This window comes from Lissotriton helveticus, chromosome 5_1, assembly GCF_964261635.1.
Source record: "Lissotriton helveticus chromosome 5_1, aLisHel1.1, whole genome shotgun sequence".
Taxonomy (NCBI): Eukaryota; Metazoa; Chordata; class Amphibia; order Caudata; family Salamandridae; genus Lissotriton; species Lissotriton helveticus.
The window spans coordinates 108,625,381-108,769,559 of record NC_136065.1 but is presented as its reverse complement, the minus strand read 5'-3'; positions in this window follow the sequence as shown (position 1 = coordinate 108,769,559).

Genomic DNA, 144,179 nt, shown 5'->3' with positions numbered 1-144,179 from the left:
CTACCTGGATAGGAAATCTGTCCGGCAAAGGGGGCAAAACACCCGAAAGAACATACACACATGACTTAGCCCAATTAATAACAAGGCCCGAGTTAGCACCGAACGAAGTAAGAACATCAAATAAGACATTTAGAGATTTACGCGGGGAGGTAAGATATAGAAGAATGTCATCCGCGTAAAGTGAGACGCGGTCCTCAAAGTCCGGTGACCAACGGATCCCTTTGAGTGAAGGCTCCCATCGGAGCCACGCAGCTAACGGTTCCAAGGCAAGCGCGAAAAGCAATGGAGACAAGGGGCAACCCTGACGGGTCCCCCTACCAAGGCAGAAGGGGGCTGAAACTCTACCGTTCACCACTATTTGCGCTAAGGGTTCAACGTACAACAACTTCACCCAACCAAGAAACTCAGGTCCAAAACCAAATTTTTCGAGAGCTGCCCAGAGATAGGGCCACTCTACAGTGTCAAAGGCCATCGAGGCGTCTAACGAGGCCAAAATGGCCGGCTCCGTCAGAAGCCCCGCCCTCGCAACAGCACCGTGGAGACGACGTAGGTTAAGAGCCGTGTTGCGATGTGGGATAAATCCGGATTGATCCGGATGAACCAAGCCACCAATGACCGTCAGTAGGCGGGTCGCCAGGAGCTTAGCCAGGACCTTGGGCTCAACATTTAACAGGGAAATGGGCCTATAAGACGAACAAAGGTCCCGCGGTTTCCCGTCTTTGGGAATTACGACTATCGTAGCCAGACGTTGGTCATACAGGAGAATACCCCGTTCCCGGGACTCCAAAAACATGGCACGAAGATAGGGCGCTACCCTGTCAGGGCGTAGCTTGTACAGCTCAATTGGCAATCCATTCGGGCCCAAGGCCTTGCCCGAACGGAGTGAGCGAATGGCAGTCGCTATCTCATCCGTAGTAAAAGGTAACTCCAACGAGACACGGTCTAAATCGGAAACACTGGGCAAAGCTATATCGCGCAACAAAAGGCGAGAGTCAGCCACATCCCGTCCAGACACAGGGGTATAAACCACACAAAAATATTCCGCAAAACATTCAACTATTCCAACCGGGTCCGTCACTTCGACACCATTCGACGACTGAATCACAGGCACCACACGATTCGCCCTCTCTTTCTTATCCAACCACGCCAACAATTTACCCGCTTTGTCCCCCACATCATACAGACGACCCTGCTGTTCCCGAAACATCAGTTTAGCCGCATCCGTGACCAAGGACTTATAAGCAAATTGTTTCAGACCCAGGGCGTGGAGTTTTTCAGAGGTGACATCCGACTCTAAGTCGGCCTCCCTCTCCGCAATCTCTCTCTCAAGGTCCACCACCTCCCGATTCCTAGCCTTCTTGGATTCAGCAATAAGGGAAAGGGCCTGCCCACGAATCACTGTCTTAAAGGCCTCCCACAGGGATACCGCAGAGGAAACAGACCCCTCATTGTCTAAAAAATAGGCATCCAAAGACTTAGTCAAAAGGTTGCGGGTCTCAGGGGAGGTAAGGTACCAGGGGTTAATAGGAGCCACTCGGCCCGCCGCCTCCACCCCAATCTCAAAACAAAGCCAGAGCGGAGAATGATCGGAGATGCCCCGGGGGAGGTGTCTGATCTCACGCACCGCCGGCGTCTGCGCCGCGGGCATCAGGGAATAATCCAGTCTAGACAGACTCCCATGGGCCCCCGAATGGAAAGTGTATTGAAGCTGGGTAGGATGCAGAAGCCTCCAGCAATCCACCAAGCCAAACGTGTCGAAAAACCCACCCATCCACTGTTGGGCCGAAGGAGTATCCCTAGGGGGGTAACGATCGTGTAGACCGGAGAGCACAGAGTTAAAGTCACCTGCAATAAAGAGAGTACTATCAGGGAGGTTTAACAACACACGGCCCAAATCGGAAAAGGTAGAAGTCTGCAGGCCGGGGGGCACATAAACAGTAAACAAGGAGAGGGTACGACCCTCATAACGACCCACGAGGACAGCATAACGCCCCCGATCATCAAGGATCACATCATCAATAGCTGGGGGAGGGAAGCCCGAACAAGGATACCCACCCCCCTGGAACCAGTGGTAAACCCCGAATGTGCGGCAAGGCGATATCCCCACCTATCCATCGCCCGACAAGTATTGCCCACCAAATGAGTCTCCTGTAGAAAAACAATATCTGGAGATAAACGGCGTAGACATTTTAACACCACACTCCGCTTAATGCGATCTCCCAGACCATTAACATTCCATGAAACAAACCTCAACCCGCTACCCCCCATCCCACACAGCAAAGCCGAAACCCCTCTGCAATGAGCATGACAGAAAAAACATCAGAAGCAAAATTGAGTCGCCTTGAAAACACAACACACAAACATCAAACGTCCCAACCACCCACCCCCCAACAATCGGGAAAACACCCCCCACCCTGCACCCCTGCAAAATGCTAAAAAGCCACCCCAACATGCAGTGTGCCTGTCGCCCAAGAACCCCCATTCTACAAAAAGACCCCGGAGGAGGAAAGGCTCAGGCCCACCCGCCACCCCAAGCAAGACAGATAATGAGGAGAACACACAAACAGTAGAGGCACTGAGACATAGAATCCCTGAAGAGTTTACTCTATACGAGGGCCCAGGCGCAGACGAACTGTTCAGCTCTCCACACCACCCTCAGCACCACCCGGGTGGGCGGCGGACTCAGTCGCAGGAGGTCGGTCAGGCAGAGAGTCCAGCCAGTCATTCACAGAATCAGGCCGATCAAAGAAGAAGGTTCGGTCATTGTACTCAATGCGCAGCCTGGTCGGAAAAAGCATAGCGTAGCGTAACCCCATGTCTCGGAGACATTTCTTGACACCACGGAAGCCCATACGCTGTTTCTGGACCTGTTGAGAAAAGTCCGGATAAAAGTTCACCGTGGCGTTCTCAAAGGCCACCGGGCCCTTCGCACGTGATGCTTGCAGGATAGCGTCCCGATCCCTATAATGCAAGAGTTTCGCAACAATAGGCCTCGGCGGGGCACCTGGCTTACCCTGGCCCCCCGGAACACGATGGGCACGCTCCACTGCGAAAAATGTACTCAGACCAGACGGAGAGAGGTAGTTCTGGATCAAATCCTCAACAAGGAGATCAACAGAGTGAGGTTCTGGATTCTCCGGAACTCCGACCACGCGTACATTACAGCGACGTGCCCTGTTCTCAAAGTCCTCCAAGCGCCGGGTCATGAAATCGTTCACCCTACGGAGGTTGCCGAGCTCCGTCTGTATCTCCGAGACGTCTGCCGTGAGGCTGGATGACTTGAGATCCAATGACTTCACCTTCTCATTGGTTTTCGACAGGTCGGCTCGAATCAAGTTCACATCAATGGCCACGGTGTCGATTTTGTGGGCCAAAGCTTCATATTGTTGGCCTATCGTCTCCTTCATGCCAGAAATGGCGCCCATGATGTCCTGCAAGGACGGCTCCGTTGACGCGTCCACAAAGTGGTCAGCAGTACTTGATCCGGGCAGGGCGGCTCCGGGGGATCCCTTCGAATGGGTGTAACGGTCCATGACGTTAGACTGGACCGGGCCCCCACGCAGGGCCGTCTTGGTCTTCCGAGTCTCTCGGTCCCCCCTGCCTGCCATGCTGGAACTGCGTCACCAGGAGAATTACCAGGCTCGATGGAATGGCCACAGGAAAGCAGGGCTTCGGGACCAAAGAGCCGCTGCTAGGGTACCACAAGTATAGGGCCAGTCAGATAGAAGAATAAGCCAGCCAAAGGCCCGACAGCCGTCTCGTGCCCCGGACCCGGCCCAGGCCAGGCTCCCCTGCCAGATGTCTCAGTCTGAGGTAGAAACGAAACCGAAACTTAAGAGTGGGACCCACAAGTCGAATCCCTCTGCCGCTGTTGTTCAACTCCAAGACGGCCACAGAGCCTCACCTAGTCCCGGGCGTACCTCGAGGGCGGAGCCCGAAAATTCGAATCACCGTAACTCCGGCACCCCGGGTCCAAATCAAATTTCAAAAGTTCCAGGGCAATCAGCTCAGCATCCTCTACACAAATCCTCGTAAAGAGTCATGATATGTTCAGGATATCATGCCGGGAGTGGCGGGGGTCCGGGGAGCGCTGTGCTCACGCGGCCATCTCGGATGCCCGCCAAGCTCCTCCTCCCGGACTATTTTTTTACCAATTTCGAGAGGCTCGCACAGGCGGCCTCATGGCCAGAAGACCGCTGGGGTCAGTACCTGGGCCCGCTTTTGACCGGCGATCTCCAGGCCGCCTACCAACAGGCCAACATTCAGGGGAACACACCCTATGCAGACATTAAAACCTGTATCCTGGAGCGCTTAGGTATTGATGATGAGACATATAGGGTTAAACTGCGGCAAGCAAAAGAGGGACCGCAAGAAAACCCCAGAGCCCTCTCCTTCCGCATCAAAGACTTGGCAAACCGATGGTTGAAACCTGAGACGTCTTCAAAGGACGATATCCTAGGAAAAATATACTTGGAACAATTCCTGGCCTCTCTACATCCGGCTACTCAGGGATGGGTGCGACAACACGCCCGTCTCACACTAGATACCGCTGTAGAGATAGCCGCTGCCTACAACAGAGCCCAAGAGCTACAACGAGGACGTGAAGAACCTCATAACCGACCGCACAACCCGGGTGACAGCCGTCCACCCAGACCTGTGCTCCCACGAAAACCGGAACCACCTCCCCTGCTACCTGCTCCCATAATGTACAGACCCCCACACCCAGGGCCGCAATGCTATAATTGTGGAGGATATGGCCACATTGCCCGCATGTGTCCACAAAAAGAGGAACCCATGGAGGTGGGCCTCGTACGGAACTATGTTTGTGTCAACCCGGGGGCTACCCCTCCTCCTTTCCATATTCCGGTGCACATCGATGGACAACCTGTTCTCGCCCTAGCTGACACAGGTTGTCGGCAAAGTGTCCTACGACCTCAAGACATGATCAACCCCGTTGGACCTCATCGGGGTATGGTCGATATACAATGTGTTCATGGCGACACGAGAAGGTACCGGACTGCACGAATCCGGGTGCAACACCCCAGTGATCCAGGAACCGATCTCACCGTCGGATTGGTCCCAAGTCTCCCAGAACAGGCGATCTTGGGGAGTGATTATTCTGGGCTCCCCGGACTCCTACAAGATACAACCGACTCTTTTGCTCGTTGGTGGAAAGAAGCCCCTTTCTCTCAGGAGCAACCAGTGATGGCTCCGACACCTCGACCCAAGAAAACACGAACCCAGAAACGCCACGAAAAAAGAGCCACTCCAGCGCTTTCCCGGTGATACCTGCAGAACACCCCTGGCAGACCGACAGAGAATTTAGAGCCGCCCAAAGGGAAGACCCCCTCCTGCAGGAAGCATGGGCCAGAGCCGTGGATAACGAAGACCCCTTACATGTAGGTCCCTATTTTTTTAGGAAAGCAGGACTGTTGTACCGAAAGGGAGGGCCCCAGCAGGTTCCCCAACTGATAATCCCCGGTCCTTTCCGAGATAAGGTTCTGTTTCTTGCCCACAGTCACCTCCTGGGGGGTCATTACGGAGACGAGAAAACAAGTCAGGCTATCCTGGAGAAGTTCTATTGGCCGGGTGTCCATCAACAGGTGAAAACCTACTGCCGGGAATGCCCGGTCTGTCAGAAAAACAGCCGATACCGTCCTCCTAGGGTCCCTCTACAACCGCTCCCCCTCATCGATGTCCCCTTTAGCCGGGTCGGGATGGATATTATAGGTCCCCTTATTCCCTCCCGAAGTGGGTGTCGGTATGCCTTGGTCCTTGTAGACTACGCCACCCGCTTCCCTGAAGCTGTTCCCTTACGGCAGCCCACTACTCAGACTATAGCCAAAGCACTCATCGCTATCTTCTCTAGGGTAGGGTTTCCGCGGGAGATCCTTACGGATCAAGGCACCCCTTTTGTTTCCCGCCTCATGCGATTAGTGTGTTCACACCTCGGGATAAAACAGATCCGAACCGCAGCATACCACCCCCAAACAGACGTGTTAGTGGAGCGCTATAATGCCACCTTGAAACTGACTCTAAAAAAGCTGTTAGCCCTAGAAGCCAGGCGCTGGGAAGAGATGCTGCCATTGGCCTTGTTTGCCATCCGTTGCAAACCCTAGAGCAGCACTGGCTATTCACCATTTGAGCTCCTGTATGGTCGGGCCCTCCGTACCCTTCTGGACATGGCCCAAGAGGCCTGGGAAGCCGAACCAGATAGGACACGTCCCCTTCCTGAATACGTGGAAAATCTAAAAACCCACCTGGCCGTCATACGAGACATTGTCCGTAAAAACCTAGAAAACGCCCAGAACCACCAGAAGGGACAATATGATAAAGGCACCAAATCCCGTACCCTGGCTGTCGGAGATCTGGTTCTCTTAATGATGCCATCGTCTGATCAAAAACTGCTGGGCCAATGGCAAGGCCCCTATGCCATTCTCCGACAGGTAACCCCTGTAACATATGAACTAGAGTTAGACCCCACACGGGGTACGACCCAAATATATCATATCAACCTCCTTAAGAAGTGGGAGGGGCCCCAACCCGTCTTGACTACTGTGCCTTACCACCCAACCCCCCCCCTTTGAACCCTGTTTTGACCCCGGATTAACCGTGAGGCAAAAACAAGGTCTTCACCAGGTCCTTTTGCCCTTGTCCCACGTATTTTCCTCCTCTCCAGGGCACACCACGATCACGGAGCATGCCATCCATACCGAACCAGGGAGAGTAGTCAGACTAAGACCTTACAGGGTCCCCGAAGCCCGACGGGCCATCATCCAACAAGAAGTCGAACAAATGTTACATTTGGGAATCATTGAGCCCTCCATGAGCGATTGGAATTCGCCCATTGTTCTAGCTCCCAAACCTGACGGGTCGGTACGTTTCTGTATAGACTTCCGCGAGGTAAACAAGGTATCGCCCTTCGACACATATCCCCTACCGCGTGTGGACGAAATGGTCGAGCGGATAGGGAAAGCCACATTCATCTCCACGCTCGACCTCTGCAAGGGATATTGGCAGATCCCCCTGCGAGAGCAGGATAAGAAAAAGACCGCTTTCTCCACTCCAGCAGGGTTATACCAATTCACTGTTTTGCCCTTCGGCTTACATGGTGCCCCTGCCACCTTCCAAAGAGCCATGAACCAAATACTGAGGCCCCACTCCCAATACGCAGGGGCATATCTAGATGATATAATCATCTTCAGTGACAGTTGGGAACAACATCTAGAACACCTGGGACAGGTAGTCACTTCATTGGGTTCCTATGGGTTTACCATCAACCCCGCTAAAACCACCTTAGCAGCCCAAACCGTCAAATACCTGGGTTTTCTATTGGGAGACGGAGTCATCAGACCCCAACAGAGCAAAGTAGAAGCCATTCAAGCCCTTCCATTCCCCAAAACCCGAAAAGACCTGCGAGCCTTCCTAGGTCTCCTAGGATATTATCGGAGGTTCGTCCCCAACTTCTCCCAAAGAGCAGCTCCCCTTACAGACTTGTTAAAGAAGACCGCCAAGACCGAAGTTACCCTGCGAAACCCTACACCTTCAATCCTGCAGGCCTTTCATGAACTTAAAGCATCCTTGACCTCAGAGCCGGTATTGACCAGTCCGAACTACTCCCATCCCTTCCTGTTACAGACGGACGCATCAGACCAAGGCCTAGGGGCCGTTCTCTCTCAAACAGACGAATATGGAAATGAGAAACCGATACTATATTTGAGTCGGAAATTGTTTCCCCGCGAAATGAGCTATGCGGTCGTGGAAAAGGAGGCTCTTGCCATTAAATGGGCTGTTGAGAGCCTCCGCTACTACTTGGATGGACGGGACTTCACTATCTACACAGACCATGCCCCGTTAGAATGGATGGCCCGGAACAAAGGACACAATGACCGGGTCCTCCGTTGGTTTTTATCCCTTCAACCCTACCGCTTTAAGACCATCCATCGTAAGGGTTCTGATCAGGGTAATGCCGACTTCCTCTACCGGTACCCCCTCAGTCCAACCCGTACAAGAAGGACAGCTAGGGGAAGGGGATGTGATACGGGACTATTGCCAGCCCCGCCCGTACCTCCCGTTCTCGGACGCTCACCCTTCACGGCAGCCTGCGATGAAGCGTCCTTGGACACGGCCCTGACAACCAGCACCCCACCCCTCTCTGTCTTCCAGGGGCCAATCAGGAACGGACGACTCCCGGAACCACAACCACCTGACCCCGGAAGTCCCGCCTCGGAATCACCGCCGGAACCAGGAAAAAGCGGAAACACAGACAGAGACACCGTCGGAGCAGCGATCTCGTGGCAGGAGGCTCGGACCGGCGTTGTAACAGACCAGGCGAAGGAAGAAGAAGAAGAGTGGAGCGAAGACTGGTGGAGTCCAGAGGAGGAGGCTGGAGAGCGGCCGCAACTCACTTGGGAGTTGCGGCGGAGCGTGTGAGTACTACCGAATCCACCTCAGTAGCACACTAGGTGCCTTGTAAATATTGTACCCCCCTCTCTCTTTAGTCGCACCAGGCCTGGCCTTCACTGTATAGACTTTGTACAGCACGTCACCACTTGTGTAGCACGTAGTTCATAGGTTTTCCCGCTCACGACCCCTCACCAGACACCCTCTTCCTTTTCCCTTCCGATTCCGTCCCGCTACCCTTCCCTCACTGTCACTCTCACCTCCTGTGCACTCCCGGTGCTGGTTACGGGACAGGATCATAGCGAATCAGGCTAGACTAACCGCTCCTTGTGTTCTCTCCCTTTCCTCCGAGGACCGCCCAGTTCACCTCCTCACCGGAGTACCAGTTTCATCGCCTGAGGGAGAAGACCGAACATCGTCGCCAGGAGCTCCATTCCCGCACTACCTCTTCCCCGCTTGTATAGACTTTGTTCTTGAGACAATTAAAGACCCATCATTGCCCACTACATACGGCCTCCTTGCCTGATTTTCCGGCCCGCCCTAGTCCCACGATCACAAACCCCCTCATTTTGTTCCTTTCCAAATTAAATGTTTTAAGTGTTAACACTTTATTCCAATCAAGATGACTTCAGGTGTGCCATACTTTTGTCATAAGTAAGACTGTTAGCGCTCTAGTTGTTCTTTAGAACACTCTGGGACATTCTGTCACTGGGCTATAGTTGGGCTACATCTGGCTGATATTTGGGCTACATTTTTTTTTTTTTGTCTCTGGTGGCCATCTTTGGGCTACATTGGGCTACATTTGGGCTCTAACATATATATAGCCCAATGTAGCCCAATATATATTTTTCAAAGGTAATTTTCGTAAAAACCACTGGAGCATATATCTTGAGACATAGCAAAGGCACATCGGGCTACCAGTCCCTACAATTTTGCCAAGTTTTGTGGAAATCCATTCAGCCGTTCGAGCTAAAAGTGAGTCCAACCGCCCTATGGAAAACTCAATGTTAAAAACACGTTTTGGGACCCCCCTTTTTTCTCGGCCCCCGCTTGACGAAACCCCCCCAAACTTTCAGGGGACGCTCAGAAACAAAATGTGCCATTTTCCTGAAAATTTCAGCCAATTCCGTCCATCAACGCCAAAGTTATTCAACATAGAATTTTCAGAAATCCCTATTCAAAATAATCCTAACTATATATACCTACTGGCGACCGCCAGTAGGTTATATATATATATATATATATATATATATATATATATATATATATATATATATATATATATTCATATATATTCTCACACACTTTGCCTTGTCGCAGGGGGAGCTCTGTTAAGCTGGTGCCATTCACGGGGTCAAGGCAGTCTCCCGTTCATTTAAGTAGTATTGATCTTGACTACAAATACCAGCATGCTTAGCAACTTTCATGTGTATATAATATTGAAAGCAAAGAAGGACTAATTGTCTTAAAACAATGCCGTGATCAAGAACGCTGAAGTTCGAAACGCATAGGCGATCTCAATTATTGAAATAAATAATCTTGCAAAACTATCCCCGAGTGGAGTGCCATTAATGTTGTGTGATTGCCCCGCCTTCTACCTGTGTATATTTGTCTAATTATTATATGTGTGTATTTACATTTCTTTTCAAGACTAATACAGGGAGGGGGGGATTTTAGCTGGAAGTATTCATGGTTCCTAGGCTGAGTGCCCTGGTCACCGCAGATCGTTACCACTTCTGTATAGGAGAGGTTCTAAAGTGCATGTGTATACTTATTCATGAAGTAACAGTTCTAATAAGCAGTTCATCATACAGTCAATGTTTGCAATTTGCATTATATAGTTACAGGTGAACATACAGTTCTATACACAGGTAGAAGGCGGGGCAATCACACAACATTAATGCAGGGAGATTCTCACCGCAGAACCACATAGAGGAGAAGGGAGACACACACACAGATGTATTTACAAAACATCATTCGTGCATGCAAAGGAGGAAGGGCACTCAGCCCAAGAAACTTGTTCCTAACAAAATGCATTAAATGTAATGATAAAAATGATACGGAACGCAAATTGATCAATGAATAGAATTGTTCATTTAAGTAGTATTGATCTTGACTACAAATACCAGCATGCTTAGCAACTTTCATGTGTATATAATATTGAAAGCAAAGAAGGACTAATTGTCTTAAAACAATGCCGTGATCAAGAACGCTGAAGTTCGAAATGCGTAGGCGATCTCAATTACTGAAATAAATAATCTTGCAAAACTATCCCCGAGTGGAGTGCCATCAATATTGGAACATTTGTGTCTGAATATATATATATATATATATATATATATATATATATATATATATATATATATATATTCACTGAAAAAATCATAGGTTTCAGAGACGTTATAGTTAGTTGGACATTTTACTCGTACAAAACCATAGAACTTCCCTCATTGTCATGAATGATGTAATATGTGACGTCATCAGCAGTGCATTGCGGGGGCACGAGTTATAGTTAGCTGGGGGAATTTCTATGGTTTTGTACGAGTGAAATGTCCAACTAACTATAACGTCCCTGAAACCTATGGTTTTTTCAGTGAATTTCTAAGGTTTTTTAAATACTAATTTCTAATTATAACATGCCTAAAACCTATGGTTTTTTCAGTGAATTTGAATGTTTTTTTAAATGCTAATTTCTAACTATAATGTGCCTGAAACCTATGGGTTTTTTCAGTGAATTTCAATGGTTTTTTAAATGCTAATTTCTAACTATGCCTGCAAAGTTAGGACATGTGAAGAAAGAGGAAGAAAAGCACAGAAAGAGGCAACAGAAGTCCAGAAAGACGAAGAAAAGTGCAGGAAGAAGCAGGAGATGTGCAGAAAGAACCAGCAGAGGATCAGAAAGTCCCCCTGTGTCCTCAACTTTTTAGTGGCTGGTACTGGTGGTAACTGACTCTGACTAACCAGAGCCAGTGCTATGCTGAAAGACACTTAGAATACAGTGAAAACACCTACATACACTAGGGAACTCTATGCGTTGGGGTACCCCTCTAATGAGCATGACCTCCTCTGTATTTGCCATGACTAAGTGCCTGGGTCATTGCATGAGTACATGGGTAGTGACTGGATGATTAGAGTGCTGCAAGGACAGTGCATGGTGATTTTATAACTGCTTGGGTTTTGGCGGAGTGATTGGATAAGTACATGATGCTGGATGGGTGATTGGAGGAGTGCATAGGTAGTGACAGAGGGATTTCTGGAGTGCATGGGTACAACCTGGGTAATTGGTGGAGTGAATCAGTACTGTGTAGGTGATTAGAGGTCTGCATGGGTAGTGCACAGGGGATTGTAGCAGTGCCTGTGTTAGTGCCTGGGTCACTCCATGAGTGCATGGGTACTGACTGGAAGATTAGAGTACTGCAAGGAGAGTGCAGGGTGAATTTATAAGTGCTTGGGTTTTGGTGGAGTGATTGCATAAGTACACACATGTCAAATCAGGCCCGCCTCCTCCCTTCACCACTGTGCAAACGCGCCCCCTGATGGGTTTTGGCGGAGTGATTGGAAAAGTACATGGTGCTCGCTAGGTGATTGGAGGAGTGCATGGGTAGTGACAGGGCAATGACTGGACTGCATGGGCACTGCTCAAGGTATTGTAGCAGTGCATGAGTTAGTGCATGGGTCATTGCATGAGTGCATGGGTAGTGACTGGATGATTAGAGTGCTGCAAGGAGAGTGCATGGTGAATGTATAAGTGCTTGGGTTTTGGGTGGAGTGATTGCATATGTCAAATCAGGCCCGCCCCCTCCCTTCACCACTGTGCAAACGCGTCCCCTGACGGGTTTTAATTTAGGGAATTTTTATCCCTTGAATCCTGAGGTTCCCTGGGGGCCAACTAGCCCACCATGTACCTCCAGTTAGCGCCACAGAGCTGTGTTGCAGAGAGGTGGTCCGTGGCCATGCCCCTTTTTACACCTCTCTGCAACACAACTTTGTGGCACTTACTGGACGTACCTGGCGGGCTCGTTGGCCCCCAGGGACCCTCAGGATTCAAGGGGACTTACTTCCCCAACTTAAAATGCGCCACAGGGTGTGTTTGCACACTTGTCACATCAGGCCATGCCCCCTCCCTGCACCACTGTGCAAACGCACCCCCTGGTGCGTTGTAAATTGGGGGATTAAGTCCCCTTGAATCCTGAGGGTTCCTGGGGGCAAACTAGCCTCCAGGTATCTCTAGTAAGTGCCAGGGAGCTACCTTGCAGAGAGGTGGTCCAAGGCCACACCCCCTTTTACACCACTCTGCAACGCAGCTCTGTGGCGCTTACTGGAGGAAGCTGGTGGGTTAGTTGGCCCCCAGGGACCCTCAGTATTCAAGGGGAATTAATTCCCCCACCTACAACGCACCAGGGGTCGCGTTTGCTGAGTGCGTGGCCTCCGGATGGCGGCTTTTTTTTCTAGGGGGGCTGTGTGGCCCCCTCTTTTTAAATTATTTGGGGCCCTGGGGACCCCACCCCCAGGGCCTGAGGCCCTGGGGACACCCTCAAGATCATGAAGAGCATCCACTCCGGAGCACCCTCGGACATCTTCCCGTACCACATCTTCAACAGAGGCGGCACCTCCATCGCCCCAGAATTCTGCCGAATCTTGAACTGCTGCATCAACTCCACCACATTCCCAGTAGACTAGAAACACGCAGAGATCAATCCCTTGCTGAAGAAACCCTGGCCAAGCCGAAGGACCTCAAGAACTTCAGACCCATCTCTCTGCTCTCCTTCCCAGCCAAGGTCATCAAGAAAGCCATCAATGTTCAACTCTCCGAGGTCATCGAAGCGAACTACATTCTGGACCTCTCTCAATCCGGCTTCCAAAGCAACCACAGTACAGATACTGCCCTCCTCACTTCCACATATGGCATCTGCACCCTCCACGACCGAAGCAAAACTGCAGTCCTCATCCTCCTGGAACTCTTGGCAGCCTTCAACACTGCCTCCCACTGAACCCTATGCACAAGACGGTACAACGCTGGCATCCATGACAAAGCCATGGAATGGATCCGCTCCTTCCACACCTGCCGGACACCGAGTCAGACTACCACCGTTCTACTGTGGACCCACAGAGATCAGCTGCAGAGTATCTCATGGCTCCTCCCTGAGCCCTCACTTTTCAACATCTACATGGCCCTGCTTGCTGCCTCGTCAGGAACCAGGGACTCAACATCGTCTCTTACTCTGATGACACACAGCTGATCCTCTCCCTCACGAACGAATCCACAGTCACCAAGAAAAACTACTGCAACAAATTTCTATAATGGGATGAAGGTTGTCACCACTTGGATAAAGGGCAGCTGTCTCAAGCTAGACTCAGAGAAGACTGAAATCCTCATCCTGGGCTCGACCCCCTCCACGTGGGATGACTCCTGGTGGTCTGCAAATCTTGGATGCCCCACACCCACAGACACCCATGAAATCTCGGCATCATCTTAGACTCCTCACTCACCATGAACCACCAGATCAATGTTGTCTCATCCTCCTGCTTCCACACACTACATATGCTCCAAAATATATTCAAGTGGATCCCCACTGAGTCCAGAAAGACAGTCACCCACGCACTCAACTGCAGCAGACTCAACTACGACAATGCACTCTACGGTGGCATCACACAGAAACTCCTCAAGAAACTGCTGAACATTCAGAACGACTCTGCCAGATTAATCCCCAATATCCCCTGCGGCAGCTACATCACCAGCCACCTGAGAGACCTCTACTGGCTCCCAGTCAACAAAAGAATCACCTTCAAGCTCATCACACATGCCGACAAAGCCATACACAATGCAGGACCTTCATACCTCAACCACTGCCTCGCATCCCACGCACCCACCAGAGACCTCCGCTCTACCCATCTGGCCGCTGTCCCACGTATCCGCAAGACTGAAGTCGGAGGAAGATACTACTCCTATTTTGCAGCAAAAACCTGGAACACCCTGCCTCTCCACCTCCGGCAATCTCTGTAACTGCCCCAATACAGGGAGGACCGCAAGACCGTGCTCTTCAACTGAACCACAGTGCCTTTGAAGATCAGCAGTTCCCCCCGCCCCCACCCACCAACCCCAGCGCCTTGAGACCCTTATGAGTGAGTAGTCACGCTTTACAAGTCACTTGATTGATGGATTCCCACTCTGCGCGTGTCCACCAGAGATTAAAACATGTCTCAGGCCACATCAATGTAATATAACTTGGATCTGGAGAGAGAAAGGAAAATGGAAATTGCTGGCCAAGCTCCCAGCCCTGTTCTAGATCAGTAACTCTGGAATCCGGCAATATTTCTCATCTCTTATCTGTCATCGTAAATTGTGCTGTGGGATTAGGGAGGGGGTGAAGGAATAACACAGCTTTCCAAAAAAAAAAAAGACCTAAATCTTTAATATGCAGAAAAGTCACTTTCACAGAAGCGCTGTTCTTTCCAAGACAATAACTTTCTGGTGACGTCGACCAGCTGAAGCTAAGAGCCTGTTTTTTATGCTACAATAACTCATCCCTGGAAGCCACTGCTGCTGCTCCGGTGCACAACGATGTCACAGCCCACGGAATTTCCTGTTTTGGACGCAGCCGCTCTAGGAAGGCAGAGCAGCAAAATATTAATTAAAATGGAAAATGGGAAACCGGCCGTTCCGGAGTATCGCAGCCAGAAATATCTCTTTCAACTCATTTTTCAGCCCTCAAGGGGCTTTTTCTGGCCCTAAATAGCAAATAATTCTATAGCCACTTGAAACCGACAACCAGTAAAAATATAAAAGGCGGATGTCCGTCCTGTATTGTTTGCACCGGCGCGAGGAGTTAGGCACAGGGGGTGCTTGTTTTTGCCAAGATTCTCTGATAATCCTGACCATGGCATAACTGGTATGGGGGCACCCACCCCTAGGCCTGACAGGTCAAGGATGTGTTCCACACCTTCGACTGCATGAATTGCAGAAAAACAGACTAAAGGTGGCTGGGGGTGGAATATATCATTGATTTATGCACAAGTAAAGTCTAAGGGCCACATGCATCAAAAGAAAAAACGGTCGCAAAAGAACAGATTGTCGGAATCTGCCCCTTTGCGACTGGTATTTTTGCATTTGGGATGCATCATTCTAAATGCAAAAATCGCAATTTAAGTAATCTCTAAATTGCGATTACTTAAATTGCGATTACATTTAAGGAATCACAAATCGCAATTCATTAAAGTAAAAACTTTCGCGATTTCGCTAATAGGAGTCACAAATTACCATCGATTTGTACTTGATGGTAATTTGCAAAAAGTTTGCAAAAAGTTCCATTTTACACACACACATGCCCTTAGGGCATGTGTGTTTGCAACATGTACTCATATGCAGGTTTCAGGGGTGCAACAGGGTATCCTTTTGGAACCCTTGAAATTGCATGCGCAATTTGCCAAGAACCTATTGGTACTCGCAAATTGTGAATGCAATTCCCATTCATTCTTTAATTGCGAATCGCAATTTGCGAGTCGCAATTAAGGAATGTTTAGAAATCACTATTTTCTTAGCGATTTCTACACGCATATGCTTTTGCGATTCCTTAATATTCGCAGTTAAGGAATTGCAAAAGCCTACCTTGATGCATGTGCCCCCAATTTTGTTAATATATGGGGCCAGTGGGTCTCTACGATCATCCTTCCTTGGGACTGTGGATCCCTTCTCAGAGAGGCCTTTAGGCACACAGGATGCTTTGACGATCCCTGTGAAAGCATGTTTCAGTACTTCACTTGGGGTGTGATCACTCACTGTGTCATCTGAACGCCGTGGCACAGTCCTATGCCTCCATTTCACAACATAAAGGGGGAGATTTACATACTTTTCACGTAGCGCCCTGCAGCAACTGCAAATGCTGCCCAGTGCTACATGAAAAGGAGCTCGGAGGAGAGCACACTATCTACTCAAATATGTCACTCTCTTGCCCTCTCACTAGCGCCAGCTGCTTTGCGCCACAGAGACATCATGGTGCAAGTGTGTCTCCATGAGTCTAGCATAGGTTTTGTACTGGAAGGAAACCTTCAAGTACAAAGCACTATGCACAGATTCACTTTCACTATTTTCCCACTTTGTAGGTGTGCCGTAAAGTGCAGCACACATGCAAAGTCGGAAAAGGAAGGAGAAATACTTTCATTTTGCCTTCTTTGCGCCAACTTGCAAAAGGCGCAGTTTTCTCACGCTAAACCCAATCTATTTTATTTAGTAAATTGGGTTTAGCGATAGAAACCTTGGGTGGCTGCATGGGAATGCCCATGCACCACCCTTGGTATGCCCCCATGGCGCAAATGAATGCGAAGCAGCACTATGCACTACTTCCCATTACTTTTCCGTTATTTCCAGCGCTAAACAAGTTTAGCACTGGAGAGTAAATTGGGGCAAAAATACTTTGCACCGATTTGCGTCACTTTTTTGACGCAAACACGGCGCAAAATCTTAGTAAATCTCCCCCTTTGTATGCTGGGTGAAATAGTCTTGGTTTAATTCCATTGAAACAGATAAAGTTGGGAAATGTGCGTATAACGCCTGAGATGATTCCTTTAAACCATTAAACTGCCTTGCAGAAACAAGATCTCCATGCGGGGGAAAAAGTCCAATAGTGGGAACACGGAAGTAACACAATTTACCAGAACGTTAGCAGCATTTTTAATGAAAGTACTGATAACATAGCTAGGAAAGTCATTTCACATCAACTTTTCTACCGGAGTGGACTGTTCAAGTAAATTTTGAGTGCGAGATGCATCTTTTTGTTATTATTTTATGTTTCTTGAGGTTACACTGAGTGCCATAAAGAGTGAGGCCCATAACAGATTAAGGGACAATGGACATTTTTGGATTGTGGAGGCCTGGAGTTAAACCATGTTGTCACTTTCTTTTTGTTTGTGTGAATTTTGCCCAAATTTGTCTTCATACTGTGATGCACTTTACATTTCGGTGAGTAGTCTTCTGTAGGCCTTTGATGCTTTTATAAATGTATTTTTCACATTCTCATCACTTGTGTGTTAGAGATTTTTTTATGATTATTCTATGACCCTGTGGTTGGCCTTGTATTTATGTAGAATGCAGTATTTTGTGTCTGCATGTGCCTGCTGATGGCTAGGGTCAGATTAGCTCCAGGAGAACACGCACATGCAACCAGACATTCTCCTTTGCTCTTTCCCATGTGCTTGCTCACCATTTGTAAATTGTTTCCCTACATCTTTTAAAAGTATTTTGAGGGTTAATTGTTGCTTTGTGCTGTTTGTGTTTGGGGCATTTTGTAAGTTTATTTATTTTTATGGTTTGTTTCTCATTGTACCCAATTTGCTGTTGTTAGACCTGTCGGGTCTAACAGCTGTGCAGTTGAATATATTGTTGCTGCGATATTTGTCATGTACTTGTCTCACAGATAGGCATTGCCACATTTTGGTTTAATAGTTGGGTAATTCTTTCCCTGAAAAACAGCAAGGTTTTTTTGATGGATTTGCGGGAAAGGGGCTGCAGCCAGGGTAAGGCAGCCATGCTCTCTTTTATTCACATGCCTCCTTCTTAGCTGGCCATTTAGCAGCTCCCATTTTGTGTCATGGCCATTCATTTTGTTTTATGAAAAATAAATGGCAATGGTTACAAGAACAGGTCAGCACCTCCGTCTCTGTCTTATCCCTGTGTTGTAACAGTACTAAAAATTATAGGTGTGCTCTATGTAGAACACCGTGCCATCTATCGGTGTCCGTCCTATGGTCCCTATTAGGATGGCGGACGGACCTGCGTCCGTCCGCCACCCCAGAGGTGGAGGGACCGTCCGCAGGGGCAGCGACGGTCCCTCCGTGCAAATTAGGATGTGACCGCCACCCTGGCGGTCACATCCTGTATTTTTAACATTGCGGCGGGTGCTGCTTGAAGCAGCACCGGCCGCAAGGTTACAAAAATGCATGTTTACCTTTGCAAGCATAAAGCAGCAGGCACCGCGTGGTGCCTGCCGCTTCGTGCACGCAAAGGCAGGGGGGTACCATAGGTACCCCCCATGTGCAACCACCACCCCCCCCTTCACCCCTGGGGGCCCGCAACAGGCCCCCAAACAAAAGTCTGTATGCCTTTCCACGGCGGAAATGCGCTGTGGAAAGGCATAGAACTGCAGACATCCTAATATGCCTGGCGGTGTCTGATAGACACCGCCAGACATGTTAGAGCTTTTCCGCCGCAGTCGGAAGGCGACCGCGGCGGAAAAGCGGCGGACGGTCTGCCTGACCCCCCAGCCATCCTAATCTGGCGGGGGGTCTTTTAAGGCTCCGCAGCGGTTTTTCCGCATCCTCCGGGCCGGCGCCCCTATATACAGAAAGGAATTATGTTTCCCATATATAATACAAGCAAATATCAAATACAGAGCTCAACCAGTAGCATGTCTAATTATCTGACTTAGTAGTCAGTAAGATTTTAATAGACCCAAGTACAAATACAATACAAGTAGAGGAGAGAACAACAAATGTCAATGGCAATTTAGTAGTCAAATGGAAGATCAAATGGATCTCAGCCTATCCTGAATATTTTACGTTGAATATTCTGTATGCTAAGAGAATTGGTTGGCGTTGTTATGATCGTTCCTAGTTCATTCAAGATCCCTAGAAAACTGTAAGGGTTCAAGCAGAAAAATATTTCGAGCCACTGCTGTAAAACAATTGCGAGCCTTGAAAAAGTCATACTAACACGACGAAACATATGTCGGCTGTCTGCTCATCCATCTTGCATTTTGAGTCATCTACATTAAGACTCCAATGGATCTTCCATTTGACTACTAAATTGCCATTGACATTTGTTTTTCTCTTCTCTACTCGGTTTCTATTTGTACTTGGGTCTATTACAACCGTACTGACTACCAAGTCAGATAATAAGACATGCTACTGGTTGTGCTTTGTAATTGATATTGGCATTCGTTTTGTCTTTGTTGTCTATGCCTCCTTGCTTTCTGGACAAAGCCAAGCAACCACCATTTTGTTGAGTCTCTGAGTGTTTATCATCATTTTATTCCACTTTTAAAAGCTATTTTCTAGGAGCATTGATATTAGAATAAGTCCATGCAATTTGTTTGTTCCTATTATATTTTCTTGATATATTTGTTTGCACTTGTGGCTGATTGTAGTTGTTTGTTGTACACAGTTTTGGTTGTTAATTATTTAATTAAATGTTTGCCTTCCATGTGCCAGCGAGGAATGTCAAGTATTTTTGTATTATTTGATTATGTATTTGATTTTTAACTTGACTTTTATAGGTGTCTCAAGGGCAGTGGAAGGGCACCAGGTATTGTTATTGCCCGCCCCACATCTCCTGTAGGGCCCTCATAATAACTTACTTGATTTTTGGCTGCCCATCGGCCTCCCATAGGGGCTTCATGGGCCCTGGAGTCGCACTAACTATTTATTAATTTATTAGATTTTGTCCATATTCCCTGCCTCCCATAGAGAGCCGATGAGCCCTAGAGGGACACCAACTATTTAATAGTTCATTTATTCCACTTTTGCCTGCCCCCATCACCCATAGAGGCCTCATGGGTCCTGGAAGACACCAGATATTTTTATATTAATTTATTTGATCTTTGATTACACCCTCCCACTTCCACAGAAGCCCTTAGGCCTTCGACGGATACCAACTATTATTAGTCACTTGATTCAATTTTTCGTTGCCTCTGATAGTGGCCCCATTGGTCACAGGAGGGACATTAGGTATTATTAGATTCATTTATTCCATATTTGGCCTGCCCCATCTGCCTCCATGGGGGCCCATGGGCCCTTGAGTCACTCTAACTATTTATTATTTTATTTTTGCCTGCCACTTCCTGACTCCCATAGAGGTCTCATGGGCCCTGAAGGTACACCAAATGCTTATAAAGTATTTTATCCGATTTTGACACACCATCTGGTTCCTGGAAAGACACCAGGTACATTTTTATTAGTTTATTCAGTTTTTTCCTGTCTCCCATAGTGGCCTTCACGGACCCTGGAAGGACACAAACTGTTTATTAATTGGTTGAGTAGTCCATAGTAAAGATTTTTTGACTATTTTATAAACAATTTGTCTATTTCTCATGTGTCCTAGGTGGTATAGCAAGTATTGTTATATTAGTCTATTTAATTATTGATTTGATTTTTTACATGTTTTCTATCAGGATACCATGGGACATGGAGGGACCCCTAATATGTTTTGTGTTAATTTATTCATTTTTTTGGCTTGCCCTCCTACCTCCTGTAAGGGCCTCCTATTAATTTATCTGATTTTTGGCCCTCCCCCTGCCTCCCACAGAGTTCCCATGGGCACTGGAGGGATACCAACTATTTATTGATTATTTCACTTGATTTTGGCCTGCCTTTCTGCTTTCCAAGAGGAGTGGAGGCACACTAGGTATTTTTACATTAATTTGCTTGATTTGTGGCCTGCACCTTTGCCTCTAATAGGGGTCCATTGGATCCCGGAGGGACGACAACTATTTCTTAATTTATTTTTTCACTCTTGCCTCCCACATCTCTCAGAGGGGCCCTATGGGTCTTGGGGGACACTGGGTATTTTATATATAGAATTTTTATAATACTATAATTATTATTAAGATGATGATGATGATGATGTAATCATCCTTCTATGATAGATGACACAAGCGCCTGGACTTGCAGAATGCTGTTATTCTCTCTCTAACATTTTTTGTAATTACCCCTACCGATCTATTCATTGATACCCTTCCATCCCAAGTTGAAAGATTTATAGTGCTGTTATTTAGTTTCACTATCAATACATTTCACACTTGGTGGAGCAGATGTGGTGACCAGAGCATTTATAATAGTGGCAGGTCAAGGACAGCCAGTGTGCACTTTTTTCCAACAATCTACACCCCACAGTGAATTATCTACTTGAGGACGCGTGAATTTGCTAACCTCTTTCTGTGACTTAAATGTTCATTACATTTACTTTAGTAAATGCTCTCCCTTTACACTGTATTGGTGTATCATGATTTATGTCTTAGATTTTCCATTCACTCTGTTTTTCTTTTTGTTTCATGTTGCAAAATGATGATCTATCTTAGCTGGTTCACTTGCTTCATTCTGAATAAGGAGAACATTGCTCTGCCTGTGACATCTTCCCTGTTTGAGTCTGTTAGCCCCTTTGGAAAAATCCCTGAATCAACAGCCAGGCTTGGGGGATGTGACAGAGAATACATTTCTACTCCAGTAAGACCTGGAAGGAGGGAGTAGCTGAGTTTGGGTGGTGGTATGCATACTATAAACACGTCTACGGTATTCCGTTGGTTAATGTAAGTAGTATTCCTCCTTAGTGGTGAGTGGTTACTACTAGGTCCAGAGAATAGGACAGCATACAGATAGTACTAATATTGAATGAAAGGAGATTGGATGCTCTCAGGTGACATCAAGTCATGAAGGGGAGAGGTACAGGTCATGTTTTCCAATACTGATTGTAGGGAGGTGGACTGGAGGCATGCATTGGAGTTTGCCTGGTGGTAAGGATGCTCACATCAAGTGGAGAATAGACTAGAGGAAAGAGGATGCGTGTGAACAATAGGCCAACTTCTTGTGATGGGCCAGGTAGAGCCTCCTTGTTTATGGCTGTCATAGAAAATAAATGTACAACTAATGAAAAAAACTAACAATAATCATAATAACTGTTGAAGTCTTTAATAAATTGAATCCACACAATATTAATGTTGGAGACTTTATTTATGTCTCATTATAAGAGGAACCCATGACCAGGTCCCGGTACGTCCAGAGGAGCAGTCAGAGTGAAACTCTAACCACAACATACAACGAACCAGACCCTGGAATGCCGACCAGAATCAAACCATAACAATCAATCTAATAACTACTACTATGTAACTTGAGATGCAGCATGAGATAAACAGCAACTCATATGTATACAACTCCACCCTTCCCCTTATACAAATGAAAACAAATCAAGACAACACAAATAAAAAAAAACATAATACACTCAAGAAGATACGCATACAAAATTCACATATATTACTGCATATTATAATCTTTAAAGCTCAAAGGTACAGAAACATTATGACTAGCTCTTCATGCTGTGCTGTTATGTCTGTAAGTAAACAATTCTGTAGAGTCTGACACTGAAGAAGAACCAACCTCAGAACCATGAATCTACAAGAGCCATCATTGCTGCTGGAACTAGTTGCCTCGGTCGACAACCGACTCCCCCCCCAGACCAAAGGGTAGAAGGAATATGCTCATGGTCAACCTCAAACAAGTTTGCCTTGTCAATATAATCAGCATATCTAACAAAACCTTTTTCTTTAGTTTTTTTTTATTTTACTCGCTTGTTCACCTGAAATTTTAACGAGACTTTTATAATCCCCATTCATAAAATGACGATCTTTGGTATGATGTTTGCTGTCAAAGCTATATTCCATGACATCCTGTTTCCTTTTTACAATATCCTTGATACTTGTATTGTCATCTGACCCAAAAAGGTCCTTGGCCCAATCAGGGCATAAATCATATCTTGGTCACCTTTTAAGCAGTAGTTTGAAAGGAAACAAACCAGTATCACAATGGAGAGTCACCGAATAGTCCCATGTCTTCCTCCATAAAAACAAATCCACATTGACCCCATAGGACAATGCAGTTTGCACCCCCTCTTTCAAAAATGTGTAAACACATTCAAAGAGGCCATTGGAGGTAAAAGACTTCATCTGAGCAGCTTAAAAGTGTGTACCATTGTCAGTAACAAACTCTCTGGGAGGTCCTTCCATTTCAAAAATCTTCTCTTGAAAAGAAATCACAGCATTGGTATCAGGCGATGACACAAAATCAAAATAGTACAATTTGGAAAAATAGTCACCCAGTACAATCATGTACTTCATGTGAGGGGAAAGACGGTCAACTGGACCTGCATAATCTAGTGATATTGTCTCCCATGGACCATCAGGAAGTTGTACAGCATGTAACTTGGTCTCTGCAGTTTTTCAGTGTTCGCCGAAACCAACCAAACATGTATCACATTCAGCTATCCACCCATTAAACTGAGCATCCAGCCCTGTCCACCCAAACAATTGTTTGATGCAGCATGTGGTAGCCGAAACCTCTAAATGCCCTTCATGGGAGATGTTAAACAACAGCATCCAAAGAGTTACCGGTGGAATCAATAGGTCATGTCTAGTTAGAAAACCATCGACCATAGAAAGCTAATTTGACACTTGAACAAAAGTATATAGCCCTGATTCAAGGTTCCAGTCCTTAGGCCAACCAGCTTTCACAAATTTATTGACATCCTGCAATAACCTGTCTTTATCTAAAGCATCTAGCCATTCTTTCTTTGACAACACACAAACATGTATCACATTCAGCTATCCATCCATTAAACTGAGCATCCAGCCCTGTCCACCCAAACAATTGTTTGATGCAGCATGTGGTAGCCGAAACCTCTAAATGCCCTTCATGGGAGATGTTCAACAACAGCTTCCTAAGAGTTACCGGTGGAATCAATAGGTCATGTCTAGTTAGAAAACCATCGACCATAGAAAGCTAATTTGACACTTGAACAAAAGTATATAGCCCTGATTCAAGGTTCCTGTCCTTAGGCCAACCAGCTTTCACAAATTTATTGACATCCTGCAATAACCTGTCTTTATCTAAAGCATCTAGCCATTCTTTCTTTGACAACACACAATTTTGTTCAGCACACCCATCCCCAGTGAGTGCCACCACACATTCTACACTTCATTCATCTGACTGTCCTCAGTTTCCACACTCAAAGGCATTGACGATAGGCAGTCTGCTATGGCATTCTTGCCACCTGGAATGTCTTTAATGCAGAAATTATGTTCTTGTACCTTAACAAAATCCTCATTAATCTTGCAAATGCCCTTCCTGTGCCATTCACATATATATCAACGGCTTATGATCAGTGAAAATGTTGAATTGTGTACCCCAGAGGAAGGTTTAGAATTTTTCCATAGGCCAATGCTTCATGTTCTATTTTGCTGTAATTAGTTCAAGTAGTTGTCAGGTAACAGGAAGCAAAGGCAACAGTATGCTCCTTCATATTAACTCACTGGGATAACACTGGCCCTAGACGGCTCACATCAACCATTATAAAACGCTGTTTTCCAGCTGTAAAAGCAGACAGGATCGGTGCAGAAGTGATGAAAGATTTGATTTTCACGAAAGTGTCATTAGCCTCTTCTGACCTACTAAATCTTTGTCCTTTTTTGAGCAGCAGTCCTAGTGGCAGAACCACTATGGCATAACCATGGATGAACCGTGAATAATATTCACATGGGCCCAGAAAAAAATGCAAAGTGCCTTTGTAGTCAGGTGGAGTGTTTTCTTGGATGGCCTATACTCAAATATGCGTAGAAACCTTTCCAAAAAAAGATTGTGATCCCTGACACAGTCCGCAAAAATAAGAACATCATACTGAAAGGCCTGAACTGCAGGAATTCCAGATACGATAGTATCCATGAATTTTTGGAAAACACTTGCTGTAGAAGCCAAACCGAAGGGCATTTGTAGGAATTTGTAAGCACCAAACAGAGTGATAAAGGTGGTAAGGTCTTTACTCTCTGCAGCAAGTAGAATCTGGTGGTACACTGATTTCAGGTCTAACAAAGAAAACTCTTTAGAACATCCCAAGTTGGTCAATAATTCCTGTACTTTAGGAAAAGGACGGCAATCAATTATGATATTCCTATTTAAAGTATTTACATCCACACATAAATGGATCACACCAGTTTTTTCTGACAATTACCACAGGACTGACCCACTCAGAGGATTCTGTGGGTTGCATTACCTCTTTTGAGCATAACTTGTCCAATACAATTTTTAACTCACTTCTAATGCTCATGGGAACCAGTCTCACCCTGTGGTGTTCACATTTTTAAAGTTTCCTATTTTATCAGAAAAACACTGAAAATTTGGAGATTACATCGTCTACTAACAACTCATCAGATTCAATAAAGGATACAATAGTTGTCAACTACAATTGGGTTTTCTGAACCTGGAATAAGCATGATACCCAATCTAGCCGGGTCCTGCCAACCAATATTGTTTCTCCCTTTGACTGCTACATACATTTTTGTGAGGCTTTGTCTTCCCATCAACAAAATACCCTAAAATGTCTATATCCTGTTCCCCGAAGGTGTTGGGATTCAGCTAATTGAGTATTGTTCAATTTTTCATTGCACAATGAATCTGATATAATCATGATTGGAGCCCCTAAATCTGCCATCATGGTTACTGACCAACCACCAATGAGGGCCTGAGACCAAGGTCCTTTGGCTTTGCTTATGACATTTTCCTTAGAAATAATGGTTAATACCACTCTAGACAAATCCTCAGCATTTTCAGTGTTTAACTCAATGCTGGTAACCTTATATTGTGCTTTAGAATTTCTGCAGACACCTTGAAAGCATCTAACTTTCTTACATTTGTTACACTTTTAGTTGATGGCAGGACATGTAGGGCTATTCACTATATGTATTTTGGATCCACAACGGTGGCATACCCCAAACTCTTCTTTTGGGGAATTTTCATATTTTTGTATTTTGCATAAACTGCAGCAATTCTGTATTCCCCACAGGGTAGATCTATTGTCAACACACTTAGAGACATCAGTAGCAATGAGTTTACAAGAATCGAAAGACCTCTCTATGCCCTTTGCAATGTCAATCCAGACAATCTAGGGTCTCTACAAGATTTTTGGGGAATTGTTTCTATGCACAGCAATAAACAAACTTATCTCTGATGGAGACATCAAGTGAGTTGCCAAAATTACACGAGAAAGCCAACCTCCTAAGAGGAGAGATGTACTCTTCAAATTACTTTGCTTGAGTTTGAAGAAATTGAATCGTTCTAGCAAGACACTTAGGGGGAAATTTTCATACTTTGCGCTGGTTTAGTGCCACAAAAGTGACGCATACTAGCGAAAATGTTAATTCCCGATTTTCTTTCCAGCGCAAAAGTACCCTGTAAGCGCAAAGCAGGGGGAAATACTGCTTTGCATTACTTTGCGCCAAGGGGGAATTACATAGGGGTGCATGGGGGTTCCCATGCAACCACCCATGCCTTTTGACGCAAAACAATATTTACAAAGATTAGTAAACACGGTTTTACGCCAAATGCTAACAGGAGAAATGCATTTATTTCTCTGTGCTATTCCCACTTACCATGCGTCCTGCTCTGTGCAGAATGTATGCAAAGTGGGAAAAGCTTTGCGTCGTGCCTAGCATAGTATTGTGTTCATGGCACACGGCAGCTGAACTCAGCGCTGATGCAAGGGAAAGGGGAGGAGAGAGCCAGATCTCTGAAGATATGGCGCTCTCCTGCTCCCTCCTTGTTGCACAACGCAGCGCAGCCTCGCAGGGGCTGCTCTGCGTTGTGTGATTTTTTTTTTAAATCTCCCCCTTAGGGGGGAGGAGCCAAGCCGGTGACCAAGATGGCCGCCTAGGGTCTCGGCTCCGCCTACCTCCTTCTCCTGCCTAAAGATCCTGGCACCCATCCTTGGCTTCTGCCCCGCTCCAGCGTAGAGGAGCAGAAGCGACGCCTGTATGTCCGGTTCCGGTGAGTGTTTTGGGGTGTTTTGTGTTTTTGTTTTCAGTATGCGCACAAGTATTTGCGACTTATTCTGGTTTTATTTTAGCATCAGGTGACCTCGACATGCTTTATAATTATTATGTCTATTGGTAGGCAGGGTCTGGGGATTACGGCGCTTAGTTGGAACGTGAATGGCCTAGGTGACAAGATTAAAAGGGGGATGGTTAGCCAGATGATCAAGAGGCATTCCCCGGATGTAGTACTGTTGCAGGAAACGCACTTGATTGGCAATCGTTGTATGGCCCTACACAGGGGAGGTTATAAGTTGGTGGCGCATGCTGGATTTACGACAGGGTCTCGGGGGGGGGGGGTATCCTGGTTAGGAACTCCTTCCCGCTGATTGTTCGGCCACATGGGCAGACAAGAGAGGCAGATACATTGGCATTTCAGGATTGTGGGAAGGTAAAACTATGACGTTTTTGTCGGTATATGTCCCACCAGGTCTGCAATCCGACACATTTCGGGACTTATGCAAAAAAAATTTATCCTTGCCTGTGGGGCTGTTGGTAGGGGGGGGACTTCAATGCAGTGATGGATGGCGCAATGGACAGATACCCGGCCCGAAAGCTGACGCCGTCTCATGAGGGGTTGTCGGACTTTGTAGAAACCACGGTCTCGTTGACGGGTGGAGACTCAGGTACCCAGGCGGAGTGCACTATACACACGCCTCTGCTGCACATCACTCCTTTTCCAGAATAGATTATGTCTTGGTGCCGGCACTACAGGCGGCGTGGCTCAGAGAGGTACGACACTTGGGTAGAGGGATTTCTGATCACTCCCCGGTCTGGCTCAATCTGGTAGTGGGACAGAGAGATGTGGGCAGGATCGCTCCGATCAACGCTTGGCATTTAAAACACCCTGACACTGAGAAGGAAGTGGTACAAATTACGGACCGGTACTTCCAGGAAAACGTAGGAATGGTGGAGTCGGTGCGGTCCTTGTGGGAGGCATACAAGACGGTCATCAGAGGGCAGGTATTGTTGTTGGTCTCCGGGAAGAGGAGGAAAGCTCAAGCCGAAGTGGATAGGGTGGAGGCTGAACTGATAACACTGGAGGGGGAGGTCTCGAGGAAGGCCACTCCGGGGGGGTTGCATCGATTGAAACTCCTCCGAGATGAATATAGGACTCTAGCCAGGGACAGGGCCAAAGTTCAGATCGCCGACAAGCAAAGTAGGATCTATGAACATGGCGATAAGGCAGGAAAGTTGATAGCGTGGTTGGAAAAGGGGGAATGGGCATCGCGGTTAGTGCTGGAATTGCAGACGGTGGAATCGGGATTGGTGACAGATCCACAGTAGATTGCAGATGGGTTCTCAGCGTACTATAAACTGGTGTATCAGTCAGCGGGGACCAATACAGAGGCCGAAAATGCGGCTATGATACAGGATATCCCAATGCCCAGCCTCTCAGAGGAAGACATGAAGTATCTGGATTCCCCCCTTACTGATGACGAGGTGGCGCAGGCTATCAGGGGTGTCCACTCTGGGAAGGCCTCCGGCCCGAACGGAATCCCCATAGAGCTTTATAAACTTAATGCGAACAAACTTGCACCATTTCTCCGTGCCATGTTCGTCGAAAGTAGAGAAACGGGCCAACTCCCCTATGACCTACGTGTAGCAAACATTGTGGTTATTCATAAAGAAGGCAAGCCTAAAACGGAGTGCTTTCCTATCGGCCGATATCACTACTTAATGCTGAACCTAAAGTGTTGGCTAAATTATTGGCGACTAGGCTGGTTAATGTCATATCGACCCTGGTCCACCCGGATCAGTCTGGCTTTATGACACGCCGAAACACAGCCCTCAATGTCAGGAGACTGCATGGGATTCTGGGTGGCGCGTCGAGCATACATGAGCCTGCAGTCCTGTTGTCACTAGATGTAACAATGGCGTTTGATAGGGTCGAATGCCCCTACTTGTTTGCAGTTCTAGCGAAGTTGGGTATCGGCAAGGAGTTTATCGACTGGGTCCGTCTTCTATACACTAGTCCCCTAGCCAGGGTTGTGGTGAACAACCACAAATCCGTAGACTTTCCCCTGGGAAAGGGTACAAGGCAGGGATGTCCCCTATGCCCACTATTATTTGCGTTGGCACTTGAGCAACTCGCGGCATGGGTCCGATGGGACCGGTCGATTCGCGGGCTGCGCTGGACACCTGAGTGGGAGGACAAGATCTCGCTCTATACAGATGACATACTGCTCTACCTTACCAACCCCCGGGCTTCTTTGATCACTTTCATAGACGTCCTTGCCATATTTGGAAGGTATTCTGGTTTCGCCATTAATTGGGCGAAATCGGTGCTTTTTGTCATTAGCGGTGAACCTCCGGTCGTCCCGAGTTTCTGCCCATTGCGGATTGAAAATGTGGGTTTTCGGTCTCTGGGCATATTTGTGACCAAGGATCCGAAACTGAGGTACAAAAAGAACCTGGAGCCCCCGCTGGCCAAGTTCCGAAGAGATGTGGCGAGGTGGAAATCATTGCCGCTTTCCTTGTTGGGCCGTACAGTGTTATTTAAAATGATGGCTCTCCCCCGCTTTTTGTATGCGCTCCAAAACACAATGGATCCAGTGCCCCCCTCGTATTTCAAGGATATAGAGTCTCTCCAGAGACAGCTTCTCTGGGAGGGCAGACCCCGTATTGCTTTCTCCAAGCTTACTCTTCCCTGGTACGACGGAGGGATCGGTTTACCGGACCTCCGTAAGTATTATTGGGCTTCCCAGTTGGCGGCAATAAACCACGCTATTTATAGGTCCCCCTTGGACCCTGGATATGCAATGGACCGCAGGCAGATGCCTGGGGGAGATTTCACCAGGGCACTCTACGCTAGGAAAGGGCCCTTTCCCTTCATTGGACCAGCGGCTCATGCGATTCACGTATGGCATGCCGCTAATCGATGTCTGCATGGGAAGGGAGACTTACTATGGTGTCCCCACTGTGGAGCTCGGAGAGGCTGGGTAGTTTGTGAAAGACGAAGGGCTTTGATAGATGGGACCTCATTGGGATCTCACAAATAAAGGACATGTGGGGGAAGGATGGGGTACTTACGTTTGCCGCCTTACAGGAAAGACATCGGATGCAGGAATGTGAGCGTTTCCGATATCTACAGGTTAGACATGCCCTGCTTGCAAATGTTCCCCGTGACACTGAACTCCCGGAGGCCTCCCCACTAGAGGACCGAGTACTGGATGGTATTCTACCGACCAAAACCATATCATTGATATATAAAAAACTGATCAACCATATGAGTGACCCTCTGGTAACTGTTAGGGAGAAGTGGGGCGCAGATGGCCTAGTCTTGGATGACGAAGATTGGAGAGAGGCGGTTTTCTTCCCCGAAAGTAGTAGCCATCCAAATGCGACTCAGACTGGTGCACTTGAAGATATTACACAGTACATACATAAAAGGTCCACAATTGGTACATATGGGTTTGGCAGACAGCGGGGAATGTAGGAGGGGGTGTGGGGAGACTGGAACATTCATGCATGTTCTGTGGCACTGTGCGGCAATACAGGAATACTGGGTCAAGATTCACAAGAAAATCCGAGAAGTGGTAGGTGTGGAACTGGCGGTAGAGACCCGATGCTGTATATTGAATGTCTGGGAGCCAAGTGATCTGACTTATTTATTTATTTATTATTTATTTATTTATTTATTATAAAGTTTTGTATAGCGCGAACAAGACCCGTGGGTATCAGAGCGCTTCACAGTATGAGGTCGGTTAAGATTCACATATGTAGTAACACTTTTAAAGTCAATCAGAATATGAGGTAGATACTTGTTCGAGATACTGAGGTAGATCCTTATATGACATTAGGGGTAGGGCGTATATATAAAATACATAGCATGAGCGTTTACATCAAGAGTTAGATTAGAGGTTAGGATATATAGCATATGGTTCACTCGAGGAATACCTATGAGGTAGGTAGTTATAAGGCATTCCAGAGGTAAATTATGTAAATGTGCAAATACATCTTAGCAGGATGTAATAGGAAGGATACAAAATATGCGTATAAGTATTCACAAGAGGTAATAGTAGGGATACAACTAGGTCTCAGGAGAGACTCCTGACCCGACTCAGTGTTCCGCATTATCTTTGATCAATTCAGCATCTTTCCTTTATAGTTATGTTGATGCTAAGAAATAGGACAACAATAGTTCCAATCAGTGATCATCAATCTTCACTATGTAAGGTATTTACTCATCAAAATGCTTTTCACTTCCCTCTTAAATGTTCCTGTGTTCTGAATCTTCCTAATGTTTGGAGGTAGTGAGTTCCAGATTCTGGGGGCTGCTCTTGAGAATGCTCGATCGTAGGTTTTTTTCTCCCGGAAAAAGGCTGGCCGCAGCAGCAGCTCCTTGGCACTCCTGGCTGGTCTCTTTCCCCCAGATATCTCAATTTTCCCTGCTAGGTATCTGGGTGTGTTGTAGTGGAGCGCTTTATGGGTGATACATGCTATTTTTAGTTGAATTCTGGCTTCATAGGGTAGCCAATTTAATGCTTTCAGGTGAGGAGAGATATGATCAAATTTCCTCGATCCAGTAATAAGTCTTGCCGCTGCGTGGAGACATGCTTTTAGCGGAGCTGTGGACATTTTTGGTAGACCGGCTAAGGTGGAGCACCCATATTCAATCCTTGAAACAACTAGTGATTGGACTGCCAGTTTAAGATCCGCCTCTGATATGTATGGTTTCAGTTTCCTTAAGTAGTTCAGGTGGAAACGCGCATTTCTAGCCATTGACTTAATGTGGGCTTGCATGTCGAGGTTCTCATCTAAGGTGATTCCTAGCGATTTCGCCGAGTTGACTAGGGTTGGGGTGCAGTTTAGCGCAGTCACCAGCTTGGTCCATTCCTTCATTTCCGTGTGGTTTCTTGGAGGTGCGATTAATAGGAACTCAGATTTGTTAGCATTTAGCTTCAGATGATTGGTTGTTAGCCATTCAATGTCATTTTTAATGTCTCGTTCATTCGTTCAACGTCTTCCATGGACACGATCTTTATGTATATTTGCTTGTCATCCGCGTACATGGGATAGGATATCTGTGAGTTACGGAGAATTTCTGTAAGAGGTTCAACATACAGGTTGAATAGATCTGGGGATAAAGTCGATCCTTGAGGGACTCCAATTAAGTTAGGGCATGATGGTGAGAGTGCTTGGTTGACCAGGAATCTCTGTGTTCTGTTTTGTAGGAATGATTCGAACCACTTCAACACATTTCCAGATATTCCCATCCTCTCTTGCAGCCTGGTCAGTAATGCTTCATGGTTTACCGTGTCAAACGCGGAAGATAAGTCCAGGAGAATCAGTAGGCATGCTTGGTTTTGATCTAGTGCATGTAGGGCGTCGTCAACAATCTGGAGGATCGCTGTTTCTGTGCTATGACCTGCTCTGAAACCTGATTGGTAATCGTCCAGTAGGGAAAAGTTGGTGATGTGTTGGCTCAGTTGGCCTTGCATGCATTTCTCAATTAGTTTGGCAAGTAGAGGGATGTTGGTCACTGGACGAAAATTATTCGGATCTGTTGCATCCGCTGTAGGTTTTTTGATTATTGGTACGACTTGTCCTGTTTTCAGGCAATCTGGGAGGATCCCTTGTGTTAGCGATGCATTTATAATTTTGGTCCAGATTGGTACTACAATATGTCTGATTACTTTTAGGCATTTCGCTGGTAACGGGTCTTGATAGTGGTTGTTTGGTTTGATATCCGAGAGCGTTTTGGCGATGGTATTCTGGTCATATAAATCGAAGGTATCCCATTGTGCCTTATTTTTGGCCTTGTTACAGTTTGTTTTCAGGCTGGTATCCATCGTAGATACTGGTTGAGTGGGTAGGTTATCTGCAGCGCTCTTGAGCTCTTTCTCGAGCGATTTGGCCTTCTCCATGAAAAATGATGAAAATTCTTCGCAGCCTAGTAGTACATTCGTGTTCTCATGGGCAGATTTTGCTAGTTTATTTGATTGTTGCTTTAAGATTTCGAATAGTTTCTTCGGTCTGTTTTTGGCATTATCGAGTTCTGATCTTATAAATTCTTTTTTGGAGTTGATGATCTTTTTGTTACATTGGTTCCTGATATTTCTGAGGGCTTTCAACTCCGGAGACGATGGTTGTTGTCGCCATTTTCTTTCAGCCAATCTCAGTTTTCGCCTTTCTTCATTTAGCAATCCATTAAACCATGGATTTTTTATCTTCTCTGTGATTCTTTTCATTTTTAGTGGCATGGTGTTATTGATAATTTTCTCAATTGATGTAGTGTAGTGATCTGTCAGATCGTTTACCTCCTGCAGGTTGCTAGGTGGCTGTAGGTCTCTCTCACAGCATTCTACTAGTAGCTCAATATTCTTCTCTTTAGTCTCTCGAATCCATTTTTTGTGCCTGATGGGTTGAGATGTCTTGCTTTTTTTAGAGGTGGGTATCACGAATGTTATGGCATGATGGTCAGACCAGTCACACAGGTCTATTGAGAGGATTGATGTGCCTTCGTTTCTTGATATAATCCAGTCTAACGTTGCACCTTTCACGTGTGTAGGTTGCGTGCATACTTGTGTGAGGTTTAGTTCCAAGAGGAAGACCTTGAGCGCGTTGACCAGTTTGTCATTGCAGTCATCCCAGTGTAGGTTGAGATCGCCTAGGAAAATGTTGTTGACGTCGGGGTTAGAGTTGGCCGTAATGATCTCCATCAACTGTTCAATGAACTTGGTGTTTTCTCCTGGTGGGTGGTAAAGCGCGTGTAGGTTGCATCTTTGGTTGTCTGTTGACCTTATATTAAGGCCTAGGTATTCACATGATTCTATAGGGTCGGAATGCAATTGGTTGATCTCAATATCCGATCGGTGAATGCAGGCTAAACCTCCTCCTATCTTCTTCGGTCTATCCAGCCTTATAATGTTATACCGGGCGGTACTAAGAGATCCATGGATGGAGATGATGATTCCGAAAGCCATGTTTCTGTAAGAATTGCTAAATCAATTTCCTTGTTGATGATGAGGTCTGCTATGTCTGATGCATGTTTGGTTGCAGAGCGGACGTTGAGTAGAAGGCATTTCATAGGTTTCCCTGAGATTCTGGAGTTCAAGTCATTCACTTCGGTAGTTAGCTTAATTTGTTGTAAGTTATGGAGGTCGAGTTTTCTTTCATTCCGTCTGAGTGATCTATTGGGATCAATTGGTACTGTATTGATTCTCTCCCCTCTCTTGTAGTTTGAAGGTTCATATGATCGGAGCAGGGCAAGGGTCTCCTCCTTCGACCATGAGTTTGTCCTAACTGGTCGGTTGTGCCTGTATGATAGTGGCATGGCCTTCTCGTTGTTTTTTCTTTGTGCGAAGTGAACCAGATTTTGGATGTGCGTGATCTTGGATTGAGTGATTACCGACATTTCCAGTATTTTTTCCGTTGCTTGACGAGTATTAAGTATGTCTTGCGTCATGTTGCCAATTAGTTTCTGGAGCTCTCCCCGCCCTACAGAAGCTCTCCCTAGCGAGGGGAACTGGGGCTGCGAGCTGCTGAGGAGACAGGAGAAATTATGAGCCTATGCGCACTGCTTTTAGCCTTCTTAAAATATAATTTGGAGCGCTTTTAATCGTTTTTATAATTTCGCCGCATTTTCATTATGGGGGCTGTTATAGCAAGGGGAATTGAGTAGACAGGCACTCTGACACTCTACACACCTTCACTTCCTTTATTTGAGCCTCAACCCGCTTTGTATTGTACTTCACTCGGCGGTGGGCGCCATCTTGAGTGAGGAAGGCGAGGTCAGCGCTCAAGTCGGGCCGGCCTCCCACCCTCCTCCTCCCTATATCATGTGTCATCCACCCAGACGGCGCAGCGGGCTGGCGCAGCGGGCGCGCCGGAAGCGCGCCGAAGTCGAGCCAAAGTCAAGCCCGTCTGCGCCCGTCCGCGGCCGGACGGGGCGCGGGGCCACCACCCCTGACACCCCAACTACAACCACTATTAGGTATGACAGACATGATTTGCTTGCCCTCCAACCTGACACGTCAGCAGGCTGCAAACACTCCATGCAAGCCCTCTCGTTAAATAAATGTACCTTATGTACTTATGTTCCTATCAGTCATGTCCCAGCCACCAACACGGGTCACACCATCAAAACAGCCTTGCTTAACTGCAGGTCCTTACGTAAGCACCGCATAGAAATTTTCCATTTACTCGAGGACCAGAACCTTAACATCTTATTCTTGACGGAAACTTGGTTGGATGACCACTCTGACCCGGATATTATTCAGGCCCTTCCCCCCGGATACACCCTATCCAGACTGGATAGGAAAGACGGCAGAGGCGGTGGCATTGCCATCGCAACGAAAGCCCCTCTAATATGCACCATATCTCCTATCCTAGTGGACCATAGTGAAGCTGGTTCCTTCACGATTAACACCAGCCCCAATCACTCTATATCGGGCATCCTGATATACCGACCACCTGGTAGGCTATTTGACTTCACTGCCACCCTTATGGAAGCCATAACCCACCTAGCACTAAGGAAATCTCGCTTACTAGTGCTAGGTGATCTCAATGCACATTTTGAAGACCCCTTAGATACTGACGCGACCGACATCCAAGCTGAGCTGATCTCGGTACAGCTGGAATTAAAAAATAAGGAACCGTCACATCAACTAGGACACTTACTAGACCCGGTGTTCGGCAACTGGAAGGGAGTTCATACCTCAGTTCCTCAACCTATACCTTGGTCGGATCATTACATCATCCCCATAACAATTCAACTAGATAGAACCGAACACTATCGTCTACAATCTCTACGCTATAAACGCAGAAAATGGAAGAACTTCTCAATAGAATCTTTCACTAAAATTATCCAGGACGAAGGTCCTCCTAGAGGGGATGATTGCGAGTCAGCTAATAAGCATATACATAGCTTTGTCACCAAGGCCCTTGACATCACTGCCCCAATTCGCACCACGACCAACGCCAGGAGAACAAAAAAAGCTGCTCCCTGGTTCAGTGAAGAACTTCAAACTATGAAGACGGCCTGTAAAAAGCTTGAAAGAGCATGGCGCCAAGAATTTTGTCCAGTAATTAAGGCCCAGTATAAAACAGCGCAAAGACTATATAACAAAGCTATACGCCTGGCTAAGGCAGCTCACTACCACACCCGCATTATGGAAGCAGAAAACTCCTCTAAGGAACTCTACCTAATATACAAAGAAATATCCATAGTGGACGCGAATCCCTCCCCCCAAAACGATTCTGTGGAAACTTGTAACAAAATTGCCCAGTATTTCTCAGGAAAGATCGCGAACATATATGCCTGCTTTTCCACTAATATAAAACCAGCTACTGAATTTACTGAAAATGACAATCTCATAAGCACTTCAGAGTGCCTAGGATCTTTCCACGTTCCTCCCCTTGAAGCACTGGCTAAAATGTGCAAGAACATCAAATCAGGATCTCCTCGAGACCCTGCGCCCCCTAAAATTCTAGCTGAAGCCTTCCCTGTACTAGAACCCCACTTTAGACACTTGCTGCAAGTCTCCTTCTCCACGGCTTGCTTGCCTATGGAATGGAAACAGGCTGTAGTGCTACCAATTAAAAAAAAGCCGAACATGGGCCAAGACATATTGGAAAATCTTCGCCCAATATCTTTGCTACCTTATCTTGCAAAGCTAGCTGAGAAAATTGCTAATGCCCAACTCATGGATCATCTAGAAACCCACCATATTTTTCATAGATCTCAGTCGGGTTTTAGATCCAACTTTTCCACAGAGACAGCTCTCCTGAGGGCTACTGAAACCCTTCGGGAAGGAGCAGATGAGGGCAAGACCATGGCTCTCATCATGCTGGATCTCAGTGCCGCGTTTGACACTGTAGCGCATTCCATCCTGCTACAGTGTCTAAACAGAGCGGGAGTCACTAATAAGGCACTGGGATGGCTGAAGGCCTTTCTGATCAACAGGAGCTTTCAAGTCCAAAGAGGGACTTTTCTCTCTGACAGTGTGACGCTTGAACAGGGGGTACCTCAGGGCTCTGCCCTGAGTCCCACCCTGTTCAATTTGTACATGGCTCCCCTGGCAGAAGTGGTGCAATCGTTCGGCGTGGAGCTTGTCTCCTACGCCGACGACACGCAACTTCTTATATCACTGTCACAAGCCCCTTCTCTAGAAGCAGATAACTTCAAGGCTTGTATGAGTAAGCTTGCCACTTGGATGACAGAGCACTGTCTAAAACTAAATGGCACGAAAACGGAGGTTATTATAATTGGGGGCAATGAGGCAAAATGGACAAAAGAATGGTGGCCCAACTGTTTGGGTCCTCTGCCTACTCCTAACCGGGAAGCAAAAAATCTAGGTGTCTGGATAGACAATAAGTTGTCTTTCGATAGCCACATCAAGAAAACAGTTGGCAAATGCTTTGGAGTAATGAAAACGCTCAACCGCACCCTTGACCTGCTGTCTGAACTCCAGACGCACCATGACGCAGGCACTGATCACATCCCGCATTGATTACGGGAATGTGCTGCTCCTGGGCACATCTGCCAAAAACATTAAGAGATTACAGGTTCTGCAAAACTCTGCAGCACGCCTGGTGCTAAGGCTGCCCCGGAGAGCCCCTTCGAGACCCTCTTTAGTATCCCTCCATTGGCTACCTATTAGTAAGAGGATTGTCTTCAAAGCTCTACTATGGTGCCATAGGATAATCCACCAAAAAGCGCCGGCTTATATGTCAGATCTGGCATCCCTGTATGAACCGAACAGATCTCTCAGATCTAAAGGAATGGGCCTGCTCAGAACACCTCGCCCCAAAAAAGCCAGAATGGGTGGCAGATCCTTCCGTTCTATGGCAGCCAGGCACTGGAACCTCCTTCCCACGGACATCAGGCTAGAGACAAATGAGGCCTCTTTTAGAAAGCGGCTAAAGACCCATCTATTTACTGCATAATGATACTCCTTTCTCTCCTCAGAATATGCTCTCTCCACAGCGCGGGGACACGCCGGGAGGCGTCACCAGGCGCTCTATAAACCCCTTTAAACTAAACTAAACTAAATCTTTGATGTCTTTCTGATTTTGGAGAGATCTCTTAGGGATGTGTAGCCTTTCTTTCCGAGATTTGCAGTTTGCTTTCCTATGTTTCTAAGCAGTTCTTTTGTTCGCAGCCCCTTTCTTTTTATCTTCGGTAAGATTGTCGGTACCTGTGGAATGAGATGTGTTGTCAGTATTTTGTGATGAAGGAGCTGCATTTGTGGGTGAGGTTCTAGCTGTCTCTTGTGTGGTATCAGAATGAGGTATGGGGTCGTTGGTATCTTCTACTTTAATCACTTCCCGGTTATCGTTGAAGTGTTCTCTCGTAGGAGATGTCTGCGTTAAGTGCAGTGGCTCTTGTTTTGGGGTCGGCGACACTTCCTCCCTTAGGTATAGGTCTTGTTCGTTATTCATATGTCTTGTAGACTTCTTCGGCCTTTCGGACTTCTTCTCGGATGTAGTCTCTCTAAACTCAACTCTGTCTCCTATTCTAGTAGCTTGCTCCCGATGTTCTTCATTTCTTAGACCGATTCTAAACTCAACTCTGTCTCCTATTCTAGTAGCTTGCTCCCGATGTTCTTCATTTCTTAGACCGATTCTAGAGGTAGTGTTGAATAGGTCAGGATTGTCTTCTGGTGGGGTCTGGTGTAGTTGATATCCTGAACCCTCTAATGACATCTCTTCATTAGAGAGCGGCGATGGCTCTTCTCTTAGGAGTTGGTTCTTTTCTGTATTCGCATACATGGTGGGTCTCTCTTTCCGTTTTGTCCCATTTTCAGATGTTGTCACTCCTATTTCAATATCCATATTATCACCTACCCTTGTGGCTTGGGCCTGTTGTCCTCCAATTTGATTAGCGTCCCTGCTGATAGTATTGATATTATCAGGAGTGCCTTCTGGAGCTTCCTTTAGGGACGGAAATATGTTGTCGAATTCGTTTAGTTCGCGGTCGGCTGCTTGAACCAGCACTATTCCAGTTTTATATATGGTGATGCATAGTTCCGCTTTGCATCTTTTTGACGGTGAGATCATCATTTTTGTTCCGTGTGGGATATTTTTTAAGGTTTTAGTGTTAAGCAGTCTTGTAAAGGCATTGCGCCATTTAGCTGTTTTATTTGTGAAGAATATCAGGTCGTTCATAATAGTTCCTTTATCTATGCTAAAGTAGGGGTCAGATATCAGAGTGTCTGGGTTGTTTCTCAAGAAGTTATGTTTGAATTTTTTTGCTGCATTTTTGGATAGCTTAGTTGGATATTTTATGGTCTGGGCATTCCGTCCATCAGACTCCATGTAAGTTCCATCCATGTTTTTTCTCTTCGTTGGTCTTGTGTAGGCTCTTCTCTAAAGACTACATGAGTTCCTTTCCAGTTGGTGTTGTAGTTCTCTTACCTAAATTACTAGTAGCAGTATTTGTTGTTGGGTCTCATATTAAGACACTAGATATAATCAATATTGGTATACTAGTAATAATTTGTATTCCCTTTATTCCCTTTAGTTTCCTCTATGTTCATTGGAGTATGCTCCTATCATATAGTGTTGAACAGTAGGCTACATTCCAAGATGTCTGCCATATTTGGGTGTTCTTCTGTGCCCTACACTCCGGTCTTAGTCCTCTTTTTCTTTTCACTCTCTTTTTGGGTTCATGGATTACTACTCCTTCCTGTCCCTGGGGGAATCTTCATTAGTCCTCTTTCCCTGCTCCTGGATTATGTTGGGGTCTGGGATTTCTCCTTCCTTCCTGCCTCCTTCTTTCCCTGCTCCTGTATTATGTTGGGGTCAGGGATGTCTTCTTCCTTCCTGCCTCGGGAAAAGATGTGTTAGTCCTCCTTCTCTGTCTTAGTTTTTCATTCAAATCACCATTCGTCCTAGGCGGCCGCCATTTTAAGGTCAGGCGCGCCGGTTTGGGGATTTCTCCTTAGATAATTGTTAGACTGCTGCTTAAAAACGCTCGCTAAGTTCGGTCGCTCCAGACCTGAGATACTCCGCGATCGTCGGGAGCACTTCACACGGGAAGCAATGGGTGACTCTGGCATGCATGATAGCCAAGCGTAATATAGCTCAGTTTTAGGGGGCTAGTCAGGTGCCACAAATTGGGAAATGGATGGAGGATCTCGACTGGTGCATGCTCAGGGAAAGATCGGTATACGGTATCCTAAATGTATTCTGATATATGTAAATGTGTAATTAATCACTGTGAAAGAGATGTATGTCACCTGATGCTTTTTCGTTTGTTCACACTAATAAAAAGATTTTTTTTTTTTTAAATCTCCCTCTTAGGGTTATATTTACAAACCCCTTGCACCATTGAAGAGTCACTTTTTTACGCTCAGATAGCACAGTGTGCTGGCCCATATTCACAATGCCATTCCCACACAACACCCATGGATTTTTTTTTTGTTGAGTTTTATATAGCGCAAACTAGACCCGAGACATCAGTTATCAGAGCGCTTTACATGAGCACCAGTTTCGTTACAGATGGACACATTAATTTTTGTCAGGCACGGGGAGATTAAGTGATTTGCCCAGAATCACAGGATGCTGAGCGTCATTGCAGAAACTCGAATACCGTTCCCAAACCCCGTTCCCCAGCTTCGAGGTCAACTGCTCTAGCCGTAAGGCTGCGGCCTGTCCCTTCTAATGCATTCCCAGATTTATAAGGTTTTGTAAACCTGAGAATGCGTCAGATTCTAGCGCCTCCACAGGGAAGGCGTAAAAGTGGCACAACGAGGAGAAATACCTTAATTTTTCCTTGTTTTTTTCTCTTTCTTTGTGTGCATTTTACAGCACAAATAGAAGGAGGAAAACGCCATCAATGATTGTTTTTGTGCAGGAAGGTGTCAGTGCCAGCAGAATTGTGCAAACGTGCCTGCATTGGTGCTAGGCAGCCTACTGTGTGCCAGAGCAGAGGAAAGCACAGGGATGCCTCATAGTGTTGTAAATATGACACATCCCTGCACTTTCCTAATGACTCACTGCAGCACTGAATTATTAGCTTGTAAATATGCCCCATGTTTCTCATAAAATGTGTTAGCTAACCCCGTTTCAGCCTCCGCATATTCATTCTAAGCGCCAAAACTGTCTGAAGGAGCATCCAGGTCAGGTAAGTTGTCAAATATTTGTCGCCCTTCATGACCTAAATGACTGAACAGAAGCGCCATTTTTCTTTTAGAATAAACATTTTTTGCAACTATGACAATCATATCATTTTCAAAATTATGGAACCAATATTTCCATTCAATGGGGGGTTTTCCTGGATTCTGTAGAAAAGGTGCCATTTGTGCATCCTGGGGAATACTTATCAAAGCCATTGTAGTGCAGAACTGTAAACAACACTTACTAAACTCGCTGTACAGAGGTTTGCCAACCAGGAGAATGAGAGAGTAAAATTAACAGTTTCTGACATATGTCAAATTACATAAACTATTGTCCATAAATTATAAACATTTGCAGTAATATTAAATTCTGAAATGTAAAACAATCAATTAAAGGCACATTGTTAAGAATTTCAAATATGTGATGTAAGTAAATTATGCTGAACAGTATGCCCAAAAATTCAACTTTAGAAAGGTTTGGCAGCCCAACTGTTTTAAATGACAAAGTAATTAGTCCCTCAAGTGGTGTGCCTGTAACCGTAGTATGGCATTTAGGGTTTGTTCTCAAGAGTACACAAGACATACTGTGACAGGCTGCAATATCGAAGGTGTGTCTGTCACTGAATTCCTCACAAAGAGAAGATCTGTGATCAGCCTCAAGGTAAAAGTTGTGCCTCTCACTGAACTCCTCACAAGAAAAAGCTTTGGTATAGGCCTCTCGGTTAAAGGTATGCCTGTCATCGAAATCTTACTTGTCTGTGCCACGTCTTATGATTTGTAGGTCTCGCCTACCCAGCGCGCATGCGCTGCATAGGAATAAAGACCTTTTACAATCGTTTAACCTTTCGCCCTTAAAACGTGCACGCGTTCCATTGCCTTCAATGGCAACGCATGCACATTTGGCGCTTCCCTTGCAGGAGCGAGCTTTGGCGCCATGTGTTAGCAATTATCGGTCCTGGCACTGCTCGCTCTCAGAAGGGAAAAGCTTTCACTTTTGCCGAGCCACACCAGCCAGCATAGCCCTGTCTTCTCTCCCCTTTCGTCCTGACACTTCACTCATTCCACCCCTTTCCTTTGTTCCCTCATTCCCTGTTCTTCTTCCTTCTTTGGAAGCTCTGCCCTCTGTACATTCCTCACTATTCCTTTCCCGGTCAAAAACAAGTGCATGCGCTTGGTAGCCCGAACCCCCTTTTTAAGTAGACGCGCAGAACAGTGTGCCCGTGAAGGTTTCTCTAGCACACGCTTGCCCCGGGGCTCCAGCTGTGCTGATAGAGGGGGCAAGCAGAGCGCGCGCCCGGAGAGGTGGAGCGCCTGACCCTGCTTTTAGCCTTTGGTTGCAGCTTGGTTTGCAGGGTGCAGTGCTTCATCTCCACCAGGGCGAGGTGCAACGTCCTGGGGGCAAAGGGCCCATTGTGACTGAGCCTATAGAAAGCAGCAGCGGCAGTAGCAACACTTCGAGCACTGGCGAGGAAGAGCACATGAGGCGTCTGTTCCAGACGTGCAACGGGCACGGAGACGGGTACATCCGCAGGCAACTGAGGGAGATGAGCAACTTTACAACAACTTCTACCTGGCAGCATTCCTGAAACTTGCTGCGAGCGTGGTAGGGAAAGAGAAGCTGTGCAGTGCGCACTGGCGGCACAGTAAGGAAACTGCTGGCTGTAGGGCGCATGGTCGTTGATAGACTGAAGAGTCGTCCGCGCTGCCCCGGGGTGCTTGTCATTAGCTTGGGCGATGTGTATTAGGAGAGCTGGTGACTGAGTCCCTGTGGTGCACTGTGCCCTCCTGCATCACCAAGCCACTTTCAGACAGCAGGGCAATCTCACAAAGCTGGCAGAGTTGCAGGTAAAGATACTACAACTTGCCAGTTCACAGTAAGGCTGGTCTCAAAAGTGCCCAAGCTCAAAGTCATATTTTGATGCTGCAGTTAGCAACTTTCGGTGGGTATCTGTGGTTGTCAGTGGAGGTTCCCTGTAATATCACTGGATTCAAATTAGTTTGAGTTTTTTTTCACTTCTATGAGCAGGGATTATATCACATTGCGTGGGGTGCACAATACATGCAGAATCATTCAGTGCTCATTCTTGGCAGGGATTACCATACATCGTGAATTAAACTATCATTTGCTACTTTCATCAGTAGTAGACTTTGTCAATTGCCTAGAGACTCCGAGGAAAGCTGACACAGATAAATGCATTGATACAGGTGACTCTGCCATCAATAGCAACAAAAACCATGCTGGATCTGCCATACATAGCTGCTTCAATGGACCATGTACAAATGTTTGTAGTTTTTTTTTATCCCTTGACATTGCCGGGTATCGTCTGCACATCATCTTTTCCTTGGTAGTTGCTGCTGGTAAGGGACTGTTAAAGAGTTCAGTCTTGCCTGTGCACTGGCAGTGCTAGGTGTGTCGAAATGCAGGTGTAGAGTCCCAAGTGATTTGTGTTGTAAGTAAAGAAGAATGTGCAATATCTGAGCGTTGGAATACATTGGGTGAGTGTTGGTAGAGTTTAATGTTTAAAAGACAACTAGCGGATCTTTCTGAGGAGCAGAAAGAGGATCTGATCCCTAAAGGGAACCTTGTATTTATGGAAACGTCACTTAAGCATTACTATCCTTGTATCTTTTTGTAGTATGCACTTAATACATCTGCAAGAAGTGCCATACTTTCCATGCCACTCACGGGGTGATGGTGAGCGGAGGAGTTCTCTTCTGGTGAAGCTGCATATTTCAATAGAGCAACCAAACGCAGGCAGGTATTACCTCTTCATATTGCCTCATTTTTTTTTATTCATTAATTAAACACTGTATTGGCATTACATCTTCAAGTCATCTTGCTGCATAACTAAATACTTATAAGGTCCCAAAAGCGAGACCTTTTGGCTATGCCAATGCTTGTTCTATCTTGCTGGGGTCCCAACCTAACATGGCAGCCACATTGAGTCTGAACGCTGTGTAGTACCGTACGTGCCCGACATGCTGGCAGGTTTGACTCTGCTAATGACGTAGAGAATATGTGCGCGCACACCTCAAGCTCTCCGGAGCTTGGGTAGAGTGTGCTATGTGTGTGAGGGGTTAATCAAAAAGCCACAAAAAACCACTGGTGAGCATCTTCCACCCTTAAAGGATTGTAGATGGCAACCAGACATAAATAGTATGCGCAGGAAGAATTCCAGCAATAATCAACCAGTCGGTGAGCTCGCAGGCGTGGTCCACTCGTCGCCAATATATGTTATAGGCTTTAATAAATAGAATCCAAGCAATTTTAAAGTTGGAGACTTTATTCATGTCTCATTATAAGAGGAGCCCACAACCAGTTCCCTGCAAGTCTGGAGCAGCGGTCAGAGTGAAACTTAACCATAACTTCCAATGAACCAGAACCTGGTGCATCAGGCAGAATTAAACCATAACAATCAACCTTATAACTACAACTGTGTATTTCATGATTCAGCACGAGAGACATAGCAACTAATAATAAAATTAATAACAATCATTAGAATGTAAACCACAATAATACATTTAAAACCTACAGGCAGTAAAAAATAAACTGTTTATTTTTATGGAAAATAAATCGACTGACACCACTTGCAACAGGCCCCCCATTCTCCCTAATGAAATAGCCCTTCCAAATGTTCAAGTTAATTCCTCCCCCCCCTTTAGTTCAATAATTCTCTTGACGGCCTTTCAGAGGAGGACCCCTACTGTTGAGGGGAAAGTGGTGGTGCCTGCTGTGTAGGATTAGGATCCACTCTGCCAACTGTAGTAGATGGGGTGATGCTGCTTTTTTTTTTTTTTGTATGTTCCTATATAGCGCTCGAATCACCGGGAGGCATCTCGGCGCTTGCCTTGGGAACCCGTCCTGGCTTTTCCCTGTGAGATAGCCCCTACAGGGCATCCCCAAGGTGAAAGCCAGGCATCCCGCCGCGGGGGGGCCGTTGTGGAGATTAAGCAAGCTTAATGCCCAGAGTTGCAGAGTGAGAACCCATGATTAGGGCAGGCAGCGAAGCGAGAATTATCGAGTCCGTGGACATTTGAGCTCAAGACCCTGCCGCGTCGGGAATTGAACCCTGGTCCCGGGTCTGACCTCTGCTCCAGGGTCTGCCTGCTCTAACCAGTGAGCCACACTTCTCTTTGCCTTTGGCTTCACCAGGCCACGAGTCGGGGGTCCACGCAGGTGTACGGCGTCCCCCCACTTCTTTCACAGGGTGCATGCCGTCCACCCTGCCCAGAAGGTGGGCCCCACTAAAACAGATGCTGGATTCGTCCCGGTGTAATTTCAAACACCGGGACACATTCAGCAGCGCCTGAACGTTGTTGTCTGCTTTCGATCACAACAACATGCAGACGGGGACGGGGCTCTCTTATTTCTGACTCCTGCTGGCCCTTAACAAAGGTCGAGTCTCAGGGATCATCAGGCCTCCTTTTGTTGGAGTTTCCTGGACGGCAGCAGTCAGAAGCCTCACACCTGATGCAAATGCAGCAGAGGGGAAACAAAGCCTCGCACCTTGTTAGCACTTCACACATACTTAAGAAAGGCAGCTTTTCACTTTGTTCAGGCTCTGTTTAGGAGATATGCATGCACTGTTAGAACGTCAGATGTGTTGATCTTTCCCAGTATTTGCACATAATAAATAGCATTTATATACGCTTACTACCCTTGAGCAAGCATTGTAATAATTTAACTATCACTACTTCTTTTAAAGCACTATGGCTATAGAAAGCTTAACGCTGACAAAAGGTAACATTGTTTTATGTGTAGCGTACAAAAGTGTGAATCTTCTGCCTAAATCAGGAGGGTTTGTAAGTATACTCGAAATGTGCTCAATGGAACTCATGATACACCTGCTAAACATATATGTGAGGGATTAAGATCTGATATCACTTCTTGTGATGCCAGTTCCTGTGATGTCACGTGCTGTGATGTCACGTGCCGTGATGTCACACACACGCTGCGAAGCCACGCGCTTTGATGCGACTTGCATACTGATTAACTAGGTTAGTCCCCCCACTTCTTTTCTTAGGACTTGTGTCCTGGGTTTCACTGACTATCCTGGTTGTAGGGACTCCTGTAGCTTCCTCCCCCTTCTGCTCCAGTTTTACGAGTCCATAATATGCCACCATGATCGCCACCATTTGTGGAGGCAGATATTGTTGAGCATCTACTTCCCTTGAGCAACTGTACTCCTTAGTGGTATCTGTGCATCTTGGGGATGGACCTCCAAAGGAAAAAGTAGGATTTTGACCTGAGGAAATAAGAAAATAACATCCATGCAAGCACATTTGTACAATTAATCAGGCACACTGAAGATGCTGGTTCTCAAGGGTTGCTGGCATTTTTTGGATGTGATTCTGTGTTCCTGTGACTTACAAATGATTCCCACAACAACTATTTGCAAAACTTTGCATTCATTAATTTACCAGAAGGGCCTTCACAATTACAAAAAATTAGTGTTCAAAAGGAATAAAAATAGAAAAGCTTAGGGGCCGATTACGAGTTTGGCGGAGCCTCGCCAGCTCTCTACCGAAACAGCACCACCAAAGCCGCACAAGGATCGCCTGCCTCATTACGAGTTGTACTCATGTAAGACAGTCGTCCCTTTGCCTTTCCCATGACGGTGCCTGGAAAACAGGCACCGCAATGGTAACAGCAAAAAAGTTCCAGCACGGCATGGATGTTGACGTTCATGCTGTGCTGGAACTTTAGGGGAATACAGACGGGGGAGCACATGTTGTGCCCCAATGAATTTATCCCCATGGCAGCGAGTATGGAGCCCCATAGGGCCCCCTTTGTTCCTGTACCACCAGTCTTTTTAGGGTGGGGCTTCTGCCATGAAATGTCTGGTGGTGTAGGAACTTGTTATCTGGTCAGCGGGACTGCACCAGTCCCACTGAGTATATTGCATTGTGGTGCAGCTCTGCCACCACCAGACTGTTCCCTGGCACAGCTGGTGGTCCTCCGCTGCAGCGACTTCTAGACTTGTAATGCGGCAGATGGACCACCGCCAGTACGAGTGCAGCGGTCTTATGACCACGGCACTCATAACAGTCCCTTCGTTTTTACCTGCTTTGAGTAAATTCACTAAGAGAAGAATGACCATTGATGAACCCTTCTTAAGTTTAGATGACGAGGTCACAAATTACACAAGTGATTCATTGGCCTTGGCTGCCAAAAGTTTGAACTCTGCTCCACCTCCAATTGTGAACTTGTTGAATTTCTCTTCTCATAGCCATCTGAACCTATTCCCTTAGACTAACTAGATTGTATTGTTTAGCACGTGTAGGCTGTACCTTACAAAAACTTTCACATCCTACTGTGACATTGTGTCAGTTAAAAATAGTTAGATTTCTCCATCCTGTACAGGTATCCATTACATCATAAAAGTAGATCTTCCTAATTTAAGTTTTAACTCAAATAATGAATTGCTTAAACGGTCTTGCAGACAACAACATTATTTCTTTAAATCTCATTCATGGAACCTTTACAGTTCTCTCTATTGCCTTCTCTCCACTTGCTGCAAAGTTCTTCTTGCATCTTCTAAATTGCCCCTCTTATCTAACTAATATCCTGTCTGCACCAATGTGTCTTTGAAGTCCTTGTGAACTTTTGTTTTCTTCCATGTGCCTAGATGACTCCAGGGAGCCCAGTGCATACTTGATATTTCTTGTCTCTGCAAAACATGAGATGTTTTAAATGTTTTTCAGACTGGTCCAACAGTCTATCAAACAAATTAAGATAATTGTCAATTGAGCTATTGCCATATCTACAGTATAATAGTCCTCAGTGGTTTCCAGACTACATATATCAGGAGAGTTTTAGAGGACTAAAAAAAATAGCACATCTACACTCACCCGGAATGCATTAGTATTGAAGTACTAGTATATCCATCAATCAATCAATCAATCGATTAATTAATCAATCAATCAATCAGGGGGTTGTATAGCGCAGCTACTTACCCATGAGGGTCATGAGGCGCTGAGGGGAGGGAGAGGGAGCTGCTGATCCCTCTGGGCGCTGGTGTTCAGTCGAAGAGCCAGGTCTTGAGAACCTTCCTGAATTGGATCAGCGGCAGGGATTCCCTGAGGTGGAGGGGCAGGGTGTTCCAGGTCCTGGTGAAGAGGTAGGAGAAGGATCTTCCTCCGGTTCTGGTGTTGTGGATCCATGGGGCGGTGGTCAGGACCAGTTGAGAGGAGCAGAGGTGTCTGGTGGGTACGTGGAATGAGAGGCGGTGGTTCAGTTATGTAAATGTGGGATACTTGTAAAGCGCACTGCGACTCCAATGAGTATCCTGGCGCTGAAGACCGCTGGGGAACCCGTCCTGGTTTTCCCTGTGAGATGGTCCCTTTCTGGGTATCTCCAAGGTGAAACCAGGCATCCCCGGCGTCTGTGGGGGGCCATTGTAGAGATGAGGCAAGCTTAATGCCCAGAGTTGCCGAATGTGTTCCCTGGCTAGAGTAGACACCGAAGCGAGAATTATCAAGTCCGTTTTGGCCCTGGTCCACGACCCTGCCGTGTTGGGAATTGAACCCTGGTCCCGGGCCCTTCTCTGCTTACGGGTCTGCCGCCTCTAACCAGTGAGCCACACCACTCCACTCACCAGTTATGCTGGTTCTGAGCCATGGAGAGCTGTGTAGGCATGTGTGAGGAGCTTGAAAGAGATTCTTTTGTTGATTTGGGCCAGTGAAATGCTCGCAGGGGTGTTCAGTGATGTGGCTGGGGATGTTTAGGATCAGTTTGGCTGTGGCATTTTGAATGTTCTGTAGTTTCCAGAGGAGTTTCTGGGTGACGCTGGTGTAAAGTGCATTGCCGTAGTTGAGTCTGCTGCTGATGAGTGTGTGGGTGACCTGTGTTGGGGTTCCCAATGCCACAGGCCATTAGGAGAAGTCTCAAGCCGAGGGGGTGGGTCCCAGGATGAGAACTTCGGTCTTGTCTGAGTTGAGTTTGAGGCAACTGTCTTCCATCCAGGTGGTAACAGCCTTCATTCTGTTTTGGAAGTTGTTTCTAGCAGCTGTGAGTTTGTTCGTGAGGGAGACAATCAGCTGATTGTCGTCAGCATAGAAGACAATGTTAAGTCCATGGTTCCTAACGATGGCTGCTAGGGGGGCCGTGTAGATGTTGAAGAGGGTGGGGAGCAGGGAGGAGCCCTGAGACACTCCCCAGCTGATCTCTGTACAATCAGTCATGAAAAATCTTGATTGATTAGTAGAAAACCACCATAAATATTTTACAGTCTCAAAATGTCAAATAAAGTTTTCAAATCAATTTTACAATGTTTGCACCAGTCATATAGAATGTCACCATCCAGACAAAAAATGACAGCATATTCACCAGTTGATTCCATATTCTACAAAAATGGGATTTAGGAAATACCTCCTTCACAGGCAACTTGTGGGCAAAAGCACAGCAGATGGAGCAGTGGTTCAGTGTGACACGGCATACCTAAACAGCTGCAACCATTGAATTTGAGAGCCATAGCTAGACATAAGGCCACCCAGGGTGGACCAGGGCTGGACTGGGCATAGCGGGCACAGGGCAATCCCCCGGTGTGCCGCACGGGTGGGGGCCGGTTTTGGGCTCCTGGAGGCCGTTTTTGTTACAGGGCCATTTTCTGCAGCATAGCTGCAAAATCAGCCCTGTAGCAAAATCGTCCGAAAACCGGCCTCGGCAAAGAGCTCGGCGGCACCTCCAACCCCCCGAGTGGAGAGGGGGGGTGGGGCGGCCGAGCACTTTGCCAGGGCCGGTTGTGGTTCCCAGTCCGGCCCTGGGGTGGACCCACAGTTTGCTGCCTGGGGGGGAGGGGAGGTGGTGGCCGATGGACTACTTATTCAAAGGGATGGGAGGAGGGTCTAGCGGCCGATGTACTAATTATTCTGGGGAGCGGGGGATGGTGGTATTCGACAGAAACAACTTGCTCACTTCAGCTGCCCCCAAAAAAGTGCCTCCCGGGTCAGACCACCCCTGCACCCGCCTAGTTATGCCACTGATGAAATCTTATTTATTCAAAGTTTTATATAGCGCGAACAAGATCTTTACAGATATCAGAGCGCTTCACAGAGACAGGGGTAGGGGCAACAGGAGGGTGACTAAACAGACTATTGGGTACAGTATAACAGCCAGTAGCATAATAGGATAGCAGTCATGTACAGATAAAATACCAATAAACAATCAGGTAACCTGTAATATAAGACGGCGCAAAGTCTTTGATCCAGCTACAATAGAGTTCAGGTGAACTTTGGCTGTAGGGATGGCTTATACCATTTTCTTAGAATTAGAGAGAACAAGGGGTAGGGGCATCAAGAGGGTGATTCAACAAACTAATGTGTACCATATAGTAATCAGTAGTAAGTGAGTAGCATAATAGGATCGCAATCAAGTAAGAATATAATGCCAATAGACAATCAGGTAACCAATGATAAAAAGCGGTGCAAAGTCTCTGATCCAACAACAGTAAAGTTCAGGTGAACTTGGCCATAAGGATGGCTTTCACCTCTTTCTTGAAGAATGCAGTGAAGGAGATAAGCCTGGTTTCAGGAGGGAGTGCATTCCAGATCCTGGGTGCCATTCCTGAGAAGGAGCGTTTGTATGTTTTTTCCTTCCGGAATCTACGAGGTTTCAGGAGTAGACTTTTTGTACTTCTGTTGGATCTCGAACCTCCTGATATAGACAACTTTTGAGTGAGGTTGTTGGGTGCCTTGTGGTGTACGGCCGAGTGTGTCATAACGGCAATTTTCAGCTGTATTCTGGCTTCAAAAGGCAGCCATTTCAGGGATTTTAAGTCAGGGGATATATGCGAGTGTTTTCTTGAGCCAGTAATGAGTCTTGCGGCAGCGTTCAGGGAGGCTCTTAGGGGTGCGGTTGTTGATAGAGGGAGTCCGCTGAGGGCCACAATTCCATAGTCTATGCGGGGGATGATTAGGGCTTGTACAGCAGTTTGGAAGTCCTTGGCTGGGAAGAAGGGTTTAAGCTCCCTCAATGTGTTGATTTGGAAATTAGCTCCTTTCGTTGCTTTGCTAACGTGCTGTTGCATGTTGAGCTTGGCGTCAAGTGTGATGCCTAAGGATTTCGCAGAATCCACGATGGTGGGTTGGACATTGAGTGCTGTTAGGTGATTGAGCCAGATTTGGGTGGTGGTAATTTTCGCAGGAGGTGAGATCAGAAGGAACTCAGTTTTCAGAGCATTTAGTTTGAGGTGGTTATCGGCCAACCACGATAGGGTGTTTCTAAGTGTGGAGTTCAGAAGTTTGATATCTTCCGGGGATTGTAGCTTTAGGTAAAGTTGAGTGTCATCGGCGTGCATATGGAATTGTACATTGGATGCTTGGAGCAAGGTGGCGAGAGGTTCCATGACGAGGTTGAACAGTGTGGGGGAAAGGGAAGATCCTTGTGGGACGCCTAAATCTACTGGCACAGGTGAGGACAGCACATTGTTGATCTTGAACTTCTGAGACCGGTTATGTAGGAAGGAAGTAAACCATTTGAGAACAGTCCCGGATAAACCCATTCTAGTGTTTAGCAGCTCCAGTAGGTTCTCGTGTTTGACCGTGTCAAACGCTGAGGAGAGATCAAGAAGGATGAGGATGCAGGAATCATTGCGATCAAGGATTTGGAGGGCGTCATCAATTATGTGCGTCATAGCCGTTTCCGTGCTATGTTTCGCTCGGAAGCCTGATTGATGAGGGTTGAGGAGGTCAAACTGGTCAATGTATTTTGTTAGTTGGAGTTGTACACATTTTTCCAGCAGTTTGGCCAGGGTGGGGATATTGGTGATAGGGCGGTAATTGTTTAGGTCAGACGGGTCAGCTGTAGGTTTCTTGAGTATAGGCGTGACTTGCCCCACCTTGAGGGAGTCTGGGATGAGACCTTGTTGAAGGGAGCTGTTGATGATTTTAGTCCATAGTGGGAGGAGCAAGGGGATGAAGTCTTTTACAGCATTAGCAGGTAGGGGGTCTATGAGGTGATTAGAGGGCTTCAAGGTGCCGAGCAATTTGTGTATTGCTTCTTCAGAGTAGGTGTCGAAGGACGTCCATGATGCGTTATTTTTAGGTTGAGTGTTAGACATTCTGATGTGGCTGGGGTATCGGCTTACATCATTGATGAGGTCACTTCTTATGTTGTCGGTCTTTAGCTTAAAGAAAGCAGAAAAGTCTTCACAGTGTGGGGTATCGCTTGTTGTGCTGTTTGATTGTAAGGGTTGCGTCTTGGTTTGAGTTTTGATTAGTTCGAACAGTTTTCTTGGACGGTTTTTTGCTTGGTCCAGCTGGAGGCTAAAGAAGTCAGATTTCGCGTGCTTGATTTTCCTAAAGTAGGCATTTCTCTTGTTCTTAAGCGTTTTGAGATGCAGTGATGAGGGGTCAGATCTCCAGGTGCGCTCTGCCATTCGCATAGCATGCCTGTCTTCATTGAGTCTGCCGTCATACCAAGGGTTTGAGTTCTTGGTGGAGACTCTCTTCAGTTGCAGTGGGGCGGCTTCATTGATTATTGAGTTCATAGAGTCGAGGTAGTGTTCGGTCAGTGATTGAACATCCGAGGCGCCCGAAGGGGGAAGGAGGAGACTGCAGGTGTGGGGAGGCAGGGAATTGGGGTTAAGATTCTTCATGACCCTTTTCCAGATCTTGGATTTGGTAGGTTGAGCCGGGTTAGGTTTAACTTTTTCGTTGATAAAGAAGGTGATAATGTGGTGGTCTGACCAGTCACAGGGTTGGATCACCTCCAGTTGGGTAGAGTCCTCTTTGGCGATGATGAGATCGAGTATCGAGCCTTTGTCGTGTGTTGGGCTGTTGCATATTTGGGTGAGGTCAAGCGCATTAAGGAAAGTTTTGAGACTATTCACCACTGCGTCTTTCTGAGCGTTCCAGTGGAGATTAAAGTCACCCAGGTAGATTTGAGTGATCTGCCGACCGGCATTGGATGTGATCGTGTCCATGAGTTGTTGGGTGATGGTGAGGTTGTCCCCAGGCGGGTGATAGATGAGATGTAAAGCACATACTTGTTTGCCCTCGCTGGAGATATCGAGGCAGAAGAGTTCACAGGAAGTGAGGGAGGGGGAGGTGGCTTTAGTAACGGAGAGGTTGCTCCTAAAAATGCATGCTATTCCCCCGCCCGTCTTGCCGGGCCTGTCAAGTCTAATGATGTGATAATTGGGGGGGACTAGTATGTCCATTATAGGTGTAGAAGCTTCAGTTAGCCACGTTTCAGTCAGAATGGCTAGGTCCGGATCCGTTGTTGTGACGAGATCCGCGATGTCGGAGGAGTGTCTCTAGGCCGATCTGCAATTGAGTAGGATGCATTTGAGTCTGGGGGTGAGAAGAGTGGTCGGGCCTTATAGAGAGAGGGGGACTTTTTTGAGATTGTTGGGGACGGAGCCTCTGTTGCTTAGAGTTGGGGGCCTAAGGGGATTTGTGAGAATTGTGGGTATGGGGAGGTGTGTGATGGTTGTGTGTTTTACAGGACCTGGGCCAAAAGGGCGAAGGAGGGAGCATAAGTCGCGGTCCGACAGGGAGTTGAGGGCGCGACGGGGGCGGTGGGTGTGATTGCGAGCGGGGATAGTGGGCCAGCGCGGGGAGAGTTGGATGCGAGGGTCTCTGGGGAGGGTGGGGCGTTTGTTGGGTAATGAAGTGGTGGGGGGTTGTCTGGGGTGTGTATAGAGAAGTTCTTTGATGGTGTGGAGATCTTCTTTGACTTGTAGGAGATCTTCTTTGACTTGTAGGAGAGTGGATAAAATCATGTCCAGAGGTGGATTGGGGATGGTGTTGGTGATGAGAGCTGTGGGCGAGTGGTTGAGTAGTGAGCTGGAAAGCGAGCTGGGTACGGAGGGGGTGGGATATGCTAGCGTTATTGGGGGGCTCTGCGGTAATAGTGAATGGGATGGCATTCGATGTGTGAGAGAATTTGTGGGCGAGGGGTGTGGGTGAGGTAGGGGGAGGGTGGGAGGCATGGGTGGGGACGTCGGTGGGAGACGGCGCCGGTGAGTTGAGGAGTGAGTGAATCTTATTATAAACTCATATTCCCTATGATCTCACTACGTATAGTTACTGAACTGAATGTCATGGATGACAGTATGGAATGACACTCAAGCAGATCTGTTTGGACAAATACTCTACTCACTCTCATTAACCAGCCGGGACAGAAGTACAACCAACGGAGAGATACAAGGTCTCTTTTCAATGCCTTAAGCCCTGAAGGAGTCTTGGGGTACTTCCCTAGATGAAACCTGTGTTGGCTGGGCAACCGTTCATGATTAATAGAAGAAAGCAACCCTCCTGATTGTTCTTTGTCATTTTTGTTACATTTCTGTACAACTGAATGCTACATTGGAGAGCATTTATGACACAGAACACTTACTCTGCAAATGATATTAATGTGTGCACAGGCTTGCAGCAACTTAGTTAACCAGCACCCCAAGAGGAGCAGTGTGCCCCTAACTGCTAGTCTAAAACTCTTCTGTGTATATTTGTTTGTTTTTAGAGTCAATGTTTACATTATATGATTGTATGGCACTTACAAGCATTTGTTTGCGCCTGTATTGCTTTTTGAATCACAGTTCTTCGGTACTTGTTGACTGAAGTCAAAGTGGTTTGTTGACATTACATTTGGCTGAGTTTAGCATTGTTTGAGGTGACTCAGATTGGCTAGTGGCCAAAGAGATTAGAATAGACTAAGTGATGGATTACATTGGACGGTGGCCAGCAGGATGACCGTGTGTGCTGAAGGCCGTTGCCACTTGGGTAGCACTGCAGGCGGACCCGGTTGTTCACTGAGCAGCATCAGATAACTTACATTTCGAGGCACATTTTCCCTTGATAGGTTTTTGATGCATTGACTAACCTATCCACCACTTAAAATGTACTTGCATGTTTTACTATACTAATTCAACAGTGTTCTGGAGCAGCGTGCTACTCGCCCAAAAAGCGCCTCGACGCCTGGTCAGGGGTAGTAAGCGCTATATAAATGCAATTACAATACAATATAATACAATTGATGGGGAGGAGTACCTTGGTGAGAGGGTATAAATATGTAAGTTTTGAGGCAAACGTGTACGCACCCCCTGACTCCGAGATAAATTGTGCATGTGATGGGGCATACGTTGTCTCTAATGTGTCTTGCAGTGTGAGCACCGTTTGAGTGAGGTGAAGCCAGTGCTTGTGAAGTGCAAGAAAGCCGGTCACCTGTAGTCAAGCTATCATTGGCTCAGCAGGTGCAGCGGCACCGGGGCCCAGAGCCCTGAGAAGCCAATTGAACCCTGGCTGTGCCGCATTTTACTACCCCCAACAGCAGTCAATGAGGCCATAACATCTGCGCACAAGGAACAACCAAGGGCATTGACTCTACTCAGTAAGGCTGAGTCAATATAATACAAACCAAAACACGTGCCAACACTGAACACTATTTACCATCCACTTTATAACTGGTACCAATGCAAGTACATCACAGGTTCCATGGAAAATCAATTCACAAAAATCTCTCTTTTTATTTTAAAGCTTTAACCTATTTTCAATAAATACATACAAATACAAAAATATATTCAATCGGACAAATATGAAATATACAAATGCCACTTCATCCCACTTTCAACAGCTTACAAAAAGACACCACAATCACTGAGTGATTGTGGTGTCTTTTTGTAAGCTGTTGAAAGTGGGATGAAGTGGCATTTGTATATTTCGTATTTGTCCGATTGAATATATTTTTGTATTTTGTATTTGTACTCACTGAGTGATTGTGGTGTCTTTTTGTAAGCTGTTGAAAGTGGGATGAAGAGGCATTTGCATATTTCGTATTTGTCCTATTGAATATATTTTTGTATTTGTATGTATTTATTGAAAATAGTTTAAACCTTTAAAATAAAAAGAAAGATTTTTGTGAATTGATTTTCCATGGAACCTGTGATGTACTTGCATTGGTACCAGTTATAAAGTGGACGGTAAACAGTGTTCAGTATTGGCACAGTGTTTTGGTTTGTATAACATCGGTGCACAGCAGACCGCCTGCACCACAGCAAAGGCCACGGGGTCCATGCTACACTAAAGCCACTTCAGGCTGCTGTCTTGCTGCGCCACCAAAAAGAGAGAGACAATTTGTATCAGGTGGACTCTGAAAAAGCCGTGTTGCCGGGGATAAGGGACTGCACAAATGGCAACAGGTAATTTTGCTTTGTGTCTCTTGGAATCCACGAATTGGGGCAATTAACGCTTAGTCAATAAACCTCCACTAAAAATGGGTGACCGCGCTTGCGCCTTTGAGCCACCTGCAGTCGAACCTGGATGGCTTCTTTTCAATCTCGCACAAGCACCAGCGCACTGGGGAGTCGGGCAGCGCGAAATAACGCACCTCGGAAGAGCCTCGTCCAAATCCAATCTCCCTTCCTGCGAGCTCAGGAGCTGCGCGCAGGAGATGAAGTTACAAGCCGAGATTTACACCGTGGCAGCTTTATCGCTGCTGCCAGCAGGAGTTACTGCGAGCTAAGTGCCTCCTCTCTCGGAGAATTGCCTTTGTAGGTGGCTGTAAATTTCTAGCCAGCCCACCACATAGCCCGGCTCCAAACGGTGGCAGGTGTGAGATGTTCCTGCTTTTGCCACCTTTGACCTCTTATTTCATTTCAGCGACTTGAGATTTTGTAGGACAGAGGCTATAAAAAATCCAATAAACACACTTATTTTGCCATCTTAAATTTCAGAAATAGAGAGGAACATTGAACGTCATTCCCTGTTCTCAGGATTACAACGTGGACAGCTGGACAGAATTTGAAATCCCTTGAAATAAAGTGCTCTTTTTTTGCAGTTAGCATTTTCTGTTCTTTCTACTGTGCTGCTGTCTCCTTAAGATGCACGTCGAACATTGGCAACTTTCTGTTTCAATCAAGTTCACAAGCATATGGGTCTGTCAGTTTATAATGTGATTTTTCTGTTGAAAGTCAGATATAGTAGACAGAGGCAGCGCATCTCAACATGCCAGGCATTTTATCCGACCAAGAACATTTTAGTTTATGAGCTGTGGGAAGTGTAAAGCATCTATCTATCTACCTATCTATCTATATTTCTATCTATCTATCTACCTATCTATCTATATTTCTATCTATCTATCTATCTATCTATCTATCTATCTATCTAGACTCTTTATCTAACTATTAGATGGAGATCAAGAACTGACAGTATCACAATCTTGGTAAATAAACTTCAGAAAGTCCACACCCCATTAGAAAACGGAAAACTTGGAACTAAGGGCGTAAGACATGGACGTGGGTCATTGAGGCCTACCACAGCTCAATCAATCAATCATGGGTTTGTTAAAGCGCGACCACTTACCCGTAAGGGTCTCAAGGCGCTGGGGATGGGGTGGTGCAGGTTCCAGTCCGTCAAGGAGGGGGTCTGTTGAAGAGCCAGGTCTTGAGGTTTCTCGTGAAGCTAGGGAGCGATGTTGTCTGCATCAGGTGAAGCAGTAGGGCGTTCCATGCACTGGCCGCAAGGAGCGGCCTCCTGTTCTGGTCTTTCTGGTGCGGGGTACCACGGTATAGGAGAGCTGGGCTGATTGTAGGGTTCTTTGGGGTGCGTGGAAGTTGATTCGGCTGTTGAGGTATACAGGTCCGGTGTTGTGGAGGGCTTTATGTGCGTGGGTGAAGATCTTGAAGGTGATTCTTGTCTCTATGGGGAACCAGTGGAGAGTGCGCAAGTGTTGAGAGATGTGGCAGTGACATGGTAAGTTGAGGACCAGTCTTGAGGTGGTGTTCTGGATGTTTTGTAGCTTGCGGGTGAGGTTTTTGTTTATGCCGGCGGGGAGTGAGTTGCCGTAGTCGAGTCTGCTGGTGATGAGGGCGTGGGTGATGGTTTTTCTGTGCTCGAGGGGGATCCATTTGAAGGTCTTACGTAGGAGGCGGAAGATGTGGAAGCAGGAGGATGCAACGGAGTTGATCTGGAGGTCCATTTTGAGCTTGGAGTCTAGGATGATTCCAAGATTGTGTGCGTGGTCCGTGGGGGCGGGTGGGATGTCTAGGGTGGTGAGCCACCAGGTGTCGTTCCAGGCGTCGGGGTGTGGGCTCATGATGGGTACTTCTGTTTTGTCTGTGTTGAGTTGTAGGCAGCTGCTTTTCATCCATTTGGCGACAGCTTCACTGCCTTCTTGGAAGTTGTGTTTGGCTGCGTTGGCTTCATTTGACAGGGAGAGAATGAGTTGGGTGTCATCCGCGTATGAAACAATGCTGAGTCCATAGGCTCTGACAATGGGGGCTAGGGGAGCCATGTAGACATTGAAGAGCATTGGGCTGAGGGAGGATCGCTGGGTGACTCCGCAGGTGATTGGTGTAGGGTTCGAGAGGAAAGGGGGGAGTCTAGCCCTTTGCGATCTGCCGGAGTGGTAGGAGTAGATCCAGTCGAGGGCCTTGTCCTGGATACCTGCGTCCTGGAGTCTGCGCATTAGGGTGTGGTGGGATACCGTGTCGGAGGCTGCTCAGAGGTTGAGGAGGATGAGGGCTATTGTTTCTCCTTTGTCCAGTAGGAAGTGGATGACGTCTGTTGCGGCGAGGAGGGCGGTTTCTGTGCTGTGGTTATGTTTCCAGGTGTTGTGCCACCTCCATGATTCATACACTAGCCCAGAGCTTTCCAAATTGTGTGTCCCGACACAGTACTGTGTCGCCTGCAAATGGTGGGTGTGTCGCGGGCACTTAGCACATAACTGCTGCTAATTAAGAGGCATTCCTAGACACTGCTCTATGGTCTTTTAAAGACCTGTGAAGTGCTCGGGTGCGGCTGTGTGTGCCCGGGAAGCTGGGTTGAGGTGACAGACAGAGGGAGACAGAGGGAGGGATACAGAGGGAGACAGAGGGAGGGCAACAGAGAGAACTAGAGAGAGAGAGACAGAGGGAGGGAGGCAGAGGGTGACAGACAGAGGGAGACAGACAGAGGGAGGAGGGCGACAGAAGGAGGGAGACAGACAGAGGGAGGAGGGCGACAGACGGAGGGAAACAGAGGGAGGGAAACCGAGGCAGACAGAGGTAGGGAGACAGAGAGAGGGAGACAGAGAGAGGGAGACAGAGGGAGGGAGACAGAGAGGGAGGCAGACAGCGGGAGGGCGGCGACAGAGGAGACAGAGGGGGGGAAACAGAGGGAGGGAGACAGAGAGAGAGGGAAACCGTGGGAGACAGAGAGAGAGGGAGACAGATGGAGGGAGACAGAGGGAGGGAGTACGGAATAGACAGAGGGAGGGAGAGGGAGACAGATAGAGGGAGACAGAGGGAGGGAGACAGAGAAAGAGGGAGACAGAGAGAGAGGGAGACAGAGAGAGAGGGAGAGGGAGACAGAGGGAGACAGACTGGGGGACAGAGGGACGGAGACAGAGGTACAGAGACAGAGGTACAGAGACAGAGGGACGGAGACAGAGGGACGGAGACAGAGGGATGGGAGACTGAGGCAGGGAGACAGAGGGAGGGAGACAGAGGGAGACAGACAGAGGGAGACAGACAGAGGAAGACAGACAGAGGGAGACAGGCAAGAGGGAGACAGGCAAGAGGGAGGGAGACAGAGAGAGAGAGGGAGACAGAGAGAAAAAGGGAGACAGAGAGAGAGAGGGAGACAGACAGTGAGTGAGACGGAGGGAGAGAGAGAGGGGGAAGGGAGAGAGAGAGCGAGGGAGACAGAGAGAGGGAGAGAGAGAGAGAGGGAGAGAGGGAGGGAGACAGACAGAGGGAGGGAGACAGACAGAGACAGAGAGACAGAGAGGGAGACAGAGGGAGAGAGACAGGGACAGACAGACAGATAGAGGCAGAGACAGGGACAGACAGATAGAGACAGAGACTGAGACAGGCAGAGACAGAGAGGCAGAGAGAGGGAGAGAGAGGGAGACAGAGGGAGAGTGAGGGAGGGAGACAGATGGTGACAGAGGGAGGGAGCGGGAGGAGACTGATAGAGAGGGAGACAGAGGGAGACAGGGGGAGGGAGGCAGAGAGAGACAGAGGGGGGAGACAGAGGGAAGGAGAGGGAGACAGAGGGAGGGAGACAGAGAGGGAGGGAGACAGAGAGAGAGGGAGACAGAGAGAGGGAGACAGAGAGAGAGGGAGACAGAGAGAGAGGGAGACAGAGTGAGGGAGAAAGAGTGAGGGAGACAGAGTGAGGGAGACAGACGGAGGGAGACAGACAGACATCCCTAGTGCAGACCAGTTCAGATTTAAGAGCAATGCTTTATTATTGGCATTATATGACAGGAGAGGATGAATTAAGCAGCAAGCTTGACTAAATTATGCAGCAAAAAAATGCCAATTATGCGGCATAATGCAGCAAATACTGTGGAAGGACGACTTCATTATTTTGTAATTTTCACACGTTAACACTGCCTAGGAAAAGGCTTCAACTCATTAGTAACAGATTAGCACCCAAATACAGCAATAAGCAACTGAAAGGCGATCAATCAACCTTTGAGAAGGGCCATTAACTATGCAGCAACACATATTGAATCATTTTTTATCCAATTGAGCTGAAAATAATATTTTTTGTTAAAATCTGAAAATTAAGCAGCAGATGATAGATTATGTGGCAAATACTGCAGGTTCATAATTATTCGGAAATCACTGCAGCCACATAATCACATGAATCTAGAGCTATTCTCACCAGTAATTTTCATTACTCTAAATTGTACTAATTCTCATCCCATTTATTACTAATGAGGTGAATTCCACCACAAGAGACAAGAAATCTCCAGGAAATTCTAAAAACAAAAGCCCCACTGACTCTTACCTGGATGCCATAAGAGACCTGGCATTTCCAGCATCCTCTTTTCACTATGAAGCATTGTTAAAAGCCAATATAACACAGGAGTGTAGGCATGGTGTAATGATTGTTAAAAGAATGAGTTTGAAAAAGCGTAACGATGATTACTGGTAAGTAATCAGTATATTACCTCTACATCGGCTTCCTCATCCCAATCATTAATATTGAGACATACTTACAGTTTCCAGTTTTCATGTAAAACCGATTATAACCGATATAACACCACCAAAGGGAATATTTGTTTTTCAGTAGAAACTGGAAAGTACTTGATTTTGCTGCACTTTTACCGCTTTTAGCATATGGGGATGTCAAACAGTATAAATCCAGTCTTTAACTCTAAGCACTTTTCTGTGATTGATGCTCTCACTATGCCCCACTTAGGGATGCCCATAGTGATTACAGGTGGGTGGAGTTTGCATAGCGGCGCTACGCAGACTTCCGTGAAGCTGGAAAAAAGGTTGCCGCGCTACCCGGATTTCCGTGAGTGTGTGGAGTGTAATTAAAAAAATATATATACTGGGACAAATTTCAACGTTTGCTATGCAATGTATACAAGCGCGCCGGTTGGTGGCGCTCTCGTGCTGCTGTTAAGATTAGAAGACCCATGTTCGTTCATTCATAGTCAAATTTCATACTATTGCAACCATATTAGAAGAATAAGGTTTTTCTTACCTGCTATGAAGACTAAGAGACAGAAGTCCATTCAGGGCCTTCCCTGTCAGCTGCTCCTTTCCACCCTACTGTGATCCTTTAATCTCCCAGCTAGCTCCGGTCAACTCCATCTGTGCCCTGAGCTTCACAGACTCCCTGCTAGCATGGACGTCGAGGGGCATGCACCATGCATACATCCTCTCATGGGCGACAGCTGTAGCATGCCACTCTTCAGTCCCCAGTCCCGATCTCGCACCATTACAGATTAATTAATTTATGGGTGAGCAGAAGACCCTGGTGATAATGATGAGGCTGAAGGCCCCGAGACACACCTTGCCTCATCCGCCATTACCCGCCATATAACAATGGGACAGGACAGATTATTAACTCCAATGAAGGATGAGGATTGCGTGTGCCACTGCCTACGCATGCAGACAGATGGAGGCAGGGCAGGAGGAGCCCAGTTTAATTGGATTGGTTGGTGCTTCAGTGGGTGGCAAACTCTGTTCCGTGGGTGGAGGATGGAGTTTTGTGCCTGAACTCCGCGATGCCAGCTGAGCACATAGTTGGAAAACTCTGCAAACTCTGTCCACGGAGCGGAGTTCACAGACCGTGCTTAATAGTGATGTCATCAGTGATGTCATTTGAGATGTCATCAGTGATGTAATTTTTGAGGTCATAAGCAGTGCATTGTGGGGGCATAAGTTATAGTTAGCCCAGTTAACTATAACTGCTGAATTTCTCTGGTTTTGTACGAGTGAATTGTCAGCCCAACTATAATGCCCCTCTAACCTTTGTTATTTTCAGTGAATTTCTAAGCTTTTAAAAAAATCTTATTCCTAACTGTAATGCCCCTGTAACCTTTGGTTTTATCAGTAAATTTGTACGTTTTTTTAAAGTTTATTTCCCAACTATAATGTCCCTGTAGCCTTTGGCTTTTTTAGTGAATTTATGCTGTTTTATTAATTCTATTCATTGAATTTATTAGTATAACAGTGTTCTAACCTTTGTTTATTTTTACTAAATTACTATAGCTCTTTTAATTATGTTGACTAAGTATAACTTATTTCTACTTTTTTTCAGATTCAGTTTTTCTTATTTTTTCATACTGTAGTAGATTGTTTACAGGATGTGTGCTACAAACCCAGTCTTTCGCCAATCCCATTGATTAATATTAGTTTACACAATATTACTAAATAAATATGCAGATGCAGAATATGACAAATTGATACAAAAATAAGAAGTTGAAAGCTGTGACAATGATGCAAAAGGTAGGAAACAATATACTTCATAGAGTTAAAAAGCAGATGGCAGATAACTGCTAATCTTAGTAAGGTGTACATAATGATACACATTTTTGGGGGAAAAAACTATTGAACACTGTTAATATTTTATATATAAGTAATTTCTAACTGTGGTATTTTTTTTTATTAATAAAATTTGAAATTCGAGGATTTCCTGCAGAAACGCCGGGCTTCTCTGGTTCCAGCTCTTTTGTTTTTCGTTGGAATCACGTGATAGCAATGATCTTGTGGATCCGATCCGTGGATTCAGCAAAATTCTAAACAATTATTTTAGGGGTATTGTAACTTTATAATTGCATTGAAGTATTGGGTTGAAGATATTTGAAACTTTAAAAAATATTTCCTTTCAATATCCTGCTCGAATACGCGGTTTTATAATTAGCGAATCCAAGGATTTGCTGCGGAATCCACAAAGTGGCTCAATAATAAAAAACAAACCTTCCTTTTCATGGGTTCCTCTTGAAGCACACCAACATTTTTGTAAAACCACACCCAAAACAGTCACTTTGATATTGACTGTAAGTGAAGAAAGATTGAAAGCTGTTTGGTGCCTTTCATTAAGGCAGAAGCAAATATATCACCAACTCTAGCTCCAGAAGAGGAAGAAGAAATAGTGGAAGAAGCTACTTCCAGCCGGAAGGAAAGTGATGTCTGGTTCTAGTTCCTTGTGCCTTCTGGAGAAAATAAAGCCACAGTCACCTATGTGGAATGCAAATTGTGTGGGAAGTAGCTTTAAAGAGGTACCATGAAAATGTATAGTTATGGCTCATCCTCGATATGGAAGCATATCAAGAGTAATTACGAACGTGCCTATCTTAGAAAGCTGTCTTGAGTGACACCACAGCATTGTCATCTGAGTCCAACCAACCTTCTGGAAATATCAGCATTGCACCAACTTGCAGAGAATTCAAAGGCATGGTTGTTCACTGTTCCAAATGTTAAGAACTTGTTTTAAAAGAAAATGATGACATTATCACCATATTGGAATAGGAGAATGGGGCATCAATGTTAATGTCTTCTTGTTTGCTTTCTATCGTTACAAAAGCACAAGGACATGTGCTAATGTTACATTTGTTAAACACAGTGGAAGTTCCTCAAGTGACAGAGAATGATGAAGATGTGCCATCATCCGACCATCTCTGAACTTTAAACAGTGGTTATCCCAAGATGTCATTTGGAAATCTGAAGACATCATTTTCTTTTTGAAGACATACAACAGTGACGTCACGTTTGGCAATTTTTCTACCCTTTTTTTACTGTTTTAAAACAGTTGTTTTTTCACATGCAAAAGATTCACATAGAATTTTACTCTCTGCATGTTTACTATAGTAAATAAAACATTTTATTTCTGCAAAATAAACAAAAAAACACCACATCTTCCTTAAAGAGCTGTCAGTGTTTGTATTATTTTATATCAGTGTGTGAGTGCCTTACTACATGTGTTGTTATGTGTCTGGTTGTGTTACAGTATGAATAAACATGTGCATAGATGTGTCAGTGTAGATGTTAATGTGTGCCTACATGTGCAAATATATGTTAGTGTATGCTTTGGTGTGTTACTGCATGAATACGTGTATAACTGGGTGTCTTAGTATATCTATCTGTTTGGGACTGGGTATGTCAGTGTTTAAATAAGTGTGTGTTGATGTGTCAGTGTATGTCTTACTGTGTGTTTGGATGTGTCGCTGCAGAAAAAAGTGTGTATATGGTTGTGTCAGTCTACTTGTTAGTGTATCTCTTGGTGTAACTCTGAATGCTTTAGTGTGTTGATTTTGGTCTGTCAGTGAATGCCTCACTGTGTGTATGGGTGTGTCAGTGTGCATGTCACTGCGTGTGGGGATGTATCAGTGTATCCGTAGTGAGTCGTCACTTATTGACTCAGTTGTCAGTGAGTTAATAAGTGTGTTAATAGGTGTGTCAGTGTATGTATCATTATTTGCCTACCTGTATCACTGTATGTGTAGGTATGTCCCTACATTGGCTAATGTACATGTAAGTGTATGTTTGCGTCTGTCAGTACATGAATAAATGTATGGCTCAGTGTGACAGTGAAAGCGTCAGTGTGTGTTTTGGTTTCTTACTGAATGAATGACTGCGTCTATGGGTGTATCAGTTTAAATGCGAGTGCCTCTCTGGGCATGTCAGTGTATATGTAGGTGTGTGGCTTCCTATCTTAGTGTGTCAGTGGGTGTGTCAGTCTATGTGTCACTGTATGGTTAGCTGTGTCAGTGTTTGTCTAGATGGCTCCCTCCTTGTTTCAGAGTATGTCTAGGTGTATATTTGGGTCTGTCACTACACAAATGACTGTACGCATGGGTGTGTTAGTGTATTTCTGGATGTGTGACGGCATGAAAGAAAATGTTCATAGGTGTGTCAGTGTATGTCACACCGTATGCCTGTGTGTTTTAGTGTATGCATCAGTGAATCTCTAGGTGTGTCAGTGTATGCATCTGAGGGTTCATTGGTTTGTCAGTGTATGTATCAATGTGTAATGTTTGTGGTAGACTGCCAATGCATCATTGTGTGGAGGAGTGTGTTAGTACATCTATCAGTGTGCCATGGGGTGTCTGAGTCTATGTATGAGTGAGTAAGTCAGTTAATGCATAAGTGTGTGTGTGTGTGACTGTCAGTGTATGTATCACTCACTGCTAGGGTGTATCAGAGTGTGTATGAATGGGCGTGAAAATGTTTAATTGAATGAATTGTCGTGATTATGGTTGTATCAGTGTATATATGACTAAGTCCTAGAGAGTCTCGCTGTGTGTTTGAGTGAGTTGGTGAATATGTGAATGAATGCATCAGTGTGTGTCAGGGTGTGTTAGTGTAAGCTTCAATCAATAACTGTGCGTGTTAGTGCATCCATCAGTTTTTAACTGGCTGTCTCAGTGTATACATCAATGTGTACCTGGAAAGGAAAAACTATTACATTTATGGGAAAATACATTAGGAAGAATTGTAAATACTTCAAAAACAATAAGGTCAAAGCAGTGACAATCATAGAAAAGGTAGAAAACAATGCATCAATAGACTTGAAAAATTGGTGACAAACAAGTGACAATGACACCAACTATAAATAGAATAACAAATTTAATTGAACAAAACAATTAACAACATTAATAATTTACATATAACTATTTCAACTGTACATAAATATATTTAAATATATGTGTGTGTGTGTGTGTGTATATATATATGTATATATATTTATATATACCCACATATATATATTATAACCATTACAACTGTAACTATTAGAACATATTTAAAACTTTTTTAAAGTGCAGCCAAATTTAGGGAGTCACTTAATATTAAAACTAAAAGCTTCAGTTCTATTGGTTCCTGTTTAAATACACCCGGATACTGAGAAAACCACACCCAAAACAGGCACTTTGATCCAGTAGAAATGTTTTGATGTAGCTTCTGGAGAAAAGAAAGCCAGTGCCAGATACATTGAATGTAAGCTTTGTGGGAAACAGCTTTGCAAAGGTAGTATGGAAAAGTGCAGTTACAGCACATTCTCAATGTGGAAGGACATCAAGAGCAACCATGAGCATGCACATTTAAGAATGGTGAAGGAGAAAGCAACATCTTCTACTGATGTTAAGGTATCATCATCTACGCCCAACCAACCATCTGCAAATACCAGCATTGCAACAACTTGTGCAGGGTTTAAATAAATGGTCGTTCACTGTTCTAAATGCTAGCAACTTATTATCACCATACTGGAGAAGGTGAAGGGACACTATTGTTAATTCCTTTTTGATTCTTCTCTTTTGATGTAAAAGCACAAGGACATGTAATAATGTTATAGTTGTTAAATACACCGGAAGCTCCACAGGTGCTGGAGAAGTAGGAAGATAGATGGACCATCAGCCAACCATCTCTAAAAAAATTAATTCATCAGCCAGCATTGAAGTGTGAATAGTGGTTGTCCCAAGACATCATTTGAAAATATGTGGAAATTATTTTCTTACTGAAGAAATAGAAGAGTCTCTTTTGTTAATTTTTCAAATTTTTTGTTACTCTGACTTCCTATAACATTTGCTACTTAGTGAAACACGTACTCCTTGCTTTTTTCCACTTGACGTTCAAATTCCATTTTGAGAAAAGACTGTACTCTCATTCTGCATTTTACAACATATTTGTTTGACTAAAAAACTCTCTTTTTTCCCTCTGCATATTCTCCACATTTTTTGTCTATCTCCCTTTGAAGTTGATAATACTGCCTCCTCTGTTTCTTTCTTTTTCAATTTTGTCAGGCATTGTAGTTGTTCTTTTTCAAAACTGTATATCTGACAAAGCAATAAACAATAAATTAAGGTCCAGATTAAATTGTCTAATTATAAATTCACTAAGTAACTAGTTTATCAATAAAACAATACAACATATTAAGAAAAGGGGTGAGGGTGCGTGTATTTATGTGAATGGGTATAACAGTATCTGTACAAATATGTAAGAGGATGTGAGAGTATCTCCATAGGTGTGTGAATGGTTGTAACATTGTCTGTATAGCTGTGTGAGAGGGTTTCCTAGTCTATGAATGTATATGTGCGAGGGTGTAAAAACTGCTGTATGGTTATGTAAATAGTTGTAAGGGTCTCTACATGGATATATCAGAGTATGTAAGAGACTCTGTACGGCTATATAAATGGTTGGGCACTGTCAGTATTGCTATGTGAGAGGGTGTGAAAGTCTATGTATGAGTATGTGACAGGGTGTGTGAATCTCTGTATGGTTATGTGAATGCGTATGAGTGTCTACATGGGTATGTGAGAGGATGAAAGAGTTTCCAAATGGGTATGTGAGAATCTCTACAAGGGTATGTGAATAGATGTGAGACTGTCTGTATGCATATGTGGATAGGAAATAAGAAGGTCCCAATATATATATGACAAACTGTAATAGTGTACATATGAGTATATAACAGGGTGTGACAATCTCTCTATGGGTATGTGCCAGGATGTCAGAGTCTGTGTATCAGTGTGTGAATGATTATAAAGTGTCTGTATGGATATCTGAGAGAGTGTAAGAGTATTTGTGTGAGTATGGGAATATATGTTATACTTTCTGTATAAGTATGTGAATGGGAATACAATAATTCTCAATGGGTATGTGTAAGGGTGTGAGAGACTGTATGGGTATGGGAGAGGGTGTGAGATTCTCTGTATGAGTATGTGAATGGGTGTCACACTGTCTGTATAAGTATGTGAATGGGAATAAAGCAGATCTGAATGAGTATGTGAAAGGGTGTCTTAGTCTTTCTATACCTATGTGAATGTGTATAAGGGTGTCTGTATGGATATACGAGAGGGTGGGAGAGTATCTGCATAGATTTGTCAAGGGGTATAAGGGTGTCTGTATTGGTATGTAACAGGGTCTCACAGTGAATATGAATATGTGAGAGGGTGTGAGAGGGTGTGATGTATGGGTTTGTCAATTAACTTAAAGCTCTGTACATGGTACATGAAAATATGTGAGTCTATGTATAGCTATAAGGGTGATTATTTTACTATCTGTATGGGTATGTGACAGTTTATGGATGTGTGTGTGACAGGTTATGGCACTATCTGTGTGGGTATGTAAAAGGCTGTGACAGTTTATGAAACGGTATGTGACAGAGTGTGAGAGTCTCTCTATAGATATGAGTGAGGATGTCAGAGTCAAGTCAAGTCAAGTCAAGCTTTACTCGGTTTACAAAATACAACCATAAAAGCATTATAAAAATGTACATTAATCCATTAGCAAAACATTTATTTATACAATCCAATACATGATACAAACTGATACATACTAGGACTGAGGCAATTAAGGGAGATTGATATAAAGGTTAACATTTTATACAAAACACCTAAGAGAAAAGCATGAAAACACGTAAATGAAAAGAGGCTGATATATACTTGTAGGCCTAGGTGTTTTCGTATAAGGCCTCCAAGTGAGAATTATTTGTTCTTTTGATCGCCGTTTGTATGAAAGTAACTACTGTGTTACAGACAATTATATTTTCCAAATGACAGATATAATTAAAAGCATGTTTATAGAAATATAGATTGCTATCAATAAATAAAGGACATACAACATACTTACTAATATCTCTGTAAAAAGTACAAAAAAGTATTAAGTGCAAGGTCGTTTGTGATGATTTTCCATCGCAAGGGCACTTTGGAAGGGTACAATTCCACTTGCCCATCTTGGAGAATGCAATCAAGTGATGGACAGTGCCTAATCGTAATCTAGTTAAAGGGAACCTATGTTGTAAGTTTCTTGTAAACAGTAGATATGGTTGAGTAGCCAAAAAATAATGGACCATCACAGTATGATTTAACTGTCTGTTTAGAGAATACTGCTGTATCTCTTAATGGATCTCTTTATTCTCGGAGCCTCAAGTTTAGGTCCCTTTTACTATATTTCTGAATAGTCATGGGATCTTTTGGGTCGACATCCATCTTACACTCAGTTAAAAGATTTTGAATATTCTGTAGCCAGGGGATTTTTTATAGTGATCAGGGGCTAAACAATCCATTATACTCTCCTTTGTAAATTTAGTCTCCTCATTAGTCCATATTCCATGCCAGAGCATATGAGCTGCTACGCTGATGTATTCACAAATGTAGTTCCTTATGGGCTATATATGAAAAGGTGGAATCGGGAACTGCTAGGAGCCTCTTTAGAAATGTGTTTTCCTGAGATTGCAATGAAGTGTGGTTAGCCATCCCCCATATTGCCACGCCATAGCAAGTTCCTGTAAGGCATTTGCTCCTATATAGGGTCAGGATTTCCCTAATTAGTTTGTTCCTGATTTTTTTAGAGAATCTAAATAAGCCTCAACTAGTTGCATACATTTTAATTTACAAAAGTTCAAATGGGCACCCCAACTTCCCTGGCTTGTAAAAAGGAGGCCTAAATATGAAAAGGAGGATGTTCTTTCAATGGAAACATCTTCTACATAATGGCTTTTATATTTAGATTTCCCTCTTCCACAAGTCATAATAAAAGTTTTAGTAAGATTAAGAATTAGATCTTTTCCATTCATGAATTGTGCAACATTTTTGATTAGGCATTGTAGCCCGTTGGCTGTCCTTGATAGCAGGACTGCGTCGTCCAAATATAAGAGGACTAGAGTTATACGGTTACCAATTCTAGGAGCATCGACAGACAAATTTTGCAGAGATATATCAACATTATTAATATAAAGGGAGAATAAGAGAGGTGCAAGGATGACATATACCTCGGGTGCCTCTAAAACAGGGGGTACATTCACCATTAAGGCCATAGCGGACTCTAGAAGATAATAAAGCATAGATTTGTGATACATAAATTATTATATCTTTTGGAACACCCATCCCTATTTAGGTATGCCATAATTTTGCATAGTTTACTAGATCAAATGTACTTGTAAGATCTATGACGGAAAGATGTAGTTTGCCCTCCTTGGCAATTGTGTATTTCCCAAACAACAGTTCAAGGTTGACACACTGCTCGACAGTCCCTATACCCCTCCTGAAGCCATATTTGGACTCAGTAAGAATGTTGTTTTCACTTACCCAGGTTTCTAACCTTTCCAGATGGATTCTTCCCATCAACTTAGATATTGAATCAAGTAGGAATATAGGGCTATGGCATTTTGCGTCACCTCTATCCCCCTTCTTAAAGATAGGGATTAACGTACTTTGCACCAAGCTAGTGGGCAATACGCCTCCAGCTGTGGCGTTACAGACCCTTAATAGTATGGGGGACCAAAACTCCATATTACTTTTTAAAATATCAATGGGAACCCCATCCGGGCCAGGTGCTTTACCATTTGCACTTTTTTCTAACGCGGTTTTCGTTTCTTTTAGCGTGATAGGGGCCAGGATGGAGGGAGAAACGGTTATGGTATAACTAATGTCTGGGTTTAAGGGGACCTCTTTGTTTGGGTTAAATATATATTCAAAATGGAATAACCATTCTTCCGGTAATACTATGGTCTCAATATTAGTAGCTGACTCATCTTTAAAAAAGGGGTGGTCTAACATTTTCCTGAATCGTACAGAATCTCGTGAGCCGCGGACGCATGCTGCGGGCGCGCCGGTGGCACGCCAAAGGCAAGCCCGTTTGCGCCCGTCCAGGACCAGGGGCCAGTTATAATGCCCATTTTCTCACCTATACAGCACTTGAGCTCCATAAGCTACAGGGTAACTGGCCCATCAGCCCTAAAGTTAGGATAGCTGCTAAGAAAGTAGGGATCTTGTCCCCAGAGACCTGTCCCCTAAGCGCCTCACCCAGCGTACCGAGCAGGGCCCTCTCCTCACCAACAAGGACTCTCTGGAACCCACTAATCCCAACACCCCGGGAGCAGGACCTCTTGTCATCACCTACTTAAATACGTGCTCTATGGTGAAGCACCAGCTCGAAATTTTCCAACTGCTTGATTCCGACAAACCCGACATCCTTCTCCTGTCGGAAACCTGGCTTACGCCCGACTCCACCCCCGACATCCTCGCAGAAGTACCTACTGGCTACTATATACTTCAAGCACACAGGGTGTCGGGCAAGCTAGGGGGTGGGGTGGCAGCTATCATCCAGCAGAAACACAAATTTACCACCCTCGAGATCAGCAGCTTACCTCAGGTTGATAGCCTCATTTTAAAATTCGAATCTCCCAAGTCCTCCTTTATGTGTGCTCTATTTTACCGACCTCCTGTTCATATGCCTCTTGTCCCTCAATTATTTGGCGAATTAATCTCCCAGTTAGTCATTAACCACGCCAGGATTATCATCCTCTGAGACTTCAACTACTGGCCCTCTGATACACACAAGAGTGCCACCTCCGTTGAGTTCACGGACTTTCTATTAGGCATGAATTGCACCCAACATGTGCACAAGGCTACCCATGCCAAAGGGCATATCTTGGACAAAGTCTGGACCTCTAACATGGAAATCACACCTCCCTTAGTCTTTCCATGTACTTGGCCTGACCATTATTTTATTACTTTCACTATGGCCTACACTCCTCCCACTAAGCCGACCCTAGCGGGCAACTTCCTGGCCAGAAACTGGAAACAGGCCAATATGGGCAACTTCTGCGCATTTTTAACAACCACCTCTCCCACCGAACAGGCCCCCATCTGTCCTCAGGCTTCTAACCTCGATCACTGGCTAGAATCAGCTAGTAATAAGGTTGCCCCTTTTAAAAAAAATAATCTCAAACTCCCCCACGATGCCCAACGCTGGTTCTCCGACGACCTAAAAAGGAAGAAACTGGCACTCAGACAAGCAGAGCGCCGATGGCGGCGGGCTTATGATACCGAGAAGAGAGCGGTGTACGTAGCCTTGCTAAAAAATTACAAAGATTCCATCCTTCAGACCAAAACTGCTTACTTCTCTTTGAAAATCAAGAACTCATCCACAAAAGCCAAAGACATTTTTGCAATTGTTGATGAGCTTGCTCAACCCAACAGGGTGATCGCTAAATCTGTCCCTTCACAAATATTATGCGACTCACTGAATTCATTCTTCATCGACAAAATCACCTCTATCAAGAACAACATCCCTATCCCTACTTCCCCCACCACTCTCCCTATACCATGCAAAAATCCCTTCACGCTCGACCAAATTCCCCTGATCTCCAGAGAAGAGTTCCTGGCTCTTCTAAATAAGGTAGGATCTGGCTCCTCTAATGACTGTTGCCCACCCCCCCCCCCCCCAATTTTGAAAGAGGGCCTTCTTACCTGCCCTGATCAGCCACTTTCACTCCTTAACAACTCCCTCAATCTAAGTATCGTTCAAGATACCTTCAAAAGCGCCGTAATCGTCCCAATACTGAAAAAACCCAATGCCGATCCTTCGGTGCTGAGCAATTTCCGTCCAATCTCCTTGCTCCCCTATCTTAGCAAGATACTAGAGGCTCATGTCACGAACTGCCTCAGCTCATTTATTGAGCATTCCCAGTTTCTCGATCCCCGGCAGGTGGGCTTCAGGCAAGCACACTCCACGGAGTCAGTTATCCTGGCAGTCATGGAAGAGCTTAGGAGAGGAGCTGATAAAAACTTCATCCAGGCCCTGGTACTTTTAGATCTGTCGGCTGCTTTTGACATGGTCGATCATGAACTTCTGATCGACCGTGTCAGTAATGCCGGCATCCAGGGTCTGGCCCTCAAATAGATCTCCTCCTTTCTACATAGGCGCTTCCAGGCAGTCCGCCTGGCCAACTTCTCGGCAGAAAAAACAAGACTGACCTGTAGGGTCCCTCAGGGCTCTGCTTTATTGCCCCTCTTTTTCAACCTATATATGCAACCCCTGATTGTGTCTCTACGCAACAGCCCAGCCATAACCTTCAACTACGCTGACAATCTCCAGTTGGTGTTCAACATTGATTCTTCCAACACATCAATCACCAAATTCCAATCCACCATGAACTCCATCAGTGAATGGATGTATACCAACCAATTGAAACTTAATCCTGATAAAACGGAGCTCATACTGACTGGAGGCACCTCCAATCCCTGGAACTCCAGTTTTTGGCCTTCACCTCTGGGCAGTCCCCCCCGCCCAGTAGACGCTGTAAAAGTCTTGGGGTCATCATCTGCAGTGATTTGTCCTTGAAGCCACAAATCAATGCAGTGGTATCCTCCTGCTTCTTCCACCTTTGTAGAATTTGGAAGATCTGCAGGTTCTTGACCACCGAGGCCCTCACCCTTGTTACCTTGGCCCTGGTCACCTCTCGCGTCGATTATGCAAATTCACTCTATGTTGGCATCCCAGCATACCAGCTTCATTGCCTACAGCTCATACAAAACCAGGCAGCTAGGCTCATTTCCCGCCAACTCACGCATCAACACGTTAGCCCCTTGATGAAGAGCCTTTATTGGCTCCCGGTAGCTAAATGCTGTTCATTTAAATTAGTCTGTACCATCTTCAAAGCCCTCGCTGGTCAGGGCCCAGCCTTTATCTCCACCAAGATCCACCGATATGTTCCCTCACGCAAACTCCGCTCCTCACACCTTAACTTGCTCACTATCCTCACCTTCAAACGCAAAAAACACGGTGGTCTCAGATTTTCCTTTCTGGCCCCCTGTTTTTGGAATTCCCTCCCAACTGAGCTGAGATCGGTAACTTGCTACACTCAATTCAGAACTCTCCCTAAAACTCTCCTATTTTCACAAGCTTATGAATAAAGCTCTTATAACCCTCCTGCCGCCGTCCTTTTCCACTCCTAGTGCCATGAAACCACCTGGTTTAAGTGCGCTCTATAAATAATTTTAACATAACATAACATAACAATCTTGTGTCTTTGCCACATAGACCAATTTATCCCAAGCTAATTCCTAAATGTATGTTTTCCTTGTATTTAGGCTTAGCTTATAGGTTTTACGTAGAGTGCTCCCCCTTTCCCTGTCCCTAGGTGTGGTTTTTAACGCTTCTTTTAGTTCCGGATTATTCTGGCACACTTTTTGTCAAACCATCGAGGGGAAGTTTGTTTCTTATTCTTAGATTTTAAATCTCCAGAGATAGTCCCCACTATATTACTGAAAGCTGTTATGACATGTAAATCCAAAGACGATCCCCTCAAGCAGATGCAAATATCTTCTTGGCTTTTTTGGGTCAGGTTATACATGAATTCTATGGGGTTGACACCTGACCATTTTATAGAGATGCCATTTTCTCCCAGAATTTTGATACCTTACACGTCTTTTTTGGGTGCGTCGGGGTAAGCATCAACACCAACGATAATGGATAATGGTCACAAAACGGGCGGATCTGTACTTCAAAGTTTCCTACTATATCCTTACGATTTCCTGAGATCAGGACATTTATAAGTTTGAACAGCAATTTCGCACTTTTTTCCGGGTAGCTCCAAAAGTTCTAGATTATATTTTTACATGATGCTAATAATGGTATCACCATATGCGTTATGAGGGTAGTGGGAGCAAAGGGTCACCCTTTTCATCCCCATGACCACAATGTTCTCCATTTAAAATTTTACATTTCTCACTGCTAAAATCACCTGCCCAAATAAGCAGGTAGTCCCCCCCCCCAATGCCTTTTAAAAATGTGTCTAATTCCTCCTCTAAGGACAAAACTACCTTATAAATATTATTGTATAATTAATAATTATTATGCATTGGTTCCCTTTTGTACAAAGGCATAAAAACTGAAAAAACTGCGAATTAGTATAAGATTTCTTTAGAATTAACTGCGATGTAACCAAGACCAAAGCTCCCAAGCTTCCTTTGGCTCTCCCTGACTTTGAAGGGATAGCTTTAGTGAAAATCATTTTAAAACCAACAATACAAAAAGGTTTGGAGTGCCTAGTTTCCTGGAGAAGTATTAGTGAGCAGTTATTAATCACCGTAAACCACTCTCAATTATTTAGTTTATTTATCACCCCGGCCACATTCCATGATATAATAGTCAGATTTCCATGCAATGGATGTAGATTTTTTTTTTCAAAACAATTTTTATTATTTTATTTTGGGTGTTGGAGTATTGCAAAGAGAGCACTGCTCTCTGGTCACCAGAGGTGCAGTGTACAAAGAAATAATCATCATCTCCAATCAGAACAAGCAACATTCAATAGGAACACTGTAATAAAGAAGTTGAAAATCCAAGATAATTCCAAGTAAAATCCAAGGTTTTTTGAACTGCAGCACAGTACATCCACTCTCCAAGTTACCAGTCCTTTTTCTCCACCCCAATCCATTTCAGACCATAACAATTCTAAATGGAATCCATAACACAATGTGCATGAGCAGCTATGAAGAGACATTCTATTTAAAAGGGAAATATGTACAACATTGGAATTTGTATTAAAAGGGAAATATCTGTAAACAAGAATACTACACATTTTCCCCCTAAAGAAAATTAAGTGACTACGTAAACATAAAAAAAAACAAATCCTTACACATAAAAGAAACTACTGGTTATAATAGAAAATTTAAGACACACATTTGGATACTCTTCTAACATTCCATCTTTTGCCATCTTGTGTGACAACGCTAATGTGATAAACTTTCACAACCTTCAAAGGTTTGCCAAACTTTGTCTCACCTTTGGTAATATAACCAGGTTTACGAATCCTAACCACATCACCTACCATAAAAGCAGGTTGTTTGACTTTCATCCTAGTATCATAATCACTTTTGTATTTGCACTGTTTGAGTTCCACTTTCTCAGCTACATCCTTGACATTCACATCAACCATGCGATAACCAGCACTTTTCTTAAACCACCAAGGACATAGGTTAGATACAGGATCTCTACCCTTTAGTAGGCGGAAAGGAGAAACTTCTGTAGTGGCATGAGGCTTTATACGGTACAGCCATAACTTTTCTCTCAATTTCTCCTTCCACATTCCCCCAAACTTCCGAGCCCATAGGATATCTTGTTTGAGAACCCTGTTATATCTCTCCACTAGCCCATTTCCTTGTGGTTCATACAGAGCAGTGGTGCAATGCTTTATACCATAAGTACTCAAAAACTCCAACATCTCTGAAGATTTGAACTGTACCCCATTATCTGATACAATGCTTTCTGGGAATCCTTCTCTTGAAAATATCTCTCTCAAAAATAAAATAACACTTTCAGTGTTAGGATGAGGTACCAGTTTGACCTCAGGCCATTTGGAGTGATAATCCACAGCAACTATAGCGAATCTACACTCCTGTGGTAAAAAATTGAATGGGCCAGCAATATCGATCCCTAATTTCTGCCATGGATGATCTGGCCACTTCACAGGAGTCAAAGGTGCCGGATCACATTTGCACGTCTTATCACTTTCAATGCACTCAGGACACTCTCTCACAAATTTATCTACAAACCTATCCACTCCTGGCCACCAGAAATTTGACCTAATTAATCTTTTCATGGACGACATGCCCATGTGACATTCATGACTCATTTGCAAAATAACATCTCTTACCGCAAAATGTGGAATACATTTTCCAGCTCTGAATAGTAGATTTCCCTCTATGGCTAACTCATCAGCAACATTGTAAAATGGTATAACTTCAGCTGGAATTAATTCCTTAGAAGGCCAACCCACACTCACATAATCTCTCACTTTGCACAAGACATCATCCTCACTCATGCTTTTCATCCATAAATCTTCTGAAATGATACTGAATTTCTCAGACAATAATTCTGAAATGCTAGTTACGACTTCAGTATCTTCATCATCACTGACACTGGGATATGGTAATCTTGACAAACAATCTGCAGTCACATTGAGTTTCCCAGGCACATATTCTATGTCAAAACTATATTCTTGTAATCGTGACATCAATCTAGCAATACTTGCAGTCGCACTTAAACCTCCACCGGGTGAAAGAATACCCACCAAAGGCTTATGATCAGTACGTATCAAAAATCTTGCACCCCAAATATAATTCCGGAAATGTTCAACAGCCCAGACACATCCTAATAATTCCTTTTCGATTACAGCATATCGTTTTTCAGTGTTATTTAGAGATCTAGATGCGAATGAAACATTCCAGTCCTCCTTACCGGAACGTTGCGAAAGCACGCAACCCAGGCCATAAAGGCTAGCATCCACTGTCAAAACACAAAGTTTGTTCAAACAAAACGGTCTAAGTGTAGGAGCTGACACCATGTCAAGTTTAATACTGTCAAATGCGTTTTGTTGTTTAGTTCCCCACAAAAATTCAACATCTTTCCTGGTTAGTTCTCTTAACGGCTCCACTTTAGTTGCGAAACCAACTATAAACTTACTGTAATATTCACAGAGTCCTAAAAATGATAACAATTTATCTCTGCAATCGGGTGCAGGAGCTTTCAGGATTGCATTAACTAACCATTTCTTAGGAGCAACACCATTCCCAGAAATAGTATGCCCTAAATATTCTATCTTCTTTTGAAATAACTTGCACTTTTTACTCTTAATGGTAAGACCAAACTAACTTAACATTTTACACACATTACTCAGGTGTTCCATATGTACTTCATCACTCTTAGAAAATACTAAAATGTCATCCTGAAAACACTTCACATAGTCACTCATGTTTTTAGAAATATGATACATCGATCTCTGAAAAACTGAGGCTGCCGATGCCAAACCAAATGGCATCCGTTTGAATTGATATAATCCCTGAGGTGTAATAAATGCTGTGAAATGACGTGATTCCTCTGCTAACACTACGTGATGATACGCAGATCTCAAATCTAAGGTAGAAAAAACTACAGCCTCACCAATCATGCTCACTACTTCATTGATATTCGGCAGAGGATGACAATCTACTACTATATTAGCATTAAGTGCTCTCAAATCTATGCAAAGTCTCAGAGATTTATCAGGTTTGCGTGCCAAAACTACTGGCGAAACCCATTCTGACGATTCTATCTCCTCTATGACATCATTTTTTAACATATCTTTTAGAGTATCACTTAACTCTTCTCTAACATTGAGTGGTACAGGTCTAAGCTTTTGCACGACTGGTTCAGCTCGTTGTTTGAGCTTGATGACATGAGTGAACCCGCTTAGCTTACCTAACTTGTCTGAAAAAACTTAAGGAAACTCACACGAAAGTAATTTCCAAGCATTACTCTCTTCTACAAACATAACTCCTTTATTTAACTCATCTCTATCCTTTAACACCATGACTGGATCTTTGCTGCGTGGATTCAACGTAATGTTAAGTTTGAATTGATCGCGCCAACCCAGAACATTCACACCCTTTACTACAACATATAATTTGATGTACGCAGATTGATCCTTAAAATATATGGTGGAAGCAATATAACCAATGAAATCAATGTATGATCCATTGAAACCTTTTGCCATTACATCAGGAGGGCACAAATCACTCTTAGCAATCTTAGATTCATACATTTCATGAAAGTATTCTTCCGTTATGATGGTGCAAGGAGACCCAGAATCAGCCATTAGCTCTAGTTCAACACCCATAAATTTAACCACACACTTAGGAGAGTCCAACACATCCTCTTCAAGCAACCCTAAACTCACTAATGATACAATCATTCCTCTTTCTTTAAGGGATTCATTAGACACGACATGCTCACATCTTGACAAATTTGATCCCAAATCAGTGTCATCTCTCACACAAGAGACTTCCCCTTTTTTAAAATAATTACTTTTGTCCCCAATTTTCTTTTTGTCTTCCCTACAGGACTTGGAAAAATGACCAACTCTACCACATTTGTTGCACTCTTTTCCCAAGGCAGGACAAAACTTGAAGGAAGCTACATGATTGTAACTCCCACATCTAAAACATACAATGCGGTTACGTGATACATTCCTGTAGTTTTGAAAACCTTTTGTAACATTGTTGCAATAATGCACGCGATGTGAAAATGTTGTCAAACAGATAGTTGTGAAGTTCGTCGTGCGGCGTGGCTTATTTGATCAATATATTCCAAAATGTGAAACAGTGCCTTTATTTCACGAGCATACCCGAGTCACTACTTGGAAACCATGGTAACTGCACACTCCAACACGGCGCATGGAGATTTGTTGCACGGGAAGACTCAGTCCTTCGCGTGTTGCTCGTTGAAACCACATTCAAAGGTAAACATTTGCTTATTTTGTTTAAAATTGTGAAACTTTCGCGCAAACACCCATACATTTCGTAGTTTACGGTAAACACAGCTTCCTCAACCGTGCAGTCTCCAAGATGAAAAGCGTTACCAATAGAATATTGTACACCAGTGAGAGCAGGTGTAAATAGTATTCCAAGTAAATTAAAGTTTTAAATCCTTCCGTCCTTAAGTAGGATAGTCGATAGCAACGTCTTCCATGTAGGAATGAACCAAACTCCAATCTTCAAAAGTTTATAAAAGCCAAACTAGGTTAAGATCAGGTAAAAATCCAAAATCCTTTCAAAATCAGGTGTACCACACCTGTGCTGCTGTAGTAGTAGGTACTAGACACCCTCGTCGCCAATTTTGTAATAAAGAAGTTAAAAATCCAAGATAATTCCAAGTAAAATCCAAGGTTTATTGAACTGCAGCACAGTACATCCACTCTCCAAGTTGCCAGTCCTTTTTCTCCACCCCAATCCATTTCAGACCATAACAATTCTAAATGGAATCCATAACACAATGTGCATGAGCAGCTATGAAGAGACATTCTATTTAAAAGGGAAATATGTACAACATTGGAATTTGTATTAAAAGGAAAATATCTGTAAACAAGAATACTACAAACACCCATCCCCGAACTCCCTTCCCCCAACCTCCCGTCCCATTATTCTCCCGCCCGGATCCCACCCCTAGCCCCTCACAGTGTCAACGTGGTCCAATAGCAAATACAATCCAGCAACAAAGTCCGTGCGTGTACCCGTTCACCCTAGTTCCACAAGCGAGTGTCCTGCGTCAACATCTCGACATGCTGGCGGCTCCAGCCACAGTCCTCTATATTCCGCCCACCTCTTCCAAATTTTAAAGTGCTTTTGGGGGCAGCCCCTGGCAATAAACACTGGGCGCTCCAGCCCCATACAGAAGTCCAATCCCCTTTTCCACACCCCTAGCAAGGGAGCCCTTGGGTCTTTCCAGGCTCGGGCGAAATCTCGTTTGGCCACTGTAAGGCCCAGAAGTAGTAGGTGGCGTTTGTAAATGTTACCTCCCACCCGTTCCATAACATGCAAGAGGCCCAATTTCGGTGAGCGGGGGAGGTCCCAACCCAACACCTCAGACAGGCAATCCCAGACACCAGTCCAGAATCTCAACAGTTTATCACACGCCCACACCGTATGCACAAAGGTTCCTACCGCACGGCCACACCACAGGAAATCAGGGGAGGCTATCAGACACGCCCTCCACAATCTGTCTCTAGTATAATAGGCCCTATGCAAGTATTTAAATTGGATAAAGCGCAGGCGAACCGCTATTGCCGCCCCCCTCGGGCCTCCAAGGCCTCTCTCCAGTCCTCTTCTTCCAGGTCTCCTATGTCCCCCTCCCATGTAGATCATAGGGTATCTAGAGATGAGGAGCAATGTGTGACTAACGTCTGGTATATACTTGAAATTTTCTTAGCGTCTATCTCACCCATGAAGACCTTCGCCTCCAGCGGGCTGAATTCGGGCAAGGAGTCTAGACCGACCAAGGAGGGAGACAAAGCGTGTCGGAGCTGTAGATAGCGAAAAAACTGTGTTCGCGGCATATCGTATTCTTCTCGCAGGGCTTGGAACGTCTTAAGAGTCGTGCCTTTCATTACGTGGCCCAGGGCCGATATACCTATAGCGTCCCAGCCACTAAAGCCCCGCAGGGATGCCAGCGCCGGCAGCCGCCCATTGTGCCAGAGGGGAGTCTCCCTCGTCAATTTGTTCCACCATCCCATGCGGCGCAGCGCTCCGCGCCACACCCGACAGACTACCTGAGTGACCACCGGAAGCCTCTTCCGCACCGCCGCTGAATACAAAATGTTGTGTAGCGTATCTGGGTCCATCAAGTACCTCTCAAGGGCTTAGGCCGGATCGCTCAGATCTCCATACCACCATTCATTTAGTATCAATAAGTGAGACGCCTGATAGTAGGACAAAATGTCCGACGTGGCCAATCCCCCGCAGTAAGTAGAGAGGAAACATATGCGAAGTGCCACTCTCGCCACCCCACACGCCCAAAGGAACTGGCTCAGCGCCGGGTTCACTCGACGAATCCACTGCGGCGGAATTGGGTATGGGTCATTTTGCAGCTGGTACAGTAGGCGCGGGAGAGCCACCATTTTCAATATACCCGAGCGGCCATAGATGTTCAGGGGCATTCTGGACCATGTCGTCATGTCCGAGCGCACACGGTTCCAAACAGGCACTACAATGCGTGCCCACGAGACCCCCGGGACGTCCGTCAGGAATATCCCTAGGTATTTAATGCCTCCAGCAGCCTCCTGCAATGCATCCGCCCAGGGCCCCAGACCCCCGCGACCCCCCAGTGTCCACAGCGTAGACTTCCGTGGGTTCAGGCAGAGGCCCGATACCTCACCAAAGATACGCATAATTTCCAGGACCCTCGGCCCGATCTATTTAAGTCTGTAAGAAAGACAAGCATTAGAAATGCAATCGGGCTCGGATTTATTTGAGTTTGAGCTAATGGCATTGTAAATGCCAATGTATTGTTGCTATGTGTTATGGAGTGTGTTCATGTGGTGTGTACTGCCAGTGATCTCCTTGTGAGTGTGCGAATATTGCACCACTTGCCTGTGATGTCCTTCTTGTGAGTGTGAGAAGCTTGCACCTCTGCTGCCTGTGGTCTCCTTGTGAGTGTAAGAAGCTTACACTGCTGCTGCCTGTGATGTCGTTCTTGTGAGTGGGAGAAGATTGCACCTCAGCTGCCTGTGGTCTCCTTGTGAGTGTATGCACTGTCATCGCTAGCCTGTAGATATGCACTGTCATCGCTAGCCTGTAGATATGCATTGGCTTCACTAGCCTGTAGATATGCACCGTCATCGCTAGCCTGTAGATATGCACTGTCATCGCTAGCCTGTAGATATGCGCTGTCGCTGCTATCCTGTAGATATGCGCTGTCGTCGCTAGCCTGTAGATATGCACTGTCATCGCGAGCTACGCACTACGCCTCTGCACTACGCACTACGCCTCTGCACTACGCACTACGCCTCTGCACTACGCACTACGCCTCTACACTACGCACTACGCCTCTGCACTACGCACTACGCCTCTGCACTACGCCTCTGCACTACGCACTACGCCTCTGCACTACGCACTACGCCTCTGCACTACGCACTACGCCTCTGCACTACGCACTACACCTCTGCACTACGCACTACGCCTCTGCACTACGCCTCTGCACTATGCACTACGCCTCTGCACTACACCTCTGCACTACGCCTCTGCACTACGCACTACCACTCTGCACTACGCACTACGCCTCTGCACTACGCACTACGCCTCTGCACTACGCCTCTGCACTCTGCACTATGCCTCTGCACTACACACTACGCCTCTGCACTACGCCTCTGCACTCTGCACTATGCCTCTGCACTACGTCTCTGCACTACGCACTACCACTCTGCACTACGCCTCTGCACTACACACTACCACTCTGCACTACGCCTCTGCACTACGCACTACCACTCTGCACTACGCCTCTGCACTACGCCTCTGCACTACGCACTACGCCTCTGCACTACACACTACGCCTCTGCACTACACACTACGCCTCTGCACTACACACTACGCCTCTGCACTACGCACTACACCTCTGCACTACGGACTACGCCTCTGCACTACACCTCTGCACTACGCCTCTGCACTACACACTACTCCTCTGCATTATGCACTACGCCTCTGCACTACAGCCTCTGCACTACGCACTACGCCTCTGCACTACGCCTCTGCACTACGCACTACGCCTCTGCACTACGCCTCTGCACTACGAACTACGCCTCTGCACTACGCACTACGCCTCTGCACTACGCACTACGCCTCTGCACTATGCCTCTGCACTACGCACTACGCCTCTGCACTACGCACTACGCCTCTGCACTACGCACTACGCCTCTGCACTACGCCTCTGCACTATGCACTACGCCTCTGCACTACGCACTACCACTCTGCACTACGCACTACGTCTCTGCACTACGCCTCTGCACTACGCACTACGCCTCTGCACTACGCACTACCACTCTGCACTACGCCTCTGTACTACGCACTACGCACTACGCACTACCACTCTGCACTACGCACTACGCCTCTGCACAACGCACTACGCCTCTGCACTACGCACTACGCCTCTGCACTACGCACTACGCTTCTGCACTCTGCACTACGCCTCTGCACTACGCCTCTGCACTACGCACTACGACTCTGCACTACGCCTCTGCACTACGCACTACAACTCTGCACTACGCCTCTGCACTCTGCACTACGCCTCTGCACTCTGCACTACGCCTCTGCACTCTGCACTACGCCTCTGCACTCTGCACTACGCCTCTGCACTACGCCTCTGCACTACGCCTCTGCACTACGCCTCTGCACTACGCCTCTGCACTATGCCTCTGCACTACGCCTCTGCACTATGCCTCTGCACTACGCCTCTGCACTCTGCACTACTCCTCTGCACTCTGCACTACGCCTCTGCACTCTGCACTACGCCTCTGCACTACGCAATACGCCTCTGCACTACGCACTACCACTCTGCACTACGCTCTACCACTCTGCACTAGGCCTTTGCACTACGCCTCTGCACTACGCACTATGCCTCTGCACTCTGCACTACGCCTCTGCACTACGCACTACGCCTCTGCACTCTGCACTACGCCTCTGCACTACGCTTCTGCACTACGCACTACGCCTCTGCACTACGCACTACGCCTCTGCACTACGCACTACGCCTCTGCACTACGCACTACGCCACTGCACTACGCACTATGCCTCTGCACTACGCACTACGCCTCTGCACTACGCACTACGCCTCTGCACTCTGCACTACGCCTCTGCACTACGCCTCTGCACTACGCACTACGCCTCTGCACTACGCACTACGCCTCTGCACTACGCCTCTGCACTACGCACTACCACTCTGCACTACGCCTCTGCACTACGCACTACCAATCTGCACGACGCCTCTGCACTACGCACTACGCCTCTGCACTACGCACTACGCCTCTGCACTACGCCTCTGCACTACGCACTACGCCTCTGCACTACGCCTCTGCACTACGCACTACGCCTCTGCACTACGCACTACGCCTATGCACTACGCACTACGCCTCTGCACTACGCACTACGCCTCTGCACTACGCACTACGCCACTGCACTACGCACTATGCCTCTGTACTACGCACTATGCCTCTGCACTACGCACTACGCCTCTGCACTACGCACTACGCCTCTGCACTACGCACTACGCCTCTGCACTACGCACTACGCCTCTGCACTACGCACTACGCCTCTGCACTACGCCTCTGCACTACGCACTACGCCTCTGCACTACGCCTCTGCACTCTGCACTACGCCTCTGCACTACGCCTCTGCACTACGCACTACGCCTCTGCACTCTGCACTACGCCTCTGCACTACGCCTCTGCACTCTGCACTACGCCTCTGCACTACGCCTCTGCACTACGCACTACGCCTCTGCATTACGCACTACGCCTCTGCACTACGCACTACGCCTCTGCACTACGCACTACCCCTCTACACTACGCCTCTGCACTACGCACTACGCACTACGCCTATGCACTACGCACTACGCCTCTGCCCTACGCCCTACGCCTCTGCACTACGCCCTACGCCTCTGCACTACGCACTACGCCTCTGCACTACGCACTACGCCTCTGCACTACGCACTACGCCTCTGCACTACGCACTACGCCTCTGCACTACGCACTACGCCTCTGCACTACGCACTACTCCTCTGCACTACGCACTACGCCTCTGCACTACGCCTCTGCACTACGCACTACGCCTCTGCACTACGCACTACGCCTCTGCACTACGCACTACGCCTCTGCACTACGCACTACGCCTCTGCACTACGCCTCTGCACTACACACTACCACTCTGCACTACGCCTCTGTACTACGCACTACGCACTACCACTCTACACTATGCACTACGCCTCTGCACTACACACTACACCTCTGCACTCTGCACTACGCCTCTGCACTACGCCTCTGCACTACGCACTACCACTCTGCACTACGCCTCTGCACTCTGCACTACGCCTCTGCACTTTGCACTACGCCTCTGCACTCTGCACTACGCCTCTGCACTACGCACTACGCCTCTGCACTACGCACTACGCCTCTGCACTCTGCACTACGCCTCTGCACTACGCACTACGCCTCTGCACTACGCACTACGCCTCTGCACTACGCACTACGCCTCTGCACTACGCACTACGCCTCTGCACTACGCACTACGCCTCTGCACTACGCACTACGCCTCTGCACTACACACTACGCCTCTGCACTACGCACTACGCCTCTGCACTACGCACTACTCCTCTGCACTACGCACTACGCCTCTGCACTATGCACTACCACTCTGCACTATGCACTACGCCTCTGCACTACGCACTACGCCTCTGCACTATGCACTACCACTCTGCACTGCGCCTCTGTACTACGCACTACGCACTACCACTCTGCACTACGCACTACGCCTCTGCACTACGCACTACGCCTCTGCACTCTGCACTACGCCTCTGCACTACGCACTACGACTCTGCACTACGCCTCTGCACTACGCACTACCACTCTGCACTACGCCTCTGCACTCTGCATTACGCCTCTGCACTACGCACTACGCCTCTGCACTACGCACTACGCCTCTGCACTCTGCACTACGCCTCTGCACTACGCACTACGCCTCTGCACTACGCACGCCTCTGCACTACGCACTACGCCTCTACACTACGCACTACGCCTCTGCACTACGCACTACGCCTCTGCACTAAGCACTACGCCTCTGCACTACGCACTACGCCTCTGCACTACACCTCTGCACTACGCACTACGCCTCTGCACTACGCCTCTGCACTACGCACTACGCCTCTGCACTACGCACTATGCCTCTGCACTACGCACTACGCACTACCACTCTGCACTACGCCTCTGCACTACGCACTACGCCTCTGCACTACGCACTACCACTCAGCACTACGCCTCTGCACTACGCACTACGCCTCTGCACTACGCACTACGCCTCTGCACTACGCACTACCACTCAGCACTACGCCTCTGCACTACGCACTACGCCTCTGCACTACGCACTACCACTCTGCACTACGCCTCTGTACTACGCACTACGCACTACCACTCTGCACTACGCACTACGCCTCTGCACTACGCCTCTGCACTACGCACTACCACTCTGCACTACGCCTCTGTACTACGCACTACGCACTACGCCTCTGCACTACGCACTACGCCTCTGCACTACGCACTACCACTCTGCACTACGCACTACGCCTCTGCACTACGCACTACGCACTATGCCTCTGCACTACGCACTACGCCTCTGCACTACGCCTCTGCACTACGCCTCTGCACTACGCACTACGCCTCTGCACTACGCACTACGCCTCTGCACTACACACTACGCCTCTGCAGTACGCACTACGCCTCTGCACTACGCACTACCACTCTGCACTACGCACTACGCCTCTGCACTACGCACTACGCCTCTGCACTACGCACTACCACTCTGCACTCTGCACTACGCCTCTGCACTACGCACTACGCCTCTGCACTACCACTCTGCACTACGCACTACACCTCTGCACTACGCACTACGCACTACACCTCTGCACTACACACTACACCTCTGCACTACGCACTACGCCTCTGCACTACACACTACGCCTCTGCACTACACACTACGCCTCTGCACTACGCACTACGCCTCTGCACTACGCACTACGCCTCTGCACTACGCACTACGCCTCTGCACTACGCAGTGCGCACTACGCCTCTGCACCACGCACTACCACTCTGCACTACGCCTCTGCACTACGCACTACCACTCTGCACTACGCACGACCACTCTGCACTACCACTCTGCACTACGCACTACACCTCTGCACTACGCACTACGCACTACCACTCTGCACTACACCTCTGCACTACGCACTACACCTCCACACTACGCACTACACCTCCGCACTACACCTCCGCACTACGCACTACACATCCGCACTACGCACTACACCTCTGCACTATGCACTACACCTCTGCACTATGCACTACACCTCTGCACTACGCACTACACCTCTGCACTACGCCTCTGCACTACGCCTCTGCACTCTGCACTACGCCTCTGCACTATGCACTACACCTCTGCACTACGCACTACATCTCTGCACTACGCACTACACCTCTGCACTACGCACTACACCTCTGCACTACGCCTCTCCACTCTGCACTACGCCTCTGCACTCTGCACTACGCCTCTGCACTCTGCCCATACACCTCTGCACTCTGCACTACGCCTCTGCACTACGCCTCTGCACTCTGCACTCTGCACTACACCTCTGCACTCTGCACTACGCACTACGCCTCTGCACTCTGCACTACGCCTCTGCACTACACCTCTGCACTACGCCTCTGCACTACGCCTCTGCACTACGCACTACCACTCTGCACTACGCACTACGCCTCTGCACTACGCACTACGCCTCTGCACTACGCCTCTGCACTCTGCACTATGCCTCTGCACTACACACTACGCCTCTGCACTACGCCTCTGCACTCTGCACTATGCCTCTGCACTACGTCTCTGCACTACGCACTACCACTCTGCACTACGCCTCTGCACTACACACTACCACTCTGCACTACGCCTCTGCACTACGCACTACCACTCTGCACTACGCCTCTGCACTACGCCTCTGCACTACGCACTACGCCTCTGCACTACGCACTACGCCTCTGCACTACACACTACGCCTCTGCACTACACACTACGCCTCTGCACTACGCACTACACCTCTGCACTACGGACTACGCCTCTGCACTACGCACTACACCTCTGCACTACGCCTCTGCACTACACACTACTCCTCTGCATTATGCACTACGCCTCTGCACTACAGCCTCTGCACTACGCACTACGCCTCTGCACTACGCCTCTGCACTACGCACTACGCCTCTGCACTACGCCTCTGCACTACGCACTACGCCTCTGCACTACGCACTACGCCTCTGCACTACGCACTACGCCTCTGCACTATGCCTCTGCACTACGCACTACGCCTCTGCACTACGCACTACGCCTCTGCACTATGCACTACGCCTCTGCACTACGCACTACCACTCTGCACTACGCACTACGCCTCTGCACTACGCCTCTGCACTACGCACTACGCCTCTGCACTACGCACTACCACTCTGCACTACGCCTCTGTACTACGCACTACGCACTACGCACTACCACTCTGCACTACGCACTACGCCTCTGCACAACGCACTACGCCTCTGCACTACGCACTACGCCTCTGCACTACGCACTACGCTTCTGCACTCTGCACTACGCCTCTGCACTACGCCTCTGCACTACGCACTACGACTCTGCACTACGCCTCTGCACTACGCACTACAACTCTGCACTACGCCTCTGCACTCTGCACTACGCCTCTGCACTCTGCACTACGCCTCTGCACTACGCCTCTGCACTACGCCTCTGCACTACGCCTCTGCACTACGCCTCTGCACTACGCCTCTGCACTATGCCTCTGCACTACGCCTCTGCACTACGCCTCTGCACTACGCCTCTGCACTACGCCTCTGCACTCTGCACTACGCCTCTGCACTCTGCACTACGCCTCTGCACTCTGCACTACGCCTCTGCACTACGCAATACGCCTCTGCACTACGCACTACCACTCTGCACTACGCTCTACCACTCTGCACTAGGCCTCTGCACTACGCCTCTGCACTACGCACTATGCCTCTGCACTCTGCACTACGCCTCTGCACTACGCACTACGCCTCTGCACTCTGCACTACGCCTCTGCACTACGCTTCTGCACTACGCACTACGCCTCTGCACTACGCACTACGCCTCTGCACTACGCACTACGCCTCTGCACTACGCACTACGCCACTGCACTACGCACTATGCCTCTGCACTACGCACTACGCCTCTGCACTACGCACTACGCCTCTGCACTACGCACTACGCCTCTGCACTACGCACTACGCCTCTGCACTACGCACTACGCCTCTGCACTACGCCTCTGCACTACGCACTACGCCTCTGCACTACGCCTCTGCACTCTGCACTACGCCTCTGCACTACGCCTCTGCACTACGCACTACGCCTCTGCACTCTGCACTACGCCTCTGCACTACGCCTCTGCACTACGCACTACCACTCTGCACTACGCCTCTGCACTACGCACTACCAATCTGCACGACGCCTCTGCACTACGCACTACGCCTCTGCACTACGCACTACGCCTCTGCACTACGCACTACGCCTCTGCACTACGCCTCTGCACTACGCACTACGCCTCTGCACTACGCACTACGCCTATGCACTACGCACTACGCCTCTGCACTACGCACTACGCCTCTGCACTACGCACTACGCCACTGCACTACGCACTATGCCTCTGCACTACGCACTACGCCTCTGCACTACGCACTACGCCTCTGCACTACGCACTACGCCTCTGCACTACGCACTACGCCTCTGCACTACGCACTACGCCTCTGCACTACGCCTCTGCACTACGCACTACGCCTCTGCACTACGCCTCTGCACTCTGCACTACGCCTCTGCACTACGCCTCTGCACTACGCACTACGCCTCTGCACTCTGCACTACGCCTCTGCACTACGCCTCTGCACTCTGCCTCTGCACTACGCACTACGCCTCTGCACTACGCACTACGCCTCTGCACTACGCACTACGCCACTGCACTACGCACTATGCCTCTGCACTACGCACTACGCCTCTGCACTACGCACTACGCCTCTGCACTACGCACTACGCCTCTGCACTACGCCTCTGCACTACGCACTACGCCTCTGCACTACGCACTACACCTCTGCATTACGCCTCTGCACTACGCACTACGCCTCTGCACTACGCCTCTGCACTCTGCACTACGCCTCTGCACTACGCCTCTGCACTACGCACTACGCCTCTGCACTCTGCACTACGCCTCTGCACTACGCCTCTGCACTCTGCACTACGCCTCTGCACTACGCCTCTGCACTACGCACTACCACTCTGCACTACGCCTCTGCACTACGCACTACCAATCTGCACGACGCCTCTGCACTACGCACTACGCCTCTGCATTACGCACTACGCCTCTGCACTACGCACTACGCCTCTGCACTACGCACTACCCCTCTACACTACGCCTCTGCACTACGCACTACGCACTACGCCTATGCACTACGCACTACGCCTCTGCACTACGCACTACGCCTCTGCACTACGCCCTACGCCTCTGCACTACGCACTACGCCTCTGCACTACGCACTACGCCTCTGCACTACGCACTACGCCTCTGCACTACGCACTACGCCTCTGCACTACGCACTACGCCTCTGCACTACGCACTACGCCTCTGCACTACGCCTCTGCACTACACACTACCACTCTGCACTACGCCTCTGTACTATGCACTACGCACTACCACTCTGCACTACGCACTACGCCTCTGCACTACACACTACACCTCTGCACTCTGCACTACGCCTCTGCACTACGCCTCTGCACTACGCACTACCACTCTGCACTACGCCTCTGCACTCTGCACTACGCCTCTGCACTTTGCACTACGCCTCTGCACTCTGCACTACGCCTCTGCACTACGCACTACGCCTCTGCACTACGCACTACGCCTCTGCACTCTGCACTACGCCTCTGCACTATGCACTACGCCTCTGCACTATGCACTACGCCTCTGCACTACGCACTACGCCTCTGCACTACGCACTACGCCTCTGCACTACGCACTACGCCTCTGCACTACGCACTACGCCTCTGCACTACACACTACGCCTCTGCACTACGCACTACGCCTCTGCACTACGCACTACTCCTCTGCACTACGCACTACGCCTCTGCACTATGCACTACCACTCTGCACTATGCACTACGCCTCTGCACTACGCACTACGCCTCTGCACTATGCACTACCACTCTGCACTACGCCTCTGTACTACGCACTACGCACTACCACTCTGCACTACGCACTACGCCTCTGCACTACGCACTACGCCTCTGCACTCTGCACTACGCCTCTGCACTACGCACTACGACTCTGCACTACGCCTCTGCACTACGCACTACCGCTCTGCACTACGCCTCTGCACTCTGCATTACGCCTCTGCACTACGCACTACGCCTCAGCACTACGCACTACGCCTCTGCACTCTGCACTACGCCTCTGCACTACGCACTACGCCTCTGCACTACGCACTACGCCTCTGCACTACGCACGCCTCTGCACTACGCACTACGCCTCTACACTACGCACTACGCCTCTGCACTACGCACTACGCCTCTGCACTAAGCACTACGCCTCTGCACTACGCACTACGCCTCTGCACTACACCTCTGCACTACGCACTACGCCTCTGCACTACGCCTCTGCACTACGCACTACGCCTCTGCACTACGCACTACGCCTCTGCACTACGCACTACGCACTACCACTCTGCACTACGCCTCTGCACTACGCACTACGCCTCTGCACTACGCACTACCACTCAGCACTACGCCTCTGCACTACGCACTACGCCTCTGCACTACGCACTACCACTCTGCACTACGCCTCTGTACTACGCACTACGCACTACCACTCTGCACTACGCACTACGCCTCTGCACTACGCCTCTGCACTACGCACTACCACTCTGCACTACGCCTCTGTACTACGCACTACGCACTACGCCTCTGCACTACGCACTACGCCTCTGCACTACGCACTACCACTCTGCACTACGCACTACGCCTCTGCACTACGCACTACGCCTCTGCACTACGCACTACGCCTCTGCACTACGCCTCTGCACTACGCCTCTGCACTACGCACTACGCCTCTGCACTACGCACTACGCCTCTGCACTACACACTACGCCTCTGCAGTACGCACTACGCCTCTGCACTACGCACTACCACTCTGCACTACGCACTACGCCTCTGCACTATGCACTACGCCTCTGCACTACGCACTACCACTCTGCACTACGCACTACGCCTCTGCACTACGCACTACGCCTCTGCACTACCACTCTGCACTACGCACTACACCTCTGCACTACGCACTACGCACTACACCTCTGCACTACACACTACACCTCTGCACTACGCACTACGCCTCTGCACTACACACTATGCCTCTGCACTACGCACTACGCCTCTGCACTACGCACTACGCCTCTGCACTATGCACTACGCCTCTGCACTACGCAGTGCGCACTACGCCTCTGCACCACGCACTACCACTCTGCACTACGCCTCTGCACTACGCACTACCACTCTGCACTACGCACGACCACTCTGCACTACCACTCTGCACTACGCACTACACCTCTGCACTATGCACTACGCACTACCACTCTGCACTACACCTCTGCACTATGCACTACACCTCCACACTACGCACTACACCTCCGCACTACACCTCCGCACTACGCACTACACATCCGCACTACGCACTACACCTCTGCACTATGCACTACACCTCTGCACTATGCACTACACCTCTGCACTACGCACTACACCTCTGCACTACGCCTCTGCACTACGCCTCTGCACTCTGCACTACGCCTCTGCACTATGCACTACACCTCTGCACTACGCACTACATCTCTGCACTACGCACTACACCTCTGCACTACGCACTACACCTCTGCACTACGCCTCTCCACTCTGCACTACGCCTCTGCACTCTGCACTACGCCTCTGCACTCTGCCCATACACCTCTGCACTCTGCACTACGCCTCTGCACTACGCCTCTGCACTCTGCACTCTGCACTACACCTCTGCACTACGCACTACGCCTCTGCACTCTGCACTACGCCTCTGCACTACGCACTACTCCTCTGCACTACGCACTACGCCTCTGCACTACGCACTACGCCTATGCACTCTGCACTACGCACTACGCCTCTGCACTCTGCACTACGCACTACGCCTCTGTCATTGCTATCCTGTAGATATGCGCTGTCATTGCTATCCTGTAGATATGTACTGTCATCGCTAGCCTGTAGATATGCTCTGTCATCGCTAGCCTGTAGATATGCACTGTCATCGCTAGCCTGTAGATATGCATTGGCTTCACTAGCCTGAAAATATGAAGTGTCATCACTGGCCTGTAATTATGCACTGTCATTGCTAGCCTAGATGCACTGTTATCGCTAGCCTGTAGATATGCATGGTCATCCTCCCTACTGTGTGTGTGTGAAAAACGTACGTAAAAATCAACTCAAGGTGATGGCAAATAAAACACGCCGCAATCTACATAGCTGTTTTTGTTTATTGCGAAAATCTCTGTTAAACTCTACCATATTGTTTTATTTTAAAAGACACGCGGATTGCCGAGGCAAGGGTGCTTGTATGCGAGGTATCTTAAAAAAAAACTGCCCTTTAAGCTAAAGGAAAATTCTTTCCATTATCTCCGCCGTGAACGAAAGGTAAATGTTAAACGCGCGCATGATACATGCAATGCAATGGTGAACGCGCTCGCACCATCTGGATTGCATTACACGGGCACTCTGACAGCGCCTAATTAAGATTAATCACTCTGCCGTGCTCGTTCTCGCACAGAATATGCCACATCGGGCACGCGTAAATTACTTACAGCCTATCACGTCAACGCTACTAAATACACAGCACAGCGAAGACGAATCACTAGGCAGATGCCAGAAAACACTAAGGAATGTGTCTGGCCGAAGCCCTAGAGATATCTTTTTTTTCTTTAACATTAGGAGCTCGAAGCTCCGCCCACTTCGTGATGCGTAGGCCGAGCCCTAAAAAGGACGTCGTCGGCGTAGAGCGCTATTCTGTCAGATGGTCCCGCCTCCCATTCCACGCCACGCAGTTGTGCGTCCATTCGCACCCATACCGCAAGCGGTTCCATCGCCAGGGCGAAAGGGGACAGCCCTGACGGGTGCCCCGGCCTATAGGGAAGGGGCTGGACACTGCTCCCGCCACTCTCACAGAAGCTGTCAAGTCGGTGTACAACAGTTGTATATAGGAAAGAAATCGGGGCCCAAGGTTCAGGCGAGACAAGTGGGCACGTAGGTAGACCCAACTCAAAGAGTCAAATGCCCTGTCAATGTCGGCCAGGAGAAGCGCTGCCGGAATCCCGGCCGCTCGAGCCGCCACCACCACCACCTGTGCACGCCTGATATTGTGGCGTGTCGCCCTACGGGGCATGAACCCGGCCTGGTCCGGGTGAACCAGATCCGTTATGTATGGGAGCAGACGATTGGCCAAGTCCTTTGCCAGCAGCTTCGCCTCCACATTCAGGAGCGAAATCGGCCTGTAATACTCATGTTGTTTAGGAGACCTCCCAGGTTTACAGAAAACCACAATTTCTGCATGTCGCCAGACTGCCGAAAGGTGACCACTGTCCCTGGCCGCCTCCAGCGCTCGCCTATAGTAGACTCCCAATTGGAGATGAAATGTCTTCATGAACTCACAGGGGAAGCCGTTGGGCCCGGGGGCCTTGCCAGCGTTCAGTTCTCCTAGCGCCGCGCCCAGCTCTTCTGCTGACAGCGGAAGATCAAGTTTGGCACGTCCCTCATCGGACAATGCCCGTGGCGGGAGATCTGCTAGAAATTTGTCTACATCCTCCGCCAGAAGAGACTCCCGAGGAGTATACTGGGTCGCATAGTAGTGCGCGAAGCTGGCCGCTATAGCAGGTGGGTGTCGTCACCGCCTCTCCCGCCTCATCACAGAGGCCCGGTAGGGAGTGCGCCTGGAACGTATTTTGGCAGAGCGTATATAGCATGTCACTGGATTTGTCCCCCCACTGATAGATCCTACTTTGTGTAGCCAACCAGAATTGGCGAGCTTCGTCCATCAGCAAGGAGGTATATGATTGCTGTATAATGAGCAGCTGTCCTACGGCATCGGCAGCATCTCCAGTACTACACTCCACCTCCAGTTCCTGGACCCTATGTGCCGCATTAGTTATAGCTTCCCTACGGGCCACCCGGGCTGCGGCACACCAGGCAATATCTACGCCCCGGAGCACGGGTTTTAATGCTTCCCAGAGGGTCATTGCATCCGTTTCAGGCCTGTCATTATCGTCCCAGTATTGAGCTATTGCGTTCCTCATATGCGACAGATAGCTATCTTGCTGTAAATGCCATGTGGAGAGATGCCATCTAAAAGGCTGCCGTCTCCTGTCTAGGTGCAGGTCCATCATAACCGGGGAGTGATCGGATAAACTGCGTGGGAGAATGGATGTGGAGGCCACCCGGCCTATCCAGCCATGGGGGATGAACAAGTAGTCAAGTCTAGAGAACGACCCATGGACTGCAGAGACATAAGTGCATTCGCGGCTATGCGCATGCTGATACCTCCATGCATCAGTCCAGCCCATCCCCTGCACCATGCCTTTCAATCTAGTCGGGGCATTTGCCAGTTGGCCCCCTCCCAGCCTGTGGCGATCCATGCTCCCATTCATCACGTCATTCCAGTCACCACCCACTATCGCCATCATATTCGGGATTTCAGCCCACACATCAAACAATTTCTCAACAAGGGCTTCCTGCAGTGGAGGTGGGGCATACACACTGCCAAAGACCATAGATTCGTTCCCCACCTTTCCTTTGATGAAGACATATCTGCCATGGCTATCCACCCATTGCGCTTCGTGTGAATAGGACAGTCTGTGGTGGACAAGGATCGCAACCCCCCGTGACCCTCCCACAAATCCAGCGTGATATACCTGCTGATAACCATAGCGCTGTAAGCTTAGAGTTTTGGTTCCCAGAAGGTGCGTCTCCTGTAGGAGTAGCACGTCTGCCTTTTCTTTCTTTCCCAGCCGCAAGACTGCACCCCTCTTAATTTTATCAAGCATCCCCCGCACATTCCAGCTCACGACACACAAGGACGCCAGCGGGGGCTCTGCCTCAAGGGTGTCACCCGCCATCGGGGGGCAAGTAAAGCAAGGCCCTGGATGTCATGGACCACACGCACACATAGGACTCTAAGTGGACTCGAATGGACACTGTGTTAGAACAAGTTACCCCAACATCCCCATCTTCCCCTTCCGCCCCCCACCTCCCCATGCCACCCCAGCAGCATCCCCATCCCTCCAACACCCCAGTTCAAACCCGCAACTACCCATTCACCCCCCAACCCCATACCTCACAAACATGGAAGTACCTGTCGCGGAATAGGGTATCGCCAGCCCCCAATGGGAGGCCAGGTACCTACTACCCCAATGGATCCCCACCAACTACCCACTCTAGTTCTACCTAACCCTTACCCAACTGACCTAATAGCCCCGTGGGTACGTCCGCCCTCTTTCAGGCATCCCCCAACCCACGTCCTCCCTGTACACATGCTACATGGAGCACACAGTTAAGCGGGAAGTCACAAGCAAAAACTTCACCTCCGATGCAACCATGTTCCATTAGGAAAACTCCTGAGCCCCATGTCCAGGATTAGCGGAGTGGCACGTGGCCTCAAGACGCCGATGTTGGATTATCCACCTCCTCAGCTGCCCCCGTCTCTCCATTGCGGGAAGGTTAACTCTTCTGGGAGCACGAACGCCAGTTGCTTCTGCTGCGTGACCTCCGGGGACTTCTCGAAGGTCCGCCTGTAGAAGAAGAGTCAGAATCACGACCCGGAGGAGTATGCACCCTGATGTGGACCGTTTCATCTGTCCAAGCAAAGACCTCCTCTGGCGAATTAAAGAATTGTGTCCGGGACTGGAAGACCACTCAGAGGCGTGCCGGGTAAAGCAGGGCATATTGAATTTTCAGTTCTCGCAGACGCGCCTTTGCCGCAGTGAAGGATTGTCTTTGTTGCTGCACTAGTTTAGTAGTCAGGAAAGATGAGGATCTTATGATTGTCATACATTAGGGGCTCCTTCACGCGCGCCTGTCGCAAAATAACGTCCCAGTCGTGGTAGTTGAGCAGTTTGGCGATCACGGGCCGAGGGCGGGCCCCCACAGGCGGCTTCGGGAGAAGTTCTCGGTGCGCCCTCTCAACCACAAAGCAGCGCGACAGGGATCCCGGGGGGAGCCACCCCTCCAACCATCGGATCAGGAACTCCGCCATGTCGCCTTTCTCACTATCCTCCGGAAATCCCACAAAGCGTAGATTGTTCCTCCGGGCCCGACCTTCTGCGTCCTCAACCCTGAGCGCGAGGCCCTTCTGAATCCCCTCCATGGTAGCCACCTTTTTTTTAAGGATCACCACATCGTCCTCAACCTCAGTGATTCTGGTCTCGGTTTCAGTAATGCGGGCCACCGCATTGCGCAGATCCTGCCGGAGCAAGGTGACATCAGCTCCTACGGCCCCAATTTTTGCATCTAACATATCTCTGGACTGCGTGATAGCAGCCATGAGGGCCGCGTTGTCCGGGCCTGGTCCCTGTGAGCCTCCCGCGGCACCGGCACCGCCACTCGGCCCCGTGAACTTGTCAATAGGGCCTTGTTTCGCAGTGCTGCCACTATTGCCTCCCCTCGTCATGATGAGCCACTGGCACAGGTATGCAGTCCAATCAGGCCGCGGGGGCGCCGGATTAACGCTTCTTTCACACCGGGTATGGGCCTCCGGCAGAAGCCACTCGGCCCCTATAGGCGCCACCGAGGTACGAACAAGCCGCTCAGGGGGACACAGTCACAGCGCCACAGCAGCGCCCACCATCCCCAGGTATAGCGCCAGTACGCGAGGTATGGCTCCCAGCGTCACGGATACAAAGCAAGGGGGCAGAGGCGCCAGCTCCCGGGCAGCTGCACACCCCGTCGGCCAGCCAACCGTCTCAAATTGTTCTTGTTCAGGGGCCTCCACTTTCAGGTCTCACAGGCCGTGCCCCGGTTCCCGGGCCTCCACCGGGGGGGGGGGGGCTCGATCGATGGTGGCCGGAGGGGCAAAACTATCGAGCTCCCCACTGCACCCCGGTCACCAGGCTCCCGCGGTCCGATTAGGCCGCCAAGTGGAAGCAGACCCAGTCGAGGGTATTACCCCTCCCCCCGCAGCGTCTTTCGCCCAGGCCGGCGGCTTACCCGGCCTCCGGTGGCAGGCTGGCCTCAGGACGGCGCTGGGATCCCCCCGTAGCGGCCGTCAGCAGGTCTCCGTGCAGCCCCAGGTCTTTCCGCCGCCAGGATTGGGATCCGGCAAACCCCGCTTCGCTGCACACCGCGTCGGCTCACTTCCGGCTGGGCGCGGGCAAGCGTGAGGTCCCGGCTCTCCTGAGCGGCGCAGGCCTCTCGGCCGCGGGACACGAATCTTCGGCGTACACGTCGCAAATGCGCCCAAAACACCACCGAAGCTTCCTCTGCACCTCTAGTAGTCGGGCTCCTCACCAGGGCGGTTGTGGGCTAGGGCGATGCAGGATATTTGTGAGGATATTGCGCCGGCGGGACGGAGCTCTCTAGAGTGCGTCCGCCATTTTTGCCACCTTGGCCACGCCCCCATGGATGTAGATTTGAGTGATGATTGTTTTTGGGACAAGGGGATAGAATGCATTTTAATACCTCTCACACACCCTTCTTCCTCTGGGAGTCAATCTTTTTCACTACAACCTCGAGGAGGCCAGAACCTGTTAGACTGTGATGTCAGAGTCACTGTATCAGTATGTGAAAATGTATTACAGTATCTGTATTGGTAAGTGAGAGAGTGTAAGAGTGACTCTATGACTATGTCAACTGGTGTTATACTATGTATAAGTATATGAATCGAAATAAAAGACGTTTGTATGAGTATCTAAAAAGGATGTCAGAGTCTGAGTAAATGAATGTTTATAAGGATGTATGAATGTATGAATACGTGAGAGAGTGTGAGAGTATCTCTATAGGAATCTAAATAGCTGTGACAGTGTCTGTATAGAGAAGTAACGGGGGATAGTCTATGAATGGATATATGAGAGGGTGTAAGAGCCTGTGTAAATATCTGAAAATGGATGTAAGAGTCTGTACATGGGTATATGAGTGTAGCAGGATAAGTACATCTCTGTGTGCATATCTCAATGGTTCTAGGGGAGTCTACATGAGTATGTGAGAGGATATGAGTGTCTCTAAGGGTGTGTGAGAGGATGTCTAAGTCACTGTATCAGTATGCAAATGGGTATTACAGTACCTGTCATGGTTAAGTGAGAAGGTGGAAGAGTCTCTCTATGAGTATGTGAATGGATGTCACAGTCTGTATAAGTATGTCAATTCGAATGAAAGTGCTCAATATGGGTACCTGAAAGGGTATCACCACAGTCTAAGTAAAGGTAGGTGAATGTGTATAAGGGTATATGTATAAATATGTAAGAGGGTATGAAAGTATCTCTATGGGTATGTGAATGGTTGGGACAGTGTCTGGATAGATATGTTAAAGGATCATCTGACAGTCTATGAATGGATGTGTGGAAGGCTGTGAGAGCCTGTGGATAGGTATATAAATGGATATAAGGGTTTCTACATGGGCACCTCAGAGTGTGTCAGAGTCTGTGTATAGCTATATGAATGGATGTCATACTATCTTTATGGCTATGTGAGAGGGTGTGAATGTCTATGTATGTGTATGTCCCAGGGTATGTGAGCCTCTGTATACATATGTCAATTGGTATATAGGGTTTCTACATGGGCATATGCGAGGGTATAACAGTCTATAATGGGTATTTGGGAGGTTATAACAGTTTGTTTATGGGTATGCAAGAGGGTGAGAGAGACTGTGTGGGTATGTGAATGAGTATAAGGGTGTCTACATAGGTCTGTGAGGGGTTGTAAGAGTCTCTTTATAGGTATATGAGAGGATGTGGCTGTATCGGTACGTAAATGGGTGTCTGACTATATAGGTATGTGGATGGGAATAAGGGACGTCTGAATGGGTATGTGAGAGGGTATGACAGTTCATGTATGGGTATGTGAGAGGGTGTGAGAGTCTCCGTAGGGGCAGATGACAGATTGTCAGAGTCTCTGTATCACTATGAGAATGGTTATAACAATGTCTGTAAGCTTGTGATTGAGAATAAAAGCGGTCTGAATTAATATGGAAAAGGATGCACACATCAACTTACTTCTATCTAAATGCATACATCATTGAACTTTTTGATCTGTTACTATATGCATAGTTATATTATTAGCTGTAAAAAGTAAATATATTTAACTAAACCTTACTCCCTTACTGAAAGCATCAGTATGAACCAGCTCTTCTTAATCTGCATAACTGAGTATATGGTATTGCATAACTGTATACATAATAAGATACCTTCATATCTCACTGCATACATTGGTGTTTCACTACTTGTGTCACTCTCTACATTGGTGTATACCTCTGTTCTGTTTTTCTTCACCAGTTTTAATTTATAGTTCCTGATGAATACTCTTTATTTTATTTTTATCTTCCACTCACTTTTAACATTTCCTTTTATTATTGTCAAACATCTTGCTCACTTTCATTAACTTTACTCACACTCAATCCTTCTGTATCAACGTTTTTATACTATAACTTAATACACATACCTGTTAAATGTGATTGTTGATCAGTACTTTTCTTTCCCAATATCAGTTGTCAAACTTGTCTCAAGAAAGCACAGAAAAACAGAGCAGAATAATAGTAAACCCCTCTCATACAAGATAACCAGTAATGGCACCCTATTCAACTTTGCTATTTGGGTTACAGAGCCTGCAAAAAAATAGAACCAGTGATTTGATTTGATTTCGCCTTCTTACTAGTCATACAGCTGTTCTTAATGGTCACATTTCTTAACCCTTTGTTAAACTCCTGTAAAGAAAGCCCAATTCCGTAGCGAGTTTGGGTGGGATCAATGGATTTACGAAGGAATCCTGGGGTGTCAGTGCGGCCCCCTTGTAGCCTCATGGAGAATCCGCGGATCCGCTCGGTAAACTGAGTTTTGTAAAACTATTCCTAAGTACAACCACTTACACACCTCTTCATACAAAACCCTAAATTGAGACGAAACAAATCATATTCACACTTTCTCTTCCAAACAATGTCTCCTGATATTAATATTATAGCCTGTTCTTCTTCCCTTCCCCTCATACTCCTGTAGCTCTGTTTCCATGGTGACTAACAATGTAACATTCTCTGTTACCAGTAGGTCAGAAGTTCACAACTGTCTCTACAGCAGCATGCTAACTTACAAGGCAAATTTTGCAGGTGTGGTTGAGTGTATACAATCGCAAACACATTCATCATAAACTATCACATATGTTGTTATTTTAAATCTATTACACAACCTAGTTTCAATCACTACCTTACTTACACCATCCACTGAAATGTGAAATGTGATGCATGAAACTTTACTTGCTAGAGTTATTTTTAACTGACATAATTTCGCAAACTGCCTCATTCAGCTACAGACTTCTCATGTGTGCTACGCCTCCATCCTTCAAAATGGTTAGAGTGTGGATTGTGGGAAACAGCTTTGTGTTCTGGATGAGAGAGTTTGCTAGAAACAGAGGTAGTGACAGGGTCATAGGTTTATCTAATGTGGATATTAATAGTTGCGGCCAGAGAGGGTTAAAGTGGCATCAATTGCTTCCATTGGTTGAAAGCATTATTGAGAACCAACATCCAGACCTCATGATTGTGCCCTGTGGTGGCAATGACCTAGGCACACTGACTGGGGTAAGACTAGAAATCCTAATGAAGAATACCTTTGAACAAATAATGCAACTTTACCCCCACACTGCCTTGGTGTTTTCTAACATATGTCAGAGGCAGAAATGGAACTGGTCTTCTGAATTTTGTCCACAGATAGAGAAAGCCAAGAAACGTGTTAATAAAACTGTTTCGAACAATTCCCAACAGGTAACACGTAGAGACAGTTTCAGTTTTGTATGCCATAGGCATTACAGAGAAACAGAAAAACAAGGAGTCAATTAAGTTTGGAAAAGTGGTATTATTCACCAAGTAGCAGCAGGGGAAAGATTTTTTCTTATGCAAGTACAGTTTAAACAGCACTGTAGAGATCAGATCTTATGACAACCCAGTGGCACTTGGTGCAAGGTGCTATATACAATTAGTGAGGTGCAGGTGCAAGTGCTTTTAAAAACAGCATTGGCGACGCATTACTGAAAATATATACATCAATTCCAGGCTCCGAAAAACAAGTTACAATCACTTGGGAAAACAATTATTCCTATGGGAGCTTGAAAAATGGTAAGCGTCATATGATTCAGGCTGTAAGGTCGACGGCGTTTCGATCCCCTTTGGTCGGGATCGTCATCAGGACAGAGTTGTCGATGAGTACAGTGCTGTAGGCAAAGAAGGGCAAATTAGGGCGGGGCGGTGGCGGGCAAGGTGGGGGGTGAATAGGTGTACAGTTACCAGTACGTATTAAATTCAATGTAGGTATACTGTGTTAGGGATGTGTTGTTTGTGGTGGCTGGAAAGGGAAAAAGGGTGAGGAGTTGGGGGTGCCTAGTGTGGAGAGATGGTATATCTAGACAGTATGTCCGGCTCGTGAATGTGACAAAATTCCATATTCATTGCAACACTCACATTGCTGCCAGGCAGGGATGCGTGGCTAGCTATGTACCGAGGCAGCGTGGGTAAGTCGAGTGCTGAAGGGGAACAGGAAACAAGATTCAGTAAAGGGAACGGTCTGGTACATAAGTTACCAAGGCCAACCCAGCTTACAAAGCGTTACCTGGTCGTTGTTTTCAATCCGGCGGCACGCGGGGATTTAGCGGCGTCTGGAGGGGTGGAGGGAGAGAGCAAGTTAGGGAGGAATAAGAGCGCGACGAAATGGTAGTCGCGATCGAGGCGGGATCCCTCACGAAACACGTAAGTCCCCGCCCCTCCGCCCTTCCATTCGCGCTTGGCGTCGTGACACGTCCCAGACACTCCCCAGTTCCCGCCCACCGGCAGCGCTTGGACCCCGCCCCAACCTCGCGGTTGCCTGGTCATTACCCAGTCTAGCGAGACGCCTCGGCCAGCTCCCGCATTCGGTGCCCTGAGCCGCCACGCCAGATGAGCCTTCGCCTTCTGACCCACTGGGAACTTGAAATCCCAGTTCTTCAGTTGGCGCCCAACGTAGGGCAACTTCAGTGGTACCGGTCCAAGCCCGAAGATTGCGAAGAGCCACGTGAGGAAACTCTGGAGGAGGGCCCCCACTTCATCGACCCCTGCATGTCGACGTGGACCGAAGGTCTTTTCTGCGAGGCTTCCCGCTTTCCAACGGCTACGAAGGACTGCTGCCCTGACTGTCGCCTTGTCTTGTACCCTCCGATTGATGTTTGTAAAGCGAGACGATAGACGGTCTTCTGGTGGCGTGACAGATATTCGGTTAAGTATAAGTGGGTCGCTCCCACGACTTTGTTTGGTTCCTTGGTTTTTATTTGGTTGCTGCAGTACCCAAAGCGTGTATCATTTTTTGATTCCCTTTGAAGTTTGAAACCAGACTAGTGAGCAAGATACAATTATTTTCATCAAGCACTCAAAGTCCACAAATTTCTTTTTCAAATCAAGTAGTTGTTTTTAATCTTGAAATGTTTCAATTTCCATCTTCATTAAAACTATCTTCAAATACATTCTTCAATATAAGTGCAGCCAACACGTGTTTCGTCCGGTCTATTCTGACCCAAGACTTCCTCAGGGCTATATTCCTCCACGTTGCTCAATTCAACTTCTCATATATCCAATATCCGTAATGCACATAAAGTCTCTGCCTTTAAAACTGATCTCTCAAACGTATCGGGCTGTAACTTTAAGGTGCCTGCTGTGCGCTCAAATCTAAAAACAGTTAGTGAGCAAGATGCCTGGTCTTGGTAAATTTGGTAATTGGTTTGTTTGTGGTAGTAACAGGGATTCCCGATTGGAGGGTTCGTGTCCGATACCTCCGGTTGGAACTCCGACTTATGAGCTCTATTCAAAACACGGAGTGGGCCCTATTATTTATAATGAAGTATTGGTCCGCTACACTAAAAAAGATGGTGTCTTACGATGGCCCCAATATGGTAGTTTCGAATCAAATATTTTAGATAATCTGGAAGTTGTGCTGTTCAAGAAGAAAGCCCGGCCGGCAATGTTTGACTCTTTCCGCCTTTGGCGTAAGGAAGCCAAACAGAGAGAAATTAAACAAGCAAAAAGAGATAGGAAAGATAAGAATATGTCAGTATTACAAGCTGCTAGGCAGTTTAAGGAAGATGGAGAAGAGCGTGTGAATGAATTCTCAGATAGGCAGCATTGTATGGCCATAGATAAATGTTATCCGGCCTTGCCGTCTTCTCCTCCAAAAGTGATTGAAGACCTTGAAAAAGATACTTTGATCTCTCATTTACTGAGATTGCTACCTCCCTATGTACAGGGTGCTACTGCACCTCCATTACCCCCGGTTGTTCCACCCTTTGTTGTTCAACCTCCTGCTGTTGTTCAGCCACCCGGTGCTCCACAGATGGTTTTGCCTCCTCCTGCGCAACCCATTCTAGGGTCACCAGCCTTGCTACCAGCTTTGCCTCAAACTCCTTTGCCTTTTGCTTCTGCATCTTCGACTTCTACTGTTCTTGTCCCTACACCTTCTTTGCCTCAGAATACTTATTCTCCTGTTCTTATGTCTACTTCTTCCCCTTCTGCTCGAAAACGAATCGAGACTGTTGTTAATCTGTTGTCACCATTGTTTGGGTCACTGAATATGACCCCTGTTTCGGAACGTAAGCAGAGTTGTAATCAGCTTCCTAGTTCTGAAGAACGGACAGTGTTGGATTTGTTGGCTCGTAGGTGGATTTTAAATGCTCCGAGGTATGATTTGCCAGCAGTTATGGATGTTTTCTTTCAGTGGGAACCGCCTAAGCAAAGGTATGTTTTTGATGTAATGTGTACTTTTCTGCGTCAGGAATGGGAAGATAATGAGTTGGGTCCGATTCCACAGGATGTGCTCGATGTTCAGTCAGATTTTGCTAAACGGATGATAGTGGAATCTGATGTTACAGATGCCGTAGAGACGATACTTGCTTTCAGATCTAGACTTCCGCCTCAGACATTGTATGAACCTGATTCTTCTGTTAGGAGGAAAGTGAAACAGTATCCTATGAGAGAAGTTCCTCCTGTATGGAAAGACGCAGTTCAGGCTAATGTAAATTTGGGTATTCAGGCCGCTCCAGCTCATTTTCAGCGAGTATGGGTACATGTCCCTTGGAAGAGAGCAGAGGTCTTGGCTCTTAAGCAGACCTTACCTGACCCTCGTAAGAATCCTGCTGGTTATTACAAGGAGTTGTCTCAGACAGTTGAAGCGTGTATTATGAATTTAGCTGACATCGATATGTTGATGGGTAATGTAGTCCCCCAACCCTTGTGGGCGAAGATTCGTCATGAGAATCATGCTGCTGAATTAGGTGATAACTGGGCGAATATTGTTGCCGCAGATGGTAGACAGGAGGGAGGTGCTAAACCTGAACCTCTAGTTTCAGAATTAGCAGGTAGAATTATTAATTTGATGAAAACGATGATGCCCGCTTTACGAGTGAATTGGGATAAATTAGCAGCATGTAAGCAGAAGAAAGACGAGAGTGTATCTGATTTCTTCACTAGGTTTGAAGAGACGTTTATTGATCATAGTGGTCAGTATATGAGTACGGAGGGTGGTCAAAGGTTGTTTGTGGATAAATTTGTCTTTAATTTGCTTCCCGAACTTTCTAATAAGTTAAAGGACTCTGAGAGTTCATGGGCTGTCTCTTCGTCGGCCCAGATATTGGCTACTGCACAATATTACGAGAATAGGGATAAAGATGAAAAGGATAAAGTGGAGAAGAACACTAAAGAGTTAAAGACGAAAGTTCTTTTGCAGAAAGCTTATCCGCCTCGTCAGAATCAGCCTCAGTTTCAGCAACCTCCACAATTTCAGAGATTGTTACAGAAGCCTGAGCCTTATGTTCAGCGATTCTTTCCTGGCCCTAATCAGTGTGCTTATTGCAGAGAGGAAGGTCATTACAAGAATATTTGCCCGGCTTTGTTACAGGGTGCGAATGGTGTATCTGGTCAGAGAGGTCGTGGTAGTTTTCAGCAAGGTCCTAGGGGTAGGGGACGTGGTGTGATCCCTCAGAATGAGCGTTCCTCTTCCCTACAGAATTCTGTGAATTATTTTGACAGACAGAATGTTCCAAGTGGTCAGTCCGCCCAGTATTATGTTGAGGATTACTATGTCGAAGGTGAGAGTTCTGGTTATAATGATAACTAGGACAGCCAAGGACAAAGTGAGGGAGTAGTGTCAGTTCCAGTAGATCAGAGTGGACCTTATGTTGAAGTGATTACATCAGGTGTGGTAGAACCTTTTCTTTTGGATACTGGTGCGATGAAGAGTTCTATTATGCACTCTAAACTTCCTGGCGCACCTTTGTCTGGCTTGACCAATGTTTCAGTAGGATTTTCAGGCGCCCCAGTTCGTAATCCGGTTTCTAGTCCTTTGTCTCTTACCATTGGCCATTGTGAATTGGAAGCTCCACTTATTTTAACGACTGGTTGTGGTGAGAATCTGTTGGGTTTGGACTTGCTGAAAAGATTGTATGCAACATTGCATCGTTCTCCTTCAGGAGTACAACTTACCCTCAATAAGAAAGTGATTTCTCCAATGTATTTGTCTAAGGATTGTTAGCCACTGGAATTGCATTCACTTCCTGATACACTTTGGGCCACAGGTCCAAATGATGTTGGTCTTTTGCAGATTCCTCCGTATGTTGTTACCCGTAAGTCTAATGCTAGGCTACTTCGTATTCCACAATACAAGATTTTGAGCGATGGTGAGAGAGCTCTATTAGCGATTGTCTATGATCTGGTTGAGAAGGGTGTAGTTGAGGAAACGAGAGGTAATGTGTGTAACCGTCCTGTTTTGCCTGTCCTTAAACGTACTGATGCTTCTCAGCCACCTGTGTACAGGTTTGTGATCGACCTTCGAGAGGTCAATAAGATAGTCGTGCCAACGTTTTCTGTGGTACCTGATATCACTGGTTTGAAGGACTGAGCTATTTAAGGCCCAGCGGTGCCAGGGAACAACACCTATAACCTTCGTGGGATACCTGTTTCGGCGCACAAGTGACAGAGACACGGGAGACTTCCTTCGGCGTCAAAGATCAGAGTTTATTACTGCAGGGAGGCAAAAGTCACTAGAAGTACAACAGCGTGTAGGTTCTACGAGTCTGCTTCAACTTGCATATGTGAGTCGCTCTCTTTTATACAAGATTTTGCCATTGCACAACATGTGAACAAAAGGTTACAACCCAGTTCCCACAATAAACTTCAAAAGGGGTCTCTTTCATGCTTTCAGAACTCCGGAACATAATCACAGTAACATTACCAGTTCCCAACTGTAAAAGCACATCTTCCCATCGTTAGGGACATTCCACTTGAGTTGTAAATGAGCAAGAGTAAAGAGACAAGAACAGCTGCTAGGAAGTCAGGCACACCTAAAGAAAAGAGTGTGGGGGTAATATTGAAAACATGATCATAGGATCAAAGAGCTTGATCCCAGCGCATGCACGGCTGAAACAATAGGCCGGTACGGCAAGATTACCCTCAAGCTGAGCCATTTGCCTCTGCAGTGTCATTCCTCCGGTCATAAAGGAGCATGAAAGGAATATGCGTCTTCCGTATGTCTTGGGAACTAAAAGGTCATGGTGCGGACAGTTGCCTGTTCACTGACTACGTGAGGGCAAGAAACAAAATGGATGCCGTATCTAAAATGGAACCCACGGGTTCAGATGTAGAAACACGTAAATAAGGCGAACCAAGCCAGGTAGTGTAGTGAAAGCGCGTACACTTACCGAACTCGCCATTTACGGTTCATAGATACCACATTCGTCCATATTCGGCAATGCCCAAAACACCGTAATGATTTTCACGGAACCTCAGACGCTCCTTTTGCCCTCATGTAGGCAAGAACTAGTCGAAATCAGAATCGATCTCGATATTCATCAGATCGTTCAGGTGTTGCTGGAACATTATTCTATCCATCAATGCCTCTCTGGAAACAGTCGGCCTTCTTATACACGTTGTAGCACAAAGGCCACATAAGGCAGGACCACACTGTACGCAAAGACAACACGTGAACAGGAACGTCACAACAACCCCTATAATCATCAGAATCTTCCAACCCCAGGTCGACATCAGGCCCCAAACCCATCCTAGAAGCGTCCAATCTCCCTCGTCCACGTGTATGGACTCCGAGATTTTGTGCAACTTGGAGATGGCTTGATGCGGTAATGTTAGCAGTTGACTCTACTACACGGGTTAACTGTCTCAGATTTCTGCTATTAACCATAGGGCCCCAAAACGGTAGGAAACCCTTAAAGAAGTTTCCTGCTTCTTGACCGGCAGTATCTTCTTTGCTAATAACACCTCTCTCAACTCTGGCTCTGTGATAATCTGAGGCAACAGTAAAGGTCGGAGGCAAGAGATTTGCAATATAGCAGATACCCGAGAAATCATGAGGTAACCACGTATATGCTCGATCATAACATACAAAATAGGTACCCTTGGCAGTTAAGAAGACAGGGGAAGAGAGCATCGGTAGAACGTAAGTATCCACACAAGCGCTCTTCCCAAGCTGGGCTCTTGGATTTCGGCCACGACCTTGCAGACAAAAGTGGCCTAGGTGAGGTACAATCCAGATTGGAGATGAGCTTTTAAGCTGCCTAACACCCACTGATATACTATACTCAGCCTCACTAAGGTACTTATAGGCCTGCACTTCCTCCTCTGGGATAAGTGAGGTATCGAAAATGTCTCTATCTAGATCAGCAATCGCTGTCGCCAGAGACTTATGGTATGGACCAGGACCAAAGCCTGCTGAGCGTGGCTCTCGGTGGGGGTAAGAATCTAGTGCACTATGGAACATGATTTGGAATGCCCGAGCTGACCCTTGGGGACTGTACGGAAGCACAAAATACGGGATACCCCTGTCCATGGTATGTGGCATTAGTCCACACACCCAACAATTTGTAGTATTTACCACCATCTGATGCTGGTGCAGGAGTTGTACAAAAGAATTGTTTCGAAATTCCGCACGTCTGACTTGCTCATGTTGGGGCAGTATGTGAAAAGAATGTGGAGAAACAGTAGAGACGAAATTTAGATCATGAGAAGAAGAGGTAGGCAAGGCAGAAGGCAGTAATGATTGAAAACCATAATATACTCCACTCACCAGCAGCATAGAAACAGTTAGGAACAGCATGAAAACCTGTAGCAAGAAACATTTTGTACGCAACACTTTATCTAATGCAGATCTTTGCGCCGGCATTTTCTCTCTTTTCGACAGCTTAGAAAATTCCATCCTCTAACGACCGTCCGCGACGTTCTTGACGCACTTCGTTCTGTGTAGCGATCATCAATTCCCAGGAGTTCCCAGAAACTGACAAAAGAAACCGACCTAGTGTCGATAACTGCTAACCAGAAGAAAGTACCCGCACGGCCCTACGGCCAACCCGGATGATAGGTTCTGGATAAATTGAACATTCAATTTATTATAAGGTTCTTGGCTGCACGGAAAAGGAAAAAGGTACACCATATAAAATGTCCACAATGTTCAGAGTTACTGTGGGATCCAAAAATAAAAAAATTATTTTATTAGTCTTTTGTGCGTGGGCGAAGAAAGTATCGGCTGCTCCCAGGGCGTGTCTGATCTTCAAACAGTGAATTGGATGGCAAATGAGTGTTCGATCGTTCAGACAATTGTTCAGCACTTGAAGTTTTCAAGGTAGAGGGAAAGGAAATTGTTCGAGGGGAATCAACAAGGGTGTCAGATATGGGCTGAGCTTCGCTGAACGGGACAAAGCGTTGTGGAGCGTCGGTCTCGGACGAGGAAAAACCCTTTATTATCCAAGTATCCGCCGGTAAAGGAAGCGGGACTTTCTTGGTGTGGGTGGCATGCACCCAATGCTTCCGTCCCTCCAGCCGAACCGCCGTCCTTGTTGCCAGTAGCACCTGGAAGGGTCCCACAAATCTCGGCTCAAGGTTTCGCTTTCGTCCGAAGTTACGGGTGAGGACCCAGTCCCCTGGTTGCAGCCGATGACCAGGACCCTCTGTTTGTGACGGCAGAGCCTCAAAGACCTGTTGATGAATCAAACTCAATTTAGCAGTCAGATCATGGAGATAATCAATCAACATGGGATATTCAATTCTATCAAATTCTTTAGGCCTCGGGACTCCCCAAATATTAGCAGGACGGCCGAACACAATCTCATATGGGCTAAGCCCTACTCGAGAGTGCACAGTTGCCCTGGTCGATAAGAGAGCTAGAGGCAAAGCATCTGGCCATGATAAACCAGTTGTGGCCTGAATTTTTGCAAGTTTCAGTTTTAGGGTGCCATTGTATCCTTCCACTAAACCCGCTGACTGAGGATGATTAGCACTATGAAATTTCTGTACTATACCTAAGCCACGACACACACTCTTCATCACACTTCCCACAAACTCACTTCCGTTGTCCGACCATACAATCCGAGGCATGCCATATCTGGGGAAATACTCTTTGAGCAGAATTTTTGCTGTGGATAGGGCAGTATTATCCTTAAGGGGGTAAGCCTCAATCCATCTGGAGAAGGCACATACTACAACCAAAACATATTTCAAATTGTTGCATCTCTCCATATGGATAAAGTCCAACTGGATAACTTCGAAAGGGCATGTAGGAGGGGCAAAATGACCAGGTGGAGTGGGAGTGCCCTTACCGGGATTATACATCAAACACACCATACAATTCTTAACCACTCTCTCTGCACATTTAGTGATACCATCATTCTTCCATACAGGAGACAACAACTTGCATATGCCTTTTGCGCTTATGTGTGCTGGACCATGAGCCATTGTAACAACAGCGAGCACATATGCATCCGGTAACATCCATCTCTGCTTTTCTGACAAATCAACCCAACATCCATTTTCATCCAACTTCCCCGTGCTCTCTTTCCATTTAGTCTTTTCCGTCTCAGTGGCCTCATTCTGTATTCCCTTCACACTCTCAACTGTGTCTTCACACATACTAGTCTCCGTTGGCCATCTCACTGAACTCGTAACATACATTCGATTTGTCAGATCTTTAGCTGTCTCCTTAGCAATCTCGTCTGCAAACGCATTACCACGACCAACATCATCCGTCACTTTCCGATGCGCACTACATTTGATTATTGCCACCTGTTTAGGCAATGTAAGTGCATCTAGAAGGTCGTTCACAAGCTGACCATGCTGAATCTTCGTGCCATGCGACGTTAAGAATCCTCTTTCTCTCCACAATCGCCCAAAACTGTGCGCCACACCAAAAGCATACTGGCTGTCGGTAAACACATTCACCCGTTTTCCTCTGGACAACACACACGCTCTTGTCAAGGCGATCAGCTCAGCAGCCTGAGCCGAATTCTGACTCAATCTTGCAGTTTCTACAACCGTACTCACTGTCACTACAGCATACGCAGTCGTCACATCACCATTCGGCAACTTAAAACAGGAACCATCCACATACAAAGTACCATCGGGATCTACCAATGGAGTATCTTTCAGGTCAATACGACCCTTTGTTTCCTCCTCAGTTCTCAGATAACAGTCATGTGGTGCTTCACCACTTGACTCCATGTTGATCGGCAACAATGTTGCTGGGTTCAACACATTACATCGTTTGATGCGTATGTGACTAGCCAGTAACGTCAACTCATACCCAGACAACCTTGCGCTCGTCAAATGTTGAGTTTTCGTTCGGTTCAAGAGAGTGTCAACTGCATGCGGAACCATCACCGTAAGCATATTATCCATGACCAGACCTGCGGACTGTCGAATGGACGCCGCGGCTGCCGCTGTTGCTCTTAAGCAACTCGGCAAAGCTCTAGCTACTGGGTCTAAGGTTGAAGAAAAATATGCGCATGGGCGCTGTTTGTCACCAAATTGTTGTGCCAGAACACTCAACGCACAACCATCCCTCTCGTGAACGTACAGTGTAAACGGCTTACTGTAATCAGGAGTACCTAACACAGGGGCCGAACACAACGCATCACGTAATTCAGAGAAACTTTTCTGACACTCTTCAGTCCATGGCAAAGGAGTCGGGACATCCTTGCACGTGAGGGCTAACAATGGTTTCGCCAATAGTGAAAAATTTGGGATCCATTGTCTGCAGTATGACGTAATACCTAGAAAGGCACGTACATCTCTCTGAGTTTTAGGCACAGTCATTCGAGAAATCACTGCAATTCTCTCTGGGGTCAACCTTCTCCCTTCTTTTGATAATAAGTGACCTAAGTAGGTTACTTCTTGGCAACAATATTGCAGCTTGGAAGGTGACACCTTGTGATGTAAGTCATGTAGGTAGCGCAATAGTGATACTGTAGCCGTTTTGCAAATAGCCTCCGTATCAGCTGCCACTAATAGGTCGTCAACGTATTGAATCAAAGCCGCACCCATCGGTAACACAAATGCATCCAGTTGGCTTTTAAGTGCCTGGCTATAGATCGACGGACTTTCACAATAGCCTTGTGGTGCGCGTTTTAGTCTGAAACTGCGACCACCTAATGAAAATCCGAATAGGTCTCTGCTTTCCTCAGCGATCGGGATACTAAAGAAAGCATTCTTTAGGTCGATCACCGTAAACCAGGAGGCAGAAGCTGGAATCAGGGTCAGCAAAGCCGTGATATCAGGGACCACGGGAAATTGTGGAATCACGATTTTATTCACCTCTCTCAAATCGATTATGAAACGGTACACAGGAGGTTTAGATGGATCAGTGCGTTTTAAAATTGGTAGTACAGGACTATTACACACATTTCCTCGAGTTTCTTCAACGACATCCTTTTTGATCAGATCGTGTACAATCGCTAATAGCGCTCGTTCTCCCTCAATGGAGATACGATACTGTGGTATACGTGGCAGTCGCACATTTGGTTTCAGCTTGATCATATAAGGTGGGATGTCCAAGAGACCCACGTCATTGGGACCTGTGGCCCATAGAGACGCAGGAAGGGAGCTCAATTCCGGTGGGAGTTTATCGATCGACAAGTACATAGGAGAGATTACTCTTTGACCTAATGTAAGCTCCACTCCTTCAGGGGAGCAATACAAAGTCGCATATAACCGTTTTAACAAATCCAAGCCCAAAAGATTCTCACCACAACCAGTAGATAGAATCAATGGAGCCTCCAGCTCACGAGGGCCAATTGTAAGTGGCAAAGGGCTGGAAACAGGATTGCTAACAGGGGCGCCAGAAAATCCAACGGAAACATTTGTTAAGCCAGACAAAGGTGCGCCAGGGAGTTTTGAATGCATGATGGAACTTTTCGTCGCACCAGTGTCTAACAGAAAAGGCTCAACTACGCCAGAAGTAGCTACTGCGACGTAAGGCCCACTCTGATCAACCGGAACTGATACTACTCCCTCTCTTTGTCGGTGGCTGTCCTAGTAATGATCGTTTGCAACAGTCTCATGTTCAACGTAGTAATCATCCACATGATATTGTGTAGATCTAACTGACCCCGCATTTCGCTGGTCAAAACAATTATTCGTATCTGGTGAATTCTGGGGGTGATCATTCTGATTGTGAATAGTACCGCGGCCTCTACCTCGAGATGCCTGCTGAGGACCACCACGGCTTCCTCGTGGCGATACACCATTAAGACGGTCACGCAAAACGGGACAGTCGTATTTTATGTGACCCTCCCTTCTACAATACGCACACTGATTATACCCAAGTGTAGATCTATAGTCAAAGGAGTCAGAACGTGGCTGTGTTCTGGAGGACTGTGATTGTGGTCTATATTGTTGTTGCGACTCATTTTGATTTGAACGTGGAGGATACGCTTGTTGCAACAGAACCTTCGTTTTGAGCTCTTTCGTTTTCTTATCTACGCGATCACTTTCTTCTTTCTCCCTATTCTCATAATATTGAGCCGTTGCTAATATCTGTGCAGTGGTTCAGACAGCCCACGCACTTTCTGAATTTTTCAATTTGTTGCATAGTTCAGGCAACAAATTTAATACGAATTTATCGACAAATAAACGTTGGCCTCCCTCAGTGCCCATATCCTGACCGCTATGATCGACAAATGCCTCTTCGAACCTAGTGAAGAAATCGGAGACACTCTCGTCTTTCTTTTGCTTACAAGCTGATAATTTATCCCAGTTTACTCTCATCGCCGGCATAAGCGTTTTCATGAGCGTAATTATTCTCTGGAGCAGATCCGAAATTACCTGCTCAGGCTTAGCCCCGCCAACTTGTCGGCCATCAGACGCTATTATTGTAGCCCAATCATCGCCTAACTCATTCGCATGATTTTCCTGACGAATTTTTGCCCAAACCGGCTGTGGTACAACATTACCGAACAGCATGTCGATGTCGGCAAGGTTCATAATGGTCGCATCTACCAATTGAGACAACTCCTTGTAGTAACCCGCCGGATTCTTGCGTGGATCAGGCAAGGACTGTTTGACTTGTAAGACTTCTGATCGCTTCCATGGGAGGTGTATCCAAACTCTTTGGAAATGTGGAGGGATCGGAGGGGCAGCACCAGGATCACCTGGCATCCATACTGGCGGAACTTCTCTCATAGGATACTGACCAGGAGCCGCTTTCCAATTCTCATAGTCGTCATCAAACGACACTCGAGAAGGCACTGTTGACCTATGGGCTAACAATCGCTCTAAGGCACGTCGTACATCTCCACCTACAATCATACCATTCGAAAATTGACTCTGAAGTTCAATCATATCGGGCGGTACGGTATCTAAATCATCATTATACCGTTGCTCCCTCAAAAAGTTACACATTTCTTCGAACACGAATCTCTGTGTAGGCTCATTAAACTGAGAAAACGTGTCGAAGACCACTCGTGGAGGGTAATTAACAGGATGTCTTATCCACCTATGTGCCATTGTCACTAACGTCTCTCTCTCCCTTCCACCAGGGATTTGACTTCGTCTCTGAGAAGTTTCAGAAACGCTGGGCGGCAGTATCGATCCAGATAGTGGTGAATAGAGCGTAGCAACAGTATTAGGGATATGGGTACGAGCAGAAGGAGAAGTAGGAAAAAGAACAGGAGCGACAATATTAGAAGTGAACGTAGGAACAGTAGAGACAGACGAGACAGTCGAAGTAGCAGAAACTAGCGGTTGAGGGGGTACAGGCAAAGGTGCAGTAGGAATAGGAACAGGTGGTGGGACAAACGTAGGATTAACAACGGGCTGACCAGCAGCCGCCGTAACAACAGGAAGGACAACAGGAGGAACGACAGGTGGGACTACTGGAGGAACTACAGGGGCTGTGGCACCCTGTGCATAAGGAGGTGGCGATTTCATCAAATACGCTAACAGGGGATCCTCCTTTGAATCCTCTTCTTTCTTATCAAGACTAGCTGGTAAGACCGGATAACATTTGTCTATCCTCATGTGATGTAGTCTAGTGGAAACTTCTATTTCTTTCTCTTCTTTATCTCGCTGACATTGTTGTACAACTTGCATGATCGGAACGAAACCTTCTCTTCGATCCTTTTTTAGCTGTTTGATTTCTTTCTGCTTGGCCTCTTTACGCCATAACCGAAAAGAATCAAACATAGCTGGCCTAGCTTTCTTTTTAAATAATTTAGCTTCAAGATTATCTAAAATCGCAAGTTCAAAACTTCCATGCGGTGGCCAACTAAGGACACCATCTTTTCTCGTGTAACGGACCCAATATTTATTATAAATAATAGGACCCACACCATGTCGACTATAGAGCTCATATATCGGAGTTCCAACTGGAGGTATCGGACACGAGTCCTCCAACCGGGAATCCTTGTTGCAACATTTAAGAAAACCAAGAAATCCACTATGGCTAGGCATCGTGCACACTAACCTAGTATCAAACTTCAAGCGTTACCGAAACACTAATCCTTCGTGAAAAACAAAACCCTCGGTTTTTGGCAATTGCAATTGTCAAATAACAACTAAGGACCAACAACTAAGAACCACAAATGCAATGGAACCATGCATACAACAAAGCTTAAAAAGCTCGACAACAACTAAGGACTGGGAGCGACCCACAAATACTTAACTGAGAACTTCAATGGCGTCACCAGGAAGGCCCGTCTATCGTCTCGCTTGTACGGAAGGTCTACGCCGGGCGTCGAAAAACAGGTCGACAGTCAGGGCATCGGTCCGTCGCAGCCGTCAGGAGGCGGGAATCTTCGCGGGAAAAAATCTTCGGACCACTTGTTTCGACAACAGGATCGATGAAGCGGGGTGCACCTTTTCCTCGGAGATTTCACACGAAGTTCCTCACAATCGTCAGGCTTTGGACCGGTACCGCCGATGTCGCCCCGAGTTGGGCGCCAAACTGAAGGACTGAGCTATTTAAGGCCCAGCGGTGCCAGGGAACAACACCTATAACCTTCGTGGGATACCTGTTTCGGCGCACAAGTGACAGAGACACGGGAGACTTCCTTCGGCGTCAAAGATCAGAGTTTATTACTGCAGGGAGGCAAAAGTCACTAGAAGTACAACAGCGTGTAGGTTCTACGAGTCTGCTTCAACTTGCATATGTGAGTCGCTCTCTTTTATACAAGATTTTGCCATTGCACAACATGTGAACAAAAGGTTACAACCCAGTTCCCACAATAAACTTCAAAAGGGGTCTCTTTCATGCTTTCAGAACTCCGGAACATAATCACAGTAACATTACCAGTTCCCAACTGTAAAAGCACATCTTCCCATCGTTAGGGACATTCCACTTGAGTTGTAAATGAGCAAGAGTAAAGAGACAAGAACAGCTGCTAGGAAGTCAGGCACACCTAAAGAAAAGAGTGTGGGGGTAATATTGAAAACATGATCATAGGATCAAAGAGCTTGATCCCAGCGCATGCACGGCTGAAACAATAGGCCGGTACGGCAAGATTACCCTCAAGCTGAGCCATTTGCCTCTGCAGTGTCATTCCTCCGGTCATAAAGGAGCATGAAAGGAATATGCGTCTTCCGTATGTCTTGGGAACTAAAAGGTCATGGTGCGGACAGTTGCCTGTTCACTGACTACGTGAGGGCAAGAAACAAAATGGATGCCGTATCTAAAATGGAACCCACGGGTTCAGATGTAGAAACACGTAAATAAGGCGAACCAAGCCAGGTAGTGTAGTGAAAGCGCGTACACTTACCGAACTCGCCATTTACGGTTCATAGATACCACATTCGTCCATATTCGGCAATGCCCAAAACACCGTAATGATTTTCACGGAACCTCAGAAGCTCCTTTTGCCCTCATGTAGGCAAGAACTAGTCGAAATCAGAATCGATCTCGATATTCATCAGATCGTTCAGGTGTTGCTGGAACATTATTCTATCCATCAATGCCTCTCTGGAAACAGTCGGCCTTCTTATACACGTTGTAGCACAAAGGCCACATAAGGCAGGACCACACTGTACGCAAAGACAACACGTGAACAGGAACGTCACAACAACCCCTATAATCATCAGAATCTTCCAACCCCAGGTCGACATCAGGCCCCAAACCCATCCTAGAAGCGTCCAATCTCCCTCGTCCACGTGTATGGACTCCGAGATTTTGTGCAACTTGGAGATGGCTTGATGCGGTAATGTTAGCAGTTGACTCTACTACACGGGTTAACTGTCTCAGATTTCTGCTATTAACCATAGGGCCCCAAAACGGTAGGAAACCCTTAAAGAAGTCTCCTGCTTCTTGACCGGCAGTATCTTCTTTGCTAATAACACCTCTCTCAACTCTGGCTCTGTGATAATCTGAGGCAACAGTGAAGGTCGGAGGCAAGAGATTTGCAATATAGCAGATACCCGAGAAATCATGAGGTAACCACGTATATGCTCGATCATAACATACAAAATAGGTACCCTTGGCAGTTAAGAAGACAGGGGAAGAGAGCATCGGTAGAACGTAAGTATCCACACAAGCGCTCTTCCCAAGCTGGGCTCTTGGATTTCGGCCACGACCTTGCAGACAAAAGTGGCCTAGGTGAGGTACAATCCAGATTGGAGATGAGCTTTTAAGCTGCCTAACACCCACTGATATACTATACTCAGCCTCACTAAGGTACTTATAGGCCTGCACTTCCTCCTCTGGGATAAGTGAGGTATCGAAAATGTCTCTATCTAGATCAGCAATCGCTGTCGCCAGAGACTTATGGTATGGACCAGGACCAAAGCCTGCTGAGCGTGGCTCTCGGTGGGGGTAAGAATCTAGTGCACTATGGAACATGATTTGGAATGCCCGAGCTGACCCTTGGGGACTGTACGGAAGCACAAAATACGGGATACCCCTGTCCATGGTATGTGGCATTAGTCCACACACCCAACAATTTGTAGTATTTACCACCATCTGATGCTGGTGCAGGAGTTGTACAAAAGAATTGTTTCGAAATTCCGCACGTCTGACTTGCTCATGTTGGGGCAGTATGTGAAAAGAATGTGGAGAAACAGTAGAGACGAAATTTAGATCATGAGAAGAAGAGGTAGGCAAGGCAGAAGGCAGTAATGATTGAAAACCATAATATACTCCACTCACCAGCAGCATAGAAACAGTTAGGAACAGCATGAAAACCTGTAGCAAGAAACATTTTGTACGCAACACTTTATCTAATGCAGATCTTTGCGCCGGCATTTTCTCTCTTTTCGACAGCTTAGAAAATTCCATCCTCTAACGACCGTCCGCGACGTTCTTGACGCACTTCGTTCTGTGTAGCGATCATCAATTCCCAGGAGTTCCCAGAAACTGACAAAAGAAACCGACCTAGTGTCGATAACTGCTAACCAGAAGAAAGTACCCGCACGGCCCTACGGCCAACCCGGATGATAGGTTCTGGATAAATTGAACATTCAATTTATTATAAGGTTCTTGGCTGCACGGAAAAGGAAAAAGGTACACCATATAAAATGTCCACAATGTTCAGAGTTACTGTGGGATCCAAAAATAAAAAAATTATTTTATTAGTCTTTTGTGCGTGGGCGAAGAAAGTATCGGCTGCTCCCAGGGCGTGTCTGATCTTCAAACAGTGAATTGGATGGCAAATGAGTGTTCGATCGTTCAGACAATTGTTCAGCACTTGAAGTTTTCAAGGTAGAGGGAAAGGAAATTGTTCGAGGGGAATCAACAAGGGTGTCAGATATGGGCTGAGCTTCGCTGAACGGGACAAAGCGTTGTGGAGCGTCGGTCTCGGACGAGGAAAAACCCTTTATTATCCAAGTATCCGCCGGTAAAGGAAGCGGGACTTTCTTGGTGTGGGTGGCATGCACCCAATGCTTCCGTCCCTCCAGCCGAACCGCCGTCCTTGTTGCCAGTAGCACCTGGAAGGGTCCCACAAATCTCGGCTCAAGGTTTCGCTTTCGTCCGAAGTTACGGGTGAGGACCCAGTCCCCTGGTTGCAGCCGATGACCAGGACCCTCTGTTTGTGACGGCAGAGCCTCAAAGACCTGTTGATGAATCAAACTCAATTTAGCAGTCAGATCATGGAGATAATCAATCAACATGGGATATTCAATTCTATCAAATTCTTTAGGCCTCGGGACTCCCCAAATATTAGCAGGACGGCCGAACACAATCTCATATGGGCTAAGCCCTACTCGAGAGTGCACAGTTGCCCTGGTCGATAAGAGAGCTAGAGGCAAAGCATCTGGCCATGATAAACCAGTTGTGGCCTGAATTTTTGCAAGTTTCAGTTTCAGGGTGCCATTGTATCCTTCCACTAAACCCGCTGACTGAGGATGATTAGCACTATGAAATTTCTGTACTATACCTAAGCCACGACACACACTCTTCATCACACTTCCCACAAACTCACTTCCGTTGTCCGACCATACAATCCGAGGCATGCCATATCTGGGGAAATACTCTTTGAGCAGAATTTTTGCTGTGGATAGGGCAGTATTATCCTTAAGGGGGTAAGCCTCAATCCATCTGGAGAAGGCACATACTACAACCAAAACATATTTCAAATTGTTGCATCTCTCCATATGGATGAAGTCCAACTGGATAACTTCGAAAGGGCATGTAGGAGGGGCAAAATGACCAGGTGGAGTGGGAGTGCCCTTACCGGGATTATACATCAAACACACCATACAATTCTTAACCACTCTCTCTGCACATTTAGTGATACCATCATTCTTCCATACAGGAGACAACAACTTGCATATGCCTTTTGCGCTTATGTGTGCTGGACCATGAGCCATTGTAACAACAGCGAGCACATATGCATCCGGTAACATCCATCTCTGCTTTTCTGACAAATCAACCCAACATCCATTTTCATCCAACTTCCCCGTGCTCTCTTTCCATTTAGTCTTTTCCGTCTCAGTGGCCTCATTCTGTATTCCCTTCACACTCTCAACTGTGTCTTCACACATACTAGTCTCCGTTGGCCATCTCACTGAACTCGTAACATACATTCGATTTGTCAGATCTTTAGCTGTCTCCTTAGCAATCTCGTCTGCAAACGCATTACCACGACCAACATCATCCGTCACTTTCCGATGCGCACTACATTTGATTATTGCCACCTGTTTAGGCAATGTAAGTGCATCTAGAAGGTCGTTCACAAGCTGACCATGCTGAATCTTCGTGCCATGCGACGTTAAGAATCCTCTTTCTCTCCACAATCGCCCAAAACTGTGCGCCACACCAAAAGCATACTGGCTGTCGGTAAACACATTCACCCGTTTTCCTCTGGACAACACACACGCTCTTGTCAAGGCGATCAGCTCAGCAGCCTGAGCCGAATTCTGACTCAATCTTGCAGTTTCTACAACCGTACTCACTGTCACTACAGCGTACGCAGTCGTCACATCACCATTCGGCAACTTAAAACAGGAACCATCCACATACAAAGTACCATCGGGATCTACCAATGGAGTATCTTTCAGGTCAATACGACCCTTTGTTTCCTCCTCAGTTCTCAGATAACAGTCATGTGGTGCTTCACCACTTGACTCCATGTTGATCGGCAACAATGTTGCTGGGTTCAACACATTACATCGTTTGATGCGTATGTGACTAGCCAGTAACGTCAACTCATACCCAGACAACCTTGCGCTCGTCAAATGTTGAGTTTTCGTTCGGTTCAAGAGAGTGTCAACTGCATGCGGAACCATCACCGTAAGCATATTATCCATGACCAGACCTGCGGACTGTCGAATGGACGCCGCGGCTGCCGCTGTTGCTCTTAAGCAACTCGGCAAAGCTCTAGCTACTGGGTCTAAGGTTGAAGAAAAATATGCGCATGGGCGCTGTTTGTCACCAAATTGTTGTGCCAGAACACTCAACGCACAACCATCCCTCTCGTGAACGTACAGTGTAAACGGCTTACTGTAATCAGGAGTACCTAACACAGGGGCCGAACACAACGCTTCACGTAATTCAGAGAAACTTTTCTGACACTCTTCAGTCCATGGCAAAGGAGTCGGGACATCCTTGCACGTGAGGGCTAACAATGGTTTCGCCAATAGTGAAAAATTTGGGATCCATTGTCTGCAGTATGACGTAATACCTAGAAAGGCACGTACATCTCTCTGAGTTTTAGGCACAGTCATTCGAGAAATCACTGCAATTCTCTCTGGGGTCAACCTTCTCCCTTCTTTTGATAATAAGTGACCTAAGTAGGTTACTTCTTGGCAACAATATTGCAGCTTGGAAGGTGACACCTTGTGATGTAAGTCATGTAGGTAGCGCAATAGTGATACTGTAGCCGTTTTGCAAATAGCCTCCGTATCAGCTGCCACTAATAGGTCGTCAACGTATTGAATCAAAGCCGCACCCATCGGTAACACAAATGCATCCAGTTGGCTTTTAAGTGCCTGGCTATAGATCGACGGACTTTCACAATAGCCTTGTGGTGCGCGTTTTAGTCTGAAACTGCGACCACCTAATGAAAATCCGAATAGGTCTCTGCTTTCCTCAGCGATCGGGATACTAAAGAAAGCATTCTTTAGGTCGATCACCGTAAACCAGGAGGCAGAAGCTGGAATCAGGGTCAGCAAAGCCGTGATATCAGGGACCACGGGAAATTGTGGAATCACGATTTTATTCACCTCTCTCAAATCGATTATGAAACGGTACACAGGAGGTTTAGATGGATCAGTGCGTTTTAAAATTGGTAGTACAGGACTATTACACACATTTCCTCGAGTTTCTTCAACGACATCCTTTTTGATCAGATCGTGTAAAATCGCTAATAGCGCTCGTTCTCCCTCAATGGAGATACGATACTGTGGTATACGTGGCAGTCGCACATTTGGTTTCAGCTTGATCATATAAGGTGGGATGTCCAAGAGACCCACGTCATTGGGACCTGTGGCCCATAGAGACGCAGGAAGGGAGCTCAATTCCGGTGGGAGTTTATCGATCGACAAGTACATAGGAGAGATTACTCTTTGACCTAATGTAAGCTCCACTCCTTCAGGGGAGCAATACAAAGTCGCATATAACCGTTTTAACAAATCCAAGCCCAAAAGATTCTCACCACAACCAGTAGATAGAATCAATGGAGCCTCCAGCTCACGAGGGCCAATTGTAAGTGGCAAAGGGCTGGAAACAGGATTGCTAACAGGGGCGCCAGAAAATCCAACGGAAACATTTGTTAAGCCAGACAAAGGTGCGCCAGGGAGTTTTGAATGCATGATGGAACTTTTCGTCGCACCAGTGTCTAACAGAAAAGGCTCAACTACGCCAGAAGTAGCTACTGCGACGTAAGGCCCACTCTGATCAACCGGAACTGATACTACTCCCTCTCCTTGTCGGTGGCTGTCCTAGTAATGATCGTTTGCAACAGTCTCATGTTCAACGTAGTAATCGTCCACATGATATTGTGTAGATCTAACTGACCCCGCATTTCGCTGGTCAAAACAATTATTCGTATCTGGTGAATTCTGGGGGTGATCATTCTGATTGTGAATAGTACCGCGGCCTCTACCTCGAGATGCCTGCTGAGGACCACCACGGCTTCCTCGTGGCGATACACCATTAAGACGGTCACGCAAAACGGGACAGTCGTATTTTATGTGACCCTCCCTTCTACAATACGCACACTGATTATACCCAAGTGTAGATCTATAGTCAAAGGAGTCAGAACGTGGCTGTGTTCTGGAGGACTGTGATTGTGGTCTATATTGTTGTTGCGACTCATTTTGATTCGAACGTGGAGGATACGCTTGTTGCAACAGAACCTTCGTTTTGAGCTCTTTCGTTTTCTTATCTACGCGATCACTTTCTTCTTTCTCCCTATTCTCATAATATTGAGCCGTTGCTAATATCTGTGCAGTGGTTGAGACAGCCCACGCACTTTCTGAATTTTTCAATTTGTTGCATAGTTCAGGCAACAAATTTAATACGAATTTATCGACAAATAAACGTTGGCCTCCCTCAGTGCCCATATCCTGACCGCTATGATCGACAAATGCCTCTTCGAACCTAGTGAAGAAATCGGAGACACTCTCGTCTTTCTTTTGCTTACAAGCTGATAATTTATCCCAGTTTACTCTCATCGCCGGCATAAGCGTTTTCATGAGCGTAATTATTCTCTGGGGCAGATCCGAAATTACCTGCTCAGGCTTAGCCCCGCCAACTTGTCGGCCATCAGACGCTATTATTGTAGCCCAATCATCGCCTAACTCATTCGCATGATTTTCCTGACGAATTTTTGCCCAAACCGGCTGTGGTACAACATTACCGAACAGCATGTCGATGTCGGCATGGTTCATAATGGTCGCATCTACCAATTGAGACAACTCCTTGTAGTAACCCGCCGGATTCTTGCGTGGATCAGGCAAGGACTGTTTGACTTGTAAGACTTCTGATCGCTTCCATGGGAGGTGTATCCAAACTCTTTGGAAATGTGGAGGGATCGGAGGGGCAGCACCAGGATCACCTGGCATCCATACTGGCGGAACTTCTCTCATAGGATACTGACCAGGAGCCGCTTTCCAATTCTCATAGTCGTCATCAAACGACACTCGAGAAGGCACTGTTGACCTATGGGCTAACAATCGCTCTAAGGCACGTCGTACATCTCCACCTACAATCATACCATTCGAAAATTGACTCTGAAGTTCAATCATATCGGGCGGTACGGTATCTAAATCATCATTATACCGTTGCTCCCTCAAAAAGTTACACATTTCTTCGAACACGAATCTCTGTGTAGGCTCATTAAACTGAGAAAACGTGTCGAAGACCACTCGTGGAGGGTAATTAACAGGATGTCTTATCCACCTATGTGCCATTGTCACTAACGTCTCTCTCTCCCTTCCACCAGGGATTTGACTTCGTCTCTGAGAAGTTTCAGAAACGCTGGGCGGCAGTATCGATCCAGATAGTGGTGAATAGAGCGTAGCAACAGTATTAGGGATATGGGTACGAGCAGAAGGAGAAGTAGGAAAAAGAACAGGAGCGACAATATTAGAAGTGAACGTAGGAACAGTAGAGACAGACGAGACAGTCGAAGTAGCAGAAACTAGCGGTTGAGGGGGTACAGGCAAAGGTGCAGTAGGAATAGGAACAGGTGGTGGGACAAACGTAGGATTAACAACGGGCTGACCAGCAGCCGCCGTAACAACAGGAAGGACAACAGGAGGAACGACAGGTGGGACTACTGGAGGAACTACAGGGGCTGTGGCACCCTGTGCATAAGGAGGTGGCGATTTCATCAAATACGCTAACAGGGGATCCTCCTTTGAATCCTCTTCTTTCTTATCAAGACTAGCTGGTAAGACCGGATAACATTTGTCTATCCTCATGTGATGTAGTCTAGTGGAAACTTCTATTTCTTTCTCTTCTTTATCTCGCTGACATTGTTGTACAACTTGCATGATCGGAACGAAACCTTCTCTTCGATCCTTTTTTAGCTGTTTGATTTCTTTCTGCTTGGCCTCTTTACGCCATAACCGAAAAGAATCAAACATAGCTGGCCTAGCTTTCTTTTTAAATAATTTAGCTTCAAGATTATCTAAAATCGCAAGTTCAAAACTTCCATGCGGTGGCCAACTAAGGACACCATCTTTTCTCGTGTAACGGACCCAATATTTATTATAAATAATAGGACCCACACCATGTCGACTATAGAGCTCATATATCGGAGTTCCAACTGGAGGTATCGGACACGAGTCCTCCAACCGGGAATCCTTGTTGCAACATTTAAGAAAACCAAGAAATCCACTATGGCTAGGCATCGTGCACACTAACCTAGTATCAAACTTCAAGGGTTACCGAAACACTAATTCTTCGTGAAAAACAAAACCCTCGGTTTTTGGCAATTGCAATTGTCAAATAACAACTAAGGACCAACAACTAAGAACCACAAATGCAATGGAACCATGCATACAACAAAGCTTAAAAAGCTCGACAACAACTAAGGACTGGGAGCGACCCACAAATACTTAACTGAGAACTTCAATGGCGTCACCAGGAAGGCCCGTCTATCGTCTCGCTTGTACGGAAGGTCTACGCCGGGCGTCGAAAAACAGGTCGACAGTCAGGGCATCGGTCCGTCGCAGCCGTCAGGAGGCGGGAATCTTCGCGGGAAAAAATCTTCGGACCACTTGTTTCGACAACAGGATCGATGAAGCGGGGTGCACCTTTTCCTCGGAGATTTCACACGAAGTTCCTCACAATCGTCAGGCTTTGGACCGGTACCGCCGATGTCGCCCCGAGTTGGGCGCCAAACTGAAGGACTGAGCTATTTAAGGCCCAGCGGTGCCAGGGAACAACACCTATAACCTTCGTGGGATACCTGTTTCGGCGCACAAGTGACAGAGACACGGGAGACTTCCTTCGGCGTCAAAGATCAGAGTTTATTACTGCAGGGAGGCAAAAGTCACTAGAAGTACAACAGCGTGTAGGTTCTACGAGTCTGCTTCAACTTGCATATGTGAGTTGCTCTCTTTTATACAAGATTTTGCCATTGCACAACATGTGAACAAAAGGTTACAACCCAGTTCCCACAATAAACTTCAAAAGGGGTCTCTTTCATGCTTTCAGAACTCCGGAACATAATCACAGTAACATTACCAGTTCCCAACTGTAAAAGCACATCTTCCCATCGTTAGGGACATTCCACTTGAGTTGTAAATGAGCAAGAGTAAAGAGACAAGAACAGCTGCTAGGAAGTCAGGCACACCTAAAGAAAAGAGTGTGGGGGTAATATTGAAAACATGATCATAGGATCAAAGAGCTTGATCCCAGCGCATGCACGGCTGAAACAATAGGCCGGTACGGCAAGATTACCCTCAAGCTGAGCCATTTGCCTCTGCAGTGTCATTCCTCCGGTCATAAAGGAGCATGAAAGGAATATGCGTCTTCCGTATGTCTTGGGAACTAAAAGGTCATGGTGCGGACAGTTGCCTGTTCACTGACTACGTGAGGGCAAGAAACAAAATGGATGCCGTATCTAAAATGGAACCCACGGGTTCAGATGTAGAAACACGTAAATAAGGCGAACCAAGCCAGGTAGTGTAGTGAAAGCGCGTACACTTACCGAACTCGCCATTTACGGTTCATAGATACCACATTCGTCCATATTCGGCAATGCCCAAAACACCGTAATGATTTTCACGGAACCTCAGACGCTCCTTTTGCCCTCATGTAGGCAAGAACTAGTCGAAATCAGAATCGATCTCGATATTCATCAGATCGTTCAGGTGTTGCTGGAACATTATTCTATCCATCAATGCCTCTCTGGAAACAGTCGGCCTTCTTATACACGTTGTAGCACAAAGGCCACATAAGGCAGGACCACACTGTACGCAAAGACAACACGTGAACAGGAACGTCACAACAACCCCTATAATCATCAGAATCTTCCAACCCCAGGTCGACATCAGGCCCCAAACCCATCCTAGAAGCGTCCAATCTCCCTCGTCCACGTGTATGGAATCCGAGATTTTGTGCAACTTGGAGATGGCTTGATGCGGTAATGTTAGCAGTTGACTCTACTACACGGGTTAACTGTCTCAGATTTCTGCTATTAACCATAGGGCCCCAAAACGGTAGGAAACCCTTAAAGAAGTCTCCTGCTTCTTGACCGGCAGTATCTTCTTTGCTAATAACACCTCTCTCAACTCTGGCTCTGTGATAATCTGAGGCAACAGTGAAGGTCGGAGGCAAGAGATTTGCAATATAGCAGATACCCGAGAAATCATGAGGTAACCACGTATATGCTCGATCATAACATACAAAATAGGTACCCTTGGCAGTTAAGAAGACAGGGGAAGAGAGCATCGGTAGAACGTAAGTATCCACACAAGCGCTCTTCCCAAGCTGGGCTCTTGGATTTCGGCCACGACCTTGCAGACAAAAGTGGCCTAGGTGAGGTACAATCCAGATTGGAGATGAGCTTTTAAGCTGCCTAACACCCACTGATATACTATACTCAGCCTCACTAAGGTACTTATAGGCCTGCACTTCCTCCTCTGGGATAAGTGAGGTATCAAAAATGTCTCTATCTAGATCAGCAATCGCTGTCGCCAGAGACTTATGGTATGGACCAGGACCAAAGCCTGCTGAGCGTGGCTCTCGGTGGGGGTAAGAATCTAGTGCACTATGGAACATGATTTGGAATGCCCGAGCTGACCCTTGGGGACTGTACGGAAGCACAAAATACGGGATACCCCTGTCCATGGTATGTGGCATTAGTCCACACACCCAACAATTTGTAGTATTTACCACCATCTGATGCTGGTGCAGGAGTTGTACAAAAGAATTGTTTCGAAATTCCGCACGTCTGACTTGCTCATGTTGGGGCAGTATGTGAAAAGAATGTGGAGAAACAGTAGAGACGAAATTTAGATCATGAGAAGAAGAGGTAGGCAAGGCAGAAGGCAGTAATGATTGAAAACCATAATATACTCCACTCACCAGCAGCATAGAAACAGTTAGGAACAGCATGAAAACCTGTAGCAAGAAACATTTTGTACGCAACACTTTATCTAATGCAGATCTTTGCGCCGGCATTTTCTCTCTTTTCGACAGCTTAGAAAATTCCATCCTCTAACGACCGTCCGCGACGTTCTTGACGCACTTCGTTCTGTGTAGCGATCATCAATTCCCAGGAGTTCCCAGAAACTGACAAAAGAAACCGACCTAGTGTCGATAACTGCTAACCAGAAGAAAGTACCCGCACGGCCCTACGGCCAACCCGGATGATAGGTTCTGGATAAATTGAACATTCAATTTATTATAAGGTTCTTGGCTGCACGGAAAAGGAAAAAGGTACACCATATAAAATGTCCACAATGTTCAGAGTTACTGTGGGATCCAAAAATAAAAAAATTATTTTAGTAGTCTTTTGTGCGTGGGCGAAGAAAGTATCGGCTGCTCCCAGGGCGTGTCTGATCTTCAAACAGTGAATTGGATGGCAAATGAGTGTTCGATCGTTCAGACAATTGTTCAGCACTTGAAGTTTTCAAGGTAGAGGGAAAGGAAATTGTTCGAGGGGAATCAACAAGGGTGTCAGATATGGGCTGAGCTTCGCTGAACGGGACAAAGCGTTGTGGAGCGTCGGTCTCGGACGAGGAAAAACCCTTTATTATCCAAGTATCCGCCGGTAAAGGAAGCGGGACTTTCTTGGTGTGGTAGGCATGCACCCAATGCTTCCGTCCCTCCAGCCGAACCGCCGTCCTTGTTGCCAGTAGCACCTGGAAGGGTCCCACAAATCTCGGCTCAAGGTTTCGCTTTCGTCCGAAGTTACGGGTGAGGACCCAGTCCCCTGGTTGCAGCCGATGACCAGGACCCTCTGTTTGTGACGGCAGAGCCTCAAAGACCTGTTGATGAATCAAACTCAATTTAGCAGTCAGATCATGGAGATAATCAATCAACATGGGATATTCAATTCTATCAAATTCTTTAGGCCTCGGGACTCCCCAAATATTAGCAGGACGGCCGAACACAATCTCATATGGGCTAAGCCCTACTCAAGAGTGCACAGTTGCCCTGGTCGATAAGAGAGCTAGAGGCAAAGCATCTGGCCATGATAAACCAGTTGTGGCCTGAATTTTTGCAAGTTTCAGTTTCAGGGTGCCATTGTATCCTTCCACTAAACCCGCTGACTGAGGATGATTAGCACTATGAAATTTCTGTACTATACCTAAGCCACGACACACACTCTTCATCACACTTCCCACAAACTCACTTCCGTTGTCCGACCATACAATCCGAGGCATGCCATATCTGGGGAAATACTCTTTGAGCAGAATTTTTGCTGTGGATAGGGCAGTATTATCCTTAAGGGGGTAAGCCTCAATCCATCTGGAGAAGGCACATACTACAACCAAAACATATTTCAAATTGTTGCATCTCTCCATATGGATGAAGTCCAACTGGATAACTTCGAAAGGGCATGTAGGAGGGGCAAAATGACCAGGTGGAGTGGGAGTGCCCTTACCGGGATTATACATCAAACACACCATACAATTCTTAACCACTCTCTCTGCACATTTAGTGATACCATCATTCTTCCATACAGGAGACAACAACTTGCATATGCCTTTTGCGCTTATGTGTGCTGGACCATGAGCCATTGTAACAACAGCGAGCACATATGCATCCGGTAACATCCATCTCTGCTTTTCTGACAAATCAACCCAACATCCATTTTCATCCAACTTCCCCGTGCTCTCTTTCCATTTAGTCTTTTCCGTCTCAGTGGCCTCATTCTGTATTCCCTTCACACTCTCAACTGTGTCTTCACACATACTAGTCTCCGTTGGCCATCTCACTGAACTCGTAACATACATTCGATTTGTCAGATCTTTAGCTGTCTCCTTAGCAATCTCGTCTGCAAACGCATTACCACGACCAACATCATCCGTCACTTTCCGATGCGCACTACATTTGATTATTGCCACCTGTTTAGGCAATGTAAGTGCATCTAGAAGGTCGTTCACAAGCTGACCATGCTGAATCTTCGTGCCATGCGACGTTAAGAATCCTCTTTCTCTCCACAATCGCCCAAAACTGTGCGCCACACCAAAAGCATACTGGCTGTCGGTAAACACATTCACCCGTTTTCCTCTGGACAACACACACGCTCTTGTCAAGGCGATCAGCTCAGCAGCCTGAGCCGAATTCTGACTCAATCTTGCAGTTTCTACAACCGTACTCACTGTCACTACAGCGTACGCAGTCGTCACATCACCATTCGGCAACTTAAAACAGGAACCATCCACATACAAAGTACCATCGGGATCTACCAATGGAGTATCTTTCAGGTCAATACGACCCTTTGTTTCCTCCTCAGTTCTCAGATAACAGTCATGTGGTGCTTCACCACTTGACTCCATGTTGATCGGCAACAATGTTGCTGGGTTCAACACATTACATCGTTTGATGCGTATGTGACTAGCCAGTAACGTCAACTCATACCCAGACAACCTTGCGCTCGTCAAATGTTGAGTTTTCGTTCGGTTCAAGAGAGTGTCAACTGCATGCGGAACCATCACCGTAAGCATATTATCCATGACCAGACCTGCGGACTGTCGAATGGACGCCGCGGCTGCCGCTGTTGCTCTTAAGCAACTCGGCAAAGCTCTAGCTACTGGGTCTAAGGTTGAAGAAAAATATGCGCATGGGCGCTGTTTGTCACCAAATTGTTGTGCCAGAACACTCAACGCACAACCATCCCTCTCGTGAACGTACAGTGTAAACGGCTTACTGTAATCAGGAGTACCTAACACAGGGGCCGAACACAACGCATCACGTAATTCAGAGAAACTTTTCTGACACTCTTCAGTCCATGGCAAAGGAGTCGGGACATCCTTGCACGTGAGGGCTAACAATGGTTTCGCCAATAGTGAAAAATTTGGGATCCATTGTCTGCAGTATGACGTAATACCTAGAAAGGCACGTACATCTCTCTGAGTTTTAGGCACAGTCATTCGAGAAATCACTGCAATTCTCTCTGGGGTCAACCTTCTCCCTTCTTTTGATAATAAGTGACCTAAGTAGGTTACTTCTTGGCAACAATATTGCAGCTTGGAAGGTGACACCTTGTGTTGTAAGTCATGTAGGTAGCGCAATAGTGATACTGTAGCCGTTTTGCAAATAGCCTCCGTATCAGCTGCCACTAATAGGTCGTCAACGTATTGAATCAAAGCCGCACCCATCGGTAACACAAATGCATCCAGTTGGCTTTTAAGTGCCTGGCTATAGATCGACGGACTTTCACAATAGCCTTGTGGTGCGCGTTTTAGTCTGAAACTGCGACCACCTAATGAAAATCCGAATAGGTCTCTGCTTTCCTCAGCGATCGGGATACTAAAGAAAGCATTCTTTAGGTCGATCACCGTAAACCAGGAGGCAGAAGCTGGAATCAGGGTCAGCAAAGCCGTGATATCAGGGACCACGGGAAATTGTGGAATCACGATTTTATTCACCTCTCTCAAATCGATTATGAAACGGTACCCAGGAGGTTTAGATGGATCAGTGCGTTTTAAAATTGGTAGTACAGGACTATTACACACATTTCCTCGAGTTTCTTCAACGACATCCTTTTTGATCAGATCGTGTACAATCGCTAATAGCGCTCGTTCTCCCTCAATGGAGATACGATACTGTGGTATACGTGGCAGTCGCACATTTGGTTTCAGCTTGATCATATAAGGTGGGATGTCCAAGAGACCCACGTCATTGGGACCTGTGGCCCATAGAGACGCAGGAAGGGAGCTCAATTCCGGTGGGAGTTTATCGATCGACAAGTACATAGGAGAGATTACTCTTTGACCTAATGTAAGCTCCACTCCTTCAGGGGAGCAATACAAAGTCGCATATAACCGTTTTAACAAATCCAAGCCCAAAAGATTCTCACCACAACCAGTAGATAGAATCAATGGAGCCTCCAGCTCACGAGGGCCAATTGTAAGTGGCAAAGGGCTGGAAACAGGATTGCTAACAGGGGCGCCAGAAAATCCAACGGAAACATTTGTTAAGCCAGACAAAGGTGCGCCAGGGAGTTTTGAATGCATGATGGAACTTTTCGTCGCACCAGTGTCTAACAGAAAAGGCTCAACTACGCCAGAAGTAGCTAATGCGACGTAAGGCCCACTCTGATCAACCGGAACTGATACTACTCCCTCTCTTTGTCGGTGGCTGTCCTAGTAATGATCGTTTGCAACAGTCTCATGTTCAACGTAGTAATCGTCCACATGATATTGTGTAGATCTAACTGACCCCGCATTTCGCTGGTCAAAACAATTATTCGTATCTGGTGAATTCTGGGGGTGATCATTCTGATTGTGAATAGTACCGCGGCCTCTACCTCGAGATGCCTGCTGAGGACCACCACGGCTTCCTCGTGGCGATACACCATTAAGACGGTCACGCAAAACGGGACAGTCGTATTTTATGTGACCCTCCCTTCTACAATACGCACACTGATTATACCCAAGTGTAGATCTATAGTCAAAGGAGTCAGAACGTGGCTGTGTTCTGGAGGACTGTGATTGTGGTCTATATTGTTGTTGCGACTCATTTTGATTCGAACGTGGAGGATACGCTTGTTGCAACAGAACCTTCGTTTTGAGCTCTTTCGTTTTCTTATCTACGCGATCACTTTCTTCTTTCTCCCTATTCTCATAATATTGAGCCGTTGCTAATATCTGTGCAGTGGTTGAGACAGCCCACGCACTTTCTGAATTTTTCAATTTGTTGCATAGTTCAGGCAACAAATTTAATACGAATGTATCGACAAATAAACGTTGGCCTCCCTCAGTGCCCATATCCTGACCGCTATGATCGACAAATGCCTCTTCGAACCTAGTGAAGAAATCGGAGACACTCTCGTCTTTCTTTTGCTTACAAGCTGATAATTTATCCCAGTTTACTCTCATCGCCGGCATAAGCGTTTTCATGAGCGTAATTATTCTCTGGGGCAGATCCGAAATTACCTGCTCAGGCTTAGCCCCGCCAACTTGTCGGCCATCAGACGCTATTATTGTAGCCCAATCATCGCCTAACTCATTCGCATGATTTTCCTGACGAATTTTTGCCCAAACCGGCTGTGGTACAACATTACCGAACAGCATGTCGATGTCGGCAAGGTTCATAATGGTCGCATCTACCAATTGAGACAACTCCTTGTAGTAACCCGCCGGATTCTTGCGTGGATCAGGCAAGGACTGTTTGACTTGTAAGACTTCTGATCGCTTCCATGGGAGGTGTATCCAAACTCTTTGGAAATGTGGAGGGATCGGAGGGGCAGCACCAGGATCACCTGGCATCCATACTGGCGGAACTTCTCTCATAGGATACTGACCAGGAGCCGCTTTCCAATTCTCATAGTCGTCATCAAACGACACTCGAGAAGGCACTGTTGACCTATGGGCTAACAATCGCTCTAAGGCACGTCGTACATCTCCACCTACAATCATACCATTCGAAAATTGACTCTGAAGTTCAATCATATCGGGCGGTACGGTATCTAAATCATCATTATACCGTTGCTCCCTCAAAAAGTTACACATTTCTTCGAACACGAATCTCTGTGTAGGCTCATTAAACTGAGAAAACGTGTCGAAGACCACTCGTGGAGGGTAATTAACAGGATGTCTTATCCACCTATGTGCCATTGTCACTAACGTCTCTCTCTCCCTTCCACCAGGGATTTGACTTCGTCTCTGAGAAGTTTCAGAAACGCTGGGCGGCAGTATCGATCCAGATAGTGGTGAATAGAGCGTAGCAACAGTATTAGGGATATGGGTACGAGCAGAAGGAGAAGTAGGAAAAAGAACAGGAGCGACAATATTAGAAGTGAACGTAGGAACAGTAGAGACAGACGAGACAGTCGAAGTAGCAGAAACTAGCGGTTGAGGGGGTACAGGCAAAGGTGCAGTAGGAATAGGAACAGGTGGTGGGACAAACGTAGGATTAACAACGGGCTGACCAGCAGCCGCCGTAACAACAGGAAGGACAACAGGAGGAACGACAGGTGGGACTACTGGAGGAACTACAGGGGCTGTGGCACCCTGTGCATAAGGAGGTGGCGATTTCATCAAATACGCTAACAGGGGATCCTCCTTTGAATCCTCTTCTTTCTTATCAAGACTAGCTGGTAAGACCGGATAACATTTGTCTATCCTCATGTGATGTAGTCTAGTGGAAACTTCTATTTCTTTCTCTTCTTTATCTCGCTGACATTGTTGTACAACTTGCATGATCGGAACGAAACCTTCTCTTCGATCCTTTTTTAGCTGTTTGATTTCTTTCTGCTTGGCCTCTTTACGCCATAACCGAAAAGAATCAAACATAGCTGGCCTAGCTTTCTTTTTAAATAATTTAGCTTCAATATTATCTAAAATCGCAAGTTCAAAACTTCCATGCGGTGGCCAACTAAGGACACCATCTTTTCTCGTGTAACGGACCCAATATTTATTATAAATAATAGGACCCACACCATGTCGACTATAGAGCTCATATATCGGAGTTCCAACTGGAGGTATCGGACACGAGTCCTCCAACCGGGAATCCTTGTTGCAACATTTAAGAAAACCAAGAAATCCACTATGGCTAGGCATCGTGCACACTAACCTAGTATCAAACTTCAAGGGTTACCGAAACACTAATTCTTCGTGAAAAACAAAACCCTCGGTTTTTGGCAATTGCAATTGTCAAATAACAACTAAGGACCAACAACTAAGAACCACAAATGCAATGGAACCATGCATACAACAAAGCTTAAAAAGCTCGACAACAACTAAGGACTGGGAGCGACCCACAAATACTTAACTGAGAACTTCAATGGCGTCACCAGGAAGGCCCGTCTATCGTCTCGCTTGTACGGAAGGTCTACGCCGGGCGTCGAAAAACAGGTCGACAGTCAGGGCATCGGTCCGTCGCAGCCGTCAGGAGGCGGGAATCTTCGCGGGAAAAAATCTTCGGACCACTTGTTTCGACAACAGGATCGATGAAGCGGGGTGCACCTTTTCCTCGGAGATTTCACACGAAGTTCCTCACAATCGTCAGGCTTTGGACCGGTACCGCCGATGTCGCCCCGAGTTGGGCGCCAAACTGAAGGACTGAGCTATTTAAGGCCCAGCGGTGCCAGGGAACAACACCTATAACCTTCGTGGGATACCTGTTTCGGCGCACAAGTGACAGAGACACGGGAGACTTCCTTCGGCGTCAAAGATCAGAGTTTATTACTGCAGGGAGGCAAAAGTCACTAGAAGTACAACAGCGTGTAGGTTCTACGAGTCTGCTTCAACTTGCATATGTGAGTCGCTCTCTTTTATACAAGATTTTGCCATTGCACAACATGTGAACAAAAGGTTACAACCCAGTTCCCACAATAAACTTCAAAAGGGGTCGCTTTCATGCTTTCAGAACTCCGGAACATAATCACAGTAACATTACCAGTTCCCAACTGTAAAAGCACATCTTCCCATCGTTAGGGACATTCCACTTGAGTTGTAAATGAGCAAGAGTAAAGAGACAAGAACAGCTGCTAGGAAGTCAGGCACACCTAAAGAAAAGAGTGTGGGGGTAATATTGAAAACATGATCATAGGATCAAAGAGCTTGATCCCAGTGCATGCACGGCTGAAACAATAGGCCGGTACGGCAAGATTACCCTCAAGCTGAGCCATTTGCCTCTGCAGTGTCATTCCTCCGGTCATAAAGGAGCATGAAAGGAATATGCGTCTTCCGTATGTCTTGGGAACTAAAAGGTCATGGTGCGGACAGTTGCCTGTTCACTGACTACGTGAGGGCAAGAAACAAAATGGATGCCGTATCTAAAATGGAACCCACGGGTTCAGATGTAGAAACAAGTAAATAAGGCGAACCAAGCCAGGTAGTGTAGTGAAAGCGCGTACACTTACCGAACTCGCCATTTACGGTTCATAGATACCACATTCGTCCATATTCGGCAATGCCCAAAACACCGTAACGATTTTCACGGAACCTCAGCTTTGTTGACTTTGATTCCTGCTTCCGCAGCTTGGTTTTCTGTCATCGATTTGAAGAATGCTTTCTTCAGTATTCCTATTACTGAGGAGAGCAGGGATATTTTTGGCTTCTCATTAGGAGGCCGAAGCTTCCGGTTTAAGAGAGCTCCCCAAGGTTATTGTGAAAGTCCCTCCATCTATAGTCAGGCGTTGAAAACTCAGCTTGGCGATTTTGTGTTACCTGTTGGTGCTACTCTTATTCAGTACGTCGATGATTGGTTGATTACTGCTGATGATGAAAAGATTTGTAAAGAGGCTACTCCTTCTTTGTTGCGGTATTTGTCTGACCTTCATCATAAAGTGTCACCTTCAAAGTTGCAATATTGTCACCAAGAAGTGACCTTCTTAGGTCATTTCTTGTCGAAGGAGGGAAGGAGATTGACCCCAGAATGAATTCAGGCGATTGCACAAATGAATGTACCATCCACACAGAGAGAAGTGCGTGCCTTTTTAGGTATTACATCGTATTGTAGACAGTGGATTCCCAATTTTTCCTTGCTAGCGAAACCTATGTTAGCATTGACTCTGAAAGATACTCCGCATCCTCTTCCTTGGTCTGACGAATGTCAGAAAAGTTTTTCTGAACTACGTGATGCATTGTGTTCGGCTCCTGTGTTGGGTACTCCAGACTATAGTAAGCCTTTCACGTTGTACGTGCACGAGAGAGAAGGTTGTGCGTGGTCAGTGTTTACACAACCATTTGGGGACAAGCAGCGTCCATGTGCGTATTTTTCAGCAACGTTAGACCCAGTTGCCAAGGCGTTGCCGAGTTGTCTGAGAGCTACAGCTGCAGCGGCTGTTTCTATCCGACAGTCTGCTGGTTTGGTATTGGATAATACGTTGATTGTGATGGTCCCACATGCAGTAGATACCTTATTAAACAGGACTAAGACACAGCACCTTACTAGTGCACGTCTGTCAGGTTACGAGTTGACATTGTTGGCTAGTCATGTTCACATTAAAAGATGTAATGTGCTGAATCCAGATACGTTGTTACCGATCTCTACAGAGACGGATCCTCAGGAACAGCATGATTGTTTTCTTCGTACAGAGGAAGAAACGAAAGCTAGAGTTGACCTGAGGGATACTCCTCTTACGGATGTTGATGGTACCCTATGGGTAGATGGTTCGTGTTTTAAGCTTCCGAATAGTATAACGACTGCAGCGTATGATATTACAACTTTACATACAGTTGTTGAGACAGCACGCATACCACAGAATTCTGCGCAAGCAGCAGAGTTGATTGCACTGACTAGAGCGTGCGTGTTGTCAGAAGGAAAGCGAGTGAATGATTACACCGATAGCCAGTATGCGTTTGGTGTTGCCCATAGTTTTGGGCGTTTGTGGAGAGAGCGTGGGTTCCTTACTTCGCATGGGACAAAAATACAGCATGGGCAGTTGGTGAATGAACTTTTGGAATCTCTCACTCTCCCAAAGCAGATTGCAATTGTGAAGCGTAGTGCGCATAAGAAAGTTGTGGACGATGTTGATCGAGGGAATGCGTTTGCGGATGAAGTTGCGAAGGAAACGGCGAAAGACATGATGAGCCGTATGTATGTTGCAGGCCCAGCTAATTGGGTTATGGCTGGTGGAATGTGTGAAGACACAATAGAAAGTGTGAAAATGATTCAGGCTGAAGCGACTGAGAAAGAAGTGAGTGTTTGGAGAGAAACTACGGGTATGTTGGATTCGACAGGTTGTTGGGTTGAGTTGTCAGAACACCAGCGATGGCTGTTGCCAGATGCGTATGTGCTCCCAGTGGTTACTATGGCTCATGGAATGGCTCACATTAGTTCGAAGGGAATATGCAAGTTGTTGGCTCCAGTTTGGCAGAATGCTGGAATTCCGAAATGTGCAGAGAACGTGGTGAAACATTGTATGATTTGTCTGAAGTATAATCCTGGTAAGGGAACTCCAACTCCAGCTGGTCATTTTGCTCCTCCGACGTATCCGTTTGAGGTGATACAGCTAGATTATATACATATGGAGAGATGCAATAATTTGAAGTATGTCCTTGGGGTTGTTTGTGCCTTTTCCAGGTGGATAGAGGCTTACCCCCTAAAGGATAATACTGCCTTATCTACAGCCAAGGTTTTGCTGAAAGAATATTTCCCTAGGTATGGTTTGCCCAGAATTGTATGGTCGGACAATGCGAGTGAATTTGTGGGTCAAATCATGAAGAAAGTATGCTCTGGTTTGGGGATAAATCAGAAGTTCCATGCAGCGAATCACCCCCAGTCTGCTGGACTTGTTGAATGTTACAATGGTACCTTGAAGCTGAAATTGGCTAAGGTACAAGCGAGCACTTGTCTTACATGGCCGGACGCCTTGCCGTTGGCCCTTTTGTCAACAAGGACGACTGTGCATTCTCGTACCAAGAACTTGGAACCTAGATGGACTGGTCCTTACTTAGTCCTTTTGGTTACTAGAACCGCTGTTAGAGTAGCTGGCAAAAAGAACTGGGTGCATGCCACCCACTGTAAAAAAGTTCCTTTGCCTTTACCGTATGATCAGTGGGTGAGGGATGGTATAGCTAACACAGATTGTGAGAAAGTCCCCAGATTCGTGCCCTTTAGTGATGCTCATTTGACATGGACACGTTCAGAACGCGAGGATGATGATGTTCTGCAAGCTGCTGTGCCTCCTCATCTAAAGATTGACACCACCAATCCGGAACTTTTATTTAAGGATCCAACTGTACCTTGATAAAGAACGCTACGATTTCAGACCAAGAAAGCTTGTACATATGGACAAATAAAGTGAAACTGAAATATTTTTTTAGATTGTGAATTTACACTTTGGCAGATCAAGCAACTTTTTTTGCTTTTTCCTTTTTCAAGTCACCATCCGGACTCCGCTGCAGGGTCACGGTAGGAAGTTCTTAAGGGGTGAACCGCGCAGTGACACAAGGTCCGTGGTCCAGGGTCGTTATTACGATCTTGGCACACACTTAAGTGAAGAAGGTAACGACCGTGAGCAGCACGTTAGAGAATGGAGTTTTTTGATGCTGACCAGAGTGTTAGGAAAGTGGATTCTAAAGTCCGAATATGTATATTGATTCGTAGCAAATGTTTTTTAATAATGTGTTTTCTTATGCTTGTGAATATTACATTAGCGTGTGTGGGTTGGATTTTCTATGTCACACAATTGCCGCTCACATCTACCTCCCAACCTACTCTTTCTTTTTCTACTGTTTCTCCACATGAGTTTCATACGTTACCTGAACATGAACAGACACGAAGATCAGAATTTGTGAACAATTCGTTTATACAGATGTTGCATCAGCATCAGCTAGTCATAAATACCACAAATTGTTGGGTGTGTGGTCTTATGCCACATACTACAGACAAGGGAATGCCATATTTGGTTTTGCCTTTTTCACCTAATGGGTCAGTTTGGGCACTCCAATCGATGTTTATCTATGCGAACGAAGCCTCTCCAGTGCGTTCTGTTAACGATAACGTGAGCAAGAATGCTTTGATACGGGGAATAGTCAATATGATTAGAGATATTGACGCGTATAATGCTATCCCTAAAGATGAGGTACGAGCATATGCCGGTTGGAATAAGACGACATATAGTGTTAGCTTGACGGAGAAAGAAAGACAGCGAAGGTCTCCTCCTATTTGGATTGTACCCCACCGAGGTCATCTTTGTTTGCAAGGTAATGGTCAGAATCCGAGAGCTCAGCTTGGTAAGAGTGTGTGTGTTCACACATACGTTTATACGTCCCAGAAATCTCCGCCGTTCGTGCCAGCTAAAGGCACGTATTTTGTTTGTCACGATAGAGCATACACATGGTTGCCATCTGTTTTTTCCGGCACATGTTACGTGTCATTTTTGCTTCCCCCTACATACACTGCTGTTTCCGATTACCATAAGACAAGATATGGTAGAGGTGTAATCGATGCGAAAGATACTGTCGCACAAGAAGTTGGAGACTTCTTTAAGGGTTTTCTACCCTTTTGGGGTCCTATGGCTAATAGTAGGAATATTCGTCAGCTTACGAGAGTGGTTGAGGCCACTATAAATGAGACTGCAGGTGCCCTTAGCAATATTACAGCTGAGCTTCAAGCGGATCGGCTTATGACATTACAAAACCGCTTTGTTTTAGATATTATACTTGCAGATAGAGGTGGGGTATGCAAATTGATTAGATCTAGTTGCTGCGTTTTCATACCAGATAATGCCCCGACAGTATACCAAGCCATCTCTAGACTACATAAGATCTCTGAGTCTATTCATGTGGACGAAGGTAACTGGTCGTTGATGGGATGGTTTTGGGAATGTTGTCCAAATGGGGATGGAAGGTTCTGATATTCCTTGGTATGGCGTTAGCTATCCTTTTCTCGTGTTGTTTATGCATCCAGTGTGGTCCCCCCATTTGTGGCCTTTGTGCTACAATCTGTGTGAGAAGACCCGTCTCGAGAGAAGTGAAGGATAATAAGACAAAGTTACAGCAACATCTTGATGACCTGATGAGAATAGACATAGATATGGATTCAGACTGACGTGAGTTTAGGTTATTGCCTACGTAATGGCAAAAGGAGGGTCTGAGGTTCTGTAAAATCTGCCTTGTCCTGTGATATTATGGTTCCATCACGATTTTGGTCATGTTGTACTGTATTTAGCGAGTACGACTAATGTGGAGTGAATTCGTCATGTTAACTAGCGAGTTCATTACGTATTCAGAGACTTTGTTTCGAATATGGGTTCCATTTTGTCTTTACCTCCATTTTGTGTTGCCCTCACGTAGGCCTGTGGAAGTAACCAAACGAACAAAGTTGCATGGGCTTCATTGTTCATACACTTCTTAACTAAGCCTTTTCTTGACTCTAAGGTGCATTGTAAGGAATTGACCTCTTTATCTGAAACTGACCCTTTGCTAGGCCAATTTCCTTAGTTGATCCTTGTCTAAGATTGCAAGTCAAAGTTCAGGACACCGTTAATTTTTAGCTTTTCTACACATGCTTTATCTTGCTCGTTATCTATCATCGTTTCCTTTTTATGTTCCTTCGTTATATGCATTGTGCTTTCAATTATGGGTTTGTCCGGCTTTTGTTAATTGAATTTGGGACGATCCTAATAATTAACTTGTGGGGTTGGTACAATGTAAAGTGAGCCTTTTGGAATGTGATAATGTATAGAAATGTGTTTCTATTGGTCAGAATTTGCTGCAGTGGGTGTCCATTTGTAATGTGAATATTGTGTATAAATACTGAAGTCTTGCTCTACAAAAATTGGACAGTTTCTTGAGTTGTACACCGTGTTGTATCGCTGGGATTACTGTTACTAGCTGCAGCTAATAAATTTGATCTCTGACGCCACCTAGAAGTATTCCGTGTCTCTGTATACGAAGGCAAGGGAACCCAGAGGACTTCGGGGCATGTCCCCGACGCCGCTGGGTACTTGAAATCCCAGTTCTTCAGGTGGAGGTGCAGCGCCACCTCACCTCCACCCTGGCAGCAGGCCTGGGTCCGGGTATGGGCTCCGCGAGCGCCAGCAGCAGTGGTCAAGGGTGCACTGAGCAGTGTTTCGATGCTCTGGGGTCTGGCGCATCCACAACCAGCTGACTGATCGGTGGTCTGACATCCTGGACCGAGAGCAGGACCTGCTGGACCTGCTAGGGGTTGAGGTCATAAGGCTTGGTAAATAGCTAATTATTATTATTGTGTGTTCTATGTTATTGCTAATATTTTTCCCAAATAGCAAGCATGCTGCTCACATGCAGGTAAGTTAGGTTTATAAATCTTATATTATGTGATTATTATTCTAGACAGGTGCTTGGCGCTACCTAATCGTACTTGTCTGTAACTTTGCGCTCACTTGGGCTGATTATGTAAGAGAACTTAAGTTAGGTAATGCAGACTGGAGAGACTCCTTTCCTTTGCCCTGCCACTAAGATAATGGTAGCAAGCTAGTTACTTAGCATTAGTAATTTAGCGCCCAAGTCCTCTCACTCCAGTCCTTAGTAGAACTTTTTTTGTAGTTCGTATAGTAAGTGACTAGCAACCAACCAATTTGGTGTATGCAATATGCAAGCGTCCATCTATGCATTTAAAGACTAAGTGCAGACTTAATGAATGGGTCCATCAAAGGAGGTTGAGATGATTGCAAATCAGATCAGAACTTTGAAGCAAATATAATTTTTTTGCAATTCATTCCAAAGTCTTTGGAATAGGTGGGCTAGGTAGGTTCAGGATTCAGGAATCGGATTGGAACTATAGAATAATTAGGATAAGACGGTCCGCGACCACAACACTAGTCGATCTGATTTAGGGAAGGTCAATGATATTGAAATTGCTGTTTCCTGTCAAAAAATCTTTTTGGAGTGATTATTTAATATTTATTTAGCACCAATCATTTTTTGTCTATTTAATTATATCTTACATGATCATCAGCATCCAGGGACAAGACTAGGTCATCCGAGGTAGGTGCGGGAGCAGGAGGTGCCTCCCAAGAATGTTGTAGCTCATCTGATGGCTCTGCTGGCACCAGTAAGTCCTTCTGTTGTTACTATTAATATATATTTTCCTAACTTTTACCGCTCCTTATTTTGGACTATTATTTGCGTTTTGTAATTACGTGAGAGAGTGTGAGAGTATCTCAACAGGTATGTAAATAGTTGTGACAGTGTCTGTATAGAAAAGTGACAGGGTCTAACAGTCTATAAATGGATATCTGAGAGGGCCTAAAAACCTGTGTATACATATATAAATGGATATAAGAGTCTGTGCATTGGGTATATGAGAGTGTAGCAGGGTAAGTACATTTCTGTATGCATATCTCAAGGGATCTAAGGGAGTGTACATGAGTATGTGAGAGGATAAAAAAGCGTCCCTATGGGTGTGTAAGAGGATGCCTAAGTCACTGTATCAGTATGCAAATGGGTATTATGATACCTGTCATGGTTAAGTGAAAGAGTGGAAGAGTCTCTCTATGAGTAAATGAATAAGTGTCACAGTCTTTATAAGTATGTCAATTAGAATTAAAGAGCTCTATATGAGTATCTGAAAGGGTTTCACAGTCTAATTAAAGGTATGTGAATGTATATAAGGGTGTATGTATAAATAAGTAAGAGGGTGTATGAGCCTTTAAAGACTAAATGCAAACTTAGTGAATTGGCCCATCAAAGGAGGTTGAGATGATTGCGGATGGGATCAGAACTTAGAAGCAAATATCATTTTTTTGCAATTTGTCCTAAAGTCTTTGGAATAGGTGGGCTAGGTAGGTTCAAGATTCAGGAATCGAATTGAAACTATGGAATAATTAAGATAAGAAAGTACGCGGCCATGTTACTAGTCGATCTGATTTAGGAAAGGTCAATGTTATTACAAATGCCGTTTCCTGTCAAAAAATATTTTGGGACTGATTATTTAATATTTATTTAACACCAATAATTTTTTGTCTCTTTAATTATGTCTTACATGATCATCAGCATCCAAGGACAAGACAAGGTCGTCCGAGGTGGGTGCGGGAGCTGGAGGTGCCTCCCAAGAATGCTCCTCATCTGATGGCTCTGCTGGCCCCAGTAAGTCCTTCTGTTTTTAATATTAATATATATTTCCCTAACTTTTACCGCTCCTTATTTTAAAGTATTATTTCCGTTTCATAATTTTATTTTTCCCCAAATCCTCTTTGACCTATCTGTTTCTAAATTCTTGTTATCTCTGCATTATCCCATTCACTTACTTAGTTATTTTATATTACTAGTATCTGTATTTTACGTCAAACTCCATCTGTTTGTACTAGTCTGTCTGTAGCTTGCTTTCTTCTGGTTTTTCTGTCTCTTTTCCCTCTTCCCTTATATATTTTATGGACTCCCTAGTGATGGTACTGTAAGACTCCTGGAACCCATTGGTCCTTACTACTGCTAGTACTTGTACTACTACTCTGTTGTGTAGATTGCATGCCCAAGTAAGGTGTTCTATG